The sequence below is a fragment of the Cavia porcellus genome, unplaced genomic scaffold (assembly GCF_034190915.1).
Source record: "Cavia porcellus strain 051 isolate PalLab524CR breed Dunkin Hartley unplaced genomic scaffold, mCavPor4.1 scaffold_53, whole genome shotgun sequence".
Lineage (NCBI taxonomy): Eukaryota > Metazoa > Chordata > Mammalia > Rodentia > Caviidae > Cavia > Cavia porcellus.
The window spans coordinates 339,580-483,758 of record NW_026947536.1 but is presented as its reverse complement, the minus strand read 5'-3'; the positions used below and the strand labels follow the sequence as shown (position 1 = coordinate 483,758).

Here is a 144,179-nt window from a genome sequence, read left to right as displayed (position 1 = left end):
AATGATCATGTGTGCTGAGAGTATTCCCATAGCACATAGGATTTATCTCGTGTGTGAGTTTTTTTTCATGTATTTCACTTACAATCTGGCTGCTGAAACTGTCTCCACTTGCTTACATAGCCAGTGGTTCTTCCCAGTGTGAAATCTTTCATGTGTTTTGCAATGTAGTAAAAGCTTTGCCACATTGTTATATACATAGGCTTTCTCACCAGTGTGAAGTCATAGATGTATTTTACAAAATCCATGTGTGGTGAAAGCTTTCCCAAGTTCTTCACATACACACAGAGTTTCTCAACCATGTAAATTTTATAATGTATTGGACAATGAGCATTTCTGCTGAAACGTTTTCTACATTCCTTACATATGTAAGTTTTCTGCCCAGTGTGAAGATTTTCATGCATTATGCAATATGAACATGTGCTGAAACCATTCTCATGATGCCTATATACACTGGTTTTATATTGAATGTGAACTTTCATGTTTCTTACAATCTCCCTGTGTTTTAAAAGCTTTCCCACATTGCTTACACACATATGGTTTCTCTCCAGTGTGAATTCTTTCATGAACCTTACATTGTGCACGTGTGTTAAAAGTTTTCCCACATTGCTTACATACATATGGTTTCTCTCCAGTGTGAATTCTTTCATGAACCTTACAATTTCCCCATGTGTTAAAAGCTTTCCCACATTGCTTACATACATATGGTTTCTCTCCAGTGTGAATTCTTTCATGTTCCTTACAACATCCAGGTCTGGTAAAAGCTTTCCCACATTGCTTACATACATACGGTTTCTCTCCAGTGTGAATTCTTTCATGTTGCTTACAACATCCAGGTCTGGTAAAAGCTTTCCCACATTCCTTACATACATAGGGTTTCTCTCCAGTGTGAATTCTTTCATGTTTCTTACAGTATCCCCATGTGTTAAAAGCTTTCCCACATTGCTTACATACATATGGTTTCTCTCCAGTGTGAATTCTTTCATGTTGCTTACAACATCCAGGTCTGGTAAAAGCTTTCCCACATTCCTTACATACATATGGTTTCTCTCCAGTGTGAATTCTTTCATGTTCCTTACAACATCCAGGTCTGGTAAAAGCTTTCCCACATTGCTTACATACATACGGTTTCTCTCCAGTGTGAATTCTTTCATGTTGCTTACAACATCCAGGTCTGGTAAAAGCTTTCCCACATTCCTTACATACATAGGGTTTCTCTCCAGTGTGAATTCTTTCATGTTCCTTACAACATCCAGGTCTGGTAAAAGCTTTCCCACATTGCTTACATACATACGGTTTCTCTCCAGTGTGAATTCTTTCATGTTGCTTACAACATCCAGGTCTGGTAAAAGCTTTCCCACATTGCTTACATACATAGGGTTTCTCTCCAGTGTGAATTCTTTCATGTTTCTTACAGTATCCCCATGTGTTAAAAGCTTTCCCACATTGCTTACATACATATGGTTTCTCTCCAGTGTGAATTCTTTCATGTTGCTTACAACATCCAGGTCTGGTAAAAGCTTTCCCACATTCCTTACATACATATGGTTTCTCTCCAGTGTGAATTCTTTCATGTTCCTTACAACATCCAGGTCTGGTAAAAGCTTTCCCACATTGCTTACATACATACGGTTTCTCTCCAGTGTGAATTCTTTCATGTTGCTTACAACATCCAGGTCTGGTAAAAGCTTTCCCACATTCCTTACATACATAGGGTTTCTCTCCAGTGTGAATTCTTTCATGATTCTTACAATTTCCCTGTGTTTTAAAAGCTTTCCCACATTGCATACATACATAACATTTCTCTCCAGTGTGAATTCTTTCATGAACCTTATAACTTGCATGTGTGTTAAAAGCTTTCCCACATTGCTTACATACATAGGGTTTCTCTCCAGTGTGAATTCTTTCACGTTGCTTACAATGTTTAGATCTGGTGAATACTTTTCCACATTGTGGAAACATATATGGTTTCTCTCCAGTGTGAATTCTTTCATGATCCTTACAATTTCCAGGTTGGATGAAACCTTTTCCACATTGCTTACACACATAGGGTTTCTCTCCAGTGTGAATTCTTACATGAACCTTACAATATGCACGTGTTTTAAAAACTTTCCCACATTGCTTACATACATAGGGTTTCCCTCCACTGCAATATTTTTCATGGATCTGAACATCATGTGTTTCTGTTTCTTTCACATTCACATTACTTTCTGCAGTACAAAGGAATACTTCTTTACACTGCTTCCAAGATGTATGTCCATAAGATTTCCCTAGCTTGTCATTTCTGTAAAGAAAAAATCACATATAGGATTTATAACCATATTACTAAGCTTTTCTTGGAGAATTGAACAAAACTGTTTGCAGTCTCACTGTTTGAATCCCCACTTCATATGTTTCACTTTTGTATTTCATAACTATTTCTATGATCAGCATTTGTAATCATCTTGCGATTTCTTACTTTTTTTTCACTTTGAATGCAGTATTATTTCTACTTATTTTGTCTTATTTAATCTTTCCTTATATTAAATTTAAAAAAGAAAAATTCACAGTGAAATTGGTCTCTGTTTAATGACTGCATTAATATCAAGTTCTGTTTTTAATGCCTGCTAAGAAATTCTGACTTTGAAGCAACACAATGGCCTTGTAAGATATGTTGAAAACAACTATTCCCAAAAGACTGGTACACATTTGGAAATCTTAAAAGTTGGTACTTTGAAATGCATAATCTTTAGCTTCACTTTGGGCATGGGAACATATGTGTATCACATGCAGATTATTCTCATATGTTTCCCCATCACAATCTCCCTTCTGTCCTTAACCTGTAGTTCCCTTTTCCATATAGTCAGTCTTACTTTTCTCTAACAACTCTGTTTCATTTCTTTCCACATTTTGTATTTTGGTTTCTCATCTAAAAGAAAGCCAGTGACCTTTTAGGTTTTATAGCTGAGCTATTTCACTGAATTGATGGGTGAAAGACCCAGCTAATTCTTATGGCAAATGACATTATATTATTTATTTTTTGACATTATATAACACATTTTTTCCATTCTTGCTGGGAATGAACAACATGTATTAGCATAAATCTATAGCTTTTTAAAAATCTATTTTAAGTGATTTTCATAGATCATTAAGCTGTGAAGTTTGATCTTGAAATTGCCATTCTGCAAAATCTGATTCCTAGTGTGATGGGTTTACAAGAATGCACAATCACAGAGAGTCCATTAACATTTTCCTTCTCTACAAATCCAGTGATAGATAGATAAGCTTCAAGGCCTGATCTGTTATAATTTGATCTGCTTTATATATGAGTAAGCATGTATCAGTATTTTATGTGGATTTTGAGATTTTAAAAGTATCCAGGACAAGTATGAGGGGATCAATTTCTAGAGACAACTGCATACTGATATTCAAAATGAGTGCACTAACATTCCACCAGCCTACTAAGAATATTAGTCAGAATTGCCAATTGTCTAGAGCATGGCTTGGAAACATGAGCACTCAGTTTTATTTCAAATTCTATTGCAATCTTAGCAATTGTTCGATAATGAATGTGTTGTATTCACATGTATATATGGGTAGAAAAACTGAAGGGAGAATGTCATAACTCAAAGTGTATGCCTTTCATACACATCTACATGCAATGTCATACATTTTCATGATTTAATTCCCTCATATATATACTAGCTTATACATCTTTGGAGAATATTACTGACATTAAATTAAATGGTGCCTCATTTCTTTGGTGGTCATTTTTCTGCTGACTCACTAATTACTCAGGAACATTCCTCTCCTTGTGAGTGTGAATTACCTTAAGTATCTCCAGTAAATTTTGCATTCTTTTTCAGCTTCCTGGATATCCCCGAGTCCTCCTGAACTGTAGACATAGAAATACCAGGACTCAGTTGAGAAATACATACAAATTAATAGATTTTGTTTAGATTCATGATATAATGTGTCCAGGTCTGAGCTATTTTTAAAAATATTTTCATATTCTTTTTAATGAAACAGCACTAATGAGCAACAAACAATATTCTGACAGCATGAGTGCCAAAAAGATTTCATCCTTACCTATTGCAGCTATGTTCCTAAAGATTTCACCCATCACATCTCTGTAGAGGTTCTTTTGGGATGGACTCAGCAAACTCCACTCCTCATTGCTGAAGTTCACAACCACATCCTCAAAGATCACCGCCTCCTAAAGGATCATACATATATTTCTCAAAGGAAGGGTGAGACCCCAGGTTTGGGATATCTTAAATTCTCTCCTACAAATCTGAATCAAAAGCAAAGTGCGGTGGTGCATATCTATAATCCCAGCACTCAAAAGGTGAGACAGGAAGGCATCAGTGAGGTCAGGGCAATTCTAGGCTCTAGGGTGTTCAAATCCAGCTGATATACATACAGAAAGCTTGTCTCAATAAAACAAAACTAAACTCAACAAATAAAGCCAAACAAAACAGCTGAATGAAGACTGATTTGTTCAAATTTAAATCCATGTCTTGGTCATTAATTTTGTGTCTATACACATTTTTGAAGACAGCCAATTTGATGCTAGATTGCAACTCACTGCTAATATAACAGGCAAATAGGAGCACTGATTCTTGTGCTGAGTCATGGCAAGATTCCCTGTGCACTTTCTCTAAAGCAGAGCTCACAGTGAGAAGCCTGCAGGACCAGCAACCACAAAGCACAGAGGCAGATAAATGTCTCATTAATTGCCTGGGAAGACAAGCAAGAACCTCCCCTCCCCGGTCAGCGGTGGCAGTCTGGAAAACTGCAGCCCTTCCAGGGGGATAACCAGCAGCAGCTCCTAAGATCCGTTCTATGTTGGAACTTAGGGCGCTGTGAAACCAAACAACCAGCCTGTCTCCCTACTAAGCAATAGTGAACTTACTGATGCACCATCTAGAATCAAACATCCCACTTCCCTATCCCTCTTCTCCTGTCACCCCACATTAGCAAATGGGAACCAGAAATCTGAGCATCTCCTGGGAAGTTGACCATAGAAAATTAGGGGGACTTCATTCTACTATCTCTTTGAAGGAAAATGTTTTTTTATTATTGTTTCATTCTATTCTGATTAATGGTACTGCTCAATTCAATATTCTGTTTTGATAAGTTCTATAATGTTCTGTATTTCATCTCATTTTGATATATGTGATTAAAGAACAACTATGACAAAGATAACAAAATATACTGTGATACCTATTACTGTTATCCCAGTAACCTGTAGTGAAGTTGTGTACCAATTTCACTGTGTGATCTTAGTTGACCTTATGCTGCCTTGTTCTGTTCTATTTTACCAATTTCAAAATTAAATAAAAAATCTCAACAATCACTTTGATAGACTACAGATAATGTCTGTTCAAATCTCATTTAGGCCAATGAGTACTTTGTTCTTAATATACTTCAGCAGCATTTTGAAACATGAATTTGGTTTCATAGAACAAAACATAAATAACATCAAATATGGTATATAAATAGTAACTCAAGTGTTAGTGGAAAACAGCTGCATTTTTAAAATATGTATATAAAATGAAACCAGGCCCAAGCTGTAAATTATACCTCACTGTCACCAAGTGATCACTTTCAATTCAAATATAAGAAATATATCTTGGGAATCTGGTGAAGGATTTCTTCCTTGAATTTGGGGCTATCCTAAGTTACAGAGCTGTCTAAAATAGACAAACCCTGATTGAGACACCGAACAGACAAAGTGAAACTTAAAAAGAGACTGCATAAGACAACTTTGGTTTGTTTTAAAAAAAAAATTATAGCCATACAATACAGAAAAATTCCAACAATATTCAATACTTTCTCAGAAACAATGTGGATATCGTCCATACTACACAGAAAACATTTTCATAGTTGCGTATTTAGCTCAGTGGCATGAACACCTGCCTGGAAAGCATAGGTCATGCGTTTGATCCTTGGTACAAAAAAACTGAAAATTTCAGCTTCATGACACTGGGGCATAAATAGAGATAACCAAATTAGATCTCAAGTATGGAACACAAAAATTATGGATTGACAGGGATGTGGAATACTGATTGTTTGTTGCCAGAGCTGGTGTTGATCACCTCCATGAAGCAATCAGAACCCAAGTTTGCTTCATACTTGCTCTAAGAACTACCTGACTTTCAGTGAAGACCCTCTCTGTTGTATGTCCGGCTATTTGCTGCCTGCATCCTGTCAGTCAAGTCCACATCTTTTCCACACTCCTCTGATCCATCCTAAGCAGAAAACTCTTCATGCCTAACAATCAATATCACTGCAAAATTTCTATTTAGGGCTTCTCATTTACACCACTTAGATAAGTCCATTGTAGAGAATTTCCATATTTAAACTGGCTATTAACAACCAAGCTACTAAATCAGCTCTTAATTCAGAGGTGACACCCCTATTCCTTTACATTCAGAAGGATATCACATGTATATGTCCATGCAAATGCATAAATTTTGGTATTTTTCGATGAGAATTTAACAGGTAGCCCTTTCTGGAATTTGTCCTTCACAAATTTTTACCCTGTCCTTGATAACACTTTCATATTTGCTTCATTTTTCTCAGACTTCAAAACTCTATGGCTGTTCTCACAAACCTAGTCTGTGAGTGGAGGTGCCACCTAAATAATTAAGTATGATCAGAAATTATTTTGCACTGATCTGTATAATACACAGGAGTTCACCAGTTGTTTCAGAAGCCTTTCTCTGCTGAGGCACAGTATTACATATCTCTGAATTCTCAGGACCTTTGTCACTACGTGTCATGAGGATGGAAACAGGAGAACATACTATAAATTTAGGAGATCTCTATAAATACAAAAAAGCCCAAGTTTAAGTTGAGCCATTGTGGCTATGAGGCCCTGAATTACATACATTAATAAACTCTGGACATTCCAGATCTGCTCCTCTGTGGAAAGAGAGCATAGACCTAGCTCATTACTGCTGTATAAACTACAAAAGCATCATAGTCAGGGTCTTCCCAAGCTCCGCCCAATGACTAAGATGGTGGACTTACCAGGCTAGCAGTGAATTTCAAAGATGATACTTGAGTCTGCTGCTGTCATAGTGAAGCCAGGGTTCTGGGGACCCCAAATTACCCTTGCCAACAGCAAGAGGCAAAAGGGATAGTGAATGACCCAATGCCAATGCTGGAGGACCTCAGGAGCTGAAGCTAACAAAATACCTGAGGCTCCAGATACCGGAACTACTCCTAAACACTTGTAACTGGTTTCGCCCAATCCATGCTATTTCTGGGAGCCTATCCACAACCTCACCATTCCATGGCTCCAGGATCTCTCAGGTTCTTTGCCAAACAGGCCACAGGACATCAAAAGTACTAAATGAGATCCAGCAATCATTTTGTTACCAGTATTGTACTCAGAACAGGTAAATCGTGATGAGACATCAGAAGAGACAGAAGTCACAGCCAGCAATAGCCCATCTGATTGGACAGTTCATAGAGCCTGCCCCTTCATCATTGATTGACTGCTCTACTGCCCTCCTTCTGAGTCAAGAATAAACAGGGAAAGGAACCCCTCCCTGCAAGAGAGGATCCCAAATGATAGACTGTAGTGCAGAGACTTCTGGAGCTGCCATTCTTCTACAGTGGTGAACTCAGCTGGACAGAGGAGTGTTCATACTGAAGAGCTTTCCTCAGTCTTTTAATTTTCAAATCCACTTGATTTCAAGGAAAAAATAACACATCAACAAAAATTAAATTCCAAAACATGGCAATCAGGGGGCAACAATGGTATATACATTGCACATTGTCATCCCCAGAACATTCACCCAGAGCACAAGACATCTGTAATCAATTTTCTAAACAGTGCTCTTACAGGGTCCTGAGTTATTTAAATACTATTGGCATGAGACACAGTTAGGTCCCCCAAGGAGCCCATGCAGGAGACCAGATACCTTGCAACTATGGGGAAGACTGATACCTCATGCTATGGGCCAAGGCTCAAGACAAATGATAAGCAAATTCATCCATATCCTAAGGATTGATATTCTAAATAGTTCCCTAGCACTCTGAGGAAGTCAGGAGTCACCATTTAAAGAAATGTATCCTTATCCTAAAGACTGACATTCTAAAAAGTTCCTATCATCCTGAGGAACTCAGGAGTCACCCTCCCAAACCCCTAAGGGAAGAGACACAGAGAATGCCTGCTTTCTATGTGACTCCCTTCCCCCTTTGTTCCCAATTAAATCAACTTTACCTGAACTTATAATCTTATTGGCTACCATAACTCTGTTCCATCTTATGCCCATCTGCATTGTGAGTTCCTAGTTTTCCCCTCCTTAAACTCACTTCACCACATGATTTTACTCTATAAAGGTCCCTAGAATGGACAGTGTTTGGCAACCTGCTCAGGATACCTTCTCTCTCTCAGGCAGCTTTTTTTCTCTCAATAAGTATATTCTTCTCTTAATCTCTGTTGTTCCTAAAATTCATTCTTTGACTTTACAGGACAAAAACCTAATATCAGACATAGTAGACTGGGAGATTCATTCAAGTATAACAATATCAGTATAAACTTTTCTCTTTCTTGAAGTCAGAGAAATCAGTAGTAGTTTGTATCACACACTGTTGATCTAACCATGCCATGGATACTTGCATTGAAGTCTTTAACCCTGCCTTTGAGTGCTGCTTCTTTTTCTGAAACTGAACTGATCTGTAATTTTGGTTATGGTATTGACAATGCATTAAGGAATTGACTCAAAATATTTCTTCTGAATGGTTTACCAACAGCCATGGAGGAAAACAGATAGCAAAAATTCTTTGTTTTGATTTCTTCATTCAAACCAAAGGATGTACTTGAAAGAGCTTTGCCCTTCAAACAATTATAGGACCTCATGGTTGTAGTTCATGGTGGAAGAATGTGAAATCAGGGATGCTTACTCATATGGCCACTTCCTCTTTTCTCCTTGAATACAACTTCCTCTTTCTTTCCCAGGGGCCTAAAGAAAATTCCCATCACCTTCTAGCATGACATCAATGTCCCCTCCAAGCACCACATTCAGTCAAAAGTCACATATACCCCATAACCCCATAGTCACTGGGGGGGGGGGCAAACCCTTGGTGGCTGTGAGCTCCTCTCCACATTCTTTAAATAAAAGGCCACTTTTACATTTCTTATATTCTGCTTCTCTATTGTGCTAATTTACCTCCTTGGGAATCTCAGTAATCTAACCCACTTTAAACCTATCTCATCACATGATTTTATTCTATAAGGTCTCTAGAAAAGACAGAGTCTTTTGCTACAGGCTCAGAATCCCTCCCTTTTTCTCAGATAGAAGCTTTCAGATAGGATTTTTGGTGTAGTAAAGACAAGAATACAAAGTCAAAATGGCCTTTATTCTAAGAATATGGGGAGAACCCCATGACCACTGGGCGTCTGGCTTTTTCTTCTGGAAATATGTGGGCAGCATACATATAGTTTTTGACTTGGGTGGTGCTTAATTAAAGGTGGCATTGCTGATATGCAAGTAGCTGATTGAGATTCTTTTCTGGCCACAGGTAGGTTGAATGCGGGAGAGGAAAGCAACTTCAAGGTAAAAGTCCCCTGGTTCCACCTCCCAATTCCAAAATATCCTATTTAGAACAAAATACTTTCACTTTCTATCTCTCAATAAATATATTCTGCTCTTCAACTCTGTTGTTCCTAAAATTCATTCTTGCACTTTAGAGAACACAAACTCATACCAGACATAGAAGTTCAGGAATTTCATTCCACTATATCATGGTATGGTTGCCTGTATTTCTAATTAACTCAGCTGCCTATAACTTTAAGAATTGTTTATCATTTTGACTTGGTGTAATTATAGCAAATAAAATGTTCTTAATGGATACAGGGAAATATATCACTAAATTGAATAAAATGATTATCACAGTTTTTCTAGCTAGCATCAGCCAACATTTTCAACTTTCAAGTATGTGGGAAAACAAAAATTAAAAACAACTCAGAAAACAGCAATCCTGTAGGGGACAGTACATCATTTACTGTAATTGCCATGTTATCTGCAGGTATTTTATAGACCACAAAGGAAACATTAAGTCTATTAATTAACAAGTATCATTTTCAATAAATGTGCTCATAGCACTGCATCACTGACAACTGCAAGTATTTTTTTTTGTATGAGGGATTGAACTCATGACCTTGTGCTCTCCAGGCAGCTTCTTGTATCACTGACCTCAATCCCAAGAAACAACAACTTTAGATACTAAATATGACTATTAACAATGTTTAATTTGCCATTGACATATTTAGTTATAAATTTTGTAAACTTACATTTTCACAAATGAAATGATTTTCTTTCCTTGCAGTTTAAATTACTTTTGTTTATAGGTACCAGGGATCAAAGTTACAACCTAGCACTTTCCAGGCAGATGTTTCTGCCTGCTGAGCTTAAAGCCCTGGCCTGTACTAATGAATATTTTAAATGTATAAACATCACTTTATCCATTCAAATACTATTGTGATTTTAGCAAAGGATGTCAATGTAGACCGAAATTGACATAGAGGAACTGGAACCTTCAAGAGTCAATGCAAAAAACTAAATACGACAATCAGTGCTACAGGCACAGCTGAAGAAAGCCAGAACTGAAGATGAAGATGCAGTGACCAGGCCTACATGCTCCTGAAGAGAAAAACAACAGCTTGAAATGTACTACAGTTACCACCACCTCCTCCAGGAAGTCCTGATAGGCATCAATTACCATAATCAATGACCAGAACAAATGGACTATTGTTCCCACAAAATGCCTTGGCTCTCCCCACATACCTTTTCTGGCTGACTTGTTCTCCTGATGAATAATATTAGTTAAGCAGCTATAAGTTTATAGGTTGAATGTAGTCTGAGACCCACACTGTACCCACATTGTGACTTTCCTGTATAAATGACCCCTGACAATAGGTCTGTGGCCAAAACACTGAAGACCACTCCTGAAAATTCAAGGCTATTCTTCTCTCTGTTTTTCTAAGAAAATTTTTGAACTTCTTTGGTTTGTGACTTCCTTTCTCAATGTTGTGAGCCATTAAACTTGGTGCATTTGACATCAAACAGGGCAGAATTATATTTTTCTTATTTCAATTTAAATATGAAATTCTGCTAAAGGCCATGTTCTAAAGCCTTAATTTCAAGCTGCTTGTTTGCCATGAATTTAACATTTCCATGAGCTTTTAAAAGTCCTCATTCTAGTGAACTGCAAATGTATTAGAGGAAGGAGGTCACTGTTGTGCTGTAGCACATTAGGTGCCATTCCTAAATCTGTTTTTGTCACAGCCTCCTGGATGCCACTACATAGCCTTCCTTCTTCTGCAGCATCATTCAATAAATCCCATTTTGCATAAATCAACTTTCACTCAGCTCTATAACTGTTCTTTTTAATAGTCTTTCTGTCACCTTGGTTGTTTATGTTTTTCATTTTAGTTTTTTTTATTTAAAGATATAGTCTCATTTAGGAGTTCTGGCCAGCCTACTCACTATATAGGTTAGCCTGTCTTTGAATACATGGCCATTCTCCTGTTTCAGTCTCTTCATCACTAGGTAAAAGAGGTGGGCATTATAACACATGGCAGTTGTCTTTTTTCTCCTCTCCTTTTCACTATTATTCTTTCATTTCAGTAGCAATGTCATTTAATCCTGTTGTTTGCTTGTGTCAGTAAAGTTTTCTGCAGCTTGAGTTGAGTTTGTGAACAACAATATAGGAAGCCAAGCAAACCAATTGAGAAATGTGGAATTTCATTAGCTGGTCTCAGGACCACTTGTATAAAAAACCCCCACACCCATTTCAGGATCTAAAGAAGATGCTTTAAACTGGAAAGTTACAGATATTTTAAAAGATAGAATCACAAAAAGATCCTGTTGGAAATCATTTAGCTAGAATCTTATAATTTTTGGATGACAAACATATTCTGCTTCTTTTGTTGAGCAGGTTAATTTTTTTCTTTGGGTACAGCTCATTTTGCTTTTCTCCTGGATCTTCTATCCTGAGTGATTATTCCATTTTTCTGGGTGAAATACAGGGCACTAGTTAAATGCAAAGCTCAAGATGGCATCTATTATGCCTATCTACAACACAGCTAAGTTACAAGCCTCAATATTTTCTAGGGTAAAACCACACATGTCTATAATCCCAGCACTCAAGAGGCTGATGCAGGATGGCTGCTTTGAGTTTAGGGCAATTCTGCACTCCATAAAGTGTTCAAATCTAGCTGATGTACGTAGAGAAAACCTGTCTCAATAAAACAAACTAAACTAAACAAATAAACCCCACATAACAGCTGAATGGAGACTGATTCTTAAAATCTTAATTCCAAATCTTGGGGATTAATTGCTTGTACATATACATATTTTGAGACAGCAAATTTGATGCTATAATGCAACTCACAGCTAATGTAACAGCCAAATAGGAGCACTGATTCTTATGCTGAGTCACTGCAAGAGTCCCTGTGTGTTGTGTTTGGTGGCTCAAGCCTGTAATCCCAGCACTGGGGAGGCTGAGGTGGGAGGATCCTTGTGAGTTTGAGATCAGCCTGGGCTGCAAAGTGAGCTCAAGGCAGCCTGAACTGCATAGTGAGACCCGTCTCAAAAAAAAGACAAAAAAAAAAAAAAAAAAAAAAAAAAGAGTCGCTGTACATTGTCTCTAATGCAGAGCTCATAGTGAGAGCCTGCAGGACCAGCATCCTTAAAGCACAGAGGCAGACAAATATCTCATCAATCACTTTGATGTAAGACCAATGATATCTCTTCAAATCTCAATTAGGCCACTGAGTCCTTTGTTCTTAATATACTTAAGCAGCATTTTCATATTTGAATTTGGTTTCACAGAACAAAACATAAATAACATCAAATATGGTACATAAATAATAACTCAAATGTTCATGGAAAACTGCTGTAGGTAAAAAATGTATAAATAATGAAACCAGGTGCAAGCTTCAAATTATAGCTCAGTGTCAACAACTGATCACTTTTCATTCAGATATAAGAAATATTTCTTGGGAGGCTGATGCAAGAGTACTGCCTTGAGTTTGGGGCTAGCCTAAGTTACAGAGCTGTCTGAAATAGAGAAACCCTCACAGAGACACCCCACAGACAATGTGAAACTTGAAAAGTGACTGCATAAGACACCTTTGGTTTGCTTTAAAAAGTTATAGCCATACAATATAGAAAAATTCCACAATATTCAACATTTTTTGAGGAACAAAGTTGGTATCATCTATAACATACAGAAAAACAGTTTCAGAGCTGGGTATTTAGCTAGCAGCATGAAAACCTAACTTGCAAGCTTGAGATCATGACTTCCATCCTTGGTACAAAAAAAATTCAAATTTCACCTTCATGATACTGGGTCATAATTCAAGATAATCAAAACTAGATCTCAAGTGAACAACACAGAATTCATGGGTTGACAGGGATATGGAATACTGATTCTTACCAGAGCTTGTGCTATTCACCTCAAGGAAGGTATCATAATTTAACTTTAACTTCATGCTTACCCTAAGAACTACCTGACTTTCAGTGAAGACCCTCTCTGTTGTATGTCCTGCTATTTGCACAGTGTGTCCTGCCAGTCACTTCCACATCCTTTCCAAGCTTGTCTGATCCACCCTAAGCAGAAAACCCTTCATGCCTTAACTACTAATATCCCTGCACAATTTCAATTTAGGGCATCTCTTTACATGAATTAGTAAAGTCCATTACAGAGCATTTCCATATTTAAACAATGTATATGATCATCCAAGCTATTAAATCAGCTCTTAATTCAGAGATGACACCCATATTCCTTTCCATTCAGAAGGAAATCACGTGTATATGTTCATGCAAATGACTAAATTTAGGCATTTTTCAAAGAGAATTTAACAGGCAGCCCTTTCTGGAATTTATCCTTAGCAGGCACACTTTACCCTGGCCTTGATGACACTTTTATATCTGCTTCGTTTTTCTCAAAATTCAAACCCCTATGGCTATTTTCACAAACATAGTCTATGAGCACATGTGTCACATGAAGACTGTTCAGAAATTCTTTGCACTGTTATTTATCATACACAGGAGTTCACCAGGTGTTTGGAAAGCCTTCCTCCACTGAAGTATATCACTACACATCTCTGAATTCTCATAATCTTTGCCAACACCTGTCATGGGGTTGGAAATGTGAGAACAGATGATAAATTTAGGCAATCCCTATAAATACAAAAAAGTACAAGTTTAAGGAGTGCCATTGTGGATATGAGGCCCTGCATTACATATATTTAGAAACTTTAGAACATCAAGATTGCTGATCCCTGGAATGAGAGCAGAGACCAAGCTCAGTACTACTGCTCCAGCTACAAAATGCATCAGAGTCAGGGGCTTTCCAAGCTCCTTCCTCTGCTCCCTATCCTGGAGGTGCCAGGGCAGTAGAGAATTTCAAAGATGATACTCCAGTCTGTTGCTATCATAATTAATTTAGGGTTCTGAGGACACAGAATCATCCTTGCTCCCAGAAGGAGAAAAAAGGGAAAGTTGATGACCCAAGGCCAATGCTAGAAGACCTCAGGAGCTGAAGCTAGCTAAATACCTGAATCTACAGACAACAGAACTGCTTCTAACCACTTGTAACTGGTTTCTCCCAATTCCACCCTATTTCTGGGCTCCCATCCAAAGCCTCACCATTCCGTGGCTAGAGGGTCTCCCAGGTTCTTTGCTAATCAGGCCACAGGACATCGAATGCATAAATGAGATCCAGCAAGCATTCTGCTCCCAGTTTTGTGTTCCAAACAGGCAAAAAAATATCTACACACTGGAAGAGACAGCCTGCCACAGCTCGCCTGATTGGACATTTCATATAGCCCGCCTCTTCATCACTGATTGACTGCTGCTCTACTGTCCTCCTTCTAAGTCAAAAATAAACAGGGAAAGGAACTCCTTCCTGCAAAGAGGATCCCAAATGATAGACAATAGTCATAGACTTCTGTAGCTGGTTGTCTTCAACAGTGTTGATCTCAGCTACACAGAGAAATATGTGTACAAAAGTGCCTTACCTCAGGCTTTTCATTTCCAAATCCATTTCATTTCAAGGATAAAAAGGAAAAATACACTAAAACTAAATTTCAAAACATGTGAATCAGGGGGCAACACTGGTATATACATTTCACACTGTCATCCCCAGATCATTCACCCAGAGCACAAGACATTTGTATTCAGTTTTCCTAAAAATACTGTTATGTGGAGCTGTGATAGTTAATTATGATTAGCAATGAGACAGGGCTAGGTCCTCCAAGGAGCCCATCCAGAAACTCAGATACCTTGCAGCTATGGAGAAGATGGACAACTCCTGCTCTGGGCTAAGCCTCAAGACAGAAGATCAACTAATTCATCCATATTCTAAGGACTGATATTCTAAATAGTTCCCTAGCACTCTGAGGAAGTCAGGAATCACCATTCAAAGAAACGTAGCCTTATCCTAAAGACTGACATTCTAAATAGTTCATATATTCCTGATGAAATAAGGAGTCACCCTCCCAAAACCCTAAGGGAAAAGAAACAGCTGCCTAAGAATGCCTGCATTCTATGTGACTCCCTTCCCCCTTTGCTCACAATTTAATCAACTTTACCTGAACTATTTATCTTACTGGCTACCACAGCTCTGTCCCATCTTATGTGTATCTGCATTGTGAGTTTCCAGTTCTCCCCACCTTCAACTCATCTCACCACATGATTTTTCTCTATAAAAGTCCTTGGAAAAGACAGTCTTTGCCCACCCAGTTAGGACACATTTGCTATGTCTCACACAAGCTTTCTTTCTCCCAATAATTATATTATCTTGATTTCTGTTTTTTCTAAAATTCATTTTTTGACTTCAGAGAACACAAACTCATACCAGAATAGTAGACCTGGAGTTTCATTACCCTATAGCAATAACAGTGTAAATTTTTCTTTCTTTAAGTCAGAGAAATCAGTAGATGATTGTATTCTTAGATGTTGATCTCATCTCTTAAGGGGCACTTGCATTGAAGGGCTTTATCCCTGCCTTTTAGTGCTGCTTCTGTTTTCTGAAAGTGAATTGATCTGTAGTTTTGTTTATTGTATCCACAATGCATTAAGGAAATGACTGGAAACTTTCCCTGTGAATTGTTTACCACTAACCATGGAAGAAGACACATAGCAAAAATTCTTTATTTTCATTTCTTAATTTAAACTGAAGGATGGACTTTAAAGAGTTTTGCCCTAGAATAAATTACAGGGCATCATGGTGGTAGTTCATCAGGGTGAAATGTCAAAACAGGGATGCTTACCCATAGGGTTACTTCCTCTTTTTTCCCTGAATACAACTTCCTCATTCCTTTCCCGGGGGACAAAAGAAAATTCCAATCAGCTCCTTACATAATATCAGTGTCAGTGCCAGCACCACCAAATTTCATATATACCCTATAATCCCATAATCCTTCAGAAAAAAAAAAAACGCAAACACTTGGTGGCTGTAGGCTCCTCTCCACATTCTTTAAACAGAAAGGACACTGCTACTTTTTCTTATATTCTGTGAAATGGTGTTGGCCCAGACAGGACACTGTAGCCAGGAAAGCCTCAACTATCTCCCCCACCCCTAGGAATTTACCTGTGATACCACCTTCCCACCCCTAGAAATTTACCTATGGTGCCAAACCTAAGACCAATGGGCTATGGTGCATTCCTAAAGTCCTCCTTAGGTTCCACCCCGCACTGAGGCTACTTACATACTGCCACCCCACGTGTCCACCAGAGAGATCACTGGACTCCAGCGGTGTGGGGGTGCTGGTCATCTCTCTCCATGTTCTTAGAATAAAGGCCTCTGTTTGTTTTATACTTCTCATCTTTTGGAAATATTTTTCATCTTTTGGAAATAATACTATCATTCTGCTTCTCTATTGGGCCATAAAATCCTAACAGTACTGAATCTTGTATACGTATGAAGCTAATTTACCTCTTCAGTAATTCACATGCTCTAATCCGCAAGTATCCAATGGAAATTAATGCAGTGGGCTTTTGCTTCACTCTATCAGTGTCAATGCAGTGAGTTTACTCCTAAGATAAAAATAAACCTTCATACAAATTTCAAAACAGAATTGTGCATCAAATTATAGCCAAGGTCCTAGAGGCCTATGGATTGCTTTCAATAATATAATAGAAGCCTTCTACAAACTGAAAAAATACACAGTTTATCTAATTAAAAATTGTTTAAGCAGCCAATAATGTAGAAATTTTTCTAAACAATTACAGGTGAACCTTTTCTTTTATAAGATATAATCTAGTGCCATGGAAAAGTCTAGGTCTTGCTAAATAATACAATCAAAGCAATTATTTTACACTTATAATGACTGTTGTATACAATTTTAGATAGTGCCAGGACTATAATTAATCACTGTGAGTTGTATTAATCCCTTGAACCTGCAGGAAAAGAAACAAATTTCAGACATTATAAAAGTATAGTCATGTTAATTTGGCTCATGTTATTGGTATAGGAGAATGAAACCCCTTACCTACTATATATCTGGTATGAGTTTGTGTTCCCTAAACTTGAAGAATGAATTTTAGAAATGATGGAGTTTTAAGAGTGGAATATATTTATTGAGAGAAGGAAATCTTCTGTCTGAGAGACAGGAAGGGTCTCAGTGTGTTGCCAAAGACTTTGTCTTTTTGAGGAACTTGTATAGAGTGAAATCATGAGATTAGATGAGTCCAGGGGAGGGGTAAAATGGGAATCTGAAAGTTAAACATAAGGCAGAGTAGAAATGTGGTCAACCAATAAGGTTAATTGCTCAGGTAAAACTGATTAAATTGAGAGCAAATGGGAGAGCAAGTCATAGTAAGTGGGCAGGTTTAAGAGCAGAGACTCTTCTTGTAGAGGGTTGGGATGGTGACTCTTGTGTTCCTCAGGGTGATCAGAGAACTATTTGGACTGTTGGTTCTTAGCACTTGGTTGTATTTAATTTACCTTTTGTTTTGGGTTTTGGCCCACAGCAGGAGGTGATTGTCTCTTCCAGTCCTGCAAGCAATGTGAACTTATTTTCTGGCTCCTTTGAGGGGCAAGCCCTGTTGTTATAGGGAGCTGAGTTAGTTAGAAATATATAGCCAGGGAGACAGGATCAGGTCCTAGATGTAGCCAGCTCAGAAGCCACATACCTTGCAGCTATGGGGAGACAGATACCTCCTGTTACTGGACAGGCCTCAAGAGAAAATACCAAGCAAATGCGTCCATATCCTAAGAACTGATTTTCTAAATAGTTCCCTGTCACCCTGCTGAAGTCAGGAGTCACCCTCCCAGTCCCATAGAGGAGAGTTACTGCTCTGTAAAATGCCTGCTTTCTATGACCTTGCTTCCCCATTTGTCTGCAGTGTAAATGATTTTACCTGAACTATTAATTATATTGGCTAAACATAGCTCTGTCCAAAGTTTTGCACACCTGCCTTGTGAGTTCCCAATTTTCCCCAACTTAAACCCATCTCACCCCATGATTTTATTCTATAAATTCCCTAGAAGACACAGAGTACTTGACAAACCACTTATGACCCCTCCTGTTCTCTCAGACAGAAGCTTTCTGATAGTGTTTTCACTGTGGTAAAAGAAAGAATATACATTAAAATTGGCCTGTATTCTAAGAAGGTGGAGAGTACCAAATGACCACTAGACATCTGCCTTTTTCTGCTGGATACATGGTGAGGGTGATTATATTTACTGTTTGACTGGGGTGGTGCATAAAGGTGGCATTGCTGATGTGCCAGTAGCTGATTGGGGCTCTTTTCATACCACAGATAAGTTGTCTAAGGGACGGGTAAGTGAGCTCAGGGAAAATGTGCCCTGGCCTGCTTCCCACTGCTGTAATATCCTATCTAAAGCAAAAATCTTACACTTTTTTCTCTCAATAGTTATATTCTGCACTTCACCTCCATTGTTCCTAAAATTCATTCTTCTATTTTATAGAACACAAACTCCTACCAGACACAAAAAGTCAGGAGTTTCATTCCATTATATCACTATCTGACTGCCTATATTTCTAACTAACACAGATGCCTGTAACATTAAGAATTATTTATTTATTTCACTTAGCATAATTGTAGCAAATAAAATGTACTTAATGGATGTAGTGAAATATCCCATAAAATTGAAAAAATTATTATCACAATTTCCCTATCATCACCAATCATTTTCATCTTTCAACCATGTGAGAAAAAATAAAAGCAGTGCTCAGCCAATAACAATGATATAGTGCACAGTTTATTACTCACTGTGGTTACCATGTATTTGTAGGTACTTCATAGGTGACAAAAGAAACATTGAGCTTTTTAATGAACAATTATCAATTTTCATAGTTGTGCTTATAGCATTACAAGGTTGACAACTGTGGATTTTTCTTTGGTACCAGGGATTGAACTCCTGACCTTGTGCTTGCCAGGCAGGTGCTTTGACCACTTAGCTCAATACCCAGCACAACATCTTTAGATTCTAAATATGACTATTAACATTGTTTAATTTGCCATTGACACATTTAATTAAAAATCTTGTTAATCTACATGTTCACAAATAAAATTATTTTCTTTCATTGCAGTTTAAAACACAGTTTTTGTAGGTAGCGGGGATCAAACTCATAACCTAGCACTTCCCAGGCAGGTATTTCTGCCTGCTGAGCTAAATCCCAGGCCCCCATTAAATAATATTTTATTAAATGTATAAACATTACTTTATCCATTGAAATAGTATTGTTATTTTACTAGAGGAGGCCAAAGTAGAGAGGAATTGATACACAATCAGAGAGGAAATGGAACCTCAAAGGAGTCAGTGTAAAAACCTAAACACAACAATTCCTGCTAGAGGCAAAACTCAAGAAAACCAGAAAGTGAAGATGTAGTGACCATGTCTACATGCCTCCTGAAGAGAAAAGTAATAGCTTGAAATGTACTACAGTTACCACCTCCTCCTCCAGGAAGTCGAGAGAGGCATCAGTTACCATACTCAATGACCAGAACAACTGGACTATTGTTCCCACAAAATCCCTTGGCTCCTTTAACATGCTTTTTCTGGGTGACTTCTTCCAAGTTTGAATAATATTAGTTAAGCCACTACAAGCTTATAGGTTGATTGTAGTTTGAGACCCACACTGTACCCACATTGTGACTTTCCTGTATAAATGACCCCTGACAATAGGTCTGTGATTTAAACACTGAAAACATTCCTGAAAATTCAGGACTATTCTTCTCTCTTTTATCCCAGAAAAATTTTGAACATCTTTTGTTTTGTGCCTTCATTCCTCAATGTTGTGAGCCAACCAACTTGGTGCATTTCACCCCAAACAGGGCAGGATTATATTTGTCCTATTTCAATTTGAATATGAAATATCTGCTAAAGGCCATGTTCCAAAGCCTTTGTGTGAATCTACTTCTTCCCTTTGAGTTTAAGATTTCCATGAGCTTTTGGACCTCTTCATTCTAGCAAGTTGCAGCTTTATTGGTGGAAGGATGTCACTGTTGTGCTGTAGCACTATAGGCACTATTTCTAGCTCTGTATTTGTCACTGCTGCCCAGATGCCACTACATGGCCAGCTTTCCTTGCAACATCATTCCATAATTGCCAATTTAGGTCAGCTTTCATTCAACTTTATTGTTTTTGTTTTCCTGTAATAGTCTCTCTCTCTCCCTTGGTTTTCTACATTTTTCATTATTATTAAGATGTAGTCTTTGTAGTTCTTGCTGGCCTTTCACTCTCACTTATGTAGATTAGATTGTCCTTGAATACATGGCCATTTGCCTGCTTCAGCCTCTTTAATGCTGTGGAAAAGAGGTGGGCCTCATAACACATGGTGTTTGTCATTTTCTCCCCTACTTTTCACTATTATTGTTTCATTTCAGGGGCAATGACATTTAATCCAGATGTTTGCTTGTGTCAGTAAATCTTTCTGCATCTTGAGGTGAGTTTGTGAACAACAGTATAGGAATTCAAGCATCCAAAGAATAAATTTGAAATTTAAATAGCTGAAATCAGAACCACTTGTATAAAGACCACTTTCCTATTTCAGAATCAAAACAAGTGGCCCTAAACTGGAATGTTAAGCATTTTTAAAAGAGAGAATCACAAAAGACATCCTGTTTGGAAACAATTTAGCTAGAATCTTAAATGAATTTTTATATGACACCTGTATCCTGCTTCTTTATTTAGCAGGTTACTTTTTTCCTTTGGGTACAGCTCCTTTTGCTTTTCTCATGGAACTTATACCCTGAGTTCTTTTTAGGTTTCCTGGGTCAAATACAGGGCACTAGATAAATGCAAGGTGCAAGATGGCATCTGTTATGCCAAGCTACAATACAGCTTAGCTACAGTGCCAACCCTTAATATTTTCTAGAGTAAAAAGCACATAATGTTTGAATACTTCATAATTTGTGATGTTCATCCTTATAATAAAATGTGATCTATAGTCAGGACAAGCTAAGCTCACCAGGTCTCTCATTGCTTTCCACTGGTCTTATCCTCATCATCGTTAAATACAAGACTCTCTCAGTTCTTAATACTAATGCTCACATTTGATTCATATTCCTACCTGTGACATCTCCTGTTTCTGCATTAGTCTAGACTGGCATCTCCAGCCCACAAGAGATAGAAACTCATCTTGTGATTCCCTACACTCCAATGAGGTTATGTGTTAAATTAGACATTTTTCCTTTAAGAGAATGGCAGTTAATGAATACATGTGTATCTCATGACTGTTTCTTCATGTTTCAAATAACAGCATTAATTCTTTCAAGCATTAGGTGCACACCTGTAATCCCAGGACTTAAGATGCTGAAGTAGGACAATCAGTTTGAATTTACAGGACAAAGAAGTGAGTCCACAGTCAGCCTGAACTGCTTAGGGAAATCCTGTCTCAAACAAACAGAAAAAATATCATATTATTGTGGATATCCTTGGGAAGAAGAACTCAACAGTTTGAAACTCTGAGGATCATACACTTTAGGTTTCATCTGGTGAGTATAAGATACCAGTAAAACTACCTTCAAGGATATGGAGATAACTCAAAAAATCTTATTGCAAAATGTCATATAGATGTAATGCATTGCCCAACAAAATACCATTAGGATAGCTCACAAATGTAGAGAAAACATTTCTAAAATTCATTTGGAAACAGAAATGCTCTAGATCACCAAAGATATTGCTGGGCAAAAAAGCCAATTCAAGAAGCATCACAATTCCTGACTTGCTATAATACTAGAAAGCTACTATCAGAAAATCAACATTGTTCTGGCAGAAAAACAGACCTGAGAATCATCCAAAAAGTCTAGAAAATTCAAATAGAACTACAAAGAGAATATGCTACCTTGTCTTTGACAAAGGATCCAAATATGTTCAGTGGAAGAGAGACAGCCTCTTCAATAAATGGTGCTGAAGAAAATGACTTTCCTCATACTGAAGACTTAAACTGGAGAAATGTCTATCACTATGAAATAAATATGTCAAACTAGATCAAAGGTCCAAATATTAAAACAGAAACACTAATGAGGCTTTGTGAACCAAATACACATTTTAAAGAATCAACCACTGGGACCCCATTTTATTAAAAAATATTTGTACATCAAAAGAAATCACTAACAGAGTGAAAAGACAATGCTCAGAATGGGCAGGGGATATTTTTCTATTTTCTGATAATCTCTTCAATATCATTTCCAAAGTACTATAATTTTCAATATGTAAATCCTGGACTTTCTTTGTTAGGATCTTTCCAAGTATTTCATTTACTTGGAGGCTATTTAAAATGGTGTGGTTTCTGTAACTTCTCTCTTGGTGAGTTTGTTGATTGTGTACAGGAATGCTATTGATTTTTGATTGTCAACTTGGTCTCCAACTACATTATTGAATTTGGTTATTAATTCTAGGAATGTTTTGGTGGAGTTTTCAGCATCTTCTATTTAGAATATCATATCATTTATGAATAATGATAGTTTAACTATTTTCTATTATACACTTATTCTTATTTCTCTCTTTTGTCTAATTGTTCTGTCTAGTGTTTCCAGAGATATACTGAACAAAAGTGGTCATAGTAGTCATCCGTGTCCTTTTAGTAACTGTAGAATGAAAGATGTTTAGTTATTCTCCATTTAGTATGATGGTGGATTTTCTTTGTCATTGTCTGATTTTTTTTGTCTTTTTCTTTTTTATCGGTACTGGTAATCATACTCACCACCACACAATTGCAAGGCAGGTGTTTATGCCATTGAGCTAAAGCTGCAGCCCCATCACTATTTTATTTTATCAGCTTCAGGTAAAGGTCATCTGTTGTTATTTACTCTAGGGTTTTTATCACAAATCAGTGCGTGACTTTATCAAAAGCTTATTGTGCTTTTATTGAGATGATCACCATGTGACTTTTGTTTTCGTCTGTGTTGATATGATATTTAAATTTGTTGATTTGCATGTACTGAAACATCCCTGCCTTCCTGGGATGAATCCAAGTTGGTCAGGTTTTAAAGTCTTCTTGATGATTTGCTACACTCACTTTGCTAGTATTTTGTTAAGGATTTTTGCACCTATGTTCATTAGGAAAACTGTCCTATAGTTGTCTTCTTTTGGTTGGGTCTTCCTCTGGTGTTAGTATCAGGGTAATACTTGCCTCATGGAATGATTTAGGGAGACGAGCTTCTCTTTCAATATCATTAAACAGCAGTGTCCTTAAATTTTTTTCTACATTTATTGTAGAATCCAGCAGTAAATCCACCAGGACCTAGACTTTTTTATGTTGCTCATTTGCTTTTCTGTTGTCATTGTTTTTCTTATTTTTTAAATGTGCTCATGACACAGGCTCTCATTATTCAGTTCAAGTTGGCCTTGAGCTCACTTTGTAGCCTTGTTTAGTCTTGAACTCAAAACAATCCTTGTACCTCAGCCTCCCAAGTTCTGGGATTACAGGAATGCACCACCATACCCAGCAGCTGATAAATTTTTATTAGATCTTTATTCTCATTAACTGATACTGTATTTTCCCAAATTTTTATATCTTCTTTGATCATTTGGCATTTCATATGTATCTAGGAATCGGTGCATTTCTATATTTTCTAACCTATGAAAGCATAAGCTTTTCAAGTAGATACTGATGATATTCTGAAATTTACAGGATCTGTAGTTATTTTATTCTTCTGATTCCTCAATGCATGGATTTCAGTATTTATTTATTTCTTTTTTGATATGGTTGTCCAAGGGTTTATCAATTTTGTTTATTCTTCCAGTGAACCAACTCTTTGATTCATTAATTCTTTGAATTTTTTTCTTGTTCTCCATTGCATGAATTTCTTGTCAGGTCTTATAATTTCCTCCCTTGTATGGGATTTGTGTTTCCCTTGCCATTCTTCTTCTGGAAGATTGAGATGCAACATTTCATTATTTGTTTGGGTTCTTTCTATTTCCTGATGTGAGATTTGACTACTATAAATTTCCCTATTTGGACTGCTTTCATTGAATCCCATAAGGTACAAGATTTTGCATCTATATTCTTCTTAGGTTGTAGGTATTTTAAAGTTTCTTCCTTTATTTCATCTGTTACCCTTTGGTTGTTTAGGAGAGTGTTAAGTTCCATATAATTATGAAGTTATTGCAACTTCTTTTACCATTATTTCACAATTTAAATACATGCTTAAGAATACTAGCCTTAGGCTGCAAAGCCAATCAAGTAAGGATTAAGTGTTTTTATACCTCCATTGGTATCAACTCAGCATGTGCTCTAAACCAGTCAGACTGTTGGTGGTGGGAGGAGGTGACTGTGGTGCTCATCTCCCAGACTGTGGTGCTCATCTCCCAGCCAATGCAATGGCTAGCTCACAGGAAGTGTAAGTTACTTTCTTGTTTTTCTTCAGAGAACCAGAATAGCTTCCACAGAATCACAACATGGGCACATTGGCTAGTTTCCCCTACCACTCCCCTATGACTTCCATCAGCTCATAGGAAGGGCAAGTTAGCTTTCTATTTCTCCTCTCAGGCCTGGGATGGCTCTGGATTGTTAATTTTCTCATCAGGAAGACTGGGTGGAGACATATCATAAAACCTGCATATCTATGGGTGTGTCCTACAGAAAATATTTTATATGTATTGATTGGAGTGGAAATGTCTTGAGGAAAATTGTGTCATGTAAGAGGATTTGGCATTCTGTATACTTGAATTGTCTTAAACAGGTTTGATACTTGGTCCTGTCATCATCCAACAATACCAGATTTCAGTGCTGAGTCTTTAAAACAGATACATATTATGTTTCATGTTGGGGTGTTTTCTTAGACAGCAAGACACCAAGACACCAAAAAGGGGTAGAAAAAGGGCTCTAAGAAATGAGAAACACAGCATGGTCTTCAGGGATGCAGGAGGAGAGAAGTCCTTGGCAGAGCTCATCACTCTGCTAGCCAGCTGGCCAACTCATGCTGGCAGGAGTTTAGTGGACAATGGAGGAAACCTGATAAGGACCTTGGGAGAGGTTCAAGACCCCCTCAGAGCAACAGATGATGCCAACTGCAGAACTGCAGAGAACTATCCCACCGAAAGTGTTTAGGTGGCCTCAGCTGTGGCCTATCTTGCCCCTTGAGGCATCTTTCATTCTCACTTCTCTCATGCCTGGGCCACATCACAGCCCTGCATGAGTATTCATCTCCAATGGCTCCAACATATGCTTCCTTTTTGTTGGGTTGATACACAGATGGGTGACCACCTGAAGATGGAGAAGCTGTGTTAGAGTTCCCACCACTGCACAGTCCATCCATTCATAATGATAGTCAGTTGCCAGCATAGATAACAATTGTCAGAGGATGTTAGTGATCCAAGATTCATCCACAGACAATATTTTACATTGCACTGTACCTACAGAGGCCAGACTTTTCTGCAGAATGTTCAAGACCAAGCTAACATAAGGAATGCACTAAGGACAATTGATTCGGTACTTCCTATTAAGGCCAGTTAGGTCTGCTCAAGAACAATCTTATAACCATGCATAGCTCCTCATATCTCTTCTGTCAGTGTCAGCCACCTGGAAGAGTCATGGCCATTGCTTGACCACGTTGATTTCTGTGAAAGCTTAGGAGGTTTCTCTGGTGAATCTTCATTCTCCTTAGGCACACCTTGCATCAAAGTTCACTTTCTTCTTTGGTCTCATCATCTTCCTGATCAGAATACCAGGTACTCACTGAATATCTTTTGATGATGCAAGCAGAATTTCTTTTACATCCTGGACCTCCTCCAAGCTTGAAGTGCTGGGGCCAAAATATTGGATATCCATTATCCCATCTGTGTCTCTCATTTTTGTTATCTATACCTTAGCTGTTGGACATCCAGAAGAAAAGATTGATAACAATACAGTAAAGTAGAGGCAGTAAGGTTAACATTACTGTTTTATCTAAACATGAAACACCTTAGAACATTAAATGAAATGTATTTTCTACTATACATGGATATTTTAACATTTGAATACCTACAGTGTTAACAGTGATATATTTTACATTGGAAATCAGAAATCAGAACCATACATATAATTGTATTATGACCTCCTTGCAATAATCTGAATTTCTCTTTTGATATAAAATATCCATTTTAGTCAGTCACACTCATCTAATACTCAAGAAGTTTCTTATGTATTATTGACCAATTTATTGACCTTTAGTTGAATATGAATCTCACAAGTCTTTGTTATTAGCAGAAGTATGAACATGAATCAAAATTCTGCTACCATAAGTAATCCCCATTTTAAAATCTTAGAGGTCTATGACTCCAGAAATATGGATATATCTAATATATCATGAATTTGATGACAATCAACTATCACAACTAGGTGAAACCTTTTCACAGGCATCTTCAATAAAAAATGCATTAATTCTTTTGATATTGACCAATGTGAACATTGAGGAGTACATTTCATGACTTTAGTTAAAGTGTCTCCTATAAAGCTATGGAGATCATTGAGGTCTCTGATCAATAAACAAGAACTGGTTAAAAACTTTACCAGGCAGCCACTTACTGATTTATCAATTAGAACCCTGTCCAGAAATCTCAGTCATAAGGGACTTTGTTTATTCATCTTAATAATATCATTTCTAAATAATGAGACTATCAAGTCAATGATAAATAACAACATATTCCATTCATATACCCAGTCTTTGTGACATTTGAAACAGCTGGCAACAAAGTACAAGCATGCTTTATAAATCAGTAAAGAAACAAATCTTTGATTGTGTGGTACAGATATTGAAAAAGAGAAAGATTACTGAGCTCCAAATGAAAGGAACAGTTGTTCACAGAGTGGACAAGTGGATAAACGTAAACAGACAATCTGTGCTGATTCAAACAAACACAGAAATAAGCACAGAGCTTGTGGAGGTTTTTGAGAACAATTTAAGTTCCACAGAGGCCATTTGTTTACTTGTTCAATACTCCTTTGTTAAACTAGCTCATCTCTTATGCCCCGTGCTCCCAGTGCTGAAACACCTGTACAACTCAAACACTCGGGGTCTTTCCCAGATGTTCTGGGCCACTTGATCACTCCTGGATGGGCATTTTTGCTTTCTGCTTTACAAGTTTGAACAATCACTAGCTCAGGAACTCCCAACAACTGCTTACAAACAGACTAAACAAATACACAACTGATACATGGACAGACGGACAAACATCTTATAAAATCAGAGTGCACTTGAGCATATTCTTAAGCCCAATAACAAAACCTTCCTACAAAGTTAGAGTCCACAACTATAAATCAACTAGTTCAATTTTTTATAGGCCAACTAGCTGAGATCCTGTATAAAAGGATCCAACGCTTGATTCAGGGAGAGGTGAAATGGTGGAACTAGGTTGTGTAGCCTGTGGTGACAACTCATTCCATGAGTTGGAATACATACAAGGCCTTAGCAATAACATAGAAATGTCCTGTCTTCCCCAGATCAGCAGGGGCACCAGCCCCTTCCCACTTGAGTCTGGAGGTGTTTTGTATAATACAAAAGGCTTTGTCAGAGATATAGCCTGGTAAAAAACATATTTGAATTAGGTAATAAGACAGTCTTATCGGGAAAGGTAAGTGACTTACAGTAAATAGCACCACGGACAGATGAGTAAGAACCTGCACTGGAAGTGTACTATTCTCCTTTAATTGTTTCAAGTGAAGAGATTTGAGGGTATAATGAGCTTGTTCAATGATTGCTTGGCCAGTGGCATTACAGGTGATAAAATTACATGAGAAATGTTCCATGTGGAACAAAAGAAAGCAAAAGCCTGTGAGGTACAGGCTGGACCATTTTCAGGTTTAAGGAAGGAAGATACACCCATGACTGCAAATGTAGCAAGGAGATATTGAATTACATGTCGGGCAGATTCACCATGCAGTGGTGAAGCACAAATAATACTAGAAAATGTGTCAACAGAAACATGAAAAAATGAAAAGGAAATCAAGAAACAGTGTGTGGCATGTTTACCAAGGTTCATTGCAACAGAGGCCATGAGAGTTGACAGCATCACAGGGAAAAGTGTGAGGTATGGCAGCACAATGGAAACCAGTGTAAATAAAAGCTTTAGCTTCAGAAAGTGGAATGTCAACAGTTTATGCAAGGAACAAGTGTATTGGTGAAAAAAGGCATGGCTTTGCTTAGTGTTATCAAAAAGAGGGTAGAATACAGAGTAAACCCAAGGCCAGACTGAACTGCATAGAGAGAACCTGCCTCAAGAAGGCCAAAGGAGTGGGGCGCTGTAGAGTATATGCAATCCTTGATCAGAAATCACATTATCTTGTAAAAAGCCAGGTAGGGCTTAATGACTACATTTATATAAAGGAAAAAGCGCAGCATTGTGAGGGCAAAGAATTTGTACATGTAAAAAAAAGATACTAAGTGTGACTCCATTGTCACAGGAGAGATAAAAACAGAAGATAACTTAGATAAGAACAGAAGAAATAAAACAGAAGAAAATGAGCTCATTTCTTACACTCCGTGCTTCCAGCTCTGGAACACATGTTCACGTCCAGCACTCCATGCCCTCGGGACATTTCCGAGATTTTCTGGGCACCTTGAGCACTCCTATATGGGCACTTTTGCTTTCTGCTTTACTGGTATGAGCAATCAGATGCTTAGCAACTTTCAGCACTTGCTTACAAGTCAACTGGACAAACAGGCAACTGACATGTGGACAGACTGACAAACATCTTATAAAATCAGAGCACACTTGAGTATATCCTTAATCAAACCTAATTATAATACCTTCTTACAAATTTAGAATTTACAGCTACAAACCAACCATTTGGATTTGTTATACACCAACTAGCAGAGATCTGGCATAAAAAGATCCAAGGCTTGATTCAGGGAGAGGTGAAATTGTGGAATTATGTTGTGAAGCCTGTCATGCCAACTCATTCCATGTAGGGCAAACACAATAAGCAGAAATCCACACAAGGCCTTGGCAATAACATAGAAGTATCCCATTTTACCCAGTTAAGTGTGGGCACCAGACCCAGCCCACTTGAGTCTGGAACTGTTTTGCACGATACAAAATGCTTTGTCAGAGATATAGCCAGGTAAAATCATATTTGAATTAGGGAAGAAGAAAGCCTTGTTAGGAAAGAGAAGTCACTTACAGTAAATAGCACCATGGACAGAATAATAAAATTTTGTGCAGGAAGAGCATTTTTCTCCTTTAATTGTTTTAAGAGAAGAGATTTCAGTGAATAATGAGCTTGTTCAATGATAGTGTGGCCACTGAGATTATAGGGGATACAAGTTACATAACAAATTTGCCATATGGAACAAAAGGAAGCAAAAGCCTGTGAGATATAGGCTGGACCATTGTCAGTTTAAAAAAGGAAGATACACCATTGACTGCTAATGCAGCCAGGAGATGTTGAATTACATGCCAGGCAGATTCACCAAGCAGTGCTGAAGCACAAATAAAAACAGAAAATGTATCAACAAAAACTTGAATAAATGAAAAAGTTTTAAGGAGGAACACGGTGTAGCATGTTACCATGATTCATTGGAGCAGAGGCCATGAGAGTTGACAGCATCACCTGGAAAAGGGGGAGCCATGGCAGCACAATGGAAACCATTGGAAATTAAAGCTCTAGCTTTATGTGAAACATAAAGGAATGTGAAACAATTTTCGCAAAGAACAAGCTGATCAGTGAAAAAGGTGGGGCTTTCTTTAGCGTTAGCAAATGAGGATAGACTACAAATTAATCTCAAGATCAGGCTGAACTGCTTCTAGAGAAACTCTGTTGAAAAGACCTTGCCCAAAAAAAGAGAGAACAGAATATTCAGTGCTTGATCAGTAATAGCATTATCATATCAAACAACAGGTAGGGCTTAATGACTATATATATGTAAAAAAAAAGAGTTGCATGGTGAAGGCAAAGAAGAGCCTGTGAGATGTAAAAAAGAGATAATAAATGTGAGTCTACTGCTACAGGAGAGACAACAAGAGAAGATAAGTGTGAGATAGTATTATGTACATATAATGAGGCAGTAACTAACTTAAGGACATGGGTTGAAAAAATTTGCAAAGCAAGGATAACACAGAGAGCTCACTGCATTGATAAGAGTTTTGTGGTAGTAAATATAGGTGTTTCCAATTATTATAAAAACATGTTACAGCTTCATTGATGGGGGATTCCATCAGTGAAGACAGTGAGGGCACTATTTAAAGGGGTGCTAATGAAATAAGTTTGAAGAGAAAAGGGAAGTAGGGTAAATAGAGACAAACAATGATCATGGGGCATATCAAAAGAAATGGAACCAACATAGACAGCCAAAGCCACTTGCAGATTTTTTTTTCGGTCCCAGGGATCAAACTCATGACTGTGCACTTGTAAGACAGGCACTCATGCCACTGAGCTAAATTCCCAGACCTGCGTCTTGCAGAGGGAACAGCAGAGGACAGCAAAAAGGAAAAGTCAGCCTTGGTAAGTGGTAAGACAGTATTGATTAAATCAATTCCTAGGACTATAGGTGTTCCAGTACATCCCCAAGTGATGAGAAGGAATAGCATTGAAAATGGGAAATAAAGTATTGCCAGGTGAGTGGAGTAAAACAAAACCATCCGCTCCAGTGTGTAGCAATCCTGAAAAGAAAAGGTTGTCAATAGTTAAACAGAGGCCTCAGCATTCATCTCCCATGGGAATAGCAGTAGCCACCACAGTAGAGCCAAATGCTTGATTTCCATGAGTAACATCACAAGTTTTAGAGGAGACAAGGCAAGACAATTAGTTGGGCTACAGATTCAAAAAAATTAGTTGAGTGGGTAAGAGAGATCATAGTTAAAGCAACAATATGCCCGTATAACCAGCATCAATGAGGCCAAAGATAACAAAAGTGCCTCTTTTTTGATGCAGGTGAACAGGAAAGAACTGGAGAGCTGTCCTGGGAGGTAAAGGATCATGAAAAGAAGTAAGAACCTTCTAAAACATACTGGAGAATTCCAAGCTAGTGTCAGGTTATCATAGAAACATCTTTTAAAGCATTTTTGTAGCCTTGGTTTGCATTTTTGTATGTTAACTGCTTTAACAAGACAGAGGCTACTGTCATGTTATCCACCTGGCATTCAATAGCTTCATTTTATCTTCTATAAAGGCAAGGCAAGGTTCAGTCTCCTCCTGTTTAATAGTACTAAAAATCCTTGTGTGTCCACTGCTTCAGGGATTCTTTTTCAAGCTTTAAAAGCAATTTGAGAATAATAGCCTGAGGGTGGCAATTAAATTGTTGGCAAATATCTGAAAAATCTCTCTCCCCTCATAATTCAGCAGCTCCTATAGGAATATAGCAATCAAAATTATTTGTAGCTTGCATGTCCTCAGCACCAGTATGTTCTTAAGCCAAACCTGATGTTGGGCTGGAGTGATAATAGTATGCACTGAGAGTTTCCAGTCCAAAGGGTCACTTCACAACCATGAACAATACCCTCAATAATGCCAATTACAAAAGTACTTTTAAATCTATATTCCTTGACAGCCATTTTAAATTTTTTATCTTTCTTGTTTTTGTTGTTTGGAACATGGGACTGAACTCACAACTTTGTGGGTGTCAGGCAGCCACTTAGGCCACTGAGATTATCCCCTGCCCCTTTTAACTCTTTAAATAGAGTACTGCAAACTTTCAAAGTGGGAATCTTTTCCTGTTGATACAAAAGAGGTCAAGCAATTAATTTGCCATGTTGTTTACCTTCTTGGGCCATCTTTTACATGGGAGGTCGAACAGGTGAAGAGTTGCCCAGAGGTTTTACAGGGTTTGCATATTTTGGAGGCAGCAGCAAGAGGAAGTGAGGAAGCAGCACAAGTGAGGCATCCAGGAAGACTGGGAAGCAACCATGCGTTGTTACATGTGCCTGCCTGCTGAATGTCACAGCATCCCAACAAAGATACCAAATGTGCAAGACAGAGATCAGAGCTCAAGGATCCTCAATGTAGCAGTTTATGTATATTTTTCTCAATCTGACACAATGACCAAACTGACCTCAGAATAACAAGGAGAATGATCATGAATTTCCCACAAGAGGTGCACCAAACTATCCTCAGAAGTAACATGGCCCACCTTCTTAAGGAAATGCAGTCCTGCATTATGTTTCTGTTGCACTTCAGACACAAAATTCTCCTTGATTTAATGGGTGTAGGGACTTTTTTCAAAGAAAATGAAAGGATTTTCCAAAGAAAGTGAAATAAATGTGCTCTGAAGGCTGTATTCCACCCCAGGAACTCAGCAAAACTAAGTTACACTCTACATCAGACATCTCCACTCTAGAGTCCCTGTTCAGGCACCAAAATTTTGGGTTCCATTCCTGGATCCCTAGCCCTTCAAACAGGTGCATGGCAAAAGATCAAAACAATGTAACAAGTGACACAATCTTTAAGGCTGCAGGAGAATTAAAATTCTTGGCAGAGCTCGTAAGTCTGCTAGCCACCTGGCTGAATGATGCTGGGTAGCAAGTATTTAATCAGAACCAGAAAGGAGTTTAGTGGACAATGGAGGAAATCTGAGCAGGATCTTGGGAGGGGTTCAAGGATCCCTCAGAACAACAAATGATGCTAATTTAGGAAAACTATTTTGTCCTAACTTTCCCCCTGTGATGTCTCCTCATTCTCAGTTCAATCATGCCCAGGCCATGCCACAGGCTTGCACGTGTATTCAGCTTCAATGGTGCCAACGTTTTTCCATATAATTACATCAGTCACAAGTGCACATCACTGTGGTCTCATTCAAACTCTGCCACTATCTCTCACTCCCAGACATGGCCTTTCAATTTTACTGAATACTGATAGACATTTGCCCTATCTCATCCCATTTATGCTTAGTCACCATGCTCAACAGAAGACAATTTGTCAGTCTGAGCCATGAGATGCTGAGGACAGAGTAACACTTTTTTTTTCATCAATACTGTTTCTCAGCAGGCATAATATTTTTAGACCAAGTGAGTATGAAACTCATAGTGGTGATAATAAGCAAATATTAAAGTGCAAGATGCTTTAAGAAAATGAGAAAAGGCAGTGTGAAACTCATTAGGTCAATTGAAGAGTAAAATTGCAATTTTACCTAGAGTTGTTTGAATAACACAAATAGGTTAATGAGACAATGTTAATATAGTATTGTTGGCAGAAACAGTAGTTTGAAGCAAAGACATGAGGGTCTGCTGACCATAGAAACATGGCATTGTTACACACTGTGTAAATGTAAACCAAAAATGAGAAGGGAGGCTCTGAGAAACTTATCCCTCTTGTGCTTGTAGAAGTCTAGTAACATGTTGCAGAATGACTTAGGTTCAAGGCCAATTCTAGATAGAATAGGGGGAGTCTATAGTTGAATTTCCATGAGTTCAGATAGGTCTATAGAGTTGTAATAATGGATTATTGGGAACTCAGATTGTGCATCCTACATTTTTTTTCACATCAGCAAAATCAGTAAAAGATTTGGGAGACTTGCAAATTATATTTTTTCAGAACAGAACAATTTTAAGCAACACAGTATTTCACCACAGGACAACCCAATATATCAGTAGCTACCATAATTTCTCTTTCCTTGAAATAGTTGAGTATACTTTCATATACAATAGTGATCTGGCCTGTAGATCAACAAGTTTGGAACTCCTGGAGGAGAAACGGGGATTAAACAAAAGACATGGGGGAGACAAAAAGAGACGAAGGCAAGTTGATGTTAACCCAATCAAGCCTCCGGTTTATTGAGAAAATAATCACACCTTTTATAGGCTAAGGGCGGGAGCTGGGACAGGAAGAGGTTAAACAGATGAATACAACAGGGTTACCATCACATCTGGACAAGTGACGTAAGCAGAAGAGGATTATGGTTAATGTAGGCAGACGCAGTGCCCATAGGAGAGAGAGAGAGAGACATCTAGGCAGCAATGCCTGTCACTCAGCTCCCTACATCTCCTCCCTTTTTATATTATTTAATTAAGAGTATGGCAGGCCCTGTGAGGACAGCGTATGTCTTAGGTCAAGGACCTCATTGTATGAACCCAACCAGGCCTTACCCGTCATGGGCTTGTAGAACAGCAGTTGGTCCTGTGTCTGTCTTAGGTGGCCGTTGGAATTAACATGTATGTCCTAGTTGCCCGTCTCTGACTGCCTGTCCATTGCCCCAGGGCAGTCAGGCCGCATCATCATATGGGCCACTCGTGGGAATTTCTTCCCTGTAGGTTTGTTGATCTGTCATCTCCAGCTGATGGTAGTGTACCTGAATGGGCTTTGCCATAAATGCGTCTATCTGGTTATTAATGAACATCATAATCCTCTGAAAAAAAGACTCACAGAAATGAGAAACAATAGGTCAGCTAGGGGACCCAAAAGTGGGACTAGGTAAGGGAAAAACTCCCCCCCCCCCAAAATCAAGGAGAAGGGGTTGACAGTCATTTGTTGGTGTCTCTGTATGAAGTCATTTTTCTGTGTCTTGGAGCATGCCTTGTATAACACTGGATGTAGTCTATTTGGCTGGCGTATGCTCCTCTAGACCGAGAAGAGCCTCTTCCACAGTCATGGGGTTTTGTGCATGGCTGTCAGCAGTTGTAGTCTGTTTGGCAGGGGTCAAAATCCACCATGGGTGTGGTGTGGCTCAAGAAGGCTGGTTAAGCAGCATAAGGCTCTAAGGAGATGTGTCACCTGTAAGAGAACACAGGGGATTGTGCCTCAGGAAATAACATTATTCTTGGGCGTTACATGGGGTCTTTGAAGAACTGTCTATTTGTTTTACGAGGTGTTTAGGTAGCCATCTAGCTTTTTTATCTTGTTGAGAGTAAACACACACTGAACCTCGTCCCCAGATAAGGACTGGATCAGGGCCATTCCACACATTGGTTAGTGGGTCTCTCCATAAAACAGATGCAAACCGTGTTTGAGTCTGAGTATGTCAAAACCGAGATGCTGCGGAGCAGCCTGAAGCATCCAGGGTCAGAAAATTTAAAATAAAAAGAGCATGTGAAAGGACATTTTTAGGGGACCCCTGGGTGAGGTACCATGTCTCCCTTTTTATTTTATCTATGGTGAATTTAAGAGAACGATGCGCACGTTTAACAATGCCTTGTCCCTGAGGATTGTAAGGTATACCTGTAGTGTGGAGGATATTAAGGCTTTTACAAAATTGAGCAAAGGAGGTGCTGGTATAGCCAGGGCCATTATCGGTCTTAAGCTGTTGAGGACATCCCAGAACTGAGAAAGCTGACAGCATATGGGCTATAATGTGTTTAGCAGCTTTTCCAGTCTGGAGAGTGGCAAAAATGAAGCCACTATAAGTGTCAATGATGACATGTACATATTTTAGATTGCCAAACTCATTGAAATGGGTAACATCCATTTGCCATAAGGCATTAGGAATTAAACCTCTAGGGTTGACTCCTAGGTGTTGAACAGGTGAGTGGATAGCACAAGATGGGCAATTTTTTACAATTTGTCTGGCTTGCTCACGGGTAATTTTGTAGAGAAGGCGGAGGGTGTGAGCATTGAGGTGATGTAGCTGGTGGGCTTGTTGGGCCTCAGACACCTTGGAGTCCTGAGCCATAAAAACCTGTGCTCGTACAGCAACATCAGCCAAATGATTTTCTTGGGCAAGAGGCCCTGGGAGGTTGGAATGAGCTCGCAGATGACCGATAAAGAACTTATGACGGCGAAGCCGTATGAAGCATTGTAATTGTTTGAACAGATTTGTAGCTGGGGAAGCATGACATATAGCAGCAACAGTCTCTAACAATGGAACAGACTGAGCAAGGTAAGCACTGTCAGTATACAAATTAAATGGTTGGTCAGAGTAAGCAGCAAAAGCTGCAAGAATAGCTTCTAACTCTGCTAATTGTGCAGAGGAAGTATCTGCCTGGAGGGTAGAAACATTGTCTTGAGATACATAAGCAGCTCTTCCAGAGGATGAGCCATCAGTGAATAAAACTAGGGCACCCGGAAGGGGTTGTGAAGCTGTGACTTTAGGGAATATAAATGAGTGACGATTAGCAAAGTCAACTAGCTTATTTGGAGGGTAATGATTGTCAATAGTCCCTGAATAGGAAGCTAAGGCAATAGGCCACACTTTAGTACTCTGAAGTAGCCAATCTATTTGGTCTTTTGTAAAAGGTTGAATGATAATGTCTGGTTCTTTGCCAAAGTAACATTTTCCCTGTTTTCTACCCTGGATTATTAGGTCTGAGACAGCTTGGAAATAAGGCAAAAGTGTTCTTTTTGGAGAGACTGGTAAATGGACCCACATGAGGGGAGCTTGTTGTCAGAACACTGCTGTAGGGCAAAGCTTTGTATTAAAAATGAGAAACTGTAAAGGCTCATTGTAGTCCATAAAGGAAACAGTTTGTTGAGCAATAGCCTCTTTTACTTTACTGAGCGCTCTCCTGGCATCAGGTGTAAGCTCTCGGGGGGAAGTTGGATCTATGTCTCCCCGAAGCAGCGCATAAAGGGGCTGTAAATCATGTTTAGTTAGTTTTAAAAATGGTATGAGCCAATTAATATCTCCCAATAGTTTTTGGAAGTCATGAAGTGTAAAGGAATAGAGAATAAGCAATCTTTAAGATCTATGACAATTTTAAAAAATCCTAAAGGAATGGCACTGAGGGGAGGCCAGGCTGTAGAGGCCCCTTTAAGACCATTGTCTTATTTATTGCCCTAAGGTCTTGTAGCAGCCTCCACTTTCCTGACCTTTTCCGGATAACAAAGATAGGTGTGTTCTAAGGGGAATTACTAGGAACAATGTGTCCTGCATCTAACTGGTCCTGCATCAGCTGTTGTGCTGCTGCAAGCTTTTCAGAGTTAAGGTTGTTTTTAAAGGCTTATATGAATCCCCAATTGGCCATGGAGGCACACGGAGTGGCGGGCTGCCATCCTGGGACCTGCTGATCACGTCAACAGGTGGAAGTGGTGGCAGATCACCATGTATGAGGACCTCTAACAGGCCATCATTCTCTGCATCTGAGAAATCAGAGGCTTTAGATTTTTTTGAGGATGGTTTTGAGGTAGATTTAAGGAAGTCGCGCAAGGCAGCCTCACCTAGTGTAATTGTCTCCTCAACCTGAGGGTCTGCATGCCTCTGGGCAAGCAGCTCAGAAATTAAATTCTAATATGTAAAGGTGGTCACAGGAACCTTTTCTGGACCGAAAACTCTATAATAATCTTTTAAAACATCTCTTACTGTATTTTACCTCTTGGTATCTATAGAACCCTCTAGGGGGAACCAAGGGCAAACCTTATGAATAAACTGAAAATACTGTAATAATTCTTGTTTTTTAACCCTTATCTCTCTTGTCTTTAATGCCTTTATAAGGCCTCCAACGAACAGTTCATGTTCGCTCAATACTTGACCCATGTCGGGAAAGGGAAATGGGGTTGCCGTTCACTCACCGTGACTCGGGCAGGACGTCGGGTAGTCGTCTGCGCAGGTCTCGGCACTTGATTTAATGTCCTGTTGTTTTAAACTTTAATCCTTGATTTAGTTTACTCATTCCTCGGCCGAGGTCTCTGGTTTAATTTGCTTTCACTTTTGGTTTAAGCCGGCTGTCTCTCGAACGGCTCCCTCGTTAACTTCTCCGTGCCAGGGGCCCCCACGCTGAGCGCCACTTGATCCGGCCTGTAGATCAACAAGTTTGGAACTCCTGGAGGAGAAACGGGGATTAAACAAAAGACATGGGGGAGACAAAAAGAGACGAAGGCAAGTTGATGTTAACCCAATCAAGCCTCCGGTTTATTGAGAAAATAATCACACCTTTTATAGGCTAAGGGCGGGAGCTGGGACAGGAAGAGGTTAAACAGATGAATACAACAGGGTTACCATCACATCTAGACAAGTGACGTAAGCAGAAGAGGATTATGGTTAATATAGGCAGACGCAGTGCCCATAGGAGAGAGAGAGAGAGACATCTAGGCAACAATGCCTGTCACTCGGCTCCCTACACAATAGTATCAAACACAATGAAATAGTATAAAACCATCAAAGAGAATGGAATAATTACAGGACATTCAAAACCAAATAACAGAAAATGGAAAATTGTTATCATGCTATCTCATTATTCATAAAAGATTTGCTTATACTATCACACATAATAAAATCCAATAAGATAAAATATGATGTAACCAATGAAAACAGAAGAACAAAAGCATGGTAGCACTTCAAAGCAAGATGATATTAAATTAGCAGTGGCTATTATAATGTCTTGTTTTCTTAAAAGTAGCTGTTCATACCATCACAGATAATAAAATCAAACAACCCAGGATAAAACCATTCCAACTAATGAATGGGAACATTACAGGTCTCCAAAGCAATGTAATGGGGAATCATGATTACCATAAACTCTAATTTACTCTTACCGGTTCTTACACTTGGTTCTTACACTAGGGAGAGTATACAGTATTTATACATGTGAGTTTGATTGATTTCATGTATGAGTAAGGTCTCAAGTTGCAACCATTTATTTATAAATATCTCAATGTGATCATTCTTTATAGCTGAGTAGTACTCCATTGAATTAAAATACCACAGATTTTTATCCATTCCTTAGTTTGCAGACACTTAGGCTGTTTCCAAAATCCGGCTATTACAAATTGTGCTGCTATAAAAATGGGTGTACATATATCACTGAAGTATGATGCTTTCGGTTTTTCTGGGAATATGCCTAGAAGTGGAATAGCTGGGTCAAGTGGGACTTCCTATTCCAGCTTTTAGAGAAATCTCCATACAGAACTCCATAATGGTTTCACAAGTCTAAATTCCTATGAACAGTGCAGGAGAGTTCCATTTTCCCCTCAGCCTCTCCAACATTTGTTGTTGGTAGTTTTCTTGATCCTGGCCATTCTTTCTGGAGTGAGATGGAATCTCAGTGTGGTTTTAATTGCATTTCTCTAATGAATAATGATAATGAATATTTTTTCATATATTTATTTGCCATTTGTATTTGTTCATCTGAGAATTGTGTATTCATCTCAAATGCTATTTTTGGATTAGATCTTTGAATTATTGGGAGTCTGATTTTTTTAAATTCTTTATATGTTTTAGAAAGAAATCCTTTGTCTGAGGGATGGTTCTCTAAGAATTTTTTTCCCAGTTTGTGTTTTTTTTCCACTATGTTGGAGATTTCTTTTGACATGCACACACTTTTTAATAAGATGTGATCCCAGTTATTGATTCTGGGAAGTATTTACCATGTGGTTTGATTCTTTTTCATGAATTCTCTACCTACTCCTATGTCTTCAAGAATTTATCTTCCAACAGATTTAGTGTTTCTGTTATATTATTCATATCTGTGATCCACTTACATTTAGTTTAGTACATTTTGATAAGCATGGGTCTAGTTTTAGGTTTTGGCCTATGGTGAGCCAGTTTTTCAAGCACCATTCATTAAAGAGTGTGTGGTTCTTCCAGTGAACATGTTTGGCCCCTTTATCAAAGATAAGATGGTTGAGTTTGTTTGTAGTTGTGGTCATATCTTCTAATTTATTCCATTGATCTTCAGATCTGTTTTTATTCCAATAACATGTTGATTTTACCATGATTGCTTAGTAGTATAAGTTCAACTCAGGGATTGTAATGCCTCCTGCCTTTCCTTTGCTGCTTAGAATTGTCATTGCTATTCTAGTTCTCTTCTGGTTCCAGATTAATTTTAGGAGTGATTTCTCAGGATCTATGAGGTATGTTGATACTATGTTCATTGGGATCACAGTGAATCTGTATAACATTTTTGATAGAAAGGGTATTTTCACAATATTTAGTCTTCCTGTGCATGAACAAATGATGTCTTTCCATTTTCTGAGATTCTGTTTGATTTCTTTTTCAGGATATTATAATTTTCATTATATAGATTATTTTTTTACATCTTTCATGAGATTAATTCCAAAGTATTTCATTTGTGGGGGGTGTAGTGTGAAGGGTGTGGCTTCTCCTACTTCCCTCTCAATGATTTTGTTGTTAGGATATAGGAATGCTATTTATTTTTGAATATTGACTTTGTATCCAGCTACTTCCCTGAATTTCTTGTATCTAGTCTCCTAGATACTTCCAATGAAATTTTGAGGGTCTTCTATGTAGAGTATCATGTCATCTGCAAATAATAATAATTTAACTTCCTCTTTTCTTATCTTTACCCCTTTAATTTTTGTCTATTATCACATTGCTCTGGCTAGTTTTTCCAGTAGTATTTTGAATAGGATCAGTAATGAGGGGCATCCTTGTCTTGTACCTTATTTTAACATAAAGACCTTCAGCTTTTGGCCACTTAATATGATGCTGGCTGTTGGTTTGTCATAGATGACCTTTATCATATTGAGGTAAAGATTATCTATTCCAATTTTCTTTAAGGTTCTTTCAGGAATGGAAGTTGCGCCTTATGAAAAGCTTTTTCTGCATCTATAGAAATTCTCATGTGATTCTTACCTTTGTTTTTACTGATATGGTGGATTTCATTGATTGTTGTACATATGGTGAAACATCCCTGCATGCCTGGGATGAATCACCCTTGGTTGTGGTGTATCATCTTGATGATTTGCTGCATCCTGTTTGCCAATATTTTATTGAGGATTTTTGCATCTGTGTTCATTAAGGAGACTGGCCTGTAGTTCTCTTTTTTAGTTTGGTCTTCCTCAGATTTTGCAACTAGAATAATATTTGCTTCCATGAATGATTAAGGAAGGATTGCTTTCCTTTTGATTTCATTAAAGTGTTTGAGGAGTACTGACATTAAATTCCTTATTATTTCTTGTAGAATTCCACAGTGAATCCATCTGGGCCTGGGCTCTTCTTTGTATGTAAGGAGAATTATTATATTTTCAATTTCATTAATAGAGATTGAATTATTCAGTAGTTTTACATCTTCTTGATCGAACTTTTGTACTTCATATGTTTCTAGGAATCTGTCTATTTCTTCTGTGTTATTAAACCAATGAAAATAGACAATTTTAAAATAGGTGTTGATGATCTTCTGTATTTCCCAAGAGTCTGTTGTGATTTTGTCATTTGCATTCCTTATTTCATGAATTTGAGCCTTTTCTTCCCTTTTTTAAACAGGATAGGTAAAGTGCTTATCAATTTTATTTATTCTTTCACAGAACCAACTGTTTCATTTATTGATTCTTTGGATTGTGTTCTTAGTCTCTATTGCATTAATTTCTGCTCTGATATTTATATTTCCTCCCTTCTTTTGACTTTGGGCTTCACTTGCTCTTGTCTTTCTAGACATTTGAGGTGTACCATCAGGTTGTTTATTTGTATTCTTTCTGTTTTCCTGATGTGGGAAGTCAGTGCAATAAATTTTCCTCTGAGGACTGCTTTATTGCATCCCACACATACCAGTAAGTTGTATCTGTATTTTTGTTTGATTTGGGTATTATTTAATTTGTTCTTTAATTTCCCCTGTGACCCACGGATTGCTCAAGAGTGTGTTATTCAATTTCCCTGTGTTTGTGTGATTTTTGCAGTTTCTTTTATCATTAGTTACTAGATTTATGGCACTATGATATTATAACATGTATGAGATAAATTCAACTCTTTTGCATTTATTTAAAAAATATTCTGTGGGCTAGTATATGGTCTATTTTAGAGAATATCCCATGTAATGCTGAGAAAAATATGTATTCTGATGTTGTCGTGAGGAACACACTATATATATCCATCAGGTCCATTAGTTTAAATGTGTGATTTAGTTCTGTTATTTCTTTGCTGATTTATGTCTGGTTGATCTATCTCTTGGTGTTCATGGTGTGTTAAGTTCTCCTGTTTGAATTGTGTTGTTGCTTATTTGATTTTTCTTTTCTATATATACTTGCTTTGGATAACTTTGTGTTCTCGAATTTGGTGCATATAAATTTAAGATAGTTATGTCTTCCTTTTGAAGATTTCTTCTAACCAGTATGTAGTGACCTTCATTATGTCTTAGATTCATTCCTGGTTTGAAGTTCACATTGTCTGCAAACAAAATAGCCACCCTTGGCTTTTTTTTTTTTTTTTTTTTTTACTTCATGTTGCATGATATATTGTTTTCCATCCTTCAACTTTCAGTCTGTGAGTTTCATTTTTGGTTAGAAGGGTTTCTTGTAGACAGCATTTGATTGGCCATTGTTTCTTGATCCATTCTACCAGTCTGTTTCTTTTAATTGGTGAATTGAGCTCATTCACATTAATGTTTATAACTGTTATATATTAGTTTACTGTTGGCATGTTATCTTTCCATACTCGTCAAATGTCTGCCTTGCTTAGTAGTTTTATTCTATGAGTACCTAAACTGTCTTTCAGTATTGTTTGCAGGGTTGGCTTGATGGTCATAAATTTCTTTAGATGTTCTTTGTCATGAAAGTTAAACATGCAACAGCAGGAAATAACATGCCCATAGACTTGCAAATTATTTGTCATTATAAAAGACTGCACCTGAGAGTGCACACTTTATTGGCAATTCAGGTACTCAGAGGCCTTGTAGCACAGGCTACAAGGCTAGGTTCAGCTGACAGGAAGCACCATGCAGGTTCCTAACCCATATGCTTCTTGAGCATGCAACACAGAATGCAATGGCTTAATATCCATAGAGAATCTATCAACAGTCTTCAAAACCAAGCTATTGATATAGCTGGGCTTCTCCACATGAGAAAAGTGGCATGGAACATTAGCTAACTAAAGAACTTTGTCATGTCTGAAAAATGTCACCTCTTCCCCTTTCCCATCTGTTGTAGTCAGGGTTTGCAAGGAAAGAGATTTAATATGGAACTTATAATTGAAAAAATTATATTAAAATATTCACTCCCAAAAAGTCAGATTTAGAAAGGTGTAGACCTGTCCACTTACTAGGTACCTAAAGAATCCAGATGACAATCTGAATCCTATGACAACATACTTCTTAAGTCCTGCTGAACACCTACAACCCATGACAAGGGCCACCACAAGTTTACCTGGAGATAGAGGCAATGCCAATGTCTCATGTAAGTCTCTATCAAGGTTGTGTACTAGGAATAGTCAAAGTTCAGTGTAGGAAGCTACAAAGTCTGTGCACTTGGGCACAGCATGTGTGCCATCAGGCTGAGTAATCAGTCCTGGAACCAAAGACAAAAAGCTCAGGATGAGGGCCAGATATCTCCAAAAGAAAACAGTAGTCATGCACAGTACTAATGGGGTCCTGGGCTCCTCCGCCTCTGATGATGATGATGTCTGTGTTCATATCTTAAAAACTGTGATACTAGCTTCTCCATGAGAATCAACAGCCCAGGCTTTTCTCTCCATTTCTCCTTTGATGGTGTTTGCAACAATCCTTCAATGGATGCTCTATGCCCAAAACCATGGTGCCTCAGTTTACTGGGTGATCCAAGTTGACATTACTAAGTGGGCCACACCACCAAAGTAGTTCTTTAGATACTTAAATTCCAAAATAGACTTTATGGTTGCTGAGGATTGATCTCAGTGGCATAAGCATCTGCTTAGCAAACTCAAAGTCATGAGTTTGATCCTCTAGAAACAAAAATGATGTTATATAACTCCATAACTTAAAGTAGTCATCTGGTCTACCTCACATAAACAACAGTGAGAAAACCTGAGGCTCATTCAAATGTAATAATCAGGAACACATATCTCCACAGAGTTGTCTTCTCATGGGCCTTGACAAACTTCTCATGGGAACTATGTGGTCTCTTTCCTGTGTGTGTGTGCTACACTGTACTTAACTGTGGACATTTGCATCAAACTGTAGACAAGGTTATTGATTATATCAGGGAATTTAAAAATCTTTTTGAAGGAAAGTAGAAAAACAAATTGTTATGTACATTTGTACACATAAGTCTCACTGCAGTACACTGACAGCACTGAACCCAGGAGAGAATGTCATGAGGCTGGTGGTATGCACATCACCACCTAAATAAGGTCGCAGTGGTTATAGATGCTGGAGTTAAAAAATGGAAATACTTTAACAACCAAAACAGTTGAAATAAAAACAAATACTGAATATGCATTTAACATACCAAATCTAAACTGGGCCTGATGGCATGTGTGTGTTAGCCAAGTACTTGAGAGGCTGAGGCAGAATTGTTTGAGACCACTCTGGGTTATAAAGAGATCTCAAGCCAACCTGAACTTCATAGCAAGATGTTTACTCCAAAAGAAAAACATTTCAAATCTAATAAGCATAGTGTAATAGTGATAGCCTTGTTACATTAGCATGATTATCATGCTTATATCATGCTTATCACACCATGAAAACCTAACTTAGAGCCCATTTCATCATAAAATATCATATCATTTATTAAACAGAGTACACTGATGAGTATTTGTTGTTAATCATTGGCATTTGGTAGTGATGGAGCAGTGCTTGCTGCTGCTCTCCACAGAAAAGTGACTATGGCTGCAGTAAACAGGAATATGCATGAATCACAGTGGGTCCTTAGATCTTTGAGTATGAGAACCACTAATGCAAGCACTTCACTTAGTGGACTTACTATGTTTAATCATTTGGATACTTTGAACACTGACTTCAGTAGTGGCTGAAATACTTGCTTACATTTCCACCAACAAATTTTAATAGTTTCTTTTCTCCTGCTGTCTCATGAGTGTTCTTTTAATCTCGTGGTGATTTGTCTCTGCAATGAGATGGTGTACTGATTCACATTTTTCTATTGTGCATAAATGATCAAAAGTTCATCAGGTATTTCTTGACAATCTGTACCTGTTCTGAAAAGTGTGTATGCATTTCACATTTCTATTGGATTTACAAGTTAGCTGTCAGGGAGTAACATGCAATCTCCTATCCTGTAGATAATTTCTTCATTCTTTTTCATTTAAATTTTTTTGTTTTGTTTTTTGGCTTCTTCATTTGTGCATGAGTATGAAAATCTTATATAATCCTTTTTGCTTGCTTTGTCACCCTATCTTACTTTCTATAAATAGCACCAAAAATAGCATTGAGTAAAAATATTTTGTTAATGCCTCTACATTCAGAACATAGAATGCTTGGCTCATTCATGTTTCACTATGTTTTACTCTAATACAGGCATATTTAAAACTGCTGCACAAATTACTATGAAAAGCACATTTCCTCAGCCAAAAAATCATGATTTGCACTTTGCTTCAGTTTTGCCATCCTACATTTATATTCTTGACCTAAACTTACCTGTTTCCTTAAACTTCAAATGCAGGTATAAAAACAACTGCCACACATTCTGCTAGATCATATAGCAAAATTGCCTCCCAAAGTCAGCTTCAAAGCCGTGATCATCTGATCTCATCCTCTACTGATGATGGGACTAAAGGAATCACACTTAGCCTAGGGCTTTATACACAAGACCTTACCACTTCAATTGTTTAAATAAAAGATAATCAAAAACTGCATTCTTTTGTTAGTTTTTGTCAAATAGCAAGAAATATAAAAGTGACTATTGTAATGTATTCAAAACGAGAATCGATTGGTTAAAAATGACAACTGCCCCAATGACGCTCAGCATAGTCAGTGCATAAACAAATGTGCTTTCCAAGAGATGTTAGAGGATAACTGCTGAGTGGCCAAGTGATAACAGTATGATACTAAAGATTCATGCATATATTTCTCAAAGGAAGGTTGAGACTCAAGGCCTTGAATATCTTAAATTTGTTCACAAAAATCTGAATCAAAAGCAGAGTTGGTACATATCTATTATCCCAGCACTCAAGAAGCTGAGAGAGAAGGGTTGTTGTAAAGTCAAAGAAATTGTAGGCACAATATGGGTTTCAAATCCAGCTGATGCACGTAGTGAAAGCCTGTCTCAATAAAACAAAACTAACCTAAACAAAGTAAAACCAAACATCACAGCTGAATGGACACCGAATTTTTCAAAGCTTAATTCCGTGTCTTGGTGATTAAATTTATGTATAGACACATTTTTTGAAAAAGCAATTTGGATGCTAGATTGCAACTCACAGCCAAATGGGAGCACTGATGTTTGTGCTGAGTCACTGCAATGGTCCCTGTGTCCCCACTGTCTCTAAAGCAGAGCTCACAGTGGGAGCCTGCAGGACCAGCATCCACAAAGCAAAGGGGTAGACAAATGTCTCATGAATCACTTTGATAGACTACAGGTGATATCTCTTCAAATCTCATGTAGGTCACTGAGCCCTTTGTTCTTAATTTACTTAACCAGCATTTTGAAATTTGAATTTAGTTTCATACAAGAAAACATGAGTAACATCAAATATGGTACATAAATAATAACTTGAATGATAATGGAAAACTGTGTATGTAAACAATGTATAAACATTTAAACAAGGCACACATTGCAAATTATAGCTCAAAGTCACCAAGTGATCATCTTTCACTCAGAAATAAGAAACATATCTTGTGAGGCTGATGCAAGAGAACTGCCTTGAGTTTGAGGCTAGCCTCAGTTACAGAGCTGTCTGAAATAGAGAGAAAGACCCTGACTGCAAAACCCCACAAAAAAATGAAACTTGAAAATTGACTGCATAAAACACCATTGGTTTGTTTTAAAAATTATATTCATACAATATAGTAACACTCCAAGAACTTTCAAAATGTTCTGACATAGAATGTTGATACTTTCCTTAATATACAGAAAATGCATTCATGTTTGGGTATTTATCTCAGTGGCATAAACACCTGCCTGGCCGGCATGAGCTAATGAGTTCAATCCCTGGTACAAAAAAAAAAAAAAAAAAGATTCAAATTCCTACTTCATGACACTGGCACATAATTAGAGAAAATCAAAATTGGATCTGAATTATAGAACACAGAATTCATGCTTTAACATGTATGTGGAATACTGATTATTGACAGAGCTGGTTTTATTCATCTCAAGTAAGAAATCAGAAGCAAACTTTAACTTCATGCTTACCTTAAGAACTACTTGACTTTCAGTAAAGATCCTCTCAGTTGTAAATCCTGCTATTGACACCCTGTACCATGCCAATCACTTGCACATCCTTTCCATGCTGCTCTGATCTACACTACACAGGAAAACCTTCATGCCTAACAATGGATAGCCCTGCAGCACAACTTCTATTTAGGGCTTCTATTTCACACCACTTAGTAAAGTCCATTGCAGAACATTTCTATATGTAAACAATGTGTATTATCAGCCAAGCTGTTAAGTCAGCTGTTAATTCAGAGATGACACCCCTATTCCTTTCCATTCAGAAGGATATCATGTACATGTATGCATGAAAATGCATAAATTTTGGCATTTTTCAATGAGAGTTTAATAGGCAGGTGATTCTGGAATTTGTCCTTAGCAAGCACACTTTACCCTGCCCTTCATAATACTTTCATATCTGCTTCATTTTTCTCAGAATTCAAAAATCCATGGCTGTTCTCACAAACAGTCCGTGAGCAGAGGTGTCACCTAAAATAATTATGTTCAAAATTCTTTGCATTATTCTGTATGATACACAGGAGTTCACCAGGTGTTTGGGAAGCCTTCCTCCACCGAGGCACATCACTACACATCTTTGAATACTCAGTACCTTTGCCAACACCTGTGATGAGGATGGAAACGCAAGAATATAATGCAAATTTAGGAGATCACTCTAAATACAACAAAGCACAAGTTTAAGGAGAGCAGTTGTGGCTATGAGGCCCTGTATCACAGACATTTATAAACATCAGACCCTCCAAGTCAGCTTCTCACAGCAATGAGGGCAGAGACCTTCCTCAGTATTTTTGTAGCATCTTCATAATGCAACAGAGTCAGGGTGTCCCCAAGTTCCTTCCCTCACTGAGCTTGTGGAGGTGCCAAGGCAGCAGATAATTTCAAAGATGATACTAGAATCTGCTGCTGTCAAAGAGAAGATAGAGTCACTCTTGCCACCAGAAAGAGGCAAAATGCACAATTGATGACCTACAGCCAATGCTGCAGGACCTCAGGAGCTGAAGCTAACTAAATACCTGAGGATCCAGACACTGAAACTGCTTCTAAACACTTGTAACTGGTTTAGGCCTTTTGCAACCTATTTGTGGGCTACCATCCACAACCTCAGCATTTTGCACCTCGAAGATCTCCCAGGTTCCTTCCTAATCAGGCCACATGACATTGAAATGACTAAAAGAGATCCAGCAAACATTCTGCTCCAGTATTGTGCTCACAACTGGTCAATAATGCCCTGATACAGGAAAGACCTAAGAGACCACCTGTCATGGCCCACCTGGTTGGACAGTTCATATAGCCCACCTCTTCATCACTGATTGAGTCTTGCTCTACTGCCCTCCTTGTGAGTCAAGAATAAACAGGGAAAGGACCCCTCCCTACAAGAGAGGATCCCAAATGATAGACTGGAGCTGGCTGTCTCCTTCAGTGCTGATATCCACAGAGGAGTGCTTGTACCAAATAGATTTACCTTAGGCTTTTTATTTCCAAATCCATGTTATTTAAAGGATAAAAAGAAAAAGTAAAACTGAATTTCAAAAGATGTCAATCAGGGACAACAGTGGTGAATACATTGCACACTGTCATCCCCAGTACATTCACCCAGAGCAGAAGATATTTTTATTCAATTTTCCAAACAATACTGAGCTGAGTTAGTCAAATAATGTTGGCATTGAGACAGGGCTAGGTCCTCCAAGGAGCCCATGCAGAAGCCCAGATACCTTGCAACTATGGGGGAGCCAGATACTTCCTGGTAAGAGTCAAACTTCAGGACAAAATATTAAGCAAATGCATTGATATTGTAAGGATTCATTCGAAATACTTCCCTAGCACTCTGAGGAAATCAGCAGTCACCATTCAAATAAATGTATCCCTATCTTAAAGCCTGATACTTTAAATAATTCCTATTATCCTGGTGAAGTCCTGAGTCACCTGTGAACCCCCTAATTAAAGAGTCACTACTACATAAGAATGCCTGCTTTCTGTGTGACAGACTTCCCCATTTGTTCCCAATTTAATCAACTTTCCTTGAACTATTAATCTTATTGGCTTCTATATTTCTGTCCCATCTTATGCCCATCTGCCTTGTGAGTTCCCAGTATTCCCACCTTAAACCCATCTCACCAAATTATTTTACTCCATAAATGTCCCTAGAAAAGTGTCTTTGGCAACCCACTCAGGACCCCTTCTCTCTCTCAGACAGCTTTCTTTCTCCCAATAAATATACTCTACTCTTAAATTCTGTTGTTCCTAAAATTTATTCTTTAATTTTAGAGAACACAAATTCATACTGGACATAGTAGATCAGAAGTTTCTTTCCCCTGTAGCAACACCATTATAAATTTTTCTAGTGCACTCAGATAAATGAGTAGCAGTTTGTGTTCTATAATGTTGATCTCACCTCTTCAGGGATACTCTCACTGAGGGCCTTTATGCCTGCCTTTAAGTGCTGTTTCTGTTTTCTGAAAGTGAACTGATCTGTAATTGTGGTTATGGTATCTACAATTTATTAAGGATATGACTCAAAATATTTCTTTTGAATGGTTTACCTCCAGCCTTGGAGGAAGACACATAGCAAAAATTCTTTATTTTTATTTCATCATTCAAACTGAGGGATGTACTTGAAAGAGTTTTGCCCTAGAATGAGTTACAGGACCTCCTGGTTTTAGTTCAACATGGTGGAAGGCCCAATCAGGGATGCTAACCATATGGCCGATTCCTCTTTTTCCTGATTACAAACTCCTCATTCCTTTCCCAGGGGCCTGAAGAAAACTCCAATCAGATCCTCACATAACAGAAATGTCTGCTTCAATCTCCACATCCAGGCAAAGTCACACATACCCTTAACCTCATAGTCAGTAAAAAAAAAAAATAATAATAATAATAATCCTTGTTTTTTTAGGGCTCCTCCTCACATTCCTTGAATAGAAAGCCCACTTTTACTTTTTCTTATATTCTGCTTCTCTATTGCACCAGAAAATGCTAACAATACTGATTCTTGTCTATGTACCTCCTCAGTAATTCATATGATCAATACCATGAATATCTAATTGAAATTAATGTAGTAGACTGTTGCTTAACTCCATCAGTGTCAATTCAGTGAGTTTCATCCTAAGATAAAAAATAAATCTTCATACAAACTTCAATGCAGAAAAAGCATCAAAACATAAACAGGGTCCTACAGGCACACAGACTTCTTTCAATAACATAATTGAAGCTTTCTAGAAAAAGGCAAAAATACAGTTTATGTATCTTAAAATTGTTGAAGCAGCCAATAATGTAGAAATTGTTCTGAACAATTTTAGGTGAACCTTCACTTTTATAAGAGATAACCTACTGCCATGGCAATATCTAGTTCTTGCTAAATTATACACTCAAACCAATTATTTTACATTTATAATGACTGGTGTATACAGCTTTATACATTGCCAGGAATACAACCACTTTGAGTTGTATTGATCACTTAAAACTGCAGGAAAAGGAAAAAGCATTCAGACAAATCATAAAGATATTTTTGTTAATTTGGCTCATGTTAATGATAGAGGGGAATGTAACTCCTGACCTACTATATGTCTGGTATGAGTTTCTGTTCTCTAAAATAGAAGAATACTGTTTAGAATGATGGAGTTTAAGAATGGAATATATTTACTGAGAGGAAGAAAGCTTCTGTCTGGGAGACAGAAGGGGTCCTGAGTGGGTTGCCAAAGACTCTGTATTTAGAGAGTAAAAACAGGAGGTTAGATGGGTCAAAAGAGGGGAAGAATGGGAATTTGCAAGGTGAGCATAAGGCGGGATAGAGCTGTGTTCAACCAATAGTGTCAACTTCTCAGGTAAAATTGATTCAAGTAGGAACAAATGGGGGAGCATGTCCCATAATAAGTGGGCTTGCTTAACAGCATGGACTCTTCCTGTAGGGGGTTGGGATGGTGAGTCTTGACTTCTTCACTGTGATAGAGAACTATTTGGACTATTGGTCCTTAGCACTTGCTGTATTTCTGTTGGCTTTTGTCTTGAGATTTTGTCAGAGCAGGAGGTGATTGTCTCTTCCAAGGCTATAAGCAATCTGTATTTATCCCTTGCTCCTTTGAGTCTCAGCCCTGTTGTTACAGGCAGCTGAGTTGGTTAGAAATATATAGGCAGTGAGACAGGACTAGGTTCTAGAAATGACCAATGCAAAAGCCCAGATACCTTGCAACCATGGAGGAGATGGATACCTCCTGTTTTGGGTCAGGCCTCAAGACAAAACACCAAGCAAATGCATCCCTTTCCTAAAGGCTGAGCCAGTGCTGACAGACAGGCATGGACTGGCTCTGACCTGGCTGATTCCCCAGTCTCAGCCCCACTGCTGGTCTCATTGTTCTGTTGCACCCTACATCATATAACCTTTTTTTTTTTCCTAGAAAATATCTGGTGGATCCTAGCACAAGAAATCAAAAGGGAATTTATAATTATCTCTTAACTGTAGCTGTTAAGCATCCAGAAGATTAATACTATACAGTGCAGGACAAGCAGTAAACTTAATATAGAACATTAAATGGAACTGTTATTTTCTATTAACCATGGGTGTTTTATGGGTGTTTTAACATTTGAGCACTGCAGAAATTTGTGACATATTTTGGACTGCTCACTATTACATTACATAAATTTCTGCTAAAAATTTGATTTGACTGGTGATCTTGTATTGGCCTGATCTAAATCACCAGGCTGAAACACAAGAAAAAGTCATAAGACATCTAGATATGAAACAAAATATATTTGAAGGCATGAATATACCATCAGATCAGCAACAGTGAATTGTCTTTGTAATGTGAACTTTACTTGAGCTTTCTCCCATGAGGCTATAGAGTTTATTTGGACCTACAATCAGTGAACCTTATCTGGTTAAAGTTACCTGGTTGTCCATGTGTAAATACCATATAGTCTCCCTAGTTTGAGAAATGGTGAGAGTACATAAGAGTTTGTAGTAATGCTGCTTCCCCATTGCATTGTTTGGAGCCTTATAATCTTCCCATTCAATATTCAGAATGGTTTCATCCTGGGTTGTTTGATTTTATTCAGAACCAAATAACACAAAATGAACAATGGTTACTGTATTATCTATGAATATTTGAACAGCTTTTTTAGAAAACAAGACATTATAATAGCTAGTGCTGATTTAATATCATCTTGTTTTGAAGTGCTCACATGGTTTTAGTCTTCTATTCCCATTGGTTCTATCTTGTTGTATCTTATTGTTTGTATTATTTGTGATAGTATAAACAAATATTTGATGGACAATGAGACAATACAGTAACCATTGTTCATTTTGTGTTATTTGGTTCTGAATAATCTGTAATAATTTCATGCTCTTTGATGGTTATATAATATTTTGTTATGTTTGGTACTATTGTGTATGAAAATATACTCAACTCCTTCAATGAGACATTATAGTAGTTACTGATGTCAGGTTGTCTTGTGTTTAAATACTGTGTTGCTTCAATTGTGCTCTAATCTCATTTGTTAAGTCCTCTTTTATTTTAATCTCTTTGAAATTAAAACAAATTTTTTAAAAAGTTACCAGGTGGCCACTTTCTTGTTTATCAGTTGGAGGGCTGTTTAATGTTGCCTCACCCCAAGGAATTTTGTTTAACCAATTTTAGCATCATTTTGACCAGCTGGCAAGCTAGGTGAAAGCATGTCTTTTAAATCTGTTACCGAAATAAACCTTTATTACATGATTTGAAAATATAAATGTTGAGGAAAAAGTTGTTGAGCTCAAATAAAAAGAAAAGAGGTTCTATTAGAGCAGACAACTGGAAAAATGGACAACAGATATATAAACTGACAATCATCTTATAAAATTAGAGTGAACTCAAATATATTTGGCCAACTTGAATTATCATGAATAGAGTAGAGTGAACCTTCTTATAGATCAATTAATAGATATCTCTTGAAATAAGAATACCAGAAAAGGACCCTAACTGATGGTTAACCTGAGGTAGCTCAGAAAGTTAAAAAGAACGAACACAAATATTACTTAATCCATTAGATCCATGCTTTTCCCAAAATAGCAGTAGAGATGAGCCCAGCAGGTGCATGTGTATAATCAACATGGGTGCTGGCAAGCATTTGGCCTGCCAGAAGTCTGCAATGCCAGAGACTGAGTATGGTGGGCAGGCAGAGAAAATGGTGATGCAGGCAAAGGAGAAAAAGAACACTCAGATGGGACAGATGGCTAGGGCAGGGGGATTGAGAAGTGAGAGCCTTATGAGAAATGCTAGGGCAAGTATTAGAGACTGTAGGGGAAAGATTGGAGACACTAGGGGGGAAGATTGGAGACCCTAGAGGGAGGATTGGAGACCCTGGGGAGTGAAGGAGGAGGAGAGGATGGCGCAGGGGGCATAGAAACCTTTGGCTGAGAAAGCTGCGGGATTTAGTATGAGAGATATGGGAAGAAGCTATAAAGACAGAAGCCACATCATAAGTGAGGGGAAGGGAGAAATCCTGGTGGAGCAAGCTAGCCAGGAGTACTTGGGCCATCACAGAAGACAGTGTGAGAGAAAATCATGTCCTTACAGTGAAGAAAGCCTAAAAATGAAGGGATTTTGCCAACTTTTGACCATTTTGACAAAAGCATAAATAAAAGACTAGCTTTTTAGTTTTTGTAGCCTTTTAGAGGCCCAAAGCACCAAGTTTACTAACCAGGCACCACAGAGGTGTTATTTCTGGAGGACAGGATGTGGTCCCCATGACCGAATTATAAGGGAGCTAAGAGAACAATTTCACCACAGGAACTAAGAGCTGTAGCTCCCCCAAGGAACATGGAAGCTGTGCTCAGTCACACACAACATAAGAGATCATAATCTATTTTGAAAGTGTGACAGGCAAAATCCCAACACCCATTCTTCTTGGCAGGTAACCATGAGAGCAGGGCAGGATCTCAGCACACAAAAATCTCAGTGTTATGTGTGGCCTAAGGAGTGTGGAAACTAGTAACCTGTTTGGGGATGGCAGGATGGGTTTTCTGTCACAAGCTTGCTAAGGAACAAAAACAAAAACAAACAAACAAACAAACAAAAAAAAACCCAGACGGTATCTCACCCATGTTCAGTGCGTAAGGTTACTGTTGTATGCAGATTAGCAGTGGCAAGTAAACTGTCCCGGAGGAAGAAAGAGGTGGTTTTAAGGAAGAAGGACTCAAAATGGGAGGGATTCCCAGGAGCCAATCAATCCACCTTAGTGGTCAGAGAACCAAATGATAGGATTTTTGGCGTGCTAAAAGAGAGAATACAAAATAAAAATGTCATATGTGGGCATACATATAGCTTTCCATTGGAGTGGTGCTTAAAGACGGCATTGCTGATATGCAAGTAGCTGATTGGGACTCTTTTCATGCCACAGGTAAGTTGCATAGGAGAGGGGAAAGAGACCTCAAGATAACTGTCCCCTGGTCCCACCTCCCAGTGCTGAAATATCCCATCTAGAGGAAAATCCTCTCAATTTCTTTCTCACAAAAAATATATTCTGCTCTTACTTCCATTGTTCTTCATTATTCATTCTTCAATTTTAGAGAACCTAAACTCATACCCAACATAGTAGGTCAGGAGTTTCATTCCCCTATGTCACTGTCTGATTGCTTATATTTCTAACTAACTCAGCTGCCCATAAAATTAAGAATCATTTGTCAACTTCACTTAGCATAATTGGAGCAAATAAAATGTACTTAATGGATATAGTGAAATATATGTTTAAAATGAAAAAATAATTATCACAGTTTCTCTATCTAGCATCACCAAACATTTTCAGCTTTCAAGTATGTGGAAAAATAAAAACTAAAAACAACTCTCAGCAAATACCCATAGTATAAAGGACAGTATATCATTCACCGTATTTACCATGTTATCTGTGGATATTTTGTAGACCAAAAAAGAAAAATTGAGCCGTTGAATGAACAACAATCAATTTCAATAATTGTGCTCATAGAACTACATGGTTGAGAATTGTAGAAAAAAAATTTTGGTACCAGGTATTGAACTCATGACTGTTATACTCTAGAAAAAATACCTTCATTATATTTGAATTATAGCAAATTACCTGTAACATGTCCATACCATATATATGTTTTCCTTCTCCATCTGGGTGATCTAATTGATATGTTAATCAATGCTCTCCTCTGTAAAGAATTTTAAAATCTTACCTAATTGATATGTTAACCATTGCTGCCCTCTACAAATAACAGATGTAGTGCTAATATAAGCTAACAAAGGTTGTTAATTGCTACTAGACTTCTCTATTCTCTGCTGAAGGAAACAGAATTGATTCCTGTTTACAGGAAATCTTGCTTGTTTGCAGAAAAATTTGCTTGTTACCTGAACTTTGCTCTTCCCAATGTAATCGCTGTGATCTTGTTCTGTAGTGCACCCCAGCCACCCTCCTTATATTGTGAGACCAGCAGCTGTTTGCAGTTTTACAAGATAAAAGCCTGCCTTTTACCTGGGAGGTGCGCAGACTGCAAATTGGCTCCTGGAGACTGTGTCACTAGGCCGGGCCTAAAATAAAGCCTTTGCTCCCTAAATTTTAATATCTTGCTTCCTTAAATATTATTCTGGGGTCTGAGTTATCACAATGAGCTTGTGCTTACCTGGGTGGTGCTTATACCACTGAGTTCAATGCCCAGCCTGAACAGCCTTAGATTCTAAATATGACTATTACTACTCTTCAATTTGCCATTGACAGATTTAATTGAAAATCTTGTTCATCTACATCTTCACAAATGAAATTATTTTCTTTCCTTGCAGTTTAAATTACTTTTTTTTAGGTACTGGGGATCAAACTAACAACCTGGCACTGGCCAGGCAGGTACTTCTGCCTGCTGAGCTAAAACCCAGGCCCCTATTAAATGATATTTTATTAAATATATAAATATCACTTTATCCATTCAAATAGTATTGTGATTTTATTACAGGAGGCCAAGGTACACAGAAATTGATAAATAGTCAGAGAGGAAATGGACCCTCAAAGGAATCAATGTAAAAAATCTAAATACGGGGGCTAGAGATTTAGCTCAGTGGCATAAGCGCCTGCTTTGCAAGCAGGCAGTCATGAGTTCAATCCCAGGTACTGATAAAAATGAAAAAGACAAAAAAAAAAAAAAACTAAATACAACAATCACTGCTAGAGGCACAGCTGAAGCAAGCCAGACCTGAATGTGCAGATGCAGTAACCATGTCTACATGCCTCTTAAACAGAAAAACAATGTGATAGCTCGGAAAACAGAATAAAATCCAAGGAAGCAAGAATTAAAATTTGGGGAGCAAAGGCTTTATTTCCATGCCTGGGAGCACAGTCTCCTTAGGATCGACCCAAAGACCACGCACCTCACAGTTGGGGGAAGAGGCTTTTAAAGCTGAAAATCACAGAAATGTTGTAATCACTGACACAGTTAGATAGTATCTGGGCTTTACAAAACTTCCTGAAATTTCCTTAAAGTTAAGCATTTTCTAAAGAACAACACATTTTATTATAGCCCACCAGGTAGGGGAGGGGGTTATAAGAAACTGAAACCTAAGGCTTTTACGGCCTTTCAGGAAATTGAAACTTAACCTAGATAGAGAGGAAGGGGGAAGGTGGGAGAGGGAAGGGGAAGGCAGTGTAGTGCACACAGAGCAGAATTAAGGCACAATGTTAGAGCTAGGCTATAACATTCCCCTCTGATGTTGTAACATAGGCCAAATCCTTGGCCTTATTTTATTATTACTTAAGTGCCTCTGGGAACACGCCCGTATGCTTGTTGTCTAACCATCATTAATTTTTGTTTTGCATCTAATATCTGATATACATAGTCAGCTTATTGATTATGCAGGGGCCTAAAGTAACTAATACTAGAATCATAACAAGAGGACCAGCTAACATCGCTATTATACTAGTCATCCATGGTGAGAGGGAGAACATTTGTTCCATCCACTGCGGAGGTCCTTGTCTTAGTTTTTATCTTTCCTATAGACATTTCTGGAGTTCAGCCAAATTTTGTTTTACTATCCCAGACTTATTAGCATACAGGCAACATTTTTCCCTTAATGTCAAACACAATCCTCCTTTTTTAGCTAATAGGAGGCCTAGCCTTCTACGATTTTGGAGAGCTACTTCAGCTAATGCACCAAATGAGCTTTCTAACGCCTCAATGGCATTGTGAATTTGTTTCATTCCTTCATCTACCCTTTTGGATAAAATGTTTTAATGGTATGTACTAACTCCAAGGGAGGCAGCCCCCAGCCCGAGGGCTGAGAATATACTGATTCCAGCCATAATAGGAAGAACTGGACTTCTCTTATCTATTTGGTGGCTGGTAGAGATGAGGGCCCTATGTTCTTCTTCTTCGGAATGCCAGTAAATTCTCGGCAGGATCTGGGTCAGCACACAAACTTCATTCTGTTCAATAACAAACTTTCTTGAAGCAATACAGGGGTACCATTCCAAAGTACAAGCCCACTAATGGCTGGCTGGGGCCACTATGGGAGTATTATTACCAGACCCTGTAATGCGATAGGAATGGGAGAGATCAAAATATTCAGGAGCCGTGTGGCTGCAGTGATATATATAGGACCCATTTAAACCCTCTAGACTGGTACTTTTCCACAGAGATTGAGGGAGAAATATATCACATCTGGTGGCACTGGAGGCTAGTTTACTGGTGACTGTGATGTAACCCTTGTAGAAGGGAGGCTCAGAGGACAGACATGGGATTGTCAGACCACTGTCAATGGAGCCATTAATTAGCTCAGCTACTATTTCTAAGGGTTTGGAATATCTCCATCATTGAGGGTGGCATGTGGGTTTCAGGCTCAAGACCAGTTACTAACGAGGGTGTAAGTTCCTGTCTAGACTTCACTGGGCCAGTTTCTTGTGGCCTCTTAGTGGATGCAAGTTGGAATGGGGTTGATCTGGACCAGGCACCTCAACTTTGATCCAATATTTGAGGTCCTCTTTCTTTTTCCACATGCACATTTTTACTTGGGGTTGGTTTGTATCATACAGAGTTCCATTACAAAGAGCTTCAGGCACTGGAAGCATTGGAGTGCGCCTCCAGAATTGGCTTGGAATGGACATTGGCACCTTGATTGGAGTAGGTACCACCAGTGGGCAGCATTCCTTTTTGTATTGAACTACAGGAGCTTTTCTGGTGGTTTGTATAGAATGTTAATATTAACTCCAGGGTCATACCCAGTGCAATAGACCTTAACCCAGAGTGCCTCCTTTTCGGTGGACACTGCTGCCCCGGCCACTCATTTGCTGTTCTGGATGAAGCTATTTCCATCGATGAAATAGTTTTCGGCATCTCCCAAACACTGATTGGTGAGATCAGCCCATAGGTTCTGTTGTAGATCGAGGATGTCAGCACACTCATGGAGAGGAGTATGTTGACTCTCTGGGTCATCATCGTGCATAAGGGTGGCTGGGTTTAAAGCTGCAGAAGCCTTGAAATCTACTGACTCTTGGTCTAGCAGCAGAGCCTGATAGTGTAAAATTCTAGTGTTCGAGAGCCATTTTTAGGAGGGGTTTTGAGAAGAGTCTCTAAACTGTGGGAGGTCACCATAGAAATCTTTTGTATAAGAGTGAGTTTTTTATCCTCCTTCAGTAGCATCACCAGAGGGGCTAGAATTCTTAGGCATGGAATGCCTCTTGCTACTGGATCGAGTCTTTTAGAGAGGTAGGCTATAAGCCTCTTCCAAGGGACAATGTCTTGAGTCAAGACTCTTTTTACAATGCGTATGAGCTCATCCATGAACAAGGTAAATGGCTTGGTAACATTAGGGAGTCCCAGGGCTGGAACCTCAGTCAGGGCCTGTTTGAGCTATTAGAAGTCCTGCTCGCAGTCATTGGTCCAGTCTAATGGCTTTTGGGTCTCTCCCTTAAGAGAGTCATACATCAGGTGAGCCATTTCGATGAAATTTAGAATCCACAGCCTACAGTACCTGACAGCTCCCAGAAACTTGCATACTTCTTTCATAGTTTCTGGGGTTGGTATCTGTAATATGGCTTGGACTCTTTCTCTAGACAAAGTTCTTTTGCCTTCTTGCAACTTGTGGCCCAGGTAAATCACAGACTGGTGGCACAACTGGGCCTTCTTATCTGAGAATTTATAGCCTAATTTCCCCAAAGTCTTTAACAGTTCCTCTCTTGCCTCTCGACAAGTCTCTAATGAAGAGGAGGCTACCAACAACTCACCCACATACAGAGCACTATCTTGGGGTGTTCTTCCCTAAATCTCAAAAGATCTCTGGCTAGTGCCTCGTGGAAAAGGGTGGGTGAGTTCTTAAAGCCCTGAGGTAAGTGAGTCCAGGTCAGCTGTTCCTTCACTTCTGAATCTGGGTCAGTCCACTCAAAGGCAAAAAGGAGTTGACTCACCTGTGTGAGGGGCAGAGTGAAGAACACACCCTTTAGGTCCAAAACAGAGTACCAGTTGTTCTCCGGATTGAAGAGGCTAAAGAAGAGTATAAGGGTTAGGCACCATTGGGTGTAGAGTCAGTACTCATCTATTACCCTCTTGGAGATCCTGTACAAGACAATAGTCATTTGTCCTGGCTTCTGGACTAGAAGTAGAGGTGTATTCCTTGGAGAGACACAAGGAATTAAGATACCATTGTCTCTAATCTCTGAATGTGGACTTTGATCCATTTTCAGGCTTTGATCCCTTTGTAGTCTTAACGGGTGTTGCAAATGGGGTGTCCCTAGGGTAGGAGCTCCACCACAAGGGGCAGCTGGTTAATTGCTAGCCCTGGTGGGGGGTTGGTTTCTGCCCAAACTTCTGGGATTTCCTGCTTCCATTTGCTTAACAATTTTAATTCTAGGTCAGTTTATAATGTCTCAGGTACACTGGACAAATTTCCCAGTAGGCGGTAATTTTCTCCTACTGGGAAAAGAGCTAGCACTCTGATGTCTTCTGAGTCCAGAATTGTATCCACCCCCAGTTTTAGTCTTAGCTCAGGTGTAAAGAAGTCAATATGCACTTGCAATATATGGAGGAGATCTCGTCCCAAGAGAGGGTCTGGACACCCAGGAGCCGATAGAAAATCATCTTGGACCAGTTTATGTCCAGGTCAAGCAAAACTAGCTGTCACTTTTGGGTACAATTTTCATCTCGCTGTGGCTCTGATTACATTGACTGAACTCTTGGTTAGCTTTCCTAAAGGTTGGGTCAGCACAGAATAGGTGACTCCTGTATTGACCAAGAAGTCCACCAGTTGCTTTCCCACTTGAAGAGTTATCCAGGGCCCGGGCGGTGGTGTCGATCCCTGACCTCCTCATTGTTGAGACAACAGGGCCTTTGTCTCTTTTTATAGCTTGACCTTTAACTTTGGGCCATCTTTATGCCAATGTCCCATCTCTTTGCAATATGCACATTGTTCTTTATCTAAACGAGGCCACTGGCCTTTAATCTCCTTTTTCCCAATGCTAGTCAATCTTTTAGCTTCTTTTACACCAAACAATTCCTAGTCATCTTTTTATTTGTGGCTTCTAGTAGGGTCTCCCTTTTGTTGAAAACCTTCTGTGCTATCTCTATCAGCTGGCTGAGGGACATCCCTTCAAATCCCTCAAGTTTCTGTAACTTTTTCCTAACATGGGGGGCCGACTGAGACACGAAAGCAATGTTAATCACTTGAGTGTTTTCAGATGCCAACGGATAAATTGGAGCATGTAATCTGTAGGCCTCTAGGAAGTGCTCCAAGAACATAGCAGGAGACTCATCAGCTAACTGTCTTACCTCACTCACTCGAGACAGATTGGTAGACTTGTTAGCAGTGGCACAAAGTGCATCTAGGAGCCTCAGGCAATAATCATCAAGAGCCTTCTTACCTCCATCCGTGTTGGGGTCCTATTCCGGTTGAGAGGAAGGGAACAGACGTTCACATCTCTGCTGATGAGCGGATAGAGATCCACCCAGATCCCAAACTCCCTTTTGTCCTAAAGTGTAGATACGCATTCTTCCCTTGACCATAAAAAGAATGCACAGGATCTGCTAACAGTCATCCCAAGTGGGGCTATGGGTAGAGAAAACAGATTCTATAAGGTTAATCAGAGTTTCTGGGTCCTTTGAGAAAGGGGGGTTTTGAGTTTTCCAGTTAGAGATCAGAGTTAGTGTACAGAAACATGGAGCCCCCTCTTGGGGGTGGGGACTTCCTGCAAAGGGTACAGTGGTGCTGCTTCGGGACCTTGTTCTGGAGGTCCCTCCAGCCGTGGGTGGTGGTGGGTTTGGATAAGATGATGCGGGGAGGAGTGGTGAGTCAGGATGGGGACTAGGGGCAGGGTACGGGGGAGGGGGCAAGGGAAGAATGTCTAGTGGGTCAGAAGAGTCTTCACTTGGAGGCAAAACTGGAGGTGCATTGTGTCCAGGTGCCTCCTCTTCAGCCTTTGTTTTCAGTTTGAGGGCTTCTAGAACTCCATCCTGAGACGGCTTAATCCATGAGGGGGCATCATAGATTATATCTATCTAAATCTGAATACAGACAATTTGGTCAGGATGAGCAGGGGGCCCAAAAACATACTGGTGAACAGCCTGCGCAGTTCCCAGGTCAAAAGATCCAGAAGGGGGCCAGACCCCTTGGGTCCCCAATGGCCACTCCTGTGTGACAAAAGTTGTTAATCTGGCCTTATGGACCTTTTCCCCATATCCCTCAGCTCATCACTTAAATTGTTTGAAGTGATCAAGCACAAGGCCGAGGGGAGCACTGGAAAAAGACTTGGTCTGACCCATGGTTGACAATGCTGCTGGTTTACTTTTCCTGTCAGGAAATTTAAGAGACAAAGACAGGGTCAGAAGGAAATGACCAATTATTAATAAGATGAAGAGAATGGTTAAAGTTGCTCTGGCTGGCTTTTGGCTTGCAGAAGTGGTTCCTAGGAGAAAATGTTCTGTCACAGTCAGGTGACCAAAAGGACAATTAGACCACATAGACACAAAGCCAAACATAAAAGACATGACACGCTGTAGCAAAAAATGGCATTTGCTCAAAAAGTCAATCAATTCTGGATTTCTGGAGGAATTTACCAAACTAGCCAATGGTGCAGTTCGCTACGTAAGGCAGAGTCACAAATGGACAGAGTGCATCGCAAAAGCCAACTGACTCCAGACTCAGGAGATCCCCGCACCCCAAATTGAGGGCATCCCCTCCAAAAGTACAAAAATACAAAGTGACTATGGCCCAAACAAACTCCCCAGAGTACTTACTTTCAAATGTTCAGAATTGAGTCTGGGGTCTTGCTCCCCTCCCAGACAAGACCCCAAATGTGATAGTTCAGACCCCAGAATAAAATCCAATGAAGCAAAAAATTAAAATATGGGGATCAAAGGCTTTATTTCCAGTCCTGGGGGCACAGTCTCCTTAGGATCGACCCAAAGACCATGCTCCTCACAGTTGGGGGGAGAGGCTTTTAAAGCTGGAAACTGCAGGAATGTTGTAATTGCTGACACATCTGGGCTTTACAGAACTTCCTGAAATGTCCTTGAAGTTAAGCATTGTCTGAAGAACAACACATTTTTTATAGACCACGGGTAGGGAAGGGGGTTACAAGAAACTGAAAACTAAGGCTTTTACGGCCCTTCAGGAAATTGAAACTTAACCTAGATAGATAGGAAGGGGGAAGGGGGAAAGAGGAAAGGAGAGGCAGTGCAGTCAAACAGAACAGAAATAAGGTGCAATGGATAGAGCTATGCTATAACAAACAATAGCTTGAAATGTACTACAGTTATCACCACCTTCCCCAGGAAGTCCAGATAGGCATCTATTACCATACTCAATGACCAGAACAACTGGACTTTTATTCCCACAAAATGCCTTGGCTCTTTCTGCATACCTTTTCAGGGTGCCTTGCTACCCTTCTGAATAATATTAGTTAAGCACCTATAAGCTTAAAGGTTGATTGTAGTTTGAGACCCACACTGTACTCACATTCTGACTTTGCTGTATAAATGACCCCTGACAATACATCTATGGCCTAAACACTGAAGACCACTCCTGCAAAGGCAGGGCTATTCTGTCTTTTTTTTTTTAAAGAAAACTTTTTGAACTTCTTTTGATTTGTGACTTCATTCTTCAATGCTGTGAGCCAACCAACTTGCTGAATTTGCCATCAAACCAGGTAGGATTATATTTCTCCTATTTCAACTTGAATATCAAACATCTGCTAAAGCCCATGATTCAAAGCCTTGATTTCAAGCTGCTTATTTGCTCTGAGTTTGACATTTTCATGAACTTTTGGACCTCCTGTCTAGTAGACTGCAGATGTATTGGAGGAAGGAGGTCACTATTGTGATGTAGCACAATAGGTCCCATTCATAACTGTATTTTTCACTGCCTCCTGGGTGCCACTTCATGACCAGCTTTCCTCTGCAACATCATTCCATAATTCCCATTTTAGTTAAGTCAACTTTCATTCAGCTCTAATATTTTTGTTTTCTTTTAATAGTCTTCCTTTGTTCCTTGGTTTTTATATTTTTTCATTTTTGTTTTTTGTTTTTAAAGACATAGTCCCACTTTGTAGTTCTGGCTCACCTTGCACTCACTATGTAGGGTAGTCTGTCCTTGAATACATGGCCATTCTCCTGTTTCAGCCTCTTTAATGCCGGGTAAAGAGGTGGATATCATAACACATGGTGTTTGTCTTTTTTCTTCCCTCCTTTTCAATATTATTCTTTCATTAAGGTGACACTGTATTTAATCTATGTTCTTGCTTGTGTCAGTAAACCTTTCTGGAGCTGGAGGTCAGTTTGTGAACAACAATATATGAATCCACACAGACAAAGGATAAATTAGGAATTTAAATAATGGTGCTCAGAACCACTTCTCCCATTTCAAAACCTCCCCCATTTCAAAATCTAACCAAGTGACCCTGGACTGGAATGTTAAGAGTTTTTAAAAGGGAGAATCACAAAGAACATTCAATTGAAAACAATGTAGCTAGAATCTTATGTTAATTTTTGGTTGACACCTGTATCCTGTTTTTGTTGTTGTTGTTGTTATTGTTTTTGAGCAGGTTAAATATTTTTCTTTGGGAACAGCTCATTTTGCTTTTCTCATTGTACTTATATACTGAGTCATTTTCCATTTTCCTGGCTCAAATACAAGGCAGTATTTAAATGTAGGGCTCAAGATTGTATGATTTATGCCAAGCTACAACACAGCTAGGATACAGTGCCAAGCCTTAATATTTTCTACATAAAAACACACATAATATTTGACTATTTCAATATTTGTGATGTTCAGCATTATAATAAAGCCTGATCTAGAGTCAGGAAAGGCTAAAGTCACCAGGTCTCTCATTATTTTCCACTGATCTTTTTGCTCATCTTCCATAAATGCTCTCTTAATTCACAATACTGTTGCTCAAATTTGACACATAATCCTAGATTTGATGTCTCCCGTTTTTGCAGTAGTGTAGTCTGTTATCCTCAGACCATAAGAGATAGGAACACGTCTTCTGATTCCCTACACTCCAATGGTGTTTTATGTTAATTTGAACATTTTTCCTTTAAGGAATTGACAGTTAATGAATACATGTGTATCTTATGACTGTTTTCTCATCTTTCAAATAACACCAAGAATTCTTTCAGGTGTCAGGTGCACACCTGTAAGCCCAAACTTGGAACGTTGAGGTAGGATTACCAGTGTGAATGTACTGGACTAAGATGTGAGTCCACAGTCAGCCTGAACTGCATAGGTAAACCCTGTCTCAAACAAATAGGAAAAAAGTATCTATTATTGCTGATATCCTTGAGAAGAAGAAATCAATAGTTTGAAACTTTTAGGATCATACCTTTTAGGATATATCAGGTAAGTATAAAAACCAGTAAGACTATGTTTAAGGACATTGAAAACTCAAAATATATCATAGTGCAAAGTCTTATACAGATTTAATGCAGTGCCCATCCAAATAATATTATTATAGCTCACAAATATAGAGAAAACTTTTCTAAAATTCATTTGGAAACAGAAAATATCTAGAATACCAAAGACATTCCTGGGCAACAGAGGCAAGTCAGGAGGCATCACAATTCTTCACTTGCTATAATACTAGAAAGCTACTGTCACAAAATCACCAGAGTCCTGGCAGAAAAACAGACCCAATAATCTAAACAGACTGGAGATAGAGACACAACTACAAACACACTCTGCTACCTTGTCTTTGATGAAGGAGGCAAATATGTTCACTGGAAGAGAGATAGCCTCTTCAATAATGCTGAAGAAAATGACTTTCCCCATATTGAAGACTTAAACTGTGTCTATGCCTATCACCATGAAATAGACTAAAGTCAAACTAGCTTGGAGATCTAAATATTACAATAGAAACACTAATGAGGCTTCATGAACAAAACACAAAAGTTGAAGAATCAACTTCGAAGAATCAATCACTGAGACTCAATCTTATTAAAAAAATATTTGTACATCAAACGAAATCACTAACAGTGAAAAGACAATGCACAGTTTGGGCAAGGGATATCTTTCCATTTTCTGATAATCTCTTCAGTATCCTTTTACAAAGTACTATATTTTCAATATGTAACTCCTTGACATTCTTTGTTAGGTTCATTCCAAGTATTTCATTTTCTTGGAGGCTATTGCAAATGGTGTGGTTTCTGTAACTTGTCTCTTAGTGAGTTGATTGTGTACAGGAATGCTCTTGATTTTTGATTGTCAACTTTGTCTTCAGCTACATTATTGAATTTGGTTAAGTCTAGAAGTCTTTTGGTGGAGTAATTGACATCTATATAGAATATCATGTGATCTGTGAATAATGATAGTTTACCTGCTTTATGTTATGTGATTATTCTTATTTGTCTCATGTCTTATTCATCTGCCTGTTTTCAGATTGTATTGAATAGGAGTTTTGATAGTAATCATGCTTTTGTTGTTCTTAATTGTAGTGTGAAAGTTTTTAGTTTTTCACTATTTAGTATGATGCTGGGTATATTTTTGTCTTTGCTTGTTTTATCAGATTGAGGTAAAGGCTCTCTATTATTACATACTGCAGGATTTTATTACAAATCAGTGCTCTATTTTATCAAAAGATTATTGTGCATTTGTTGAGATGATCATCATGTGACTTTGGTTTTTGCCTGTGCTGATAGGACATTTAAATTTATTGATTTGCATGTACTGAAACATCCCTGCCTTCCTGGGATGAATCCAAGTTGGTCAGGTTTTAAAATCTTCTTGATGATTTGCTACATTCACTTTGCTAGTATCTATTAAATATTTTTGTATCTACGTTCATTAGGAAAACTTGCCTATAGTTTTCTTTTTCTGGTTGTGTCTTTCTCTGTTATTAGTATCAGTGTAATGCTGGCTTCCAGGAAAGAGATAGGGAGAACTACTTCTCTTTCAATTTCATTAAAGAGTAGGGGCCTTCAATTCTACACTGTTGGTGGGAATGTAGACTGGTACAACCTTTGTGGAGGTCAGGCTGGAGATTTCTCAAAAAGCTGGGATTGGAAGTCTCATTTATTCCAGCTATTCCACTTCTAGGCATATTCCCAGAAGAACTGAAAGCATCATACCACAGTGATATATGTGCACCTATGTTTATAGCAGCACTATTTGTAATCGCCAGATCTTGGAAACAACCCAAGTGTCCATCAACTGAGGAATGGATAAAAAAGTTGTGGTATTTCTATACAATGGAGTATTATTCAGCTATAAAGAAGGATCACATTGAGATATTTATCAATAAATGGGTGCAGCTTGAGACCATACTCATAAGTGAAATAAATCAATCTCGCATGTTTCAATACCGAATAGTTTCCCTAATGTAAATAATGATTCAAATATATAAAAATATGTGGTAATCATGATTCCCCATTATGTGGCCTTGAAGCCTTATAAAGTTTTCACTTATTAATTGTAATGTCTTTATTCTGGGCTTCTTGATATGGAAATATTTGAAGATATAGTATATGAAGTTTTATCCAAATATTTCAAGGAAAAAGACAGACACTATGGTAACTACTATTAAGTTGGGTTATTTGGTGGTGAAGCACTAGGTTGCTGAAACAGTCATGCTTTGACCTGTATTGTTATATTGTTATGTCCTGTTTTATCTCAATCTCTCCCTTATTCTTTAAAAAAATATTTAGTTATTTATTATGTTTGTTTTAATTAAGGTGAAAATTTTAAAAAATTAGCAGGATATATAATAGTAACTATTTTTGATTTCCTATTAACTTGTTTTGAAGTCCTTTAATACTCCCATGATCTTGTTTTGACTGATTAGACTCTGTTCCATTCTGTATGATAGTATCAAGTTTGAGGGTATAGGCAACTACTTTGAAGGCAATAAGATTCACTAAGATGTACATTCTGGTTTGACTATTGTCTCCTTTGGAAGTCCTGTAATGTTTACAATGCTTAAGTTTTATTGGTCTTGTTCTCTACTGTTTTGTTCAATGTTATAATACCTAATGAGATATACAATTCTTTTTAAGGAAACAAGAGACATTATGGCCACCATTGTTGATAACCTTGTACTCTGTTTTCACATCATGTGCTATGTCTATCCTTGGTTTTGACTGACAGCTTTGTTTTGCCATATTTGACTTTATTGTCTCCCCCCCCCCGCTGAAAAAGTAATAAGAACTAAGGAATAATAAAACCCCAAATGTGTAAATTTTGTTATAAAAAAGAGAAGGAAAAAAGTGCTCTAAAAGATACAAGAGCAAGTGTGTTTAGGGGTGTTAAATAGCTGACCATATTAATGTTTTTGGTTGGAACATTGAACACAACTGTTTGCAGTCTCAATGTTTGAATGTCCAGTTTGTATGCTTTGATACTGTGACTTGAGCAACTCTCTCTAAGATGATAATATGTAATCTATTAACTGGTGATTTCTTACTTTTTTATTTTATTGTTCTGTATTACTTGTACCCTTACACTGCTTTGTTTTGTTTTGTTTTTTCTGTTTTTCCTTTTAAATAAAATTTTTTTTAAAAAGATTAGGGGCCTTCAATTTTCTATACATTTCTTGTAAAATTCAGCAGTAAATCCATGAAGACCTAGACTTCTATATGTTGGTCAATTCCCTTTTTGTTGTCATTGTTTTGCTTCACTTTAATGTGTTTTGCAGAGGGTCTTATTATGCATTGGAGTTGCCTTGAGGTCACATTGTAGCCCTGGTTAGTTTCAAACTCACAACAATGCTTTTACCTCAGCCTCCCAAGTTCAGGGGTTAAAGGCATGCACCACCCGGCCAGTACCCAATAAAATTTAATTAGATCTTCAGTCTCATTAACAGATACTGCATTATGTAGAATTTTTATAACTTCTTGAGTCAGCTTTGGTAATTCATATGTATCTAGGAATCAATTCATTGCTATATTATCCAACCTAGGGAAGCATAAGTTTTTGAAATAGATACTGATGTTTTTCTTAATTTTTACATGATCTGTAGATATCTTACTGTTTTCATTCCTCAATGAATGGTTTTGAGTGGTTATTTTCTTCTTTTGATAGGGTTGGCTAAGTGCTTATCAATTGTGTTTATTCTTTCAATGAACCAACTCTTTGATTCATTAAATCTTTTTATTGTTTTATGTTCTGCACTGCATTACTTTTTTCTCTGATCATTATAATTTCCTCCCTTTTATTGGCTTTGGGTTTGTCATGCCATTTTTTTTTCTGGAAGTATGAGGTAAAACAGTAGATCTTTATTTATGTTTTTTCTATTGCCTGATGTGAGATTTGAGTACCATAAATTTCCCTCTTTGAACTGCTTTCATTAGAATCCCATGAGAACCAAGGTTTGCATCTGTATTCTTGTTGTGTTGTAGATATTTTCAAGTTTCTTCCTTTATTTCATCTGTGACCCATTGATTGTTTGGCAGAGTGTTATTTAATTTCCATATATTTATGAAATTTTTGCAACTTCTTTTACAAATATTTCCCAATTGTATTGCACTATGGTCAGGTAAAATGTACGGGGTCACTTCAGTTTCTTGACATTTACTTCAGCATGTTCTGTCGACTAGTTTATGTGGCCTGTTTTAGAGTACCTCCCATGCAGAGGTGAGAAGAATGTTTATTCTGAATAAATATTCTTGGTAAAGAATGGGACACATACTTGGTAAACATAGATTCAGTTCATTTGTTCATAGATTCAGTTCGACTTTCATATTTCTTTGCTGATTATTAGTCTAGTTCATCTATTTGTGATAGTGGGATATTGAAGTCTCTTGGGTCAATTGTGTTATTCTTTGTTGCATTATTTTCATGTCTTTTAAAAACTGCCTTATAATGTTAGGTGCTCGTGTATTAGATGCACACATATTTATGATTGTTATCTTATCCTTTTAAAAACTTTCCATTAACATGTATGTAGTGAGGCTCTTTATCTTTTTGGTCCTTCTTGGTTTGAAGTTCATATTGTATGCAAAGAGCATAGCTACTCATACTTTTTTCTGGGCCTCTGTTGCATGGAAGATTGTTTTCTGTCCTTTGACTTTCAGTCTCTGAATTTCATTTTCAATTGAACATGTTTTCTGTATACAGCATATTTTTGTATATTGTTTCTTGATCCATTTCACCCATCTATTTCTTTTGGTTGATGAGGTGTGACCATTAACAATGATATGTATTGGTTTGTCTTTGTTGTAATATTGCTCTGCTGTTGATTGTTTGCTTTTCTCCTCTGTTTAATTACTTGTCCTGCCTGGTTGTTTCTGTGTTTTTCTTGGAGTTGTGGCCACTTTTACCTCTCTCTATTATAACTTTCATTACTTTTTTTAGGGTCAGTTTTGCAGTCATACATTTCTTCAGTTTTTCTTTGTCATGGAAATATCTTATGTTTCCATTAATTTTGAAAGTTTTGTAGGATACATCAATCTGGATTGGATGTTCTTTCCTTTCAGGACTTGTACTTCTGTCCAACTTTCAGGACTTCTTCTGTTTCACCTACAGCTTTCTTCTTTACTTGGATATTTATGTTGAGAAGATTGAGGTAGTTTCATGAACAAAATAAAGGAATCAAAGCATACAAATTGATAAATTTGGAATTTGATTAATAGAACTCAGGACCACTCGTATAAATTCCCTGCCAATTTCAGAGTCCAAATGCGTGGCTGAACTGGCAACTTACAAAGCTTTTAAACAGAGAACCACAAAGTGACATCCTATTGGAAACAATCGAGCTAGAATCTTACATTATTTTTTAATTGACACCTGTATCATGTTTCTTTCATTGAGCAGGGTAATTTTTCTCCAGGTGGTGAAGCTCATTCTGCTTTTTTCACAGGACTTGTACTCTGAGTAATTTTCCATTCTCTTGGTTTAAATATAGGGCACCAGTTGAAAGCAGGGTCAAGACGATGCCAGTTATGTCAAGCTACAACAAAGAGTGCTAAGAATTTGATGTGCTTTCAATTATAAGTGATCTGTGACTTCACCCTAACCACATTTTATAATGTGTCCTTGTGCTGTATTTCTGGAATCTTGGATATTATATATCTTGCTGTAGTGTTATTTTGGTTATGTCTGTTTGGAGTTCTATACTTCAATTGTGTATGGAAAATTCTTTATTCATGCTTGGGAAGTTTTATTCCATTATATTGTGAAGTTTTTTATGGTATTTGTGCTGTCTCCGGATTTCTCATTGACCACAATCAATGTCATGCAATTCTTCTTTGATGTATTTTCTACCTGCTGGATTGATTTCTCATAGTCACTTGCTACTTTTTAGATAGAACTGTTTTCATGACAACTAGCTACAATTTTGTCTTCAAGATCTGAAATTCCAAACCTCTCTTTTTTTCAGTCTGTGCATATAATTTTAATCTCTTACAGGTTTTATATATCTCTTATATAGCACTGAACTTGTTGAACTCTTATTTGGATCTCTTTCATGTTTCCATTTCTTTGCTATGTTGGTAAACCTTTGTTTTTCATTGTTTTCCTATGTTCATCTATTCTTTTATTTGTGTGTTCTCTAATATATTTGACTTAAAGTACGTTCTTGTATCTGAAAGATTTTCTCTGTAAACTTTTCCACTTTTTTTCAATTCTGGGTGATCAATGTAAAAAATTTAGAGAAAAGTCTCTAGTTGATGGGTTTCACTATCATGCATCACATAGGATCTAATATGAATTCTGCATAATAAATAAACCATGTGTCTATCCTCAGTGTAATCAATATACACTGCAAGGAAGTTCTAGTAAAAAATATATCATAAATAACCAACAAAATAAACAGAAAAAATCCACTTCTTACTTGTGGTGAAAAAAAGAACAACTAATGATAAATCTCACACAGGAAGGACACCCTCCAGGCATCAAGCAAGGGGTCCTTCAGGCAGATGCAGGCTCAAGGACAAAGCATTAACTGTCCTCAAGTTAAGACCTTACTAATGGAGTTTCTGGGACCAATCATCCTATCATTGGAACATGCACTTTTATACTTTGTTCTATGCACAACCTAACAGAGACACATGGAGATCTCACTGTGTGCTGACTTCCCCAGATCCCCAGAAGCAGTGCACTCTTGGGGAGACAAGTGAATCCACACTGCCAATAGCTGGTGATGACTGAGTCATGGAACAAAAAGCAAAAACGAAAGGCAGGCAAATCTTCTGGAGGAGCCCTCAGTCTGGCTACAATGTCCTGCCTTTGCAGCTCTGTTCAGATCCCTGATTTCTAGCAAAGTTATCAAAACTGCTGTCTCCTCTCTGACCACAGGATACAGGCTCAGAAGTGGGTATAACAGTGAGAGCTGAAGGTTCCCCCTGCTCCTCTGTAGCTGCTGTCTAGGAGGACAAAGCTGCTTGTCCTCCTCCGTCTCCTTCCCTGCCTCTCCCACCTAGCTTTGAAGGCTGAGCTGCTGCCAGGCAATCTGGGTAGAGATGCTTAGCAGGGCCTTCAACATATATTTATCTGGTACACAGCTTCAGAGTAACTGATCATGGGAAGGAAAGTTATAGTAAAAAATGACACCTGAGTGGCAGGAATCTTGCTCTGTACATCATGATGCCAGCATCCATGTGGTGCGGATCAAAATACATAGGGTTCTTGCCACACTCCACAGCTTTTCACAACACAGCAGCCCTATTGCTGATGGCATAGGTGCTTGCCTCACACCAGTACACTGGCCTACAACCTCACTGTGCAACTGGAATCTTGGAGAGTCAATTCTGCTGTGATTCAGGAGACAGTGAGCAAGAACAGAGAGAACACAATGGAAGCCCTGCAACTAGGTGGCCAAAACAAAAGAAGAGCTGATGGTGGCCATAACCTGAGGCTGGTCATGGGACAGCATCACGTTGTACACAAGTGAGCTTTGGGCCTCTCTCTTGTTCAGGTGCTGTCCACGTCCTGACGGACCCATAGCCATGCCATTAGAAGGCTGACCACACTGCCACACCTCATAATACCATTCATTGCTCTTAGGACAGGACCGAAATGCATGAACTCAGGCGGCAGGAATTTGAACGCAGACACATTTGGGCTGGGGCACACTTATTTGTCTTTATTCCAAAGTGTAGTACAGATCTTAGGGTCCTGCTTCACGGTCTGGTGCACCCAGCATTTGTTCCCTGAGCAAATACAATTCTGCCAATATCACAGGTGTAATTTCAAAGTTACTGTGTCTACCTGGATTCTGCCAGACAGGAGCTTCTGCATTTGTCTCCCGACATAACCAAAAATATATGCATCACACAGGGACCCAAAGCTTAGGTCAGGTCCTGGGCTGCTCTATAATCAGATTGATCTTGATCCCCCAGTTCTGACCACCATGTCCTGAAGAGAACTCTAGAGCTTAGAGCCGAGAATAGAATTCCTGGTAGGCTCAGTCCCGCGTTGTGAATCAAGGACAACACATTTTGGTTCTAGTTTTTTTGTGGGTGACAACAAATCATCCATACCTGTGGGTACTGGATTCTCTCTTTGTCAAAATGTCTCGGGGAGTGCAGAGCAGCTCCCAGTCCAGCCAGGGCTAGCACAAGCCTAGATGTGTGCTCTTGAGAGGAGAAGTGTGTATAAGAGGAGGATGGAGGGATGCCTGCGGAAAGAGAGAATGGAAGCTGGAAGAAGAAGAATAAGAAAAGTCCCTGAGCTACACAATGGCTGGCACTTCATTTTGTCACCCACCATACCTTTTGGCTGATAGCATCAAACTACACCAGCTATATTTTGGGAAACTACACATGCAGTGTCTCCTCTTGTAGCTCCACTGAAAGTTTCAGAGAAGACTGTGGTGGACCAGGAAGGACCTGGGTAGACAAAGTCGGGCAGTCACACAATCTGTGTTGTGCAAATTCACTGCCGACAGAGCCAGTGTCCACTGCCACCCTGACCCAGCAACAGCAGTCCAGGAACTCCCTTCTTCAATGCAAATGTCTATCCTGATGCCCTCACAGGCACTGGGGTCCACAAATCAGAGAAGTGATGCCCACCTCTGTTGTTCCCACAGCCCCTGCACCTGCCCTTGTTTTGTGCCCTCCCTCATGGTGCTCAGCTCCCACATGGTGTCACAGAGGGGCCTGGATTTTTCCATGCTACCTGGCACTGATCCTGTGCTTCAGCTCGCTGTGCCACAGTACCAGTTCAAGTGACTCCCCTCAGGCTCAGTGAGTAAGGGAGGCCACACTCCCAGTTATATTGCTGTCATGTGTGAAATTGGGGCCATGAGATGCTATCACCCTCGACTTTCAGCCCAAAATGATGCCCATCAGAAGGTGGTCAGAGCAGCAAGCACCTGCTCCACCTGCTGCTTGGAGAACCATGTTCCAGTCCAGTTCAGGACAGCTGAGACCCTCAGTAACCTGTGCAGCACAGGGGCAGGATAGAAGTGAGGCAAATGTCCATCACAGGGCTTAGGAAATGATGCCAAGGAAGAAGAATGAAACTCAATCTCCTCTCAAAAGGTGTACTCACCAGGGATTTGGACTTTAGTTAGTCATCAATGCCATGGATCAGGGCACAGGGCATTTGGGTTTGTTCACTGTGTCTGACATATAACAGTCCTTGCAGGCACTTGGTAACAATGACCAAAGAGAATGATGTTGCCTCAATGGAAAATTCAGTCAAGAACAACCTCCAACTCTCCCAGTTTACTGATGGCCCAGGAGGAGACATTCGCAAAGCAGTTAGGGGATAGGGTTAAGCATTCATTGTTTGGGAAGGTGAGGGTTAAGGAAAATACTACTAGTAATTGCAAACACCCCTTTAAATTGTCTACTTATTTCAGATGACATCCTCAAGGTGATGAGAACCACAGAAATCATTGCTTTAGGCTGAGGACTTCACTCAGCAGCTTCAGCATCTGCCTAGAAAATTCAAGGTTGCTAGTTTGATCCATGCTACCAAAGAAACAAAAACAAAAAATGAGAAAGTACATTAAACCAAACAAAACAGCACACACACACTTGTAAGTCATTTAGAGTAAACAGTGCTTGTTAAAATCACCCTTTGAAACTGGCATAGTTATGCACAACTGCAATTCCCATACTGTAGGAATCTGAGACAGGAACATCAGAAGTTCAAACCTAGACTGAAGAATATGGAGACTCAAGAAAGAGAGAGAGAGAGAGAGAGAGAGAGAGAGAGAGAGAGAGAGAGAGAGAGAGAAAGAGAGAGAGAGAGAGACAGAGAGAGACAGAGAGAGACAGAGAGAGAGAGAGATAGAGAGATGTTAAACAGGAAAAAGCTATGCACACATTATAATATCTAGTTCTTCACGCAGAAGTGTTCTAATCCACCATTTGTTTAGTTTAGGTTTGTCTTTTTGAAATAAGGTTTCACTTTGCAGTTCAGACTAGACTTGAGCTCACTGTGTAGCTTATGTTGGTCTCTAACTTTCAAGAATCCTGACTCAGCCCCTTGAGTGCTAGGATTACAGGTGTACACCACCATGTCCAGCTTCCAATATTTTTTTAAAACACAGGCTTTAGAAAATTTTGCTAGAGGAAGACATAAAATGCACTCAAGCATGGAGTGTGGGTGCTCCAAGAGAAGAGCCACTTAAACCACCAGTTTTGATGCACAGTGCACAATGCAACATGATCTATAATGTGATTCCAGGAGAACAGGAAAGTGTCTCCCTCTAGAGGTGAGGACCTGTCCTCCCCATATGGATGTGATAGGTCTCTCCAGAACAATCCACCTGCCCTTGTGTTGGGGAGGCAGTTTTGACAGTTACCCCAGCAGCTCTCTTCAATTGCCAATAGTCACAGATCTGTCTTCACTCTGCTATTCTCTGGCAGTGTATGCTTTGGGCATTGAACTCTGCAGGATGCACCCCCAATGCTGTCCCTTTAGAGGTTATGAAACTGTGTCAGCAAAACAAAGGGGCCAGAAATATAGATTACTGAACATTTATAACAATTGTCAAGACTCTTTTGAGACATGAGCCTCCCATAATCCTGCCTCTTGGGCTGGGGGCAATGAACCAACCAGGTTGATGGCCGGGTGCAAGGAAGGCAACTGGCAGCCTGAATTTCTGAAGATGCAGGCAGATGCCAACCAATGATGATTCTGCTCTCAGTCAAATACTTACCATTCAGGAGGTCATTTAGCCCTAGTCCATGAAATTAGTGCCCTCTGGAAGAGCATGGGGTGGGTTTCAGCAGCCTCCCTTGTCTGTGGCCTGAGGCTCACAGAACAGAAAGGGAGGTTCCCCAACATCTTCCAGGTCACTCTGCCTGTCCATGGGAGCCTGGCAGGAAGTGAAAGGGTGCAGAGTACCCTCCCTGGGAAGACACTCTACCTTCTACCCAAACATTGATCACATACTAAAATCCACAGTATCTTGTGCCTGGGACACACCATACCCTGCCTGACATGGGGTTCATGCTCCAGGTGACAGAATATGGTACCCTAGGGTATGGTTCCCAATGAGCCCAGCTTCCATAGATGCCTCTGCCTTTTGGGGCCCAGGTCCACCCCTCCCCTGTTGGAACGTTTATTACCTACTGCTCTGTAATTCTGAGACTGTGAGGCAGCTTCAACACAGACAGTCATGGCCTTGGCCATGACCAAGTGCTAGGTCACAGGTTTGAGCAGCTATAGAGAGCATGGGTTGAGAGGACCACACACAGTGTCTGGGTCACTGACCCCAACACTCTATTCTGTGCACACAGGATGAGGGGGGCTTCCTTCCTGTGTAGAGAGAGCCTTGTGGGAAAGAAGCCACTGCCCAGCTACTGGCTGCAGACCGCCATCATGGTGTTCTTTGTTGCTCTGCACAGCTCCCATGGAGCATGAAGTCCACTCTCTGAATGGACTTTTCCTACTAATAATAAACTCCAAGCACATCAGGAGCCTGACTTTGACAGAAGCTTACTGTTTGGGGCTGAGCATCCCTGAGCCTGGATCTTTTCAGTGTGGTGTTTGGTCAGTCAAGGTTCCCCACGATCTCACAAGTCAAAGGCCTGGTATCACACAGTACAAGGCTTGAAAGGTGGCCTGTGAGACACAAGGTCTATTGCAGGTCTCTATTTACACAGGGCCAGCACTGCTCCTCTGGGAATCAGATGCATGGTCTACATGGGAAATCGGTTACACTCAGCTGAATTCAGCAATGTGAGCAAGAATTCCTGAGGCTGAGAGCATGGGGACATATAGCAGGTTGGGTCTCTTGTGTGCTGTCTTAGTTACTTTTCTCTTGCTGGTGAGACAAAATAACAGACACCCAGATTTTAAAGGGGGAGGGTTTATTTAGTTCACAGTTTGGAGATGTTTCAGGTCATTACCTGCTGGCTTCAAGGCAGGGTGGGACATGGCAGAGGGCAACAGACCATGGAAAATGGTAAATACAACAGGTGAGGAGGGGAGAGGAAGTCTCCTTTCATCCCTTACAATGTAAGCAGGTACCAACCCTAGGGCAGGTGTTCCACAAACACCCTTAATCTCAGCATTAGACCATGAATCCATCACAAACTTAGTTTCAGCGAATTCTGGAAAAAACATGCTCCTGTGACTACATGAGGCTTTGGGGGTACATCCAGACACAAAATGTAACATGTGCAATATATATACTGCCAGTAAGAGATGGTATAGCCTTTTGACCTGGCTCTAAAGCAGGGACTTCAATCCAGAATCTTGGTGCTCACTGCTTAATATCTCAAGAACCATCCTGTGTACATAAGAAGGTCTGCTGCCCAAGAGCCCACTCAGGTGGCCATGAGTCACCAGCAAGAAACAGGAATAGAGATGGTGGTGTTTCAGGCTTTAGATGCAGAGCAGAGGCCAGGCATCCCAGGTAGAGGGAATCTCACTAGGGCTCTGAGGAAGGTGACATGGGGGCTGATAAGTGAGCCTGAGCTGGTCCAGGGTTTTGGGAACCACAATGTAAGAATAAATTCTAGATGGGGAGGGGAAGGTGGAGGAGATCCACTTCCAGAAGGACCCAGCCTGGCTTTCCCACCAGGCCAGCAAGCCCCAGGTGCTATCTGAAAGGCTGCCATGGGGAACTGCAATAAAGGACCTGGTTCATCATATGCCTGGTGGCTTTTGTGCTGTCACTAGAAAAGTGAATACTTTCCCACTTAGGCAATCCCAAAGGAGACAAAGTGAGACCTCCCGGTCTGCTGCCTGGCTGGCTCGTGGCTTTGAGGGCTTCTTGGATCATAAATGCTAGCAAACACCTCTTAGTGACTATCTGCTCTGTGGGCCTGGGTGTGCCTACCATCCGTACCATGGGGGAGCAGGGTTATGAGACAGGGTGTGGCCCCTCCAAGCTCACTGTGCAGGGCAGACCCTGCAGCTCTATGTGCAGCCTGTGCTTCCAGAAGCTGCCAGGTCTCTGTGCTGTATTCACATCTCTGGGAGGCTTTGTGGGAGTCCTGATGGCCCTATTCTCTGCTGGTCTGAAATCTCAGAAGCTTCTCCCACACCACTAGGCACTGCACCAACTGTTCTGCCCCAAACATCAGCCTGGAGCAGGTCCCTGCAGGGGTGCAATGCACATAGATGTACCACTGTGGGGCCTCCCAATAACAGATGCCAGCAGGGGGAGAGTGTGAGCTGAGAGGACTCTGTAATGAAGCCACAGGAGGACAGGGGATCTTCAGGATCAGATTACACCTTCAGAACCTCCCTCCAGTGTATAGTAAATAGCAGGCCTGTGGTACTGCCTCCAAAGGAACCTGGGGTCTATGTCTTCAACTATCACATCCTCTCTGCTCAGCCACTAATTCGGCCATGTGCCAGGTCACTCTCCACACAGTAGTGCGAGCATCAAAATAGAGCCATGGACACTAACTCACTTCACTTCCTGTCATGATTTACTTCCACTATTTTAGTTCACTGTAACTCCTGGGCCCAGCTATCCCTTTGGCAGTCACATGACTGTGTTTCTACCATATTCCCCGCTCTGACACATCATCACATCAGAAGAGGTGCACTCATCCAAAACCTAGGCCCTTGCTACTTTGTCCATGTCTCAGGGTAAATATACAGCCCCTCAGGTTAGAGGTTAGTGGCCCACTAGGCTAAATGACATTGTACCAGGAAACAGTGAATACAGCCACTCAGCGTTTCATGGCTAAGAAAACTGGACCAAATTTTTGCAGCAGCACCACAGGGAAGTACCCTGTGAGTCATCACATACAGGTCCCCATTCCCATACTCAGGACAAGCCTGCTTTCTCATCTCTAGAATGTGTTGTTGTCACAGGACACATGGGATGATACTTTTCATGTAGGGAGTTTATGACTTATTTGCTAACAAACTGATCTGAAAATGCTATCACTTCTAAATGCTCCTTATGAAATTTAACCTTTGAGTATCACTGCAGCTTCCAGCACTCACGGTGGGGCATGGCTGGGCCACTAACTCTAGGCTTCCTACTGTCTCATCACAGACTGCAAATCACTCAGTGTAGAGTTTGGCAGTGGTCTGCACAGTGAGGGTGGCACAGGCAGAAGGGCTGCACAGCCTGATAGAGCCCCTGGAACAGGACTTTCTGCACAGCTGCCCTGTCCACAGCTCTTCCTTCCCAGGTCCCTCAAGGGCCAACATTTCCACCGCACAGGCCCCAATGCTGGGATAGTGAGTTTGCTCTCAGCTGCACAGTGTGACTCAGCCACCTAAAGCTGAGTCTTTGAAATGTGCTTAAATCTCTCAGCCTCACTTCACTGAGAACTGAGAATTATACCCAGGATTAGGGCAATTCTCAGAACAGTGAATTGTACCTATGGACAAGCTTATAGGTCCCTATTGTACAAAATGGGGTTTCCAGGCAATTGCTGATGCCAACCAAGGCTCTATGGAAGGCCTGCTGGAGTAGCTGTGTTTATTCTCCATTGAGCTGCCCTCTCCATGGGAAAGGTTTGTTTTTCCCTCACTGATCCCTACCTTGAGTAAACATTCTCTCTTCCTTGTAGAGGAGATTGGAGAGTTGCTCTATGGGCTTTCAGATGTATTATTCAGAGCCATATTCTCTGGGGACTGGCAGAGGCATCAGGCCCATTCAGACATCAGGGCAGGAACTAGTTGGTACCATGTGTACATGAATATACATAGAGCCACACCACGCACAGACACTTTCCAGGCACTGACCATGATCCAATGACCAGGAAAGATATATGTACCCACCTCTTGACCTTCCACATTAGTGAGGGCTATCCTGGATGGCAGATCATGTATCACTGACATTATAGTACATGAGATGCCCTCTTCGATTCCCTAGACATGGATGCACAACAGTGAAAGAGGAGTCCAGAGAAAGCACAGAGTACTGGGTGGAAAGTCACTGAAAAATCTAATGACTGAGGAGAGGTGGGACAGGACACATCTCTCTGTCCTCTCACTTCTAACGTACTTATGGAAGACAACCCCTTTACCACAGCAGACAGTTTTCCATCCCCCATGAAAGCAATATACCACTGGAGAGCACTACAAAGATGTGTGTACAGCTTCCCTGAAGAAGAGAGAGATGGTCACACCAGTGTACACAGACTCTCCCATGGAGTCATCTATCATTCTCCCAGGGCTGTCTGGACCAAGACTAATTCACTGGTGGTGGAGATAGAGTGGAACTGGGCTCTCCACAGCTGGAGCAGCAGGCAGGTGTCTAACTCAGCAGGTTGCCTTGGGCAAGCAGTTTGGGATTGAGGACTAGACCTCACACTCAGCTCCCCACACCTGTCTCCTCCAGAACCACAGCCTTGCTTCTTAGCTCTAAGCAGCAGCTGCAAACCCACATGAACCCTCCAATGCAGCTTCACCTTGCTGAGCTTGAGCATTGTGAACAAACTGAGGCAGAAAAAAGGGTGATGAGGACTGGTAAGGTCTGTGGGTATGTGAGGAGGACAAGGCTAAGGTACCACCCTGTAGCTCTGAAACACACAGGAATCAGTGGGTGGACGCAGTGTGAGAAACTTCCGGATAGTGGATTTGTGCACAGAGCTGTCTCTGACAGGCACTGGGAAATTTGTTTGCACTGCAAGGAACATGGGAAATTGGTGATCTTTTTCCCTTTTGCTGTTGAAGGGTCAGCTGCACACCAAGCTCATGGACCAGCTGCAGAGTCTGCACCTGATCCATCTCCAGTGCCTTCACCAGCTCTGGGTCCACGGGAAGAGCCAGCACCAGGAAGCCCATCTGTCAGCTCAGAGGTATGACTAACAGGGTCTCCACAGCAGGTGGCAGGTCCTCAACTCCCCTGAGGCCAGCTCCTGCTGAAAACCTGAGTTTCCCATCTCCTCCACTATTTTTTCCATTTTCTTGCCCTTACCTCTATACTCCTTTTAAATATTATGGCATAAATTAATTTTAAACAGATGATAGGATGTCATTCACTTTAATTAGCATACACAGTGCAGTGGCATGCACACATTCTCAATATGAACAATCTTCAGTTTTGCCCAGTTCCAGAACATTTCCCACAACTTCATTCATATTTGGACACATTTCCCTCTCTTCCCTGCCAGCCCCAGCCACCACTGATCTTTCTGCCTCTGTGATTTAGTACTCTAGGTTTTCACATCAGTGCATCACAGCTCTATTTGGCCAAGCATTAATGGAAGAGACTAACTATTTTTCTTTGATAAAGGGGACAGTCCCAAATAGATCCCAGTTTATAAATAAAACCTAAATACATTCATCTTTGAGGTTGGAATTGCTTTTCCATTTGTTTTGTGAGGTAAGAGACAAATAATTGCAGTGCAAAAGGGAATCTCCTCATATGGCCAACAAATGTACAAAATGCACAGTATCCCACTGAAGATACATTCTGGGCCATGTCACTGAGTTGTGCTGTGTCCCCATTTGACTTCAGGTTTTAAGGTAAGTGGGGAACAGCAGTGGGGAGAAAATGGGGTGGAGGAAGCAGAACCATTTCCCTCAGCTCCCATCCGAGCTCTACACAGGGTCCCTGGACCTCTCTGAGCTAATTATAGAGGTTTCTCCCACACAGAGAGCTCCACAACAACACAAAAAAAAAATAAAGAAAAATCTGCATAACATTTTAACTTTCTTTTCAAGTTGTTCATAGCACTTTTAGAAAATGAAGGAACTAGGACCCTCCCTATCCTGCAGGTAGAGTGTGCAGGGCACCAGTGTAGGCCACAGAAAGCAGGGAAAGCTTCAGGAAAGCTGAGCTCAGTATCTCTGGGCCCACAGAGAAAGAGGCCAAGGAATTTGATCATGAAATTACCATTGATGCAAGATGCATTTGTGTGTGCAAGATCTCAGTTTTTACAATGAAATATCTCTGCCATCAATGTGCATACACACATAGATGTGCGTGAGACAACCAGAGGGACAGAGGCAGAGTGAGGCAGAGCCTGGGAGACTTGCCCATCACTTAATGAATGGAGCTGCAAAGGACTGGAAATGTGAATGCTCTTCTTGGTTTTACTCTCAAGTTCCTTTATCATACAATGTCATTGTTGGGTGGTGAAGTGGCACAGGGAACTAACACAAACCTGGTGACATAGATAAATATACCAAGATTTTCTTCTTTTCTTTTTCTAAATCTGTCATTTGTAATAAGAGAGCATATATTAATGGCATACAAATAGTTCTCCAGTACCAGAGTCCTCCATGGGCTTGTCATTCGCAGGCTCAGAGGACAGAAGTAGGTTGCGAGAAGCAGAGCAAGGTCCATTTAAAGGTGGAAATGGCATTTTCCCTTAGTTGAAAAAAATGTCACCTGAGACAACTTACTTAAACCAAAGAGAGACGCCACCTCTTCCCAAGGTTTGTGTGTGGCAGGGAGGCAGCACAGAGTACAAGTTTGGGTAGGAAGAGAGCCAGGGCTCAGCAGTGTGAGACGGGATCACAATGTACCTATCAGGGCCATTAGCATGAGTGGTCTGCCATCCATCAGCTCCTGTCTCCTGTCATTGCCTGCTGTGAGGGCCTGTGTCTCTTCACTGCTGGATGGAGAGAGGGCCAAGCCATAAGCTTTCTCTCATCTCAAGTAAAACTGGGGACATGGCCTAGAACATGGCCTTCTTTCAGCATTTTCTGTGCCTGTAAATTTATAATTCACTCAGCAGTTTTGCTGTGTGCTATGTTCATGGTTTCTAATTTTTCACACCTTAACTGAGTAAAAAAGAATATGGGTGTCTTTCAATCTCACTTTTTATAATGAAGACTTAGCAGTACATTTTCAGGTTAAATGTATAGATGTTGACTGACCTTTGAAAAGGTCAGTCTGTTACACAGCCAATACTGACTGAATGTCTTCCATCCAGGTGCAGATCTCAACTTCCCCATGTGGATGCACCACAGCTGTGGAGCAGGACAGGTGTTTACACGGGGCAGGTTAGGAGGTGGGAACACTGCAGGCAGGTCATTTTGTGAGCCCTGAAATAAGAGACAGGCACCTGATCAGCTCCAGTTTCCTTCAGCAGTAAGCACCCAACAAGAACATTTTACATTAAAAGTCTAAGTAACTGAAAGAAGTTACTTCCAAAAATATATACTATAGGATTAGTTGGAAGATACAAAAGTAAATGGCTTAATCCCTAAGTAAAATGAGACATGACCCTTAATAGGAATGTGGTTTCCTTTGGTGTCACTGACCCACATCCATCAGGAACAAACACACTGATGAATAGAGCACAAATGAATATAGGCAATGTGTCTACAATCAAAACTTATTAATAACAACAACAAAACCCATGATAAGATAAATCACTCAGTGAATATTTCAAGCATATAATAAAGAATAAATAGCAATCACTTTTGGATTCCTCCTAGAAATTGAAGGGAAAGAGCCAACACCAACTTCTTTTAGATGACAAAGTCATGCTGAGAGTGAAGCCAGACAATAATGTATTGAAAAATAAAATACAGAGCTTTTGCATTTAGCTCCACTACATTCCACTTTTAAAAGTCTTCCTTTTGGACTTTTTTGTTTTATTGGTAACAGGGATTGAACTCATGACTGCCTGCTTGCAAGGCAAGTGCTTATGCCGCTGAGCTAAATCCCAGCCCCAAAAGTCTTCCTTTTTTTGAGGAGTTTCTCAATAAGTTGCTAAGTTGGTGAATCTATCCTTGAATTTATGATGTTCCTGCCTCAGCCTTCCAGAGTGATAGGATTACAATTGAATACACCCTACTGACCAATATCCCTAATGAACATAAGCAAGATTATTCAGCTAAATGCTTGTCAGATAAATTTGCAAGCACATGCAAAATTTAAGCACCATGATCAACACTGGGCTCCATCTCAGTGATGCAACTACCATCCAACTATAAAAACCATGGAGCATCACTTGCTACTTTCACAGAATGAGACAGAGATAACCCTTCAATAGATTTGGAAAAATAGCTTTGAGAAATTCTGAAGTTCAACATTTTGTCATGGTAAGAACTACTCACACACCATGTATAGGAAGAATGGACCTCAGCACAGCAAATATGATACATGAGATGCCCATCCCTGACATCGTGCTCAGAGGATGACAATCTGAAAGATTTTCTTCTCAGATCAGGAACCAGGCAAGGCTTGCAGCAACTTTCAACACAGTATTCCAAGTTCTAGCCCTAGAATTTACTCAATAATAATAAATTAAGGCTTCCAAATCAGAAAGAAAGAATTAAGCACTGTTTCTGTTTCCTGAGGACACAACTTTTCATATAAAACTTTCATTTTATATCTCCACTGAAAACCTTTTAGAACAAATTCAAAAATCACATAAGGTGCAGGGTACAAGATTCACATATCCTAAACAATTCATATCTATGTGATTCAAACAAACTGCAACCTCAAATACAAAGAATACAATTCATTTCACAATTCATCAAAAAGAAGTAATGCTTAGGAAAAATTTAACCAAACTCACATGTTCTTTAAAAATTGTAGATTTTGATGCAAGCAGTACAGTAGCACTAACAGAATAAAACGCATACCATGATGGCAGATGGGAAGAATTCATGTTATTATAGTGTACATGCTAACCAGATCAACCAGCCCTTTCAAAGCATTCTTGTCAAAATACCACTGATATTTTCCTACAAATCAAAAAACAATATGAAAATTCACAAGGAAGTACAAAGTGTCATCCTCTAGCCATGTAAAGACATTAAACACAGAAGCACAAAATACCTGGTTTCCAAATATAAAGTGGCAGCAGTCAAAAGCATCTTATACTGAAAGAATAGGATCACAGATGAAAATGACTAGCCCAGAGGCAAACCAACTCATAGAGTCTGCAGGAATTTGGATTTGTTTCTTCATTCCATTCCTGTATTTTCCTTTTCTTTTTCTTTTCAGGTTCTCCCTCTGTCTATCTGCCCTGAGCTGAAATCAGAGTGTGTTGCAGGCTTGTCTGGAACTCCCAGTATTCCTGCTGCCCCAGCAGCCTGACTTTGCAGGTATTTCCCCCCATTCCTTGCTCAGTCAGTGAGTTTTTAATAACACCAGGATGAAACCACGTCTGCTGGTGTGTCTTGTAATGCTATCACTCTGGAAGGCTGAGGCAGGAACATCATAAATTCAAGGATAGACTCACCAACTTAGCAACTCATTGAGAAACTCCTCAAAAAAAGGAAGACTTTTGGGGCTGGGATTTAGCTCAGCGGCATAAGCACTTGCCTTGCAAGCAGGCAGTCATGAGTTCGATCCCTGTTACCAATAAAAACAAAAAAGTCCAAAAGGAAGACTTTTAAAAGTGGAATGTAGTGGAGCTAAATGCAAAAGCTCTGTATTCAATCTCTAGAAACTGAATGGAAACTCTAAACCATACCCAAAACAAAACCTTGGAAAGTAGAAGGGAAGGCAACAATGCTTTATCCTGGCCTGGCCTTCTGGAGGGCAGTGCACCCCAAGTAGCTTTAAACTTCACAACTTTCTTGGGATTTAACCCCAATCATCAATTTCCATGAGTGATCAGAGAAAAAGAGAAAGTGCTTCGGGGATATCAAGCCTCAGTCCCCCTGCAGAAGGCATTTGGAGTAATCTTCTGAAGTGCATGCTGACCACAGTTACAGTTAAAAAGCAGTGACTCTACCAATATTGTTAATTGGATTTTCATTCCGACTCATTGTGAAAGAAACTGCAGATTAGGAAGGTGGTAGATAGCTTAACTAGATGGATTTTTTCTACAAAGTCTAAAGATCAAATTCAAATATTTTATTCCATGAGTATGCAAAATTGTTTGCCAACTGCTGACTCAGAATAATGTACACCTGTAATCCCAGCCCTCTGACATCATGAAGAAGGATGATGAAGGGTTTAAGCCTTGCATTGGAAACTCAGAAAACTGGAGAGACTATGTCTTAAAATCTTTAAAAACAAAATTTTACAAATGTATGAAATTATTGATCATTAAGAAATCCTAGAAATCACTGTGCAAGGTACATTAACCACTGTTATTCTACAATTATTTTATTTTATATAGAGTTAAAAAGAGTATCTTTTATATGGTCCTTATGATTATTTCAAAAAAATAGCAATCCCTTGATCAACTTCTGATTATAAATATAAATTTAGGAGAGGAAAAAAAGCAATGATCACATTCTCTTCACACTGAGCTACCCAAATCCTAAGAAAGTATATTCAGTAGCATATCTGCAGTCATCTCTGTAAAATACTCAAAAAAATTAAAACAGTGCAAACCTGGAAGCACTTCAATGTCTACATAATGGTAAACCTTATGCTAGGTGTGCTGAATAAAGTACATTTGCAAGAAAAACTCACATATGTTTTTATTCTGAATTCACCGGTGATATTTGACTTTGTATTTTTAAACTTTTTAATTTTTCTCTTTTTTTTTCTCTCTTTCTTTTTTTCTTTCATTCTTTTTTTGAGATTGGGTTCTGCTATGCAGTTGAAGCTGGCCTTGATCTACCCTTGTAGCACCGGATGACCTCAAACTTACGACAATCCCCCTGCCTCAACCTCTGAGAACTAAAATGACAGATGTGTACCAACATCACTGAATGTGTTTTCCTTTTAAAATTTTCTCCAAAATAACTTAATCAGAGTTATGTGATATTCTTATATTTTCTCAGGTTGAATATACAAAATCAAATCAGAAACCACAGAAAATACAGTTTCAAAATCCTCACCAACATACAACATAATGTAACATAATATAGCATAGCACAGTACACCATAATAAAACAAAACAAAAAGCAACCACTTAACTCTGCTTTAAACCACTGCTTCCAAAGATACTTTAAGAATTTCTAAGCCATAAACTATACTGTAATGCATTAATTTCACATTTAAGTAGTTTTTCTTTGAAATGAAAGACTGCATTCACTCAAGCCCATATGTAAGAATGGCTGTGGCAGCTTGCTTTCAAGGGTTTACCCAGAAACAGAAGAAATGGACATCAGCAGATGGGTGAGGGGTGTATGAACAAGTGATAGCTGGTTTTGTTCAGCCCCCCAATAGCATGTGGTGGCAGCACACTGGGAGCCCAGGAGGGATACACTGCTTAAAGGAGACCAACCCATGAGCATTTTGCCTGATCAGCCTCAGGGCCATCACCTCTAGGAAAGACAAACTACCCAGCAGGGACACAAAGCCCATGGTGTGTTTGGGATGGGAGGAATGGAAGTGATATCAGTGGCTATGAGACAAGTTCCCCAGGAGTGATGTGCATGTGTCCTTCCTCAGCATGGGATGATGATTTCCATTGCCTTGGAAAGCCTCCCCTTGCAATCACCACCTGCTCTCCCCTCCACAGGATATCATAGTATGGAGCTACAGTGTGTGGCTGAGTTAAATATCTAAGGATGAATAAGTAATCACTCATAGGCCCATGAGAGTAAAACTTGTTAGGAATCCTCATCCCCTGGACAGGAGGAGGTTATAACATGAAATATTCACATACTTCAAAGAAAATTATTATGGTTATTCTGGCAACATCTTTATACTCCCTAATGGAGTTGAAATGAAAGTAACATAAGCCAAGGAAAGAAACTCATCCTAAAATTTGACAGATCTTTAAGTGAAGCCTAATTCTCAATGAAAAAGACTTTTTGGATGGAAATGTGCACTTGGCACCCAGCCTGCCACTTCTGAAGCATCTACATGTCTGTTGTATGAAGTATTTCAAAGTGAAGAAAAGTATAAAACCGCATTCTGTTTTCTAGTTTTTCACTTGCCATTTCTAAGGAACACAAATTTGTTCCACAATAAAAAGAAAGGAGGCATCAGAGGGGGCAGCCCAGCTATGGACACCAGCACATGACACAACTTACTTGGCAACACGTCTAAATAGAACTTAGAAGGTTCTGGACACCAGGCACCTTTTTCTGGTGTCAGTTGACCTTCACCAGCACTTGGCTCATGAGAGTGACCAGTGAATATGCTGTGCTGCTTTCTGAGGCTTTGAAGCCCCAGCCTCTTGACCCTGCATGGGAAAACCACATGCAAATGAGTGAAAGGATGGTTCACTGGGCCAAGATGTTTCAGGAAGCTCACTGGGAACTGCCTAATATCAAGGGCAGCACAGGGCAGGGCCCAAGAGCCCCAACCCCCAAGACATCAGAAACAAGAGGGAGCCCAGGACAGGTGTCCCTAGGCTCAGCCACCAGCCACTCAGATACCCAACTAGAGGACAGTACATTAAGTCCTGGCCACCTTTGTGAGTTCTCCTAAACAATTCCCATCCTAAACAATCAGTGTAAGGGCTCTGAGGACAGGCAGTGAGGGCAGATGCTCTGGGGCAGGAGCAGGTGTTGGGAAGTGTGAGCCTGTGCTCCTGTCATGTTCCTACCCAGGACAGGGCTGGCAGGAGGAGAAGGACAGTGCTCATGCTTATCCAAAGCCTCCAGAGTCATCTCCTGTCCTCCTGGGTAGAAGTCTCGGACAGAGCTATTAGTCTTTGAGGAACATAAGGTTATCTGGGTTCACAAAGTGAAACCTGTGGTGTCTCAGAGTCTCAGGCTTCCTGTTGAATGCTGGGCACTGCCCCAACCATGCTGCACACAGGACATTGGCATGGAGGTGGCCCCTGGGCCCTGTGTGCCACATCCCTGCTCCAGAGACGGGACCCACAATAACAAGAGGTATTGGCTCCAGTGCAGAGTATGTGAGCAGAAGGGAATGTATGGAGGCCCACACATGACTATGAGAAACTTTGGGTCTGATTAACCCTTCCAACACCTCCATCAAGGGCTTGTCAAACACTAGGCCAATGGTCTTGCTCCCAAGGAATCTGGATTGCAAATGCTCAACTACCACACCCTCTCTACTAAGCCTCTACCTTGTCCCAGGCAAGGTCACTGTACGCATATTCATGGAAGAGGAGAAAGGGGACAGACACAAAATCATTTCATTTCTTGTCATGAATGAATTCTGCCATTGTACCTCATTTTCTGTACTGGGCCTGGTGTCCAAGGACCATTAGCAAGGTGTCTTCACCAACTGTCTCCAGCTCTTACACAGCATCACCTCACTAGATGTGTGCTCACCTCAAATGTCAGTCCACTCTGTTCAATTCTCTGGCACTTGTCTCATGGGATTTTTCCATGCACTACAGGTCCTTTGGTAGGAGCCTCTGGGCTAAATGAGCACAAGAAGAAAGCAGTGAGCACAGTGGCTCAGCCTTCCATGGCTATAGAAGATGAACTTAATTCCTTCCTGGGGACTTTTCATCATAATCTTGGGAACATTCTGCGGTGCCTCATTAATGGACCTGAACATCCAGAATGAGCCTTTTTTTCTCATCTCTAAACTGGGGGGGAGGTGCCATCTTAGGACTCATAGGTTTTGTTCATACCTAGACTTCTGTTCAACCTCTCTGTTGAGGTGATCTGAGCATGCTAGTATTTATAAGTTTCCCTTGTGAAATGTAAGTTTTAATAAGAGAATCCCTTTTTTTCAGGGCCCTCCTGTGAGCCCATTACCACTAGCCTCTGCAGACTAATTGGAGTGTGGGCTTTGCTTCAGCCCCAAAACCTCCTGAGAAGCCATGTGCAGGACACCAATTCCATGTCTACCCACAGTCTCAGAAGTCAGGCAGCAGAGAAACGGGTAGAGGTCTGTACAGGAAGCACGGTGCAGGCAGATGGGCCTCGCAGCCTGAAGGAGCCTAAGGAGCCAGCCTTCTGGATAGATACCCCAGGCACAGCCTCTCCTCTTTGGACTCCTCCAGGGCTGACCTCTCTACCAAAGCTGAGAAGCTGAGTTCTTACCTTAGCAGCCCAGTGGGAATTGGTCACCTGTGGATTCAGGTCTTGGCCCTATGCAAGGGCCTCACTCTGCCCTAGTTTATAGTGCCAAACGGGTTGGGACTCAGTGGATTGAGAGCTTAGGGTCACTGAGGATGAAATGGGGGATCCATCCCAAGCAGTTAGCTGTGGCCCCATGAAGACCTGCTGTAGAGGCTGTGATAATTCTGATGGATGATCTTCCATGCCACTCAGTGACCAACACTTGGTCGATGCAGTTCTGTTCATCGGAAAGGAGATCAGAGATTCACTCTGTGGACTTCAGGGTTTGTTCAGTACAGGAAATCTTGAGAATAGCAAATTGTCCATGGCTGTCAGACAAATAGGAAGAACAGATAGGTGTTACCAACCCACAATTGTATATGAAGACACACTCTGTGCAAACACTTTTCTGGGTATTAACCATGATTCTGTAAGCAGAGCCAGTGGAAGCATTGCCCTTTTGAGTTTCGATGTTTGTGGGAGGCCACAGAGTAACCCTTGGCAGCAGAACATATATTGCTCACCTCAAGGCCATTTTTCCAGTCTCCAGGCATCCCTAGTTGTGGGTACAGACCATGCACAAGGAGTTATACAGAGGCAAAGAGAACTGGGCAATGAATGCATCACTGCCTGCGCTAGAGACTGCAAAGATGCAGGACAGACACTGATTGATCCCTCACTTCTCAGATATTCATGGAGTGGCAGCCCTGAGCCCTTCAGTGCAAAGACAGGGCAGATTGCAGTCTCTACCTTCTCTAAGCTGACTTTCACTGGGGAGGGGCAGGGAGATACTGTGTCAGGATTCCCTGAAGAATGTAAATGTGTGATAAAACTAAGCAAGGTCTCCCTCCCACAGAGACTTCGTTCAGCCACTAAGGGCTCCTTGGGCCCTCACTGCCCAATTGTGGGTGGGTGAGGATGGGGCTGGACATTGTATCAACTGGGCAGGAGGTCCAAGAACCCCTCTCTACAAGTGAGATGTGCAGGCATTGTTGGAGGAAAGCCCAGGTCTCTCACTCTGCTGGTTCCCTGTCTACCCCAGTTCTTCTGTGCTTGAGGCCACATTGGAAATATACGCCCATGTGGATCCCCAGGCTGAGCTTCTCCTGGACCAGCTGGAGCCCCAGAGACTGAGCCACAGGGTAAATATCTCTGGAGTGTAGGATGTAGGGTTGTGGGGAGGTGATGCCTTGGAACTCAGCAAAGTGCCCAGATGCTGGGTGACCCAGGAGTATGACACACTCAGCAGTCGGTGTGGGGATGCAGTCAGGAGGCTTTCCTGGGGCTGTGTTGGTGCACATGACTGCCTTTGACAGCAGTGGGAAGGTTTTGCCCAGGAAGTCCATGGAAAGTTGACAATCTTTTCATTTCCTGCAACTACAGGGCCAGGCTCAGCCCATGCAGAAGCTGCACCTGCAGACTTTATGCCATCTCTACTTGCAGCTCCCTAACCAGCTGTGATTTCAGAGGAAGAGCCAGTACCTGGATTCCTTTGTCCAACAGCTGAAGTTCTGAGCCTCCTGGTGGCTCCACTCAGGAGTCATATCTCGAGCTCTAACTGCGGGCAGCTCTTGACCCACACCTGCCCTGCCCCTCTCGTCCAGATTTAATTACTATTGTTTTCACAGCTACATTTATTTACATTTAGTTAGTGATAAAACAAATATAGATAAAATTTAAGATTTTAGGGTTATTTAAAATAATCAGCTTGCTGACATTCATTGCATTCTCAATGTTAAGCAAATTTCCCAAAGTCCCCTTCCAGAATATATTCTTCAAATTTTTACACAATGGTGTTTTCTTTCCCCTCTTGCCCCATCCCAGCCACCACTGATTATATGTCCTCATACTTAACTTATATTACATTTCCCACATCAATGCCATAAAGTTTTCTTTGGCCAGGAATGTTGGTAGTGACTATCTTGGGTTAGAGTTAGGTTTAGGGGTAGGTTAGACTTAGGGTTAGGGTTGGACTAAACTCCCAATTATTGCATCATTATCCACTGTATTTGTCATAAAGAAAGGACAATCAAGACAAAGCAGTGCCTTATGCTGGCAATATCTTGGCCCTGAGCTGTGTGCTCAATGCACAAACTTTGAGAGCAGTCACTAGTGGTTGGATTGTACCACTGTGCAAAATATAGGGCCCAATATGCACTCTGTGCACCACATGTGCCCTGGTCCTAACACCAACATAATCAGTATACACTGTAAATATGTAGTAAGGAAAAATATATAGTTATCTGTAAACAAAGCACAAAGCAAGAAAATCCACTTCTGACATGTGGGGAAAAAAAAGAGCTACTGATGAAAAATCTCACACAGGAAATACACGCTCTCCTTGGCCAGCAATATTTCCTTTGTGCAAATGCAAATCTGTAGAACAAAGCATCAGCTGTCCTCAGTCTACGTCCTTGCTAATGGAATTTTTGTGGCTAATCCTCCTATCATAGTAACATGCACTTTTATACTTTTGTCTATGCACAACCTAGTAGAGACACATAGAGGACTCACTGTGTGCTGGGTACCAGAGCTCTCCAGATGAAGATCACACTTGGGGAGGCAATGAAACTCACATTGCCAATGGCTGGTGATGACTAAGTCACGGAAAGAAGGTGAAAACCAAACACAGGCAAATCTTCTGTAGGAACACTCAGTCTGGCTCCCAAGTCCTGTATTTGTAACTCAGCTTAGACCCCTGATTTCTATCAAAGTGATCAAAACTGCTGTCTCCTCTCTGGCCTCAGGATACAGGCTCAGAAGTGGGTGTAATAGGAACAGCTGGAGGTGCCCTGGCCCCTCTGCAACTGCTGTCTTGGAGAAAGACTCTTGTCTTCCTCCACCTCCCTCCCCTGCCTCTCTCACTACATTTTGAAGGCTGAGCTGCTGCCCAGCAGTCTGGCTGGGGATGCTCAGCAGGGCCTTCAACATAGTTTTATCAGCATAGTTTTATATGTGACATACTGTGTCACATACACACAGCTTTCCAGTAAATGGTCTTGAGATAGAAAGATGTAGTAAAAAGTGACAGCTAACTGGAATGAACCCTGCTTTATACACAAAGGCCCCACATCAATGTGGTGGGGGAGGAAATATATTAGGTTCTTGCCCCCCTCCATGGCCACTCAAAACTCAGCTGCCCCATTGCTGATCACACAGATTCCTGCCCCACCCTACCACACTAGGCTAAATCCTCACCGACACCAAGACCAGAAAACTCGGTGTTTGTTTCTGGAGCCAATAGGCAGGAAAGTGGAAACACAGTGGTGCCTGGCAACTAGATGGCCAGACAGAAAAAAGAGATGACAGTGGCCATGACCATCTTACCTGAGGGTCAGTCACTGATATGGAGGCATATTATGCACAGGTGAGCCTTGGGCCATCTCCTTTCCAGGTACTCTCCACTCTTGAAGGACCCAGAGACATACAAATGGCAGGGTGATGACACTGTCATGCCTTTATAACACAGTCATTTGGTTTGGGACACAACAGAGATGGATGGTAACAGTTGGGAAGAATTTATCCCCAGACACTGTTGTGCTGGGGCACCCTTATTTCCCTTCCTTCCAATGTGTGGTCCAGAGATCAGGGCCCTGCTTCTATGTGTGGTGCACATAGCCTTTGTTCCTTAGCCAGATCCAATTCTGCCCATCCCACAGGAGCCATTTCAAAGTTACTGTTTCTACTTGGATTGTGCCAGACAGAAGCATCTGCATTTGTCTCCCCACATATCCAGATATTCATGCATCACATGGTAACCCACAGATTAAGTCTGCTCCACAGATAGGGATTTCCAGACTGACCTTGAGACCTCAATTCTGAGCACCATGTTCTGAGGAGAACTTCTAGAGCTGGGAGCTAAAATTAGGGGCTCTTCAGTCATAAGCCCTGGACCAAGTGCAACACAGGCTGGACCCAGCTTGTCCTAGGTGATAACAAATCAGCCATACTTGTGGGAACAGGATTCTCTCTCAGACAGAATGGGATGGGAGGGGCACAAAACAGCCCCTAGGCCACCCAGCTTTGTACTTTTAGGAGGAGAATGGAATATAGCAGGAGGAGGGAGGGGTGCCTGAGGAATGAGGGAATGGAAGATGGAATAACAGTAGAAAATGGCCCTGAGTTACTCATTGAGGGACACCTGATTTTGTTACTACCATACCTTTTTTTTTACCATTTGTTTATCAGTACCAGGTATCGAACTCAGGACCACACACTTGCAAGGCAGGCGCTTATGCCGCTGAGCTAAATCCCCAGCCTCCACCCACCATACCTTTTGGGTGACAGCAGACAACAGTGACACTTGACTTTGGGCAGCTACACATACACTGCCTCCTCCTGTGATTCCATTCAAAGGTCCAGGGAAGATTGGAGTGGGCAGTGGGGGCCCTGTGTAGACAAAGGTTTGTAGCGGAATGACAAAGACAGCGTGAGAGGATGTCCTGGGCATGTGGTAGTGGTAAACACTCTGTGTTGCTCAATGTGGCTACTTGACACAGCCAGGGTCCAAATGCCTCCCTGACCCAACACCCTCAGGCATGGATCTCCATAGCTCATTCAAGAGTGCCCCCCTGGGGTCCACACACATCAGAGAAGGGCCCAAATCTATGGGCACCATAGCACCTGCTCCTGCCCTTGTTTTGTGCTCTCCCTCATGGCACTCAGCTACAACATGATGCCACATGTTAAGAACAGATGACTTGAAGAGTACTTGGCGGGAGTCAATGTTCAGCAGGGTTTGTGATGGGGAAGGGATACCCCTGCCATGCAGTAGTGCTGTGCCTGGTTTTAACACATCATGACACATAGGAAAAGTCAGTCCCCATGGGTTCAGGGATCAAGGGAGGCTAAGATATGCTGGTAAGTAGCTCCACTGTGTGAGAGTGGGGCCAACAGAAACTATTGTCCTCAGCCTTCAGCCTGGGACTGACTCACCTCAGACCATGGTCCAGGCAGTCTGTTCAAGAACTACATGTCTGCTGCTTGGGGAGCTGCATTCCAGGTCCACGTCAGAACATTTGAGAACTTTCATGCCCTGTGGGGTACAGAAGAGGAATGGAAGTGGGGAAAATGTCCATCACAGGGCTTAGGAAGTGATCACCATGGCACAGGTATATAATTTGTTGTCCTTTCTAAAGCTGTACCCCAACAGAGATTTTGGCTTTAGGATATGATGCATGGCTTGGAACAAGGCACAGAGACTTTACTTTTGTGGGGCATTAAAGTGCCCTGTGTCTGTGGCATGAAATTTTCTCAGAGTTAGGGAGGTGAATTGGTATTTTAGTGGGTAAGATCCCCAGAGAGAAGAAACCACATGGAGCCAACATTAGCAACAGCAGTAAGCAAGCATCTTTATTATCCAGCCTGTATATATCAGCCATCATCAAGCATTACATTCTTGCATAGTGTCACAAGCCTGAGCACATCCATGGCTGTCTATGTTAACTCATGCTTATATAACTATGTCCATGGTGTGCACATGCTAATCGGTTAGGTCAGATCCAATAGGCCCTCATACCTTTTGGTGTTGAAGCAGTGTGCAGTGGTTTCTCACATTCCACCACCTCAAAGATCAGGGAAAATGTGTTTATTGTAAGTGACCTATAGAGTGGACTCATGCACACAAAGACCATGACAACAATAAATGTAAAGTATAATACCACTAATCATGCCACAGTGCAGCTTATTGCCACCCAGAGCCAGGTGGATCCCAAGGATTCCCACCACTGCATGAGCAGGTCCTGTTGCAAGGCATCAAGGACACAAAACTCCATGTCCATTTCTTTTAAATTTTTTTTAATTTAAAGATAGAAAATAAAATTAAAAGAAACAAAATACAAAAAAGCAAAAATGTGTAGAATATAGAATTCAAAAATATTAACTCCTAAAATTACTAGTTGATACATTACATATTCCCATCTTAAAAACAGTTGTTAAAGTTACAAAAACAAAGCATAAAAAGTCACTCAATACTGAAACATTGATGGGCAAACCCTTCCTTTCAGTGATCTAACAGAAATTTAGTAATATGGACATCTATCTTTCATACTATACATATCATTATATCATTTAGAGCCCATTACATTGCTTTTGCTTTTACAATATATACTATACTTTTTTGGATCCCAATTCTTTGTCAGTTTTTTATTATTTTTTACACTAGAGAGACAATGAGAGAGGATATTCTCAAGTTACTTTCATTTACTTATAAAGGTCTCAAATCATCCTTTTCTATAGCTGAGTAGTATTCCATTGTGAAAAAATACAATTTTTTCATCCACTTATTGTTGATGGCATTTTGTTGTTTCCAAGATTTAGCTATCACAACTGTGTTGCACATATCATTGCACATATATCACTGTGAAATATTTTTTTTCAAATTTCTGGGAAAATACCCAGAAGAGGAATATCTGGATTGAATGGAACAACCAATCTTAGTTTTTTGAGGAATTTCCACACTAATTTGCACAGTGCTTTTATCAGTCTGCATTCCCACCAACAGTGGACAAGTGTTCCTTTTTCCCTTCATGCTACCAAAATTTGTTTCAGTTTATTTCTTGATGTCAGTCATTCTTTCCAGAGTAAGATGAAATCTCAGTGCTATCTTAATTTGTATTTATCAAATCACCAATGATGGTGAACATTTCTTTATGCATTTATTTGCCATTTGTATATCTTCATCTGAGAACTGTGTACTTACCTCTGAGGCCCATTTTTGGAAATGGTCTTTGAATTTGGGGGCTTGACATTTTTCAATTCTTTATATGTTCTGCATAGAAGTCCTTTGTCATCTATCCAGATTCTTTCTGACTCTGTAGGGGTTTTTTGACTTTATTTGATTTCTGTTTATGTATAAAAACTTTTTAGTAATATGAGATCCCAGTTGTTGATTCTTTGAAGTATTTTCCATGTGGCTGTGTTTTATTAATGAATTCTCTGCCTACTCCTATGTCTCCAAGATTTCTATCTACCATGTATTCCAGTAGATTTTTATTTCTTTTTCAATATTAAGATCCTTGAACCACTTTGACTTTAGTTTAGTGTATGGTGATAGGTATGTGTCTAGTTTCAGTCTTTAGCATATAATGTCAATTTTTCTAATACCATTTTTTAAAGCGGCTATCTTTTTCCAGTGAACATTTTTAGCCCCTTTGACAAATTTAAGGTGGCTATGTGTCTTTGTAGTAGTGTTTTCATCTTCTAATCGGTTCTATTGATCCTCGGGTCTATTTCTTTGCCAGTACCATGCTGATTTTATTATTGTGGCTTTGTAGTATAGTTTCAAGTCAGAAATTGAGATGAGTCTTGTCTTTCTGTTGTTGCCCAGAAATGCTTTTGTTATTCTAGATTTCTTCTGTTAACAAATGAATTTCAGAATTATTTTCTCTAGATATGAAGGTATGTTAATGATATTTTGATTGGGATTGCATTGAAATGTATAACAGTTTTGGAAGTATGGCCATTTTCACAATATTGGCTTCTTCCTAACCAAGAGCAAGAAATATCCTTCCATTTTCCAATTTCCTCTTGAATCACCATTTTCAGAGTTGTATAATTTTCAGCATATAGGTGTTTTACAATTTTATTTAGGTTGATTCCTAAGTATTTCATTTTTAAGATGCTATTGTGAAAGCTGATATTTCATAATTTTTGTCCATGGAGTTTTTTGTTGGTGTACAGGGATGTTATTGATTTGTGAGTGTTGACTTTCTATCCAGCTATGCTGCTGAATTTGTTGCCTCTAGTATTCTTTCAATTGAGATTTTGGGGTCTTCTATGTAGAGTATCATGTTGTCGGCAAATAATGAAAATTTAACTTCTTTCCCTATTTTTATTCCTTTTATTTCTCCCTCTTGTCTGATTGTTCTGGCTAATATTTCCAGAACTCTATTGACTAGGAGTGGTAGTGGACATCATTGTCTTGTTCCTGTTTGTAGTGTGAAGGCTTTCAGTTTTTGTCTAGTATAACATTGGCTGTAGGTTTGTAATAAATGGTCTTTAGACTTTGAGGTACATAGCGTCTATTCTGAGTTACTGTAGGGTTTTTATCATGAACAGGTGTTGTATGTTATCAATAGCTTTTTCTGCATGCATTGCAATGATTAGGCGATTTTTATTTTTGGCTCTGTTGATATGGTGTATCACATTCATTGATTTGTGCATATTGAACCATCCCTGCATTCCTGGAATAAATCCTACTTGGTTATGTTGTATAATCTTCTTGATGATTTGCTGCATTCTATTTGCCTATATTGTATTGAGAATCTTTGCATCATTGTTCATTAGTGAAATTAGTCCATAGTTCTGCTATTTAGTTTGATCTCTCTCTGGTTTTGGAATCAGAATGAGACTTGGTTCTAAGAATGAGTTAGGGAGGACTAATTCTCTTTCAATTTCAATGAAGAGTTTAAGGAGTGTTGCAGTCAGATCTCTGAATTTCTTATGGAATTCATCCCTGAATCCAGCAGGATCTGGCCTTTTACTGTTGGTAAGTTTTTAATCACATTTTTGATTAATGTAGCCTGTTATTTGGTTACTCAAAATTGTTACATATTTTGATTGAGCATTGGTAGTTCATATCTCTACAAATCTATTTCCTCTGTTTTGCACCGTATGTGAGTAGAGATTTTCAAGGTAGGTGTTCATGATGTTTTGAATTTCCATGGGATCTACAGTAATTTTTCTCTTTTCAGTGCATATTGTGTGAATTTTCTTTCTTGATAAGCTTGGCTAGAGGTTTATCAATTTTATTTTCTCAAAAAAACAGCTCTTTGATTCATTAATTATTTGTAAATATTTTGGTTTCAATTTCATTAAGTTCTGCTCTAATCTTTATAATTTCCACTCTACTATGAACTTTGGGTTTTACTTGCTCTTCCTTTTCTAGAAGCTTGAGATATAGCAATAGGTTTTTTATTTGTGTTCATTCCATTTTCTTGATGTGACTACTTATTACTATATATTTCCCAGTTAGGACTGCTTTCATTGTATACCATAGGTTGTGGTATGTTGTTTCTGCATTTTCATTGTATTATAGATGTTGTTTTATTTCTTTTTTAATTTCATCTGTAACCCACTGGTTGTTTAGGATTGTTATTTAATTTCCGTGTATTTATGCAGGTTTTTCCAGGATTTTTGCCATTGATTTCCAATTTTAGGGCAATATGGTCCCATAATATGCATGAGAAAATTTCACTCCATTTGCATTTACTTAAAAATATTTTATGGGATAATATATGGTCTATTTTGTAAAATATCCCATGTACAGCTGAGAAGAATGTATGTTCTGATATGGTTTCGTGGAATACTATGTAAACATCCACTAAGTCTATCCATGCACAGGTATCATTTAGTTATGTTATTTCTTTGCTGACTTTTTGTCTAAGTTGATCTATCTCTTTGTGACAGTGGGTTGTTAAGGTCTCCTGTTACAATTGTGTTCTTGTGTGTTTAGCTTTTCATGCCCATTAGTATTTGTCTAACATAGTTGGGTCCTCCTGTATCTGGTGCATATATATTTATAATTGTTAGTTCTTCCTCTTGTAGTTATCCATGTAAAAGTTTGTAGTGGCCTTCATATGTCTGTTAATCATTTTATGTTTGAACTTCACATTGCCTGCAAACAGAATAGCTACCCCTGCCCTTTCCTGGGTTCCTTGTTAATGGAAACTCTTTTCCATGCTGTGACTTTTAATCTGAGTTTCTTTTTGAGTCAGATGTGTTTCTTGTATAAAACATACTCTGGAATCCTATTTGTTCATGCATTCTGTCAACCTGTTTCTTTTGATAGGTGAGTTGAGTCCATTTACATTTATGGATTATCACTAATATATACTGCTTTGATTTTGCAATATTGTGTTCCTGTTGTTGGTTTCCTGCTTTTCTCCATTATTTGGTATTTTGTCCAGCCTGGTGGTTTCTTTCTGTTGTTCTGGAGATTGTGGTCATGTTTACCGCTATTTTGCATATATTTCAGTATTCTTTCTAGGGTTGGTTTGATGGACATGAATTGATTCAGTTGTACTTTGTCATGGAAGTATCTTGTTTCTCCATTAAATCTGAATGAAATTTTTGCTGGATACATTATTCTGTGCTGAAAATTGTTTTCTTAAATGGCTTAAAATGCTTCACTCCAAGCTCTTCTTAACGTGAAGTTATGTGCTGAAAATTCTGCTGTGATTCTAATAGGCTTTCCTTGATACGTGAGTTGTGTCTTTTCTCTAACAGCTTTCAGTATTCTGTTTTTATGCTGTATGTGTGGGATCTTAATTATTATATATCTGGGTGTAGATTTATGTTGGTTGTGACTGTTTGACATTCTCCATGCCTCACTTATTTGTATATCAGACTTTTCTTACCTTTGGGAAATTTCCTGCTATTACTTTCTATAAATAATTTAGTTATGTCATTAGTATCAACTCCTGAGTCTTCACTGATGCCAGTTACTCTTACAATGTTTCTCTTGTCATTGTCTTGAAGCTACTGAATTTTCACTTCATGTTGCTTTGTTGTTTTTAAAAGTTCAACCCTATCATGATCACTATGTGCAACTCTGTCCTCAAGGTATCCTCAGCTTCATTCAAAAGTTTTTGACAGATTTCAGTAGTTTTTTTCTCTTGGATATTTCTTTGCATTTGTTTCATGGATTCTGCTTATTTTCTGTGTTATTCATGCAAAGTTTCAATTTCCCATGCTCCTGTGTTTTTTTTTTAAATTTATTTCTTCTCTAGCTATGTTGAGCAACTAGTTTAATAAGGTTGGTATTTCTGTCTCTACATGAGACAGTCCTTCTAATTTGATTTCTGCTATAGCCTCAAGGACTAGTTTCTTTACTTCAGTTGCTCTCTTTTGAGAGATTTTTGGTGTATGACTTTTAAGATCCTCTGTTTCACTGTTGCCTGTTATTGCTCTTTATTGACTAATATTTGAGATTGCACTTTGCCAATTTGCTTGTCATTTTCAAAATTGGGGGACATATTTGGTCTTTAAATCCCAACATAGTTTGACATTTAGGGTCCTACTGTGTGGTGGATGTTTGTGCAATTGCTGGATAACAAAATGAAAAGGAGAGTCACTCTGAATTCCTCCTGCAGAGCCTGTTTTGTGAATCCTATATTCTTCCCAGGCTAACTAGCCTAGAAGTATTAATGTAGGTCAACTCTTAATTCCTGCTATTGCTATGTCTTCAGGTTGTTGCAGGTCACCAGATCTCCCTGTTTATAATGTTCGTGTCAGCCTAAGCCCTACTGTGTCACTGGGTTTCTGATAAGCTCTTTTAATTTGCTCCATTTGGAGGACATTATTGGGGCACTCCTCAACCTGTCCAATGTTCTCTGTGTGGAGAAGGTGATTCTTGACCCTTTGCCAGGTTCGACAAGGGCTTATATTTGGAAGGAGCTTCATTTCTGCTCCTGTTTACTCACTGAAGACCTCTATTTTAGGGGAAAACTAAACACATTGACTGGAGCCTGATGATGGCTTCTGTTTGCATGAGGGGCTCCTGAGTCCCTCATTGAGCCAGCATGGTAATCCACTATATTCCAAGGTTTTGGGAGAAAGGGTTGGAGTCAAAGATCAATGGCAATACTAGGTCCAGCAGTTGGGGGAGTTCCTCCATGGGGTGGGCCTGAGTGGTTGTCCAGCGGGTCCTCGGTTGTCGGTCAGAGCAGTGGCCCATGGTGTCAGTCCAGGTGCCTCAGGTGCACATCTATTTCTTGCAAGGCTTCTTGTTCCTATCTCTGTTTGTCAGTGATATAAATGCCAGATTCTACATGCAAGAAGGCACAAGTACCTTCTTGTGCTGTGGTTGACAAATCAAGGCTCATGTGGTTTTGCAAAACCAACTTTCACATTTGAGATGTTTCATCCATGAGCAACACCAAGCCTAGCAAGTGAGGTTCATGAATTGGGACCTGCATTGACAAGGGTTTCAATCTGGATGGTGAGGTCCATGATTCCTGCCCTTGGCAGCAAAACTGCTACCAGATAAATCCCCCAGGCCACCTTTACAATATGGTGGCACCTGTTGAGTATTGTGGCACTTATAAAACTGTTTCACAATATTGCAGAGAGACCAATATAATGTGTTTGATGGTGCCCTGTATATATGGGAAAACCCAGGTGGTGTCCCAGTCATTGTGGGGATAGTTATGATCATCCCTAGCTCACACAGACCTAAGAGGCTTCCACAATAAGCCAATCAGTGGGCCCCACCCTGATGAGCTTGTTGCCACCCCAAATGTTTTTATCATTTTTCAGTGATACAGTTACACAGGTCAAGTCGTATCCACTGCACAATGGGGTGCCCCAATGCTGAATTTACCTGTTGCATAAAATGTGGGGCTGCATCCAGTTATGCTCCTTAGTTCCCTGTTACCCAACCCCAGACATTGTACATAACAGGCCCCAGTCCCTGTGGTGCAGTCATGTTCTACAAATCAGCACCTTGCTTGTCTGGCATCTCTGATCCCAGGCTAATATTATCAACAAGGTTATGAGAGTGTGCTTATCTGCTGACCGGGTGTCATTTGCACATTCTGTAGAACTTGTCACATATAGGGAGTGCTAGCTGGAGTAAATTTGGGACACATTCTGTGGGCACAACTTTATGGTATCAGCACCATTTTCCCATAGCCATAAAACCCATGTTGGGACAATTTCACTCACATTTTGTTTCAACTGTTTCACCAAGTCTCATATTCCAGGGCATTATGGGTAGAGAGAAGCATTCCCACAAGTCCCCCTCCTTAGACTAAGGGCTCTTCCACCTCCAACTTCTGTCAAGGAGCAGGCCTATCATGAAATACTACAGAACTCTCACAGGGACTATCCTGGTCATTGGGCCTTACCCTCAGAAGGAGGCCGTGTTCTCTGGGTCATGCAGTGTGATTTATGCAGGAGCCAGCAGCGATTGCAAGGTCTCTGTGGGGTCCATGTGTCTATCACTTCTGAAGGCCTTCAACGTTCCCTTGGGAGTCAGATGGACTATTCCCACTATGTACATGTCTCTTATTATTATCAGTAATCAGGTAAGTGAATACTCATCACACAAGGAGAAACCCTGCTCATGTTTTGAAGAGCAGACTTTGTCTTTTACATCAAAGTACACTTATATTGGTGGGGAAGTATAGGAATGAGACTCCTTCTGCCTTGCTAGTGGTACATTCACTTCAGAAATCATTTTGGTAGTTAAATTAAGAGTAACACATCTGATTACCTTAACATTCTGTGCATCCAATTCTCTATGTCATAAAGAGAATTTTACAAGATATTCACATCAACATTGTTTTCCTTAAACTGAAAACTACAATGTGAATATCCAGTAAAACCTCAATGAATAAACAAACCACAGCAAGCCATGTATTGAAAGTCTGCTAAAAACATATCAATAACCTCAGAATGACTGGTGAAAAAAGGTAGAGAGGTCAAATTTTGTCTATTCATTACATACATTTGCAAAATATGACAAGACACATGTGTGATAGAAGGCGGGTCAGTCTGTACCTATCTGATATAAGAGAAAATATGCTGTTGTATCAAGAGTTGCTGTGTGTGGATCCAGGAGACTTTGCTGGGGCTGCTACCATAGTAGCTCAGTGCACAGAGCTATATACTCAGTGAACTTGCTAATAGGGGAGAATTTGCTCTCGGGCTCTGTCCCTAGTATACAGGCAGGACTCAGGACCAAAGCCTGATGTCTCCTCTTTCTGTTTTCTCTTTTCTCACTCAACGTTCATCAGCTTGTCCTCAAAGAAGCTGCAGAGATAGGAGTGACTTATTTGGAGCCAGAGATCCCCCCCCCAAAAAATAACCAACAATATTGGGGAGAACAAATGAAAAGATGAGGAGGTTGGTCACAGTTATTTTGTGTGAACCTTAGTACCAACACACAACCTCTGCCATATCCAGTTATTTAAGACTGAGTCAGGAACTGGGGAAAGAGCTCAGGATACAACACGTGCTTACCATGCATGAGGCTCTGGGCTCAATTTCAGCACTGCTAATGACATATAATAACACTAATAATAATAACAATAATAATAACAAGCCACAAAGCTAGGTCCATAATATAGGGAACCGCTACTCAGGATATGGCCATCACAAGATGAGGTTTCTGTGACTGAGCAGGAGCACAGGCAATAGGCCTGGTGGCTCACACAGGCGTGAATACAAGAGCTATGGACATAGATATGGGGATGTAGCTCCATCCATAATGCTTGCTTAGTCTGTGTGAGGTCCTGATTTGAGGCCACAGCACCAATACATAGAAAAAATTGAGATGCTTAGGAAAAATAAGGATGGCTGAATCGATGCACTTCCACCCCCTCATGAAGCCACAAGGGAAACATGTCCAGGAGTTAAGTCTCATTTCTACTGTCATACAGCAGGATCCAGCATTGTGTGCACTGTATTCCACCTCCATCCTAACCCTCCCTGGATTTTACTTCTAGTTCTGTGCTCTATGTATATGTGATACTAGCCCACAGATTTTATAAATGTTATCTCACACCATTGATGATGTTCCCAGGTAGTAGATGCCAGGATGACCTCCACAGAGCATAGGAACACATTGGGAAGGTCCTGAGAGGCATGGTGTAATGTCTAGGTTTACGTAGAAAGTCAGGAGGACAAGTTCAATCCAAACCCCTGACTTTTGCCTCAGAGGTGAGACCCTGCCTGCACTGCTGTATTTCCTTAGCCTTGGAAAAGCATAGCATCCTGCCATGGATCCATTACTTGGGTGAAGAAGTTGTTGTTTATTGTGAAGGACAATAGAGATTCATTCTGTGGGCTTCCATGTTATCCTGACCAGGAATCTCTGTGAGATATCATGGAACCAGGTCCACACAGAAATCATGGAGGGAGCGGGTGGGTACCTTTAATCATCAATTTACTAGGCTCTGATAGATGTAATGACCAGATTCAACATAAACACTGTTGTCCTGTTCCTCAATATTGTGCAGGCCACACAGTCACCCTGCAGAGCAGATGAGGTACTACCCACATTACTGTGAATGCACCTAACTTCTGGGCCTCTGTACATGTGAACACCTAATAGGGTAAGGAGAGTCCTACTAAGGCACATAGAATTGGGTGATGCATCATTATATATACTGAAGATTGAGGAAAGGCAGGCAGGACCCTACTCACTGTCCAAACACTTTGAAGATGTTTATAGTACAGCACCCCTATAGAGTGACTATGAGTAGAGTAACATTGCAGATACCACTCCTCCTCACAGAAACATCAGGCCACAAGGGTGGTAAAGTTAGGTGTTTGTCAGGCTTTCCTAAAGAATGGAGGAAAGGTGGTCATAACACTATTAGGGACTTCTGTCATCACATGAGGACAACTTGGACCAGCACTGCCACATTCCAGGCAATGAAAAGGCTGGGGGTGGGATCTCTGCAACAGGTCCAGGAGTTTGATGTGCAACTCTACAAGATGCCAATTTGAGTTCAACAAACCTAAGCTCACTGAAAATGAGAACTGCAATCAGGAGATGTGGCCTGGGTCTGTGTGCCATAGGGAAGTCCATGGGACATTTTACATAGACAAAGACTCCAAGGCTTGTGACCTACAGCAACACTGAGGCAAGCAGCAGTGAGTGGGTCAAAGAATGGGAAGCTTTCCTGGGGTAAATTTGTGCACAGAACTGTCTGTGACAGGCACTGGCAAGTTCTAGAGCCTGCAAGGAATAAGGACAGTCGGTGATTTTTCTCCTGCTAACACAGGGTAGTACCTAACTGATCCCACGTCCCACATGCAGAATTTATGCTAGATCCATCTCCAGTGACCTCTTCAGCTTTGGTAGCAAAGTGAAAACTAAGGCCACACACCCTGTCTTGAGGAATTCTAGAGCTGAGGCTTTTACTGGCTCCACAGCAAGCATCCTAAGCTCCACTCAGGGCCAATCCTGCAAAGCACCTGCCTTTCCTTTCCCCTCCCTTTGTACCCCTTATATTATTTTCAGTTTATATTTCTACTCCTAAGTCTGTAATTATTCTAAACATTAAATTCTAGTACAATTTAAATTAAAAATTAAGATAACATTAGTTTCATAATGTTAAATTCAGTAACATATAAGTACATCATCAATTTGTACAATTTCCACATTTGTTGAGTTCCAGCTTTCTGCTCAGTTTTGGAGCCACCCAAACCCCTATTCTTTCCTGCTATAACCCACCCAACTCTGACCTTTTTCTCACTGTGCTTTAGTACTCTGGGTCTTAATAACCTTTTATCAGATTCTGTTCAAATTTTACTGGATGACAGTGGCTGCTATTGCTCTTTGATAAAAGAGAAAACCCCAGATAGAGAATGAGTTCCTTCTGTGAGGGATGAAAAATTCTTGTAATTTAGAGCAGAAATCAATGCAATACAGATGAAGAAAACAATCCAAAATAATCAACGAATCAAAGAGTTGGTTATTTGAAAGAATAAATAAAATCGATAAGCCCCTAGCCAACTTTATTTTAAAAAGGGAAGAAAAAGCTCAAATTCATGCAATAAGGAATGAAAAAGGCAAAATCACTACAGGCCCAATAGAAATACAGAAGATCATCAACAACTGTTTTGGAAAACCTCTACTCTCAAAGGTTTGATAAAACAGAAGAAATAGACAGATTCACAGAAGCATATGAAGTACCAAAGCTAGGTCAAAAAGATGTAAAACTGCTGAATAACCCAAATTCTTTTAATGAAATTGAAAATGTAATTAATCCTTACCTACAAAGAAGAGCCCAGGCCCAGATGGATTCACTGCAGAATTTTACAAGAAATACAAATAAGACCTAAGGCCGACACTCCTCAAAATCTTTAATGAAATTGAAAGGGAAGCAATCCTTCCTAAGTCATTCCTGGAAGCAAATATTACTCTAGTACCAAAACTTAGAAATACCCAACTGAAAAAAAAAAAAAAAAAAAAAAAAACTACAGGCCAATCTCCCTAATGAACACAGATGCAAATATCCTCAATAAAATTTTGGCAAATAGGATGCAGCAAATCATCAAGAAGATCATACATCATGACCAAATGGGATTCATCCCAGGCATGCAGGGATGGTTCAATATACATAAATCAATAAAGGTAATCCACCATATCAATAGAGTCAAAAGTAAGAATCAAATCATCATTTCTATATATGCAGAAAAAGCTTTTGATAAAGTCCAACATTCATTTATGATAAGAACCTTGCAGAAAATTGGAATAGATCGTCTTTACTGCAACATAATAAAGGCCATTTATGACAAACCAACAGCCAGCATCATACAAAATGGCCAAAAATGGAAAGCCTTTACTTTAAAATCAGGCACAAGACAAGGATGTCCCTTTTTACCGCTCCTATTTAATATAGTACTGGAAATACTCGCCAGAGCAATTAGACAAGAGAGAAAAATAAAAGGTGTAAAGATTGGAAAAGAAGAAGTTATCATTATTTGCAGATGATTTGATACTCTACATAGAAGACCCCCAAAACTCCACTGAAAGACTCCTAGATATAATAAATAAATTCAGCAATGTAGCTGGAGACAAAATCAATACTCAAAAATCAATAACATTCCTATACACTAACAACAAAGTCACCGAGAAAAAAACTAAGAGAAGCCACACCCTTCACACTAGCAATCAAAAAATGAAATATTTAGGAATTACTCTCACAAAAACAGTGAAAGACGTACACAGGGAAAATTATACACTGAAAATGAAATTGAAGATGATTTCAGAAAATGGAAGGACATCCCTTGCTCATGGATAGGAAAAATAAATATTGTGAAAATGGCCATTCTCTCAAAACTGTTATATAGATTCAATGCAAACCCAATAAATATACCATCAACACACCTCATAGATCTCAAGAAATCCCTCCTAAAATTCATCTGGAGCAAGAAGAGACCTAGAATAGCAATTCTAAGCAGCAAAGGCAAGGCAGGGGGCATCACAATCCCTGACTTGAAGTTAAACTACAAAGCAACTGTAGTAAAATTGACTGTAGTAAATTGCCAAAGCAACTGTAGTAAAATGCTACTGGAATTGAAACAGAGCTAAAGATCAGTGGAATAGATGAGAAGATACAAACACAACTACAAACACACTCAACCACCTCATCTTTGATAAAGGGGCCAAACATGTTCACTGGAAGTACGACAGTCTCTTTAATAAATGGTGGTGAAAAACTGGTTCTCCATATGCCAAAAACTAAAACTAGACCCATGCCTATCACCATATACTAAAATAAAATCTGAATGGATCAAAGATCTAAATATTAAAACAGAAACACTAAATCTATTGGAAGACAAACTGGGTAAAAACCTTGAAGACATAGGGGCAGGTAGAGAATTCATGAACAAGACTCAAACCGCACGGGAAATACTTCCCCGAGTCAATGAGTGGGATCACCACTTATTAAAAAGTTTCTGCACATCAAAAAAAAAAATCTCTAACATAGGGAAAAGAAAACCTACGAACTTGGAAAAAATCTGAGTGAAGTGTCCCTCAGACAAAGGACGTCTTTCTAAAACATATAACGGATATAACAGCAAGTGTGTTTAGGGGTGTTAAATAGCTGACTATATTAATGTTTTTGGATCATTGAACAAAGCTGTTTGCAGTCTCTCTGTTTGAATGTCCACTTTGTATTCTTTGATACTGTGATTTGAGCAACTATTTCCAAGATGATAATATGTAATCTATTAACAGGTGATTTCTTACTGTTATGTTTTTTTTTTTGTAGTTCTGTATTACGTGTACCCTTACATCGCTTTGTTTTGTTTTGTGTTTTTCTCTTTTTCCTCTTAAATAAAATTTTAAAAAAAGAATTTAAAAAAATCTGACCCCCAATATTCAAAGCCCCAATCCAAAAATGGGCATCTGAAATGAATACACAATTCTCAGATGAAGAAATAAAAACAACAAATAAATACATGAAAAAAATCTTCACCATCATAGGTCATTAGAGCAATGCAAATTAAAACCACACTGAGATTTCATCTCACTCCTGAAAGAATCGTCAAGATCAAGAAAACCACCAACAACAAATGTTGGAGAGGCTGTGGGGAAAAAGGACCTCTCCTGTACTGTTGGTGGGAGTGTAGACTGGTGCAAACATTGTGGAGGTCAGTGTGGATATTTCTCAGAAAGCTGGGATTGAAATCCCCATTTGACCCAGCTATTCCACTCCTAGGCATATTCCCAGAAGAACTGAAAGCATAATACCACAGTGATATATGTGCACCCATGTTTATAGCAGCACAATTTGTAATAGCCAGATCTTGGAAACTACCTAAGTGTCCATCAACTGAGGAATGGATAAAAAAGTTGTGGTATTTTTATACAATGAAGTACTACTCAGCTATAAAGGATGATCACATTGAGATATAAATAAATGAATGCAGCTTGAGAACATACTCATAAGTGAAATAAATCAAACTCACGTGTATAAATACCAAATAGTTTCCCTAAGAATACATATAAGTACATGATAATCATGATTCCCATCATATTGGTTTGAAGCCATATAATGTTTTCATTCATTAATTGGAATGGTTTTAATCTGGGTTGTTTGATTTTATTGTCCTTAATAGTACAAATAGCTATTTTGAAGAAAATTTGACAGCGTAATAGCTATTGCTGATTTAATATCATCCTGTTTTGAAGTCCATCAAGTTGTTGTTACCCTGTTTCCATTGGTTTTAACATGTTGTATCATATTATATTTTAATATGTGTGATAGTATAAACAAAAATTTCTATAGGCAAAGAGATAGTATAGAAACCATTGTTCGGTTTCTGTTAGCTGCTTCTAAATACCCTGCAATACTTTCATTCTCTTGAATGGTTTCACACTGTCTTGATAAGTTTGATGCTATAGTATACAAAGTTATGCTCAAATATTTCAAGGAAAGAGAAACTATGTTAACAACTATTATGTCAGGCTCTCTGGTGATGAAACACAATGATGCTTAAATTGTTCAGTTCTGACCTGTGTTGTTCTATTGATATGTCCTCTTTTATCTCAATCTCCATTTTTTCTTTTTTTTAAATTAATTTCTTATTATTTTTAAGCTAAAACTAAATTAAAAATAGCATGATACATTATAGTAACTTTTTTGTTTTCTTATTAACTGTTTTGAACCCCAGTATGGTTCTCCACATCTTGTCCTGACTGATTTTACTACCTTCCATTTTATTTAATAGCATCAAGTTTGAGGGTATAGGCAACCACTTTGAAGGCAACAAGATATTCTATGATGCTCATTATGGTTTGACTATTATCTTCTTTGGAAGTCCTGTAAGGTCTCCAATGTGGGTTTTATTGGCCCTGTTCTGTACTGTTCTGTTCAAATCTATTATACCAGATGATAAAGGCAACTCTTTTTAAGATAGCAAGAGGCATAATGATAACCATTGTTGATCACCTGGTATTCTCTTTTTGCATTATGTACTATGTCCATCCTCCTATTCTAACTGACTCTGTTTTGCTTTGTCCTGTTGGGGTTTTGTTTGTTTGTTTGTTTGTTTGTTTTGTTTCATTTGTTATGTTTTTATTTTTGTTTTTTTTTCCTCTTCAAAGAAAAAGTTATAAGAACTGTGGGAATAATAAAACCCCAATGTGTAATTGTTATTATAAAAAAGAGAGGAAAAGAAAAGAAAGTGATCTAAAGGATATAACTGTATGTATATTTAAGTGTATAGAATAGAAAACCATATTACTGAGTTTTTGTTGGATCATTGAACAGAACTGTCTACAACTTCACTGTCCACTTTGTATGCTTTAATTTTGTAATCTGGACAACTGTTGAGGTGGCAATATATAAAGTATTAACATTGATTTCTTACTGTATTTTTTTCTTGAAATTCTGTATTACTTGTACCCTCTTATTGTTTTGTTTTTCTCTTTTAATAAAAAAAAAAAAAAACCAGAATCATCACATTTGGCCAAACAAATGCAGAAAACGCTGAGCCTCCAAAACTGATTCATGCAGGCACACATCCCTGAGATGTGTTGAGTCTCCATCTGATGGCAGGTTTTAAGGCAGGTGCTGAATAGCACTGGGGAGAATATGGGGGCAAAGCAGAGCCCTGTCTGGCAGCTCACATCAGAGCACTACACACATTTTCCCCTGGACCTGGTAGGGTTAACAACAGACATTTATTCCTTACAGAGAGCTGCACAACTTTGCAAGATTTCCTTGAAAGAGTTTGATTCACAGCTATTTGAAGCAGGAAGGAACTGGGACCATCCCTCTCTTCCACTTAAAGGGTGTGTGGTACCAGTGTGGGTCATAGGAAGCAGGGAAAGCTGCAGGGATGTTGAGATTGGTCTCCCTGGATCCACAGGGAAAGAAGCCAAGGAATCTGATCATGAAATAATACATGGATGTGAGAACAAGTATCTCAGTTTTGAGGGGGAAATGTCTCTGACATCAATGTGCACATACACATAGACCTGTAAGAATCTGTGTGTAAGAATGGTGTCTGCGTAGTATGAAGCTGCATAGTTTCCTTTTTTTTTTTTTTTTTTTTTTTTGATCTTTTTGAGACGTGGTCTTGCTATGTAGTTTAGGCTGGACTTGAGCTCACTTTTTAGCCCAGGCTGGTTTCAAACTTGCAAGGATTCTCCCACCTCAGCCTCCTGAATGTTGGGATTACAGGTGTGAGCCACCACGCTTGGCTCAAAAACTTCATAGTTTCATACTATGCAGTTTTACAGTATATAAATTTATATAAAGTATGCTATATTGTATAAGGCATACTATATAGTTTCATAGTATACAAACTGCATAGTATGAAAACTTTATTTATAAAAGTGTTTTCATATTTTCTTTATTAGTATCTACTTATGGTACATTAAAATAAGAAAAGAGGAAAAAGGGGTTGTTTATTTCATTCTGAGACAAGGTCCCGCTACGTACTGCAGCCTGATCTTGAACTCAGCAAGTATTTCATGCTAGCCTGGCATTCACTGTGATCCTCCTGTCTAACCCTCCAAAGTGCTGGTATTATCAGGCATGCACCACCATGCCAGCAAGAAAATATTTTTTATTTCATTTTTTATTTTAAAGAGAATAAAACAAAACGAAACAAAACTGAATAGAGTCAATCAAAACAAAAAGATGAGCTTGGTACACGACTTAAAAAGAAAGTCCAACAGTAGGTTGTGCAGCCTGTCTCTCAGCCTGCACAGAAAATGACTCAACCTTTTGCTGAACACCAAATTTGCGAAGAAATTTGGGCAAATACCTAGATTTTAAAAGATGTAAACGTGTCTTGTTTAGACACCAATTCATATCAAGTGGCAGGGAAAGAGCAGAGAACTTTGACTTAGTATTTCCAAATTCTGGAATTTATCCCAAGAAAAAACGATATATGTTAAATGAAAGTTTTCTAAGAGGAACTAGGCTTGTGTACATGGTCAGTAACAGGATAACTAAGTACAAGTCTACCTATGCATATAATATCAATATTCAACATATGCAAATATATAAATGATGTGACCAGAACTGGGGAGTAATGGTCAGAGACAGCAGAAAAGGGACAAGAAGGGTATTCTGCAGCAGGGTTCAACAATGTGTGTGCATTATTTTTGTGGACTTAAATTGTGGAATCACACTTCCTCATGCCTCAAAGCCCCATGCCACCTTCAGACTCCTCACAAAACCTAAACACCCCTCACAAAACCTAAACACCCAAGTAGCGCCAATATTAAAAGAAGCAGAAAGCCCTTTATCAATGAAACGGACTGGAGCCGCAGCATGTGCAGGTAGAATAATAACTGCTATCGTACTATAACATCGCAGTCCTCTCTCGGTTTCTGCAGGGAGGAGCTCCTAGTGGAATGAAATCGTCGGTTTGGGGGGTAAATATCAGCGGCTCAGCCTGGCCAGGCTCACTGACAGCAGAGGCCATGTGAGACCCCAAGCCGCCTCCTGCAGGTCCCACACCAGGGCTGGGCTTCCAGTAGCCTGGCTGTGCCGACCCCCAACAGAGAGGAGGGAGGCAGGGAGAGAGGGGACCTGCAGGTGAAGGACGGGTCGCCCCCAGCGCCGTGCCCTCCACCGCCCTGGCCCGTGACCCCGCCATAAGGACTCCCTGCCCGGGCAGCTGCACCCACTAACGTGGGGGCCACCGGGCCGCGCCCCCCGCTCACTGCCTGCTCCCGCCAGCCTACCTGGCCCAGACCCCAGCTCAGGCCCGGATGCAGCCTAGGCCGCTGAAGGAAGAGAGCACTGGTCTTCAGACAGCATCTCTAGCGGCAAAATGGCGACTCCAAGCACAAGACCGGCATGCACTGCGAGGGCGAGGAGGGGCGCGGGCAGGTCTGAGCTGGGATGTGGAGGCTCATGCTCAGGCCGTCTGTGGGCGTGGCCTGCCGGGTGTGGGGCGGGGCAGCAGAACCTTTGGTCCTGAAAGGGGGTGGGGCGAAGGGTGTGAGGGAAGGGCAAGGGGCAGGGCTAGAAGTTGGGACAAAGCAGGCGCCAAGCCTGTCAGTGGGGCAAAAATGAGGCAGTGGGCGTGGCAATTGGGGTTAGGGTCCCACTGAAGCAGGGTGTGGCTGCCAGTGGAGATCTCTGATGAGGCTTCTGGGAGACTCTGAGCCCCAGGCCCACTATGACAGGAAGCAGAGGAGTGGACTGAGTCCCAGACTTGGAATTTATAGGTGTCTGGATTCAAATCTTGTAGCTCTGAAACCTTGGGCCCACTGCTCCTCTTCTTGGAGCCTCACTTGCCAATACTGTCATTCTCCTATTACTTTGTTTTGAAATATTGTGGATTTTTTTCCATTCAAAAAACAAACCGTGATGACTGGCAATACTCCTCTCTTGGCACTGCTGTGAAGATCCAGTGAAAACCCTGCAGAGCTCTTCCCATGGCTCCTAGCATATAGCAAGAGCTCAGATGCCATTGTTATTTGCGTTGTTGCCCTTCTTTTATTACAGAGAAATGAGTGCTTCCTGAATACATTGTCTGATGTTTTCATATCTTAAAAATATGTTAATATAATGTACTAACAAGCTTCTTTCACACTTATCAGTGTCAGGCCAGGGCCTCTTTGAGGCGCTTTACATATGTTAATTCTTACAAGAGTGTGAGTTAGGAATTATCATTTACATTGCTGTGTGAGCCTAGACACCAAAAATAAATACCTTTTCCAATGACAAAGCAGTGGACAGAATTTTAACTCAGCGGGCCTTACACCAACACCTCTGTTAAGTAACCCATACTTAGCACAGCATCGCTGCAGTTCATGGGAGGTTGCACTGCTAGGTAGAGGCAGTTTTTGTCAGGGTTCACTATAGGATCATATTCAATTTCTCTCTCTTTGTGTGTGTGTGTGTGTGTGTGTGTGTATGTGTGTGTGTGTGTGTGTGTGTGATATAAAAAATTTACAAATTAGGTTTAGGATGGCCATCTGCAGAGTCAGGTGGAGAACAGCGCAAAAGGGTCAGGTGCTCCTTGGACATGCAAAACCTCCAATCACAAGTCTGAGGCCTGGAGCTCACTGCAGAGTCCCTGGAGAGTCTTCAGGGAGCAGAAGAATCTGTGCTAGGTGCCTGGAAATGGATACCTAAGGTGATGGCAAGGATTCAAACTCTTCTGAAGAGGCAGAAGCCAGACTTTCTCCTTTCCCATTTTACAGCTTCCAGGATGCAGGCCTGTTGGTTGCCCACCACACACAGGGAAGGTCTTCCATCTTCAGTGAGTCAGTAATCTACACACAAACACAAAATTGTGCTGAAACGATCAGCTAGGTGTTCTTTGTTTGTTGGTTTTTGGTTTTGTGAGACAGGGTTTTGCTATGGAATTCATGCTGGCCTTGAACTCACTGTGTTGCCCAAGCTAGTCTCAAACTCAAAGATTTTATTGCCTCAGCCTCCCAAGTGCTGAGTTTACAGATATGCACCTCTACACCAAGTTCCTCCTTTATTTGAATGCACTTATTCCATCATTTTGCCATTTTCTTTGAAACAGTTCTGGAAGTCCTCTTATGAGTATCTTTAGTTGTGCTGTTGTGGCTGCCTCAATGTATTGAATCAATTCAAAATATTCATCTTTCATGGTCATTCAGAATTTCAGAAGAGTCACAGGGGTCCAGATCTGGTGAATCACGTGGATGAGGACACACCATAATGTATTTATGAGCCTTCCTTTCCATTGGATGGCACTAAGCAGGAGCACTAACTATAATGTTTATTCCAATATATAAAGACACTCACAAAAGAGGACTTCCAAACTCCTTCAGAAATTGCCAGAACAAATGGGGAAGTGTTCTTGAAGTGAGGATGTGTATTTTATTTAATTTATTTGTCTAAATAGGTGCTTCTTAAGAAGGATTAATTGCCACATATCACTATTGTAGTACATCTAAAAAATTTAAGTATTAGAGGTATATTTTGATCACCCATTGTACTTCTTCCTTCAGGTTTTTAATTAAACATCTATAAATTCAGTGTCCCCTATACAACATGATTGTGACCAGAAGTATTTGGAATTTCTATAATTTTATTGGAATATTTGCATATACATAATAAGTTATCTTGAGGATGGGACACAGTTTAAATATGAAATTTATTTATGGTTCACATATACTTCATACTCATAACCTGAAGATAATTTTATACAATACTTTTAAGGAGTTTGTGTTTGACATGTGTATTGTGTTGTTTCTCTGGTGTGGGAAGCTGAAAATGTAGATAAGCACTAAAATAATCTAGATATTTTGAAAATTTTCTAATTAAATGAGGAATTATGCATGTAGGAGGAAGAAAAGAAGGAAGAAAAAAGAAACAAATGATGAGAAAAGAAGAAAACAAAGCTTTCATAAACAAGGAAGGTAAGGGAGTTGAAGCAAAATTAGGGGAATGGAGAATAACACATTCAAGTTTTTATTGTACGGTACAAATTTCCCACGGTTTCCATGATCATTATTTACACCTAAACTATACCAATAATCTTAATGAAAAAATATTTTGTGTTTGAAACAAAATTCTTGTTGTGAAATTTTTCACTTTTGGCACTGTATCATTACTCAAAAGTTCTAGACCTTGAAGCATTTCAGACTTTAGAATTCTGATTAGGAATGCTCAACTGACATTTGGGTAGTTATTGGATAAATATCCCTCCACCTCAATAGACTGTAGGCTTCATGGTAAGAGTATGACAGCAGTCTCTTTGTCATGGTTAACCTTAGTACCCCTCAAGCCTCATGCCATCCTGGATGCGACCATATCTATGTTTTCTGATTGGTTGTTTTCTAGCACTCAGATTGATGGTATGAGAACTACACCTGCCAAGGGTGGAGCCAGCATACAGTGTACCTAAGGAAAGAAGACTTGTTTTTCTCTTTTGCTGTTCATGCCTGATGTTTGTAGCCACCACAAACTACTGCCCCTCAGCCTTTTAACCTTGGAGCCAACTGAGTATGGACTGAAGCCTCCAACCTGTAAGAAATAAACCTTTCTTTCTTTCGTGTTAGACATCAGATATTTTGTCTCAACAACCAGTGAAAAGTAACTAAGACAACTTGTAATTATTGTTTATCAGTACCCAACACAATGCCTGACACAAGAATAGTATGGTTTTGTTGACAGAAAGAAAGTAAGCAATAGCTAACATTTTTAGATTTGTATCACACAGAATTTCACTACTTTCAAGGCTGTGCTGTGAAATAAGGTCTCATCAGTTTTCCTCTCTATAGGCACTAAGCTTGTCATTTCTTTTGCTTTATAATAGCAAATAATGCTCCTCTATCCAGTTTTCATTTACCCTTCAATCTTAGAAGTCAATTCTAAGCTGTTATACAATCTTATGCTGGGCATGTAACTCAGGATCTCCTTCATGCTAGGTGAGTCCTCTACCTCAAGATACATTCCAGCCCTTTCTTTTTTTTCCTGGAGTTTAGGCCATGGGGATGTACTGTGGTGGATGTCCAGCCCAAATGAGTCACCAGGGAACTGCAGTTTTAGCTGCAAGCTGACTGAAGTTCCATGACAGTTTACTGTAATCAAGAACTACCCAACTGAGCATAGACAAACCAAAAAATTGAGTAATAATTATAAAATTTTGCAATAAGGCAATGAGTTTGGGAATCCTTTGTTATACAACAATGGCTAATGAGCAAGAAAGGAGCAAGAGAGGCACTATTCACAATAACCAAGGCAAGCAATCAGTCTACATATCTGTCAGCTGCTCAACGGGAAAAGAAAACATGGCATGCGCATGCGCACACATGCACACACACATCCTACTCAATCATAAAGAAGAATAAAATCTGGTTATATGCAGAAAAATGCATGGAAATGGAAGATACATGTTAAACAAAATAATTCAGATACAAAAGAAATTGCATGTTTTCTCTCATATGTGGAAACTTAAAAAAAGTAGAAGAGGGACTACACGACATGGAAGGAGTGTTAGGTGAGAGGGAGAAGGTAGGACGGGGTGGACGAACTTGATTGAAGCACAATATATGCAAATATGAAAATATAATGAATCTCCTTACACTTTACAGCTAGTATGTGTCAATAAATTTAGTTTTTAAAACACAAAGGAGATGGAATAAAATTTAAAGCATGTGGGCAGTTACATGCTAATGCAGACACTGCTGAATCACTTGCTAATCCCTTGTGTCTTTGGCAGTTTTCATGTGATAGGAGTGCGTAGATTGCTGGGAAAACATCACTGGCCATATTCAAGGCTCACACTTTTGCATGTGGAACATGAATCAAGAGGCCTAAGGCTAAGAATCTTGCTGTCATTTGATAGAAGTTTTTTTCCAAGCAATGTACTATAGCAGAATTATTCCCTGCCTTCAGATGGCAAGGAGGTGGCTGTCAGACACCAGGAACAGGGACTGCATGCTGACTCTCCTACTGCAAAATGACCTTGAAAAGATCCTGTTGCTTTTCCACAGTTAGTTTTCTCCCTGAAAAATGATCACTTAAGTTAGCAGCTGTAGAGACTGGAGGTGAGAAATAGCATTTTGATGGAGTTCATGAGTCAGAGGTGGCCAGAGAAAAGTCTTTTGCAAGTGCTTCTTCACCATAATTCTGGATACTTTGTACAACCTGTTTGGTATAATTAACCAATTATTTCCTCATCATAAAGTTCTAGAAGTAAGTTTGTTGGGCCAAGAGGGTGTGACCTTTTCCAATCTGGTTACCTAGGCATGTTGAATTAATTTATATTCTCACCAGAATATCCCTATTTTCTCATCAACCTTGGCACCACTAAGTTTTTATGTTACCTGAGTTGATGGTCAGTGTTTCTCAGTTTTTTAAAATTAATGTCCAAATCAAGCTGTTCCTTCTTATGCTGGCCAAACTGCCAGATGAATATCATCTTTTCTCCCCCACTCATCAGATATTGAGTACTTCATATATGCTGGGGCTTAGAGCTGGGTTTGCAGCAGGAACCAGAAAGCTCTCACTTCCTAAGACAAGCCAGTGAGCCAGCCACTGCAAATCAAACAGTTAACAAAATGCTGATTTATTACCTTGTAAACTGTACTACATGTGACCAGTACTTACAAGCAGTTGTATAACATTTATTTTTTTTAAGTTTATCAATACTATGATTATTTTATATTGATGTGGAATTTAGCACCAGACCAAATGGAGACACAGTACCACAGGGACTTTAGAAGACAGCTTTATTACACTAGTGGACTGACAGGAATCTCAGTTCCAAATCATCAGCACTGACTGGAATTTTCCAATCACTTATCTGTGTTTCCAAAAGGAAGAACAAAAGAGAGATGACATAATACCTATGTTGGTTACACATTTCTTTGTTACTAAGTTGTAGGCAGAATTTATTCTTTCAGAAACAGCAACTAAATGAGGTTACTATAGTGCAACACAGAGGAAAAACAAATCATTGGTTGAGACCGGGCAGAGGTGTCCTTGAAGTGATTACTCTCGGGGGCTTGGAACTAAGATAAACATTTCTTCCTGGCTGAGTTACTCCTATCTTGTAATTGGCACCCAGAGTATCAAGGCTTGTTAAGTCTTTAGCTTTCTAACCATGTGAACGGGCTGTGTCTCCTGGTCTCATCCTTGAACAGTGTTAGAAATATGCTTAATATTAGAAATGTAATTTTTAAAATTTTATCTGCTTTAAAGTAGTTTCTACCATATGACATTCATTATAATGATGATAATAGTGTCAGCATCTTTGGCTATAATACTTCAGAAGTTGCTGATCTTCCCTGACCATCAGTTTCCTCATCTATGAGTAAGTTAGTGCCACGCACCTAGTGGAAGAATGTTGGGAACCAGCCTTGAAGCATGAATTTATGGCACCTGGCAATGAACCAAAGCCACAGTGAGGTTGCGATAAGCCACACACAATGATTGCTCTTCCTTGCAGCTATTCTGTGTACTGTTGAGTCACAGCAGCAGCCCACCTTCCAGGAATTGTTGGTTCTTTATATCCATAATTGGAAAGTGCAATCAAGGCAGCACTGCTCCCAACACAAGGCTGCTGGATCTCCTTCCCTGCCAGAGACCATCATCTCCCAGACCCTAAGCTGGAATCATCACCAACAACCCCAAATCATGTTCATCTTGCTTGAGCCTCTAAATACCTCATCTTGAGCTGGAGTCTATGGAGCCCCCAATCTCCTCCTCTACCTGCCCTACAACCATCTGAGAAGCAGAGTTCCTGGCTATAAACTTACAGAGTATTTCTTCTTCATGCATTGAAAACCTCTGCTAGTGAAGACTGAAGACAGGGGCCCTGGGCCCTGCTTCCTGGTGACTTCACTTTCTAATTATGGATGTGAAGAACCAACAATTCCCAGCCAGTGAAAGCTGCTTACTATTACTAGTCTTCAGCAAAATGTAAATTAAAGCTCAGTGATTTACTACTGAGCATGTACAGTGGTACTATGGTTCATGAACTGTATTCCCTCTGTGTTAGAACTGTGGTCCTCAGCCCATGCTACTACTAGAAGGTGGTGGAACCTTTAGTAGTTCAAGCCCAATAGGAGCAAGTTAGATCACTGAGATGTGCCCTTGAAGGAAAATAGGACCCTGTCATTTCCTCTTTTTCTCTCTTTGCTTCCCAGTGGCCATGACATGAACAGGTTTTTTCCACTGTATTCCTACCATGATGTGCTGTGCTACCACAGGCCCAAAGCAAGAGTCAAGTGACCATATAGTAAAACCATGAGCCCAAATCACCTGCTTTTTAAATTGAATGTCCCAGGTATTTTGTTACAGTAATAGACATCAAACAAGCAACAATACTGTTGGTAAAGAAGTGAAGGGATGAGAATTCACATAGATGGTCACTGGGAATTTGAAACAGTAAACTTTGGAAAGCAATTCTGTGATTTCGTATCAAATCAAACCTACACTTACAGTACAATCCAGCAAACCTCTCCTAGACACTTACCATAAAGAAATGAAAACATTCACTATCAAAAAACTTTATATGTCAATATTCATAGCAGTTTTTTGTCATTTTTTAAAAATTTTGTCACCACAAATCAGACACAGTCCAAATGTCCTTGCACTGTGTCCTAGGAAATAGACGAACAAAGTGTAATATATTAATAAAATAAAATTTGACTCATGGACTCTTCTAAAAACCATTGTGTGAATGACAGAAATCACTCTATAAACATTCTGGAACCCCTTTGTATGAGATTATAGAAAAGGTAAATTTAATCTATGCAGGCAGAAGTACAGTTGCCTAGACCTGCAAACAATCAGGTAAAATTTTCACAGTGATTTAAAGTTCGTTAGTCTCAAATAACAAGATAGTCCATGTAGAGGGATCACAATTTATGACATATAAATAATCACTCTATAAAGCTTATTTTAAAAACCTGCCTTGTCTGAAAAACACACCACGTGCCCTGCATACTGGACCCTGTGGACCTGTCAGTTGTCACCTCACCTGTCCTGCCTTCACTCCCTCTGTATTAGTCTATGTTGCATTACCATAATGAAATATCTGGATCTGGATACTTCAGAGGAAACAGAGTTTATTGCAAATGGCTCAGGGTATAGTATTGGCATCTGTTCAGCTCTCATGAGGACATCATGGTGAGTGACCATGCCAGCCCCGCATCCTGAGAAGAAGTCCAGAGAGGCATCTCTTCCTTTCCAGGGGGTTTGCTGGAACTTCCACTTCCCTTTCCTTTGTCAAAATTCACTTCCATGACCACACTTTGCAGCAAAGGATGCTGGGAAATGAAGCCTTTTCCTGTGCTCATTGTTGCACTATGAGATGATCAGCAGTGGGGGAACAACTGGAGGAAGGGTTGTATAAAATAAAAGCACTGTGTTTATGTTTTTAAAAATTGTTAAAATTCAGTGCTGGGCCCATTGTCAGATTCCTGTTTCAATAGGGTTGGAGTGAAATATGAGCACTGATGTTTCTAAAACAAGACCCAAGTTGACGCTATGCTATAGTCTGGGTATCGAACTTCAAGAGTCATCATCTCAGAGCTCTGTTTCTAAAGAGAAAGAGGACACCGACACTGAGGCCTACTTGGCAACTCCGTTAGAGACAGGAAAGTCACCAACCCATGTCTCACAAAGGCCCACAAACAGCGTGAAGACCTTGCTTCACACATAGCCTTTAGACACTGTACTTCACATCCTTTATTAAATGTATCAAACATACCCCCAGTGCAGAAAATATAGCTCTTTGCTGCATTTATAATATCAATTCCTAAATCACTTGGTTACAAGTGATTCATTCAATTTAAGAGCCATTGTGGTTTCTAAACAATTACCTTGTATGTTGCTTTTATGGAGACTTCTTGCAAAATGAAAAAAAAAATCTAAGCTACATGTTTTTTGTTGTCTTGAAAATTTTATGAACATTAAGTCTAATCATAAAGACATTGAGTAAAGGGTTATATTTTGTGGGCATTTAAATAAATACATATGATTTTTTATTTCTCAGAGCTTTATAAAGTTTTGGGTATAATAAAACATTTTAGGTCTGAAATAAAAAACTAAGATCTTTAGGGTCTGGGGCTGTAGCTCAGGGTTTAGGAACGTTGGACCAGCATGGGAAAGACCCTGAGTTTCAGCTTCAGCACCACAAAAATATCAAAAATGAATTAAGTCCTTTGAAACAATCATAAGCCAGGATCTTCTGTAAAAAGATTTCACCAGATGAAGTGGACTCTCCCTGGAGGCCAGGGGTGAAAGCCCTCAAGGAGTCCCTCTGCCCACAAACCTTAGCAAGGTCACTTCATTGAAGGAACATCTGGGTCCTATTCAATACCAGCAGGCAGCCAGGCAAAACAAAAGTAGAGAGAAACAGGCCTTTTCTTGATCTCAGGAACCTGGCAGAGCTGATGCACAAGGACTGACTCATTTAGGGAGCCAGTACTGTGAAAAGCAATCAAGTTTTTTATGTTGGCCAAATCTTAGCAATCACTGTCTTAGCTCTCCACTCCTATGGTGAGATACCTGAGATAAGCAACTTAAAGAATGCAGGCTTATTGTGGCCTGTTGTGTCAGGGTTTGAGTTCATGGTCACTTGGCAGTTTTGCTTTGGACCTGAGGCAAGGCTGACTATCATGGCAGAGCAAAACTGCTCAAGGTTTAGTGGCTAGGAATTAGAGAAACAGGGGGAGGATGTTTGGGGTCCTGATAGTCCCTCATTGACTTCCAGAGAACACTCATAATGGCATAACTTCCTCTCACTAAGCTCCATTTCCTAAAGGTCCACTCCTCACTGTGGTGCTACAGGCTGATGACCAAGGCTTTAAAACAAGGAACTCTGAGGATCAATTACAATCCAAACCATCACACATACAAACAAAAAGCATTTCTCATGTGTGTGCCCCTCACGGGCCAACAGTGATGTCTAACTCACGTTGCCTGCACTTCCTTCCCCTCAGTGGGATACTGCCTTTCTTACTGCAGAGGAAAAATAATTTTTACTAATTAGTCAGTGGTAACTACAAAAAACAGAAGTCAAAATAAATAGTACATGGGAAACCCTGTTGCAATTCAGGTGCACCACTCAAAGCAGCCCCATAAGGCAGATGCTGTGAGGTTTGTTGTAGAGGATTCCCACAGAGTTATTTTCAGAGACAGCTCCCCGACTAGACAGACACCTGAGTCACACATGCATCTGACTGATAGTTAACAAGGATCTTCCTGGGTGAGAGGTCTTGGAGGGGGAGATGAAAAGCTTCAGTTGTCCTCTAAGTCTAGGGAATTCTGCAGTTTAACCTGCAGCGGGTTTGCGTACTCTCCTGCAGGCATTTCCTGACTTACCTCAGAAAGTCTTAGCTTTCCTGATTTCATTTTATTTTCTTTCACAGCCCTGACTCAAGGCTTTTAGTGGGTAGTGACATGTGTCATTTGCAATAGTGTCTGACAACTATTCCCTCCTTGTCCAAACCCTAGTCAGGATCCTTTGGTCCCCTGACAGTGTCTGAGGAGTCTCCACAAAGAGGAGATGAGGACCTCCTTTCATCCTGGGCCTGGTGCACAGTTTCCTTGTCTTGCCATGGAGGAGAATTGCTGTGTATCCCTGTGAGAGGCTCAGGTAAATTTAGTAGGCAGAATCAAAGATATAAGCAGTCAGAACAGAGTGCAGGTGCTCAGAAAATGAGGCACATTTTGGTCTAGGGCTGGGGGCTTCCATTATGATGGAAATCTGTGGATTTGTGAATCTATAGAAAGCAGGGGCTCAACTTACAGGTGACAGGCGATGGCCCATTTTCTAGATAAAAGGCAAGAGAAGGCCCAGTTTTAGGCCTTATTTTATCTTTAAGACACTGGATTTTATTTTATTTCTTTGAGTAAGTTTCTTGGAAGGGAAAAAAGACACTGTAACTTTGGGTACATTTGTATCCTGAAGCTGTAGTTGGTTTCTTTTTCTTTTTCTTTTTTTTTTTTTTTTTTTTTTTTTTTGAGGGGTCTCCTTTCAACCTATACTTTTCTTTTTTAATTTTAAAGAAGAAAAAATAAAACAAAATTTCAAAACATGATAGATGTTACCATGATAGATGTAACAATGGTTAATACATTACATATTGTCATCTTTAAATTAGTGACTTAGAGTTCAAGATGTCTGCATTTAGTTGTCTGAACAATATTAGCACAAACCTTTCTCTTCAGAGAACTCAAAAATATCAGTAGTATGTTTGTTAGCTATCATCTACATATATATGTAAGTCTGATTTATTTCCTTTATGAGTATGGTCTCTAGTTGTGTCCATTTCCTTATACAATTCTCAAGTTAATCCTTTTTATGGCTGAGTACTACTCTATTATATAAAAATACCACATGTTTTTGTTTATTCTTCAGTCGATGGGCATTCATGTTGTTTCCAAGGTCTGGCTATTATAAATGGTGTACTATGAACATGGGCTCACATATAGTGCTGTGGTGTGATGTTTTTAATTCTTCTGGGAATACAGAAGAGGAATAGCTATTGTTGGTTTCTATGAGGAGACACTTCCCAAAAACAAGGTGTGGCAATGAAAGGAAAACAAGAGACCAAGTTATGGGATGAGGTAGGGGCAGCAGCCTCCAGGACTGAGCCCCAAGTACAGATCTCTCTGGCTTTTTATTAAAGTCTTTTCTTTAAGAAGAACAGAAGTAGATGTCAGAAAGGTAACTAAGGTTCAATAAGTGGTAACTAATTGTTTAACTTTCCCAGGGATGATCTCTGGCTCTACGTGGCCTTGGCACACATCTTTTCAAAGCAGGTCATGCTGTGCCAGCAGCATTCCACTGATACTCCAGGTTCTGCATTCATTACCTTAAACACAATGCACCTGTAAGACTTCCTCCAGAACAAACAGTCATATGGCCTAGTATAGCACAAAGTCCCTGGGGTGACCAGAAGTTAATCTAGTTTACGTTAATCTATTACCCACATCTGGTTCGAATGGTACCAGCAATCTTAGTTTTTTGAGGAATCTCCACACTGATTTCCACACTGGATGCACCAGTCTACGCTCCCACCATCAGTGGAGAAGGTTGCTTTTTCCCCACAGGCCCTCTAGCATTTCTTATTTGTTGATTTCTTGACATAGACATTCTTTTCAGGCTGAGGTGGAACCTCAGTGTTGTTTTAATTTTTCACCTATATTTATTTCATCTTCCTCACTCTGAGTTCATTTTTGGCTTCTGTGTTCATATCTGCTTTGGCCAAATATAGCAAGTGTCCCGCTAAGTCAGTTGGCTGAAGTCTCCATTCCTGATATCTGCTCACCCTTTGCATCTGATTGGCTCCTCATCCTCCACCATCCCTCAGCTCATGCCTGCCCAGCCTGGCCTGTCTTCTGCAAGCATCCCATTAGGCTGGGTGAGGAAGCACCTGCCGTCCATCTGCTGCTTACTCTTACTGTTGTCAGCTCCCTGACCTGACGCTGCTCTGCAGCTGTGCATTGCTAATTTTCCTAGGTGCATGTGAATTCTCTTTCCTCCACAGTTAAACCCCTCACAGTGGCACCTGCCTCTCAGGATATTGTGAGAAATTCATGACAACACAAACAGGGCCCAAAGGGGGGGCACAGAGGACTGTGGCAACTTAATGAATGAACCAAGGCAAGAAACATCATGGGAGCAGCTGCCTACTGCTTTGGTGGTTGGTTGTTCTGTCCCCATCCCAGGACAATTTTTGTTGAGATCAGGAGAATCTCAGGTACAGAGTTAAGGCTACATACATTTAGTGCATACAAAAATAACACGTGCTCTTTGCCACACAATGTACTTCTAAAGGTTAAACAAAGTGATAAATATTTCAAAATCTCTTAAAGTTGGCCCTGAAATTAAAACTTGATCTACATTAACTGGAGTTCATTAAATAGGTGTTTTGTTACTACATAATGAGATACAATTGTATTGGGTAATAAGTCTTTATATATAGTCATTAACATTGTTTCCTAAATTTATTAAATTTCTAGAGATGTTCTTTAATTCTTGTCAACACAGAATTGACAAGAATTCTGTATACATCTGTTAAAAATTTGAAATTTGCCTTAAAAATATAATAAGTAAATACATGCAAAGGTTTGTATACAGCATTGAAATTAGAGATTGCTAACCTCATGGTATATTAAATACATTTGTTTTCCCAACAGTATAGGTTTTTTTTTAAGATGTAGGATGTGAGAAAGACATCTTATCCTTTAATAGCTTCGAGCTACACTTATAGGTGAGATTTTGGGTGCCTAAAAGAGATGGCGACCATAGGGAGGTGACTAGGTTGAAGACTTTATCCCACTCCATTTGCTGCGTGCAGAAGGACCTTACAGTGATGTTTGCACACTGAAAGGTCTTGCCTGGTTGACTGGCTTTGTCTTCTGCACTAAGTATTAACCAGCATCCCTCTCACTCATCCCAGTTGCATCAGAAGCTGTCTCTAGCAGAGCGTTGTAGTTCACAGAATGGCCAGGAGGTGGAGAGGGAGAAGGGAGTCAATATTGAGAAGTTTTGTAGAAAGGGCAACAAGGAAAGTGAAGCTTTGGTAACAAGGAATAATAAAGAAAAATGTTGAATTCAATGAATTTTCATAAATGAAATGAACATCTGCCTCTTGTGCTCTTTTATGCTGCTTCTCCTCTCCTCCCCCAAGATAAATCCTATCCAGAGATTAATTTGCCCTTTTTTATTAGTTATGCATATGTATATGCCTTTATATCCATGTGTGTGCTCTTAAAGTTTGTGCTTTTTGAGGGTCTGACTTTTTCACTTATCTTTACGTTTGTGAGTTTTAGACACTGATGCATCCACAAGCCATTACATCTATGACCTGTTTCATGTATTTGTAGATGGATTTGTTCTCATGGCTCTGTAGTTCTCACCTTGATTTGTCTCTTCTCCTGGCTGGTCTCTTCTACTCACAGGTTGATCGATTTTGGATAATTGCTCTTTTGAAGCAATTATGAGTTCTGTGGCTGGGGCTATATACCTGAGTGGAATTGAGGTTATACATAATTCTGCCCTATAACCTGATATTGTCAATGTATTTCCCACGCCATGGAGTATATTCATGATCTCAGAGCCATCTCTTGTGCTTATTTGAGATTTGCTGTTTTTTGAGAGGCAAGCCTTAAACTCATAAGCTGGAATGATATTCCTGCCTCAGCTTTCTGAGCAGCTGGGTCAACAGGCATGTAGTAGCATGCCACGTTAGATTTGTCTTTAACCTCTTTCTTCAGTAGTCATTAGGCACTTGCATCAGGCATCTTGCTAAGTAATACAAGTGATGCTAAAAATCCCTCATAGTGTTGGGCACATCGCTCAGTGACAGAGTTCTTGCATAGCATGTGCAGGGCCCTCGGCTTAGTAACCCATGACATCTGGTCCTCACAACCTAGAGGGAAGAGAGGTGTGCAGGTGTGTACCGGACCACTGTGATTGTGATTCAGCACAGGCACTGAGCACCATGGCCTGTGTGGTGACCCCACAGTCTTCAGGTTTTCCAGATCTTTAAGTGCAAATGTGGTGGAGGGAAGTCAAAGTGCAAAAGCTGACAGGGATTTGAGTGTGGGGCTGAGCTACGATGCCTGACCATGCACTGCCTGGGAAAAGGAGCCTTCTCTTCACACCAAGGACAGAGGGGAACAGGTCTGTCTCTACCACTGAAGGGTCTTTGCTACTTTCTACTATCACCTGCAGTACTCAGTACAGTGCTTAACACACAGTGAATTGTTATATTAGCTTCCCAGGGACAGCTAAAAGTAACAAAACCAAATGGTTTAAAACAGCAGAAATGTGTTGTTTAAAGGCCTGGGAACTCAAAATCAGAAATCAAGGTGTTAGCATGCTCATTCTCCCTTTCAGTTCACAAAGGGAGACCCATTCTTCAGCTCTTCCTATGACTGCTGGTCTCCTGTGTACCTCTTGACTTGTACCTGCTCCACTTCTTTCTCTGCCTGTTGTCACAGAGACTTTACCCTTGTTGGCCTGTGACTCTGCTCATACTGAGGATGAATTTTACTCACTCTCACTGTTTTTACTAATAAAAGGTTTTAACTTTGAGTCTTTATGAAAAATTGGAACTTAACGTCTAAGATTTATCAAAGAGATGTTCTAATTAAGAGACTGAAACTAATGTTATGCTGTTCCCCTGGCATATTTAAATAGCATCATATCTAGTTGTTTGTGAAGAGTTTAGGAAAAGAAAGTCAAGAATATATATATATATATATATATATATATATATATATATATATACATGCTTGACCTGGATGTGATATTAGCAGAAGTTCTACAAGGTAGGAAATGCACTCAGATGCATTTTTCAGAGCAGACCAAAAGATTGTGGTCAATAAAACATTGCTTCCTTGTGCTGATGGCCACAAAATTCAAGATGAACCCCAGCTCAAAATCACTCACATGTTATTTGAAAATTGTAGAAATTGATGAAATAAGTGAAGCTGCAGTAAGAGAAGAAAAGACAGACTGTGATGAGGTGTGGGAAGGATTAATGTTGTTATAATGTACGTGCTACCCAGAGCAACCAGGTTTTTCAGTGCCATAGCTGTGAAAATATCAATGCTATTTTCCTAGAAATGGAAAAAACAACATGAAAATTCACAGGGAAGTACAAAAAGCCATCCTGTAGCCATGCGAAGAATATTAAAGCTAGGGGCATCAAAATACCTCATTTTGAGGTATGTTATAAAGTGACGGCAGTCAAAAAGGTCTTATACTCTAAGCACAGGGCTGCAGATTAAGACGGCCAGCTCAGATACCACCAACTCATACAGTCACCAGGAATTTTGTTTTGTTTGTCCTTTCTTTACTTTTCTTTTTTCTTCCTTTAATTTTTCTTTTCCTTTTGCTTTCTCTTTTTTGTTTTCTGGTCAGGGTCTATCTGTGTACCTCTGCCCTGAGCTGAACTCAGAGTGTGTTGCAGGCTTGTCTGGAGCTCCCAGGAATCCTGCTGCATCAGACTCCTGAGTGCAGGCATTGCAGGCATTTTCACCATTGCTTGCACATCCAATGAATTTTTAACAACAGTATCATGAGACCAGGTCTGGTGCTGTGGCTTGTAATGCCAGCAGTCTAGGAGGCTGAGGCAGGAATATCACAAGTTCAAAGGTACCCTCAGTAATTTAATTACTTTGTTAGAATCTGTCTCAAAATAAGAACAGTTTTAAAAGTAGAAAGCAATGGAGCTAAGTGCAAAGCTCTGTATTCAATCCCTAGAAACTGAATGCAAAAAAAAAAAAACAAAAATAAATAAAACTTGGAAAGTAGGATGGGAGAGAATATAATGTTTTAAACTGGCCTGGCCTTCTGGAGGGGTGTGTGCCCCAAGTAGCTTTAACCTTCACACCTTTCTTGGGATTTAACTTCAAACAATTATCAAATTCCATGAGGTGTCAGAGAGAAAGAGAATGTGCTTCAAAGACACCAAGCCTCAGTCCCAGTGCAGAAGGCATTTGGAGTGATCTTCTGAAGCACATGCTGACCACAGTTAGAGAAGCAGAGAATCTACTAACAGGGTTAATGGGAATTTCAGTCCTACTCATTGTGAAAGAAACTGCAGGCTACGAAGGTGGTAGATTGCTTAACTAGATCAACTCATTCTCCAAAGTGTACGAGAAGCAAAGCCGAACATTTTATTCAGTGAACACACAAAACTGCAAACAATTGCCATCTCAGGATAATGTATACCTGTAATCCTGGCACTCTGAGAGGGTGAGAAAGGATGAGGAAAGATTTAAGCCTAGCCTGGGAAACTTAGAAAATTAGTGAGACCATTTGATTAAATTTGTAAAAAACAAAAGATTTTATAAATGTGTGAAAATATCGATCACTCAGAAATCATGGTGCAAGGTACACTAACAACTATTAGTCTATAATTATTTTTACCTTTTCATAGAGTCAAAAAGAAAATCTTTATAAGGTTTTTACTATTATTTAAAAAAATAGCCCCTTGAAAAAATTCTTGTTCTAAATATAAATTTAGGACAAAAAAGTGGTAAAATCCTCTTCCTAATGAGCTACCCAAATCCTTTTTTTTTTTTTTTTTTGTTTTTTCATTTTTATCGGTACCAGGGATCGAACTCACGACTGCCTGCTTTCAAGGCAGGTGCTTATGCCGCTGAGCTAAACCTCCAGCCCCAAGCTACCCAAATCCTAAGAGGGTGTAATCAGTAGCATATCTGGAGTCATCTCAATCTCAACACTCAAGAACTTTAAACAATGCAAACCTGGCAGCACATCACTGTCTACATGATGGTAAACTTTATGCTAGTTCTGTTGACTAAAGTACATGTGCAAGAAAACCTCGCAAAGATTTGATTTCTCAATTGACAGATTTTTGACTTTTCATTTTTAACTTATTTATTTTCTCTTTCTGTCTTCTTTCCTTCCTTTCTTTTTTTCCCCTAGACAGGGTGCTGCTATGCAATTCAGGCTGGCCTTGATCTTACCTTGTAGCCCAGGATGATCTCAAACTTACAACAATCCTACTGCCTCAGCCTTCTGAATATTGGAATTACATGTGTGCACCAATATCCCTGAATGCGTTTTCCTTTTTAAATTTCTCCAGAACAAAATTATTAAGAGTTATGTGATACTCTTTTATTTTCTCAGGTTGGTTTCACAAAATCAAATCAAACAACACTGCAAACACACTGAAGGAGTTTCAAAATCCTCACTCACACATAACATAATGCAACATAACAGAGCATAGCATAGTGTAGCATAATAAAACAAAACAAAAGAAAAAGCAACCACCTAACTCTGCTCTAAACAACTGCTTGCAAAAATACTTTAAGAATTTCTGTTAGCCATAATCCAGCAATATGACCCAGTAATTTCACATCTAAGAACATTTTCCTTAAAATAAAGGTCTGTATACACTTAAGCTCACGTATAAGAATGGCTGTGGCAGCTTGCTTTCAAGGGTTGACCCCGAAACCGAACAAATGGCCATCAGCAGATGAGTGACTGCTGCATCAACAATTCACTCTTGGTTGGTTCAGCCCCATAATAGCATGTGTTGGCAGCAAAGGGGGAGCACAGCAAGGAGAAACTGCTTGAAGGAGACCAACCAAATAGCATTGCAACTGAACAGGCTCTGCGCCATCACCTCTAGGAAAGGCAAACTACACAGCAGGAACACAAAGCCAATGGTCAGTTTGGGATGGGAGGACAGGAAGTGACAGCAGTGGCTAAGAAACAAGTTCCTCAGTAGTGATGGGCATGTGTCCTTCATCAGCATGGTGTGATGATGTCCACGGCCCTGCAAAGCCTCCCCTTGCACTCACCACCTGCTCTCCCCCTCACAGGATGTCAATTATGGAGCACTCCAGTGTGTGGCTGAGTTAAACATCTAAGGATGAATAAGTAATCATTCATAGGCACATGAGAGTAAAACTTGCTATGAATCCTGCTCCTTTGGACCTACGGGGGCTATAACATAAAACATTCAAGGAACATTATTATGGATATTCTGGGAACATCTCCATGTTCACTTTTGGAATTGAAATGAAACTAACATAATCCCCAGAAACAAAGTCACCATGTGACAGATCTGTAAGTGAAGACACTGAGTCCCTCATCTTCAGAGACAATGGACACTTTGGATGGACATGTGTGCTTGGCACCCAGCCTGCCACATCTGAAGTATCTATAGGTTTGTTGCATTAAAATCTTCAAAGTACAGCAAAGTCTAAAACCACACACAGTGTTCTAGTTGTTTAACTTGCTGTTTCTAAGGAGGACACAGATTTGTTCCATAATTAAAAGAAAGGGGGCATCAGAGAGGGAGGCCCAACTGTGGACCTCAGTGCATGGGCTCACTTCCTTAGTGACAGGTCCAAACAGAAAACTGAAGGCTCAGGTCACCAGACACCTTGGTCTGGTGGAGAAGACCTTCACAGACAGTTGGCTGTAGAGAGTGAACAGGGAACATGTTGTGCTGTTTTCGCAGGACTTGAGGTCCCCTGCATCGGGGGACCACGTGAGAAAGACTGAAAAAATGGTTCACTTGTCCCAGAGGCTTCAGGATGATTGCTGGGAAATGTCCAACTGACAAGGGCACAAAGGACATGGCTTACTGTCCCCATCCCTCAGGCTTCCAGAGACAAGAGGGAGCCCAGGACAGCTGTCGCTAGGCTCAGTCACCAGCCACTCAGAGACACTGAGACCAGCACAGGTACATTCAGGCCTGGCCAGCACTGTGAGTCCCCCTGCATAACACCTGCCCTAGGGCATCAGTGTGCGGGGTTCTGAGGACAGGCACTAAGGGCAGATACTTCTAGGCAGGATCAGGGGCTGGGAAGCTGTGAGCCAGGGCCACTGTCACATTCCCATCCAAGACAGGGATGGCAGGAGGAAAAGGGCAGTGCCCACATTTATCCACAGTCTGCAGTCATCTCCTGTCCACTTGGGTAGAAATATGGGACACAGCTGTCTGTCTTAGAGGACAATAAAATTGATCTGGAGCTGCTTGATGGGCCCTGGGTGCCATGGTCCTGCCCCAGACTCTAGGACGCACAACAGGTGCTGGCTCTGGTGCAAGGTGTGCGGGCAGAAAGGACTGTAGGGGCCCACAAATGACAGAGAGGTTTACCATTTCAGCACTGTCTTCCAAGGCTCAGCAAACACTAGACCCCTGGTCCTGCTTCCAGGGAGTCTGGACTGCAGGTCCTCAACTGCCATATCCTCTCTACTCAGCCTCTACCTTATCACAGGCAAAGTACCTTGTTCACAAATCGATGGGAGCAGGAGGATGGGGACATAGGCACAAAGTGATGCCATTTCTTTCATGATTTAGTTCTGCCACTGCAGTTCATTGTCAGTTCTGGGGCTCAGTCCATGGCCCATTAGCTGGCGTCTTTCTACTCTTACACAACGTGACCTCATCAGAGATGTGCTAACCTCAAATGTCAGGTCCATGCTATTCTATTCATTCTCTGGCACTTGTCTCGCAGAATTTTTCCATGCACCTCAGTTCCTGTTGCAGGAGCTTCTGGGTTAAATGAATTCCAGAAGAGGGCAGTGAACACAGCTGCTCACCTTCCATGGCTATGGAAGAGGAACTTAATTCCTTCCTGGGGACTTTTCATCAGAAACCTGGGGAACATTCTGTGGGGCCTCATTAATGGACATGGGTATCCAGAATGAGCCTCCTTTTCTCACCTCTAAAATGGGAGGCTGTCTTAGGACTCTTAGGTTTTGTTCCTGCATAGAGTTCTATTCAGCCTCTCTTTTATCAAGGTGATCTGAGCATGCTAGAATTCCTTAGGGTCCCTTGTGAAATGTAACTGTTAATATGAGATCTCTTTACTGCTGGGCCCCCGGTAACCCCTGTACCATGAGCCTCTGTGGACCATTTGGAGTGTGGGTTATGCTTCAACCCCAAACCCTGCTGAGAAGCCATGTGCAGGACACCAATTCCATGTTTCCCCAATATCTCATCACAGATTGGAAGTCAGCCTGCAGAAAACCTGGCAGAGGTCTGTACAGCAAGCACGGTAAAGACAGATCCTCAGAGCCTGATGGAGCCTCTGGAGCCAGGTTTCCTGAACAGCTGTTCCAGGACTGGACTCTCCTCCCTGGACTCCTCTAGGGCCAAAATCTCCACCCCACATGCCCCGATGCTGGGAAGGTTAGTTCTTACCTTAGCAATCCTGTGGGACGTGGCCTCCTGCAGATTCAAGTCCTGGCCATGTGCACAGCCTCTCTCAGCTTCAGTTTTCAGTGCTGAACTCTGGGGTGATGAGTGGATCGTGACTGCAGGGTCAATAAAGGTGAAATGGGGGCTGCACAACAAGTGGTTAGCTGTGTCCTTGGCCCCATGAAGACTGCTTCAGAGGCAATGCTGATTCCTAAGGATGACTTTCCAACCTCTCATTGACCCCTACTTGGGGCAAGTTGCTCTGTTCATTGGAAAAGAGATTGGAGAGTCACTCTACAGGGTGCAGGGTGTGTTCAGAATAAGAAATCTTGGGTATAGCAAAGCATCCATGGCTGTCAGATGTCATGGAAGAGCAGGTAGGTTCATCATCCCACAAAGGTACATGAAGACACACTGTGTGCAGATACTTTTCTGAATATTGATCATGATCCAGTAATCAGAGCAGGTGCAACCACTTCCCTGTTGAGCTTCAATGTTCTTTGGAGGCCACAAAGTCAACCTTGGCAGCAGAACAGGTATGACTCACACCAAGGAAACTGTTTTGTGTCCCAGCTTTCCTAGATGTGGGTACAGACAATAGACAAGGAGTTCTACAGAGGCAAAGAGAACTGGGCAACACATCGCTGCCTGAGCTAGAGACTGCAGAGTGGAAGGACAGATATGGACTGACCCCTCAATTCTCAGATGTTCATGGAACAGGATTTCTGAGCCCTTGAGTAAAAAGACACTTCAGATATCAGTCTCTGCCTTCACCAAGCTGAGCTGCACTGGGGAGGGGCGGGGAGAGGCTGTGTCAGGCTTCCCTGAGAAAGGCAGATGTGTGATAGAATTAACCAAGGTCTCCTTCCCATTCAGCCTCTCATGGCTCCTTGGGCCAACACTGCCCCCACTTTGGGTGGAAGAGGAAGGAGTTGGACACTGTACAGACTGGGCACAAGGCCCGTGCAGCCTTCACTATGGGTGAGCTGCATGTGAAGTGTGAGAGGAAAGGCCAGGCCTCTCACTCTGCTCCCAACCTCTCAGCCCCAGGTCCACCTCTTCTGTGCTTGACTCTGCACTGCACCTCTGCACTCATGGGGATCACCAGGGTGAGCTTCTCTGGAAACAGTTGGAGCCTCCTGAGGCCACCAAGCCTGAGTCCAAAGGTAAGGAGCCCAGTGGAGTGGCGGTGGGCTTCTGGGGAGGAGATGGGTCTTGGAACTCAGCAAACCACACAGAGGCTGGGTGACCCAGGAGCATGAGACACTCAGCAGTCAGTGTGGGGATGCAGTCTGGGAGGCTTTACTGGGGTTGTGTTGGTGCACACGGCTGCTTCTGCCAAGCAGTGGGACAGTTTTGCCCCGAGAAGTTCATGGACAGTTGGTGATCTTTTCTCCTCCTGACACTAACAGGGGCAGTCTCAGCCCATGCAGAAGATGAACCTTCACAGCTCATGCCAGCTCCACGTGCAGCTCCCTCACCTGCTCTGACCCCACAGCAAGAGCAGGCACCAGGATTCCCTTCTCCACCAGCTGCAGAGCAGGACCTCCTGGTGACTCCCCAGCAGGAGTCATCTCTTCAGCTCTACCTGCAGGCAGCTCTTGACCCACACCTGCCATTCCCCTCTCTTCCAGATTTACCTATTATTGTGTTCACTGCTACCCTTATTTCCCAGAGATATGCCAGTGATACAACCAATATAAATAAAGTTTGGGATTTCACTGTTATTTAAAATAATCACCTTGGTTCATTCTGTGCATGCTCACTGTTGTGCAAATTTCACCACTATCCATTTCTACCACATTTTTGTCAATATTGTAAACATAGCAGTTTTGTTTTCTTTCCCCTCCTGCTGTATCCCAGCCACCATTCATCTTATGTCCTCAGAATTTACCTCTGCTACATTTTTCACATCAATGCATTCAAGTTTCTCTTCAACCAGAGGATGCTGGATGTGACTGCTTAATATTGTTTTTTGTTAGAAATCATAATGTTAGATAAATGTCCTTGATTAGTCTTTCACATATTCAATTAATTAACCAATATTTTCTTGGACCAGAATTACAGTTAAATATACAACAAAATGTGAGTGAATAATAAAAGAAACAACATAGTGACTGTTGTTCCATTCAGGAACAGTGGCCTCTTTCCCAGGTGCTCTTCCTCTTGTCTCATTTTAGGCTCAGGCCAGGTGTTTAAGCCATTAGGTGGGGACTGTGTGTATGGAACAGCTCCTCAGGGATTACATGTAGGAGCTGGGTACACAGTTCTGTCATCTTCTATCCCATGAGAAGCAGTCAACTTTGCAAATGTCATTGTTTAGGTTGGTGTCCTAGCAGTGATGTTTCTAGGTCTCAGTTATAGCAGCTGGATTAGCACCTGTTCCTGTCCATGGGATCTGAAGATATGCAGTGTCTGGGCACAGAGCTCCATGGTGACCTCTGACAAATGCAGCTCTACCAGCTCCTGTATTTCCATGAAGACAGTGCATCCCAGTGACATCTCAGCAGACAACTGAACAGCATGGCACCACTCTGTCTTTGCTTCTTACAGATGGATGAACATTCTCTACATTTTGATGGCATTTCTGTTACTAATACAAAATATCAGAACATTCTGAACACTGGGGGAAGTTTGGTTCAATATTCCCTCATGGAAGTTGTAGCATTGTTTTGAATCAGCTTCTTTACAGGTGTGTAAATTTCCTATTTTTACAGGAGGGTGCACTGAGGGCCTTCTCACAGAGCTACATTCCATCCCTTTTTAATTTTTGATTCTTAAATTTGACACTTGGTCTCACTGTTTACCTAAATTGCTGAGTCCTAGCTCCAGTGTGTGACGCTCTTGCCCTAGTCTGGTAGAGTATAAGAATTACAGAGACTCCACACCTCAACCAGGTTCACTAGGCATTTTTAAAAACCCACTAAATCTACTGCTGTGGTCTGGCAACCATCAGAATGTGGTTGATTCATCTCTCTCTCTAACCTGTACCCAGGGATCATTCTATGAGATGTTAATAACTTTCTGTACTTGTGTCAACTGAGTGACTTTTCTTTCAGGGCCACCCATCCTTTGTGTCTGACACAGGCTCTGCACTGAGCTCCTTACCACACTGGACTCTTAGAGTCAGACACCTCACATGATTTGCCACCATTCTTTAAGGTGAGTTGGGAAGGTGATACACAATAAACCTCTCACAGTGAGCCCTGCACCCCCTCCATTCCCAAATAGTATGCACAAGGGGTAGTGGCTTCAGACTGCTCCCTGTCTGAGTTTGTGCCCACCAACACTGTAGGAACCATCTCATCAATGTCCTCACACAGCCTGAGTTCATGACCTCAACCAGCTTGCCCTGGGCTCCCTCCACACAGCACACAAACACCCTGCATTTGCCAAATCCTGCAAGCTCCCAAATTTGTGTCACTATAAAAAAAGGATAATACAGGTTGAGCAGAGCTTTATGCTGGCAATTTCTGGGGGCTGAAACTGGGTGCTCAGTGCAAGCAAATATGGTAACAGTTACTGGTTGATATATTGCACCATAATGTACAAGGCAGGGCCTAGGTTGCACTTGTCACATTAAATGGACCATGTGTCCATCATCAATGTAATCAGTATGTACTGTAAATAGGCACTAATAAGAATATATTATAAATTATATACAAAATGCAGAGAAAAGAGACCCACTTCTGACATATGAAAAAAAAGAGCAACTAATGAAAAATTAATTTCACAGGAAACAGATGCTCTACCTGGCTGGCAAGGAGTCCTTCAGGCAGAAGCAAGCCCCAGAACAAAGCACCAGCTGTCCTCAAACTAAGACCTCACTAATGGAATTTGAGGGGCCAATCTTCCTGTCACAGGAACATGTACTTTTATACTTTTCTCTCTCCATAACCTAACAGAGACACATAGAGATCTCACTTTGTCCTGACTGCCCAAGATCCCCAGAAGCAGCTCACTCTTGGGGAGACAAGTGAGCCCACACTGCCAATAGCTGTTGATGATTAAGTCATGGAACAGAAACTGAAAAACAAACAAGTAAATCTTCTGGAGGAGCCCTCAGTCTGGCCCCCAAGCCCTGCCTTGGTAGCTTTGCTAGACCCCTGATTTCCAGCAAAGTGATCAAAACTGCTGTCTCCTCTCTGGCCTCAGGATACAGCCTCAAATATGGCTCTGACAGTCAAATGAGCCCCCTGCCCCTCTGTAACTGCTGTCTCCAGGAGAAAGCCCTTGGTCCTCCTCCACCTCCCTCCCTAGTTCTCTCCCATTGAGGTTCCATGTCTGAGCTACTGCCAGGCAGTCTGGGTGGAGATGCTTAACAAGGCCTTCAATATACATTATCCGGCACTGTCACATCTACACAGCCTCCCAGTAAATGGTCATGGGAAGGGAAGAAGAGGTAAAAAGCGACAGCTGACAGGAAGGACCCCTGCTCTCTACTTTATGACCCCAGAATCAATGTGCTGGTGAATGAAATACATGGGGTTCTCTCCCCACTCTGCAGCCACTCAAAACTCAGCCAGCCCATTGTTGATTGCACGGATACTTGCCTTACCCACCACACTCATCTAAAGCCTCACTGAACACCTGGACCCAGGTCCTAGGTGCTGTGACTGTGTAGCCAGAGGGCAGGAAGGTGAGAACACAGTGGCAGTCTGGCAACTAGCTGGCCAGACCAAAAGAACTCATTCCATTGTTCTAGACCAGCACACCCGAGGGGGAGTCAGTGGGACAGAGGCAAATTCCATGTGTGCATTTTACACAGGTGGACCTTGAGCCCATCTCCTGTCCAGGTGCTATACATCCCAGAGACATGCCACTAACATGCTGACTATACTGCCAGGCCTTATAACACAGTCAGCTGGTCTTGGGACAGGACAGAGATGCATGGCCCCAGTGTGTAGGAATTTGTCCTCAGATACAGTCGGGCTGGGCTCCCTTACTTAACTGCTTTTCAATGTGTGGTCCAGATCTGAAGGCCCTGCTTCATGATCTGGTTCACCCAGCCTTTGTCCTTGGCCTGATTCCATTGTGCCCACATCCTGAGTCATTTCAAAGGTACTGTGTCTACTTAGATTCAACTAGACAGCAGCATCTGCATTTGTTTCCCCATGTATCCAGGTCACTCATGCATCACATAGGGACTCACACCTTACATCACCTCTGCGGTGCTCCATAGTCAGAGGTCTCAAATTGCCACTCACGGTGCTCAGCTTCCGCATGGCACCACACATGGGGACTTGGATTTTTCCATGTTGCCCAGCACGGATCCTGTGCTTCAGCTTGCCATGTGGCACTGTACCAGTTCAAGTGATTCTCATCAGGCTCAGAAAGTAAGGGAGGTGACATTCCCAGTTACTTGGCTGCCATGTGTCAAAGTGGGGCCAAGAGATGCTATTGCCCTGGGTCTTTAGCCCAGGAATGACTCCTCTCAGACTATGAACAGAGCAGCAAGCTGGGGAACCACACATCTGCTGCTTAGAGAACCATGTTCCAGTCCAGGTCAGAACACCTGAGACACTCAGTGACCTGCAGGGCACAGGGCTGGGATGGAATTGATGCAAATGTACATTGCAGGGCTTAGGAAATGACACCAGGGCAAAAGAATGAAACTCAGTCTCTTCTCTATAAGTGTGCCCACCAGGGATTTGGGCTTTAGGATGTGATGAGTGCCTGGGGACAGGGAACAGGGCCTGTGTGTTGGTTGGTTATTGAAGTTCCCTGTGTCTGGGGCATGAGATTTTCTCAGAGTTGGGGAGTTAAAGTGGTATTTTGGCAGGTGAGATTGCCATGGAGAAGAAACAACATGCAATCATCATTAGCAGCATCAGTAAACAAGCATCTTTATTATCCAACCCATATATATCAGCCATTGTCAGGCATTACATTCTTGTGTACTGTCACAAACCTGAGCACCTGCATGGTTGTCTATGCTAACTACTGCTTATATAACTGTGACAATGGTGTGCTAATGCTAAATGTTGGGGACATGTCCTTACAGGTCCTCCAACCCTCTGGGTTTGAAGCAATGTAAATGTTTCCCACATCCCACACCCTCAAAGGTTGGGAAATTGTGTTTATTGTAAGTGTCACATCAGGTGGAATCATGCACACAAAGACCATGGTAGCAATAAAGGTAACTGCTTAATACTACTAATGCAACCACAGTGCAGCTTATGGCCATTCCTAGTACTTGATGAGTAGGTCCTACTGTTCCCCTGGGCAGAGAACTCCACACCCAGTTCTTGCAAGGCTTCTTGCTCCTGGCCCTGGTGATCAGGGATATCCATTTCACATTCTACGTGCAAGAGGGCCCAAGTACCTCCTTCAACTGCAAATCTGAAGGTTAGCAATGCAAGGGTCATGTGGTTTAGCATTTCACAAATTTATCCATGAGCCACATCAAGGCCTGGCAAGTGAGGTTGAGGGCCTTGGTCCTGCATTACCAAGAGTTTCAAGCTGGAGGGCTGGGTCTATAACACTTGGTCCTGGTAGCAACACAGCCACCAGATAAAACAACCAGGCCTCCTTTAGAGTATTGCGGCACCTGTTGAGGATGGTGGCACCTATAGTACAGTGTTCCAATAGGGCGATGTGTCTGTGATGATGGGTTTAATAGTGTCCTAGATATGTGGAAATCCCCAGGTGCAGTGTCCTGGTCAGTGTCTGATATTTATAGGCAGCTCATGGCCCATATTCATAGGAAGCTCATTGACCTATTAGGCTTCTACAGTTAGCCAATCAATGGACACCACCCTGGTGAGTGATTCCACCCCAAGTTTCTATCATTTATCAATGATATATGGCTGCACAGCTCAAGTGGTACCTACTCCACAGTGGCGTGCCCCAATTCTATATTTACCTGTTGAATACAGAGGGGCTGCATCCAGTTATGCTCCTTGGTTCCCAACCCCAGCCATTGTGCATAAGAGGCCCCAGTCCCTGTGGTGTAACCATGCCCTCTGAGTCAGCACCTTGATGGCCTGGTATCTCTGATCCCAGGCTGCTGCTTTCAACCAGTTTTTCAAAGTCTGCTTATCTGTTCACAGACTGTCCTGTGCACATTCTGTAGAACTTGTCACTTAGTGGCATTGCTGGCTAGGGTATCCTTTGGGACACCTCCTGTGAACTCAACCTTGTGTTAATAGGCCCATTGTCCCATATCATAACAGCCATACTGGGACAGTTTCACTCAACTTTTGCTTCAATTGTTTCACCAGTTTCCATGTTTCATGGCCATGTAGACTGCATACATGTGTTACAGGTAGAGATGCGCGGTCCTTAGAGTACCCCTCCTTGAGCTGGGGGTTCCTCGTATTGCACCTTCTGTCAAGTAGTAGGCCTCTCATGCAATATCAAGGAACTCACATAGGGATTGTTCAGGTTGTAGGGCCTTAACCTCAGGAAGAGGAGGTGCTCCCTGGGTCATGCAGTGTGACTTCTGTAGGAGCCAGCTATGATTCCAAGTCCTCCATGGCATTTGCATGTCTATCATTTCTAAGGCCTTCAACATATCCCAGAGTGTCAGATGGATCGTTTTCCAGTCTCAAGGGCCTCCAACACCACCAAAAAGAAGCCTATGGTTGACAGCAGGAACCCAGGTGAATCCTGTCTACAACCCACTGGGTTTTCCCTGGTGAGGTGCTGTTTATAGAGTCTCCCAGGGGACACCCCCTTCATCTTGCCCACTATGACACTCATCTGGGTTGTGAGGCTGAAGGGTGTTTTCCAGGTGAGGTCCCCAGAGATCACAAAGCATGCAAAGCCCACAATAGCGATACAGCAGGTAAGTATCATTATTGTTTGCCCCATATTACTGGCCATTACCAGGCATTCTTTCCTGTGCATGGCCTTCTCTGCTCAGTACCTCTGCTCAGGTCTCAGATGGTGCCCACTTTGGCTAAACACACAGCCGTCTAGATGGTCAGGACTCTAATTTCTACTAGGATGCCCTCTCTGTGTTCTCCTTGTACTCAGCCCAGATGTCTGCCACACAGGGTCCTTCTCATGATGCCATCTCAGCTGACACAGCAGCACATTCTGACCTAAACCCTAGATCAATCAGCTATTAAATGTACCTGAATTTGCGAAACACTGCATTCTGGCACCCAATCTTCAAAGGGCAGATAAACTAGGTTTGCCATCTTGATTGCATTCTGGAGACCATGAAGTATGTGGGCCCTGATCCTTTGTTTTTCTTTGGTTTTCTTTCCTCACATTCCCTGAATGATGTTTGAGGATTTCTTCCCTCACATGCACACCACACTCACCAGGCCCTCTGTGCGAAACTATTTGTGGTATACAGCAGCATGAATCTGAGATCATTAGGCTGCATAATATATATGCAGGTTTTCTATCTCATTTTTCTCTGTGTGGTTGTAGGAAATAATCCCAGTTTTACCCAACATATAGAGATCTACATAATCTATTTCAGCCATACTTAGATATGTATGGTATAATGCTGAGGTCATAAAACAGGTAGCCAGTTTCTAAGGGCAACTGAAAAGAGATTTGGAGAAAATTGTTTATATTCAAGGAACAGTAATGAAAGATTTCACCAAGAAGCTAGCCCTCCCTGGGAACCAGCACTATGTGTGGGACACCACCACCAGGGGGACAGCCAGGTCATGAGTCACCACCATTTGCAGACTGTGGGGAAAGAGAACAAGAAATCACCAGGAAGCAAACCTTCCCTTTAAACAAGTGCTGTGCACAGGGCACTGCCACCATAGGGGATAGAGGAGCAGACCTTCAGACCCCATGGTTTTCCCATGAGTCAATGCCACTCATGGACTGTGGGGGGAGAGAACAAGAATTCACCAAGAAGCAAATCCTCTGGACAAACCTTTCCATGTGCAAGTATCTGCCACCAGGGAGGAGACAGCCAGACTTCCATCCCTTCTGGCATGTGTGATGAGAAACAAAAAGAGCCAGCCACTCCACCACCACCACCACCAGTAAGGGACTGGCCAACCTCAGGAAACACAGGCTGTGATGAGATTTCGTGAGGTGAAATGCATTTGGATCCCTGTGGTGTTTGGTGTTTCAGACTTTGCAGGTGTACGGCCAGTGGTCTGATTATCTACTCAGAGGATAAGGATACGCAGTGTGGCATCTATGGGGCCTCTCCTTGTGAAAGTGGTACCATAGTTAAATTCCATATTCTCTTGTATTGAAGCCCTGTATGATTTCCATTATTTTATTGGGTTGGGTTTTATTTTATTTCATTTTGTTGGATTTTCTTATATTCAAAGGCATGGGCAGCTATTTCAAATATAATAAGATACATTATGGTAGCCTTTTTGGATTTACTCTTGTCTTGTTTTGAAGTCCTTTATTGCACTCTTTGTTTTGTTTTTATTGGTTCTATTCTTCTCTGTTTGATTTTTACCATGTCTGAAGGTATCTGCAGCTATTTGGAAGATAAGAGACATTAAGGCAACTATTGATTTCCTATTGTTTTGAAGTCTTGTGTCACACTAGTTTGTCTCATTACCTTTATTTTGCTTTATCTTGCTTGGTTTTGTTCTCTTCAAAATAAAATCTAAATATTTTTAAAAAGAAAGAGTTATGGTAGGTGAAAGGACAAAACATGCTACTACCCATATGTGGAAATTGACTTTCTTGAAAATTCCACAGCATTTCAGTGGAAGAAGAGCAATTTCCATGATAAGTGTATCTGTACATGTGTCAGATGTGTGTATGGTCCATAGAGAGCCACATACAAAGGAGGTTCTTAACCCTTATTTCTTACCATATCAAGATTAACTGAAAAATGACAAAGGATCAAGGAACAGAACCAAAACATAAGTCTACAGTAATGCTTATGATTTAGATGTAAATTTTCACTCAAAGGCTCTTGTATGTAGAGAGTGAATTTATCATAGGAGTTCTATGTTTCTCTGTGGGTTTATCCCATGGAGAGTTCCCGGGATGGGGTTGTTAATGTCACTCTTCTGGGAGGTGGGTTGGGGGTTGAGGAGGGAAAATGAGTATCACCCTCCCTCCTGGTGCCTCACGTCCTACCTTGCTTCTGTGCCATTAGGTCAACAGCTTTCCATCTCTACCACTTCTACTACGTAGTGCCTGCCCTGGAGTCAAACCTGGACTAACTCCACTGACAGCCCATACAAACCTTCTGAATTTTAGTTGTGGAATTGGGTATCATACCCCAAGAATGTGTAAATAACAAATACACATTACTATGGGACAAAATTGGGTTACTCCAGGGATAGGTAGAAAATACAAATGAGCAATACTGTAAACATGATCCATAACAGAACAAAAAAATGATAAATTAGGTTTCATTGAAATTATGAAATTCTCCATAAAAGACTTGTTACAAGACTAAAAAGACAGCTTGAGATATAGCTTAGTGGCACAAGCACCTGCCTGACAAGTGCGAGGTCCGGAGATTGATTCCTGATATTAAAATAAAATAAAATAAAATAAAATAAAAGGCCAATTGATAGAATGACATAAAATATTTTAATGATGTATACGAGAAACACTTCCTTATATGCCATAAAAGAATAGAAAACACAACAGTAGTCAATTTCAAAATATGGAAAACACAGGCAAGAGAATTGGAGAAAATATTTCACCCAGGAACACAACTAGACTGAAAATAAACTCAGACATGTTTCCTATCATTCTCAGTTACCAAGTGAGTGAATGTTCATCCCACAAGGAGATACCAGTGATTATCTTGGAAGAGCAC

General features: G+C 40.4%; 2 long non-coding RNA genes across 6 annotated transcripts; both read right to left on the bottom strand.

Annotated features, from left to right (window-relative positions):
* Positions 1–34,133: 34,133 nt before the first annotated feature.
* LOC134475081 (uncharacterized) lies at positions 34,134–63,550 on the bottom strand. Of its 2 annotated transcripts, XR_010046041.1 has the most exons (4): positions 61,133–63,550; positions 59,684–59,759; positions 37,832–38,082; positions 34,134–35,101 (listed from the first exon to the last, which is right to left on the bottom strand). It is a non-coding gene; the product is annotated as an uncharacterized LOC134475081 (long non-coding RNA). The 2 variants fall into 2 exon arrangements; XR_010046040.1 differs by having other exon boundaries at positions 59,684–63,547.
* Positions 63,551–63,639: 89 nt separating this feature from the next.
* On the bottom strand, positions 63,640–113,205 carry LOC106025311 (uncharacterized). Of its 4 annotated transcripts, none has more exons than XR_010046038.1 (5): positions 113,048–113,205; positions 94,813–94,912; positions 89,860–90,206; positions 82,900–83,067; positions 63,640–73,312 (listed from the first exon to the last, which is right to left on the bottom strand). It is a non-coding gene; the product is annotated as an uncharacterized LOC106025311 (long non-coding RNA). The 4 variants fall into 4 exon arrangements; XR_010046039.1 differs by lacking the exon at positions 63,640–73,312 and adding an exon at positions 89,137–89,227 and having other exon boundaries at positions 81,040–83,067; XR_010046037.1 differs by lacking the exon at positions 63,640–73,312 and having other exon boundaries at positions 81,040–83,067; positions 89,137–90,206.
* Between the last annotated feature and the right edge of the window lie 30,974 nt (positions 113,206–144,179).